Raw genomic sequence first — 144,179 nt, forward strand, 5'->3', positions numbered from 1 at the left:
TGAACTCTTCACCTCCATTAAAAGTAGACTGTTGACTTTCATTCCTACACTGTATATATGTGCATAAAGTGACATAATTGACTGAAGTTCACAAGAGTTTTTTGAAGAACTTCTATTTGGGAGGCCGGAATCTATCCGACCAACTTGCCCATTGTAGGCATGAATTTATGAACTTCAGGTCTACAGTATAGCCAAGGGCTAGTTAGCTTTTCTTTCCCATCTGGAAATACAGTTGGCACAGCCCTGGTCAGAACTAAAACCTTTTGCACAGCCAAGTGCCCCTAATTCCCTATCCCCCATTCCCCATACTTTTTTAGTAAGAAATTATCATATAATGCATAATTAGCACAAAAGACGCTACGTCTATACATAATATCAGATGCAGATGACTCGATTCTTTGAAAGTACTTGATCTGCATCTTGAGATCTTCATAAAGCAAACATATCATCAGTGATTTTACGAACTGGCTCAAGCCTCAGCTGGTCTCCAAAACATATTTGGATAATCATGTTTAAAGTTTTAATGTTTTTCAGACCCTCATAACTTCACGCTTTGAAAGAAACCAGATCAATTATTTATTGCAATTTAAAGCATACATTCTCTTTTTTTATAACACACAGAATTTTGTCCGCAATTCATATTCATTCTCTCAATATTCGAAATGAAGCGCATGTATGCATTTTAGAAGTTGTTAATTTTTCTCCAAAACAGGAAGCCCGGGGGGGGGCACTCAGTATATAATGCATAGTGGGAATGTGCCGCGGAGGAACCCCCATTTTTACACTCAAATTTCAGTTCCAAGGCATAGCATTTTTGTCTTATTGAGAAAAAGAACAAAGAAAGCCGCTCCAAAGCATAGCATTTTCTTCTTATTGAGAAAAAAAGAAGAAATCCGCTCCAAAGCTTCGCATATTTTTCGTTACGCCGTTCTGGCCGTATTGATCTGCTACAATGAGCCGCAGTTTTGGTGAAAAGTGGCCGCAGAGCGCTGTCCGACCATCGCATCTGCGCTAGCGCACCCAGCGCCCGTGCCACCGGGCTATAGCTGCATGCACTCATGCCCGTTCCATAGGGATGAATACGCAATCACACGCAGGCGACCCGTTCCAAGGACCCCCGTTTTCACAAACACTTGTCGTTCTGAAGCCCGTTCCGAGGACCCTCCTTTTTACAATAAGCCCGCTCCAAGGCCCCCGTTTTTTTGTCTCGCCCGCGGCAAATACCCACTACTTTTTTGGTCGAGTGCCCCCCCCCCCCCGGGACAGGGGGTTTGAGCCAGTTTGTAAAATCATGCGGCCATGCACACTGATTTTTAGCAGCACAAGCCACTGTTTGAGCTAGTTCGTAAAATCATTCATGCCACACGCATGATTTTTTAGAGGCACTAAGCACATACGCGCCACATGCGCGCAGCATCTAGGTCCGGTCTTTGACCTGACACGCCATTCCAGAGACTTTATAGTACACAAAGTATGGTTTGAGCCAGTTCCTAAAATCAAAGGAGGGGGTTGAGCCGGTTCGTAAAAAAATTAAATATTCTCTTATTCTTTAAATGATACAAATTTTGATCTAAAATTTGGCAAATCAATAGAGTGAATCACAGGCTTTCAGAAAATGCAAAAAAATAAATTATGAAAATTTGATTGAAAATTACACTGTAGGTTTGAGCCAGTTCGTAAAATCGCTGATGATATCGATGATGTCATAACAACTGGTGTGAAACAGACAAATGGTGAAGATTCTCAATAAACCTTGACCATAAGAACTGACAACGCTCAAGATTAATCACTCCCAATGATTTTGGTATCCTGTCAAAATCATGCTTCATCAATGAAGATACAATACAGGAGAAAACAAATGCTCTTTGTTTTTACAGTGACTTGATATCATACCTGACATCATCTCGTCTATGCTGTGAACTGTCTCACAGTCACAATAAACAATATCCGGTGATTCAATGAACCTGACCCAAAACTCTGATTTGCACTTTGAATATTTTCCAGAAGGATGCAGGATAACGAACCAACCTTTAATTTCTCTGACATATTTCAACAAAATCCTGTGACGACACAAAAAAGTACTATCTTACACACAGGTGTCAAACAACACTAAAAATAGGGGGCAGGGGTGTGAGTGGTCACAAATAAAAAGATCTGAAAAAGCTGAAGTGTTGAAAAAGTCTGAAATAGAAAGAGCTCCCATACATTTTGTACAGAGGAAAGCCCCAAAAAAATCTGAAATCAGCTAAAAATCTGAACTCTCACACCCCTGATGGGGTGAAGGTGATTTACAGTCTGATCGATACCATGGACCAGAGTAGTAGGTCCATGTCAATACCAATAGACAAGTGTGAATGTGTATCTCTTAAAAATGCTTCTGCCAATGTACAGTGTACATGTAGGGCACGACCAAAGGATAGTCGATGAGAAAGTGGTCCCTACCTTCCTTGTCCTTTACTAAATGTCCAAAGGTAGACTACCAATTGTAGAACTACCTAACCATCACAGAGGATAAATTGTGAACACAGCACATTGACTAGAACTGATGGCCAACATGTATAGGGTTCTATCAGACTAAACGGAAAATGAAGACTCCGGTAGTTAACAGGTTAACCTGTGGTTTGTTTCCATGAAGCAATGTCACATCTTCAAAGACAGTTCCCTACAGTTTCATCATGGGCACAGAGCCAGTAATTGGACAATGTCCAAGTGTTTCTCTGTTCGTCCAGAACTCGGTCAAACAGAAATCAAGTCGTCAATTTAACCTAAATTGTAATTTCATTGACTCCTGTTATTCTTGGCCATGTCAAAACTTGTTAGACCATTCTCACTATTAAGATATGAATGTATAATCATTGATGAGAAGAATTTAACAAAGTCCCCAGAACACCAAATAGACAATCCACCCTGGACTAGAGGATACATCCCTGGATAGAATCACACCCCTGGACTGGTAACATGATGGTGTAAAGAGAGGAAGCTGACCCAGTTTAGACCAGCCAGATTTGACAGCTTCTGATGGTGTGATAAAGGTTGGCTCTGTTGGGATACCACCAACCTCGCCTTGCCACCTTTCTTGTCAGTTTTCTACCCCACGAAGGTCAATGCTCCACCCACACAGACATGGTTTCATTCAACAAGTGATCTGCAGCAAATTTATACAGAAGCTACTCAATTTGGAATAGGCCTACATATTGCTGTGTTAGCAAAAAAATAATTGTAAAGTCAATTAGATACTTTGGGATCTGGTATTCAGTGGGTGGAGTTCCATTTCAAACCATCACACAGTTGTTGTACATGTATTAAGTCTTTACCTTCAATCACAGCCCAGGAAAGGGACTTCACATAAACCTGCCATATTGGATTCTATACCAAGTTTCAAGATGGAAAGAGTTGACAATGACTTTAATTCACTATAGATTTTTGTCCTGCTACCCATATTTACTTGGAATATGAGTAGAAGGCAAATCAACTAATGCAAATGGCATTATTGCCCATTGAAGCTTCTGTTGTGTAACCACTTGTTATCCAATCACTTGACTAGAATGACATTTCTATCACCTTGTGTCACTGGAACAACCACTTTAATCGTAAACGGAGACAATGTCAAGGCTGAATCATAGCATACATGTATGCTGACGAGCAAGTTACATTGTAGCAAAGAATCGGCATGCCCAACACAACTGCTTGATGATTCATAATTGATCATCAGACCATAACGTGTGAACTTCCCTACAAATCAACTTTTTATTATTATTCCATTCTTTTCACCTTGAACGAGAGACTGATAGAAACGATGCAGATTGTCCAAATGTGAAAATTAAATAGAGTGGAAACATTTGATTCAGTTCCATTTGATTACAAGTGAAATGCTCATGATCCCTAGATACATTATCAACTACACAATATTAATAAGCATATGATGATCTTGAAATTGAAAACTAAGCATTCTACAAAACATTTCATGTATAATCAAGACTACATCGTTTGGGGTATCAGTCCCATCTGTTGGTATAAACTGTATTCTCTGTTTCATTTCCATCATGGTTTGTACAACTTTTCCCAATTTCCCAGAATGCTTTTTCTTTCTAATACATCTCTCATTGTACTTTGGATTTCTTGCAGAGGTACACAAAGAAATATTCTTTGGTGTATTAAAGAAATATTGTAACTTGAAATCCCTTCAGAATTTCTTGAAGGTGATGCTGAATGATGATGGCTGTATCTTTTCCCATTAACTTTATAAATTATGCAGGACTCATCTAAGACATACAAATCTATATTAGGCAGAATCCAGAAGAATGAGGCAAAATTTAACTCATAGTTGGGTATGAACTTGAAACCTGCTTTCAACCTGACTGCTTCAGTGGTAAAACTAAGACCATGCATGGCATCTACTGAACAAATTCCACAGGAACTCAACCAAGCCACCATGAACTGTGCAAGCGTTGTATACTTGCTACCATGACCGTGAACATGAGATGATGACCTTGGTTTCTGTCCTGCTATTCACCCCTACCATCAACCTACTTTCCAGACTTGGGTCCCATTTCATAAAGACATGATAATAACAAATGCACAATTTCTATGGCAAGTTTACTATCATCCAGTCAAATTGATTCATTTCAGTAGCTTTAAACTGTTATTGCAAATTTGGTATTATAACAAGTTTTATGTAACAAGACCCCTGCTTTGGTTACGATCAACAACAAATTTAGAGTCAGAGCACTGTCACACTGGTAAATTTCTATTCTAATCATTTTGGTTGGGGGAATTCATCTTCAACTTTGACTGAATATAAATTAAATCATAAGGGCGCAATTGCTTTCTTTATCAGGGTATCCAATTACAGGCATGTAAGTGAGGTTTAGCATAAGAGAAACATAAAAACCAAGTGGGGGTAGGGGGTGGGAGGGGGCACCAAAAACAGTAAGTGAAAGAAAGTTGCAGACTATGGTAGATCCCATTGCCAATAACAAAAAGAACAAAATTCTTTCATATTCTAAAAAATGTCAAAGAAAAAGTGTACAAAGAAATAAATTATCTAAATATGAACCACCCTGTTTTCACCCTACTGACACTTCAATAGAATTCCTAAGTATGTGAATATAATCAATTGGAAGATTAGAACAGATGATAAAAGATGAATACATACCTTTATCCTTTGGCACTGAAATAAATTTGTTGATAACAGACTCCTTCTCTATGATATAATCTGATCAAATAAACAGTCAAGGAACAATGACACTGTGATAAATTCATGTAAACATTCTTCAATTACAATAGGAAATAAATAACAATGTAAAGTATGATTTTGTGTCCTATGTTATAAAGTATAAGGAGTACAACATGACATATTCTTGTTGATAATTAATACATGCATTCTACAAACAGGTGTTCAATTGTTTCCTGTTCTTGTTTACAAAAAGAACACATCTCATTGTCTATAACTTTCATTTTCTTTAACTTTGCATTTTACTAGTAGGTATCTTGTAATTATTTTATATCGGAATATTCTCATTCTAATACTCATTCATTCATGGTTTGATTTCATTCATTCACTCACTACCTTTTATACATCCATGCTTTTAATACATGGCTTTTTTCATGAAGGTGGGTGGCCCATTATAAGATCCATCAGTCAATGATAGAACATTGTATACCATTGATTATGCTCTTTAAACACTCAAGGTATACAGAAACCCTTCCTTTTCACTATTTTTTCTTCTCCACTTTTTATAACTTTTCTCTTTTTAAATTCTTTGAAGTCACTTAGCAATCATGAATGAAGTAGCGGAACTAATAGTGCAGAATGCAGACATCATACAACAGGAGTATACTTTATAAGAGATGATCAAGATTTCTTCCCAGACATTTTTCAAAGTAATAATTATCTTATTACTGACCATTTTATAATATTACCCCTGTATCAGACTGGTGATCAGTTATTGGCATGAGGCTAATATGGAGAGTGGTTTGCATTTCTTTGTAATAACAGATCCAATGGATAACCTCTGATCAATGCAGAGTTTGAATCATTATCAAAAACAGAAAACAAATCTCATAGAGTATTTAATGTTAAAGTCCAACAAAACATTAAGTTGACATGAATAAAAAAAAGAGAGAAATGTAACCAGCATTACCATCATAAACCCTCCAAATCAGGTTTAATGTGTCAATCAAGAGTTTTAGTTAATTTTCAACAAAGAGAACATACATTACACATGAGATGTGCAATTGAGTCTGACATCACATGCTGCAATTTCCTTTTTTACTTTTAATATTATATGAAACATCAAACACTTCAATTTTTACAAATTTTGTAGTAAAAAGCTTTGGTTTAATCATTATGATTACTAATAATATTGATTCCACAGGTTCACAGATACAGTAAAACTATTATTTTTTTTAATTAAAAAATTGAAATTTTTTTGAATTTTCATAAAATGAAGTACTTGACAAATAGTGCATCACTTCTTGCATTTGCATACATGTACTACCGGATGTGCATACATCATTAACTGTTTTGTATAATCAAGCAAAACTTGAAAATGTCACAACTTTCCCATTTGACATCAAATGTTGATGTAATTTCCAGTGTTACAATAATTGTTTGATTTTTCTACTTTTCTTCAGATGAGTTTTGATAGGCGGTCTTATTATTTGATCACCTACATGTAACATGTAGCAACCTTACATCTGAAAAGAATCCCCTCCATAAAATCTCCTGCATTTGGTAACTCTCAAATTGGCAACAACTGCATTTTCTCATATCACTGAATTTATCATTTCTTTATGTTTCAAAGTTTAAAAAAATGCCAATTTGCATGGAATGACAGTGATTTTGAGGTTTAATCATTTAAGATTTTAGTGATTTTTTTAAACATAAGAAAAATACTGATGGTCAAAGACTGAACAGAATAATTCTCCTCTTTTCTAAAAAGAAATGGTATGGTTCTTATACTTAAACCTTTTCATTAATTCGTAATTCTGTCTGCCTCACAACCTGGGGTGGTAATAATAATAATAATAATAGACAGTTCTTGTATAGTGCATAACACATTATGAATGGCATTCTGGAACACTGTCAAAACTTTTGTCATAAATTCTGTCATTTCTCTCCGAGATGTGACACCGCTATGATTGTCACAAATCGGTATTCTGAACATTGTCTTTTCCCTGTCATATCTCTCTAAGTTCCCGCCCATCTTTTCGGAAGCAAACCAATCAAAATCATCGTTAGTTCCCAGTGGGAGCCCTTCTAGCCAATAGGAAGGCCCTGTGGCAGGTAGGGCGTATCCCCAATACAGTTGCTGGCATTGCGCAACTACGCGTATATGTATGCGCTTAATTAGAAAGAGAGACATGAGCTGTGAAGGATTTTAGAAGAGAAGTAGAAAAAAGAAGGAAAACAGAGAAAAAGGGAGGAATTAATATGTAGGGCATAACTAATATTAGCATGAAAAAATGATTTTGAAAATTTTCATGGATGATGTGTGAAACTAATACCACAATCTAATCTAAATAATATCATTACATGCTTGACATTCAGTCGGCAGGGTATCGGGATATTTGGTACTAAAAGATATGACAAAATTTATGACTGCTATCACCCTGTCATAACTTTTGTCATATCTTTTGCTTGTATAAAGGCACTTAAAGCCGCATATTTTTGGTGCACGCTAGAGAGAAGAGACAAAATTGATGACAATTTTTTTGTGACAAAAGTTAGGACATCCACCAGAATACCAATTTTGTCATATCTCTGAGAAAAGACAATGTTCAAGCCCATTCAAACCCATGTCAGACCAAAAGAAGATGGTACGCTAATTGGTGTTTAAAGATTTAAGGGGTAGATCAATATCTGTCTGGTGTTCCTAAGTGGCTGCCTGGCCCGTGATTAATTGAGCGAAAATTTAGAAGAATTTCTATTTCTGATTTTTATTACACAAAGAATAAAATATGGATTATTATTATATTATTATCATTAACTAGAGATGCTCGGCGGGTCGCGCGGCCGAGCACATGTATCCCCGAACCCACCGCGTCATCCATCATTGCGATATATAGAGCACACACAGAAATTTGACAAATAAATACAATTATCATAGCGACAATGACCCTGCCCACATTTTGCCTGTGGGTACCAAATTTGATGACAATAATATGACGTAGCAGTGTGACTCTGATAAACCGAAAGTATTGTCCAGTATCACCTGTTGGGGAATACAATTATAGAGTAATCTGGATATATTTTGTAAACCTAATCCTAAGACCCCCACCAAAAATGATAGGCATCTTCGCTTCACCTTCTAATATTGCTTCTGTGTGCCAACTGTTATGACAAACCTGAAAAAAAAGCAGAAGTTACAGGTTTTACCAAATTTTCCACAAAAATATGGTTACCATGGCAACCATGTCTCCACCCACTCCGAAATCATTAGGCGGCTTTGCTTTACCATAATGGACCTTCATGACAAATTTGAAGATAATTGGAGAAGAAATGCAGCCAGTAGAGCACTCACAAGGAAATCTCTGCTATTTCCACAAAAACTTGTGTTACCATGGCAACGATGTCTCCACCCACACCAAAATCAATAGGCGGTTTGCTTAATGGACCTTCATGCCACATTTGAAGATGATCGGAGAAGAAATGCAGCTGGTAGAGCGCTAACAAGGACATCTCTGCTATTTCCAAAAAACTCTTGTTACCATGGCAACGATGTCTCCACCCACACCAACATCAATAGGCAGCTTCGCTATACCATACTTGACCTTCATGCCAAATTTGAAGTTGATCGGAGAAGAAATACAACTTATAGAGAGCTCACAAGGAAATCTCTGCAGCGGCAGCAGCGGACGCGGCGCGACGAGGCCAAATCCATAGTATCCTCCGAACTCTGTTCGAGGGATACAAGGGATACAATTATTGGGTGCAGACTGTTGCTGTTTATGAAACATCACAGGACAGAATACATGTAGTCTGCATTATTTAAGTGCTGCTAAAGACTTGATTTTGCCTTCACTTTCTCTAACGCAGGAGTCCTGCATTGTCCTTTGGCAATATGATGAACATCAAATTTTGCATATCACTTATTGCTGGTGATAATCCAGACTATTTTGAAATTAATGAATTCATTTTTTTATTGCTCTAATATGATCTAGAATATGTGGAGTTGATTCATGAAAGTGGTATAAGGGCTTCAATCAAAACTAAGGTGAGCCAAATGTAATTTTTCTCCAAAAGGGTTAATCCAAGGTAGCAGGTGTTTTTTTTTCATTCACTCAAGGGCAAAGTAAACTGTAAAAAAAAGTTTTTAAAAAATTCCCCAAAAATATTTCTTTGAAAAGGTCATTGACTCAAACACTTCTGACAAGCAACAAATTATGCTGCAGCTCACTGACTCTTTGTGTGCCAACACGTTCATCCTAGTTTCACACTTTCAAACCACATCCAGTTTTTTCTGAGAAGAGCTAAAAAGGTGGGCCAGCCTAATGAAAGGAGAAAATTATTATCCTGGCAAGAAATTTAATATGTGGGAGAAGAAGTTCAATATTTTGTCAATGCAAATAGCATATTTACATGCTTTGATAATGTAATTACTTTCTTTTCTAAATCATTCCTTATTGCGATTTTCCCTTGCTTTTCAATGTGTGAATGGATATTCAACAAGTCGGCCTGCTGCCTATAGATTGTTTGTCAGCAAAAAGTAGTGCAGATTTAAAACTGTTGTGTTGTGTAAGTAAAACTTGATATAAAAATTTGGAAAAAATTATGTTAAATTATGTTACACTTTTATGTTTATATGCACATGATATCTCATGTTCATGACTCATATCAAGACATACAGACATGATTGGTATCTTCTACATTGGGGTATTGAATTGGCTACTCATTACCTATGATCTCAAGCAATCTTGACTTTACCTTGTCTGTATGCCAATCTGCATTACGAAAAACAGTCTTAAAAATCCTAACCACATTGACATGGTGGTTCCTTCTTAAAGACCCTTGTAAAAACATTACAATGAACATGCCTGTTCAGCATTAATTAGACATGTCCGATAAACATTACATTTAAATTACATTTCAAGGAAGCTGCATCTATGCTGTAATTTCCTCAATTAAAAGAATGTGCAACAGAACAAGACAAATTGGATAAACAAAGTACAAACTAATAACAATTATAATTAGATTACAAGCCTTTTAATTTGATGTAATCAATGATTTGGTGGCATTGTGTGTGAACGTTTCGAATGAGTCATATTTGACGTCTGACACCACTTGACCAGTTACTCAGAAATGGTGCGCTAAAAGTTGGCAGGTTTAACCGGAAGTATTGAATTCCCCAATTAGAAGCGGAAAGCCAAGTGGACATCAATCTCTTGTTTGGACAAACATTTATGAACATGGTCAAGTCACAGGAATAAACATCATGTCAATGTCATCTAAAAATAAAACCACTTTTTAAAAACACCTTTATCACAAAAATTAGTGATCAATCATGAATCAAAGTGATTACACATAGCAATTATGTAATCACTATTAAAAGTAAGTCCTATAATCAATTGCTGAAATTTGTGTCCCAGTCCTCATGTGCTTTAAGTGCCCAACATCTTACAAACCATGCTAGAAGTGACTTCTAAACAGAAAAGCAGCATTTCGAGGTTGCAAGGCTTAACTCTGAAGGTATAGTCCGACCTTTTCTCTTATCTGGCCACCCTTTATCCGGATATCTCTATTATCCGGACGTACACTTGCCGAGATTTTTTTTTCTCAATCTAACGTTAGTACGTGGGGAAATGAGATTTCACACTATAATCTAAAATTCCTACACAAACTCACCTTGATTACATATATTTTCCATTATATGACTCCTAGATAGATCCTTGTCATTTGATTGGTTGGTCGATATCGATCATTCAGCCCATTTTACAATGACGTCATCAACCGTGCAATTTTAGATCCATTCATTGTGTAATTTTTGATCCATATGAATTTGTCCATTGCATACGCGCACCGTACAGACACCACTCGTGTTTGCAGCACGCATGTTGTGAACGCGATAATCAACAGACCAAGCTTGCACTGCATAAGCATATTTTGCATTGAAATTCACAAATTTCATATGAAAAAGAATTTATTTTTAGGTGTCATATAAACCAAATAATGAATGTTCTTTTCATTCGTGCAATGGAAACAATACTTGATTCGGTGAAAGATGAAATGAATAATCCATTCAACTTGGCTACGCCTCATTGAATGGATCATTTCATCTTTCACCTGATGAAGTATTCTGTCCATTGCACTCATAAACATTCATTATTTGTATAATATAGTCTACCTACAACCCCATTATTTTTTATGAAAATATCTTACCCAAACCACCAAACGAACTTAGAAAGGATGAATTTTCCAGTAAATCAGGGCACACCGTAACCATTTTATCACGTTCTCTTTTTCTATTTCGGGGAAAAAACATCAACACATGTCTCGCACGCTCAGGCCTCGTCTTGCATTACGGATAGCGCCCTCTATCATGTTTGAGCCTAGTACAGTCAGTATAACAATGGCTGATTTTGCGAAGCTGGGATACTCGCTGCGATGAATCAATTTTTCAAAGTCAGTTTCATTGGGTCATTCTTGTTCTTTCAAGCTATGCTCGATGTATTCCTCAATCATTTCAGCAGGTAAATTATCCAAGAGTTTAGGCAACCGATCAATTTCATTTCCATAAAAAACCGCCTATGATTTGCACTGACAGCAGTGAAATACTGTCTGTGTGCGCACAATACAATAGATTATGTGTAGCTACCGTTGGGTAGGCAGCTGTGTGGGGTCTCCAAGGGGGCCATTTCATAAAGCTGTTCGTTAGTTAAGAGCAACTTTAAGAACGACTAGTGAACCTTTATTACGCGCTATTAAGGAATATACCATTTACTACAAGAAAGGATCACCAGTCGTTCTTAAAGTCGCTCTTAACTTACAAACAGCTTTATGAAACACCCACCAGATCCGGATAAATGCCTTATCCGGATTGGTGCTGGTCCCAACGTGTCCTGATAAGAGAGGTCGGACTGTACTTGTAAATGTACAAGTGCATGTAGCACTATACCTTTAAAAAAAAAAAGTGGACAAGATCCGGACAACCCTATCTTCAATATATCCATAGAGATGCTCCACTTTATGTAGGTACTGGTTGTACTGAAAAAAAATCTCCCTAGCTAGATATTCCCCTTAAAACTTTATAGAACATGCTCTATGGGCTGTTATACATTAAATAAAGCCCTATTAACATTTCCACTTCAGGCATTATTATAAACACAATTTGCAACACATGAGTGCTGAAAAATCTGTCTAGCACATCTTTACCCAAAGACTAATGTTCTGAATTTCATGTTAAAAATTGAGGAAGTAGTTTGAAGCGCAACATTTGCAATGGATCGACCAACTGACTGCCATACAGTACAATCGTAAGCTGATTCATTCAAACTTTGTTTGGCAGTGGTATGATAATATAGTGCTGACACATTATGATTGTACATGTTTACTCCATGTGCTTCCAAAGGACTTGGATATTATTATACCAGCTTTAGCTTGACGAGCATTATTACATAAGGGCATACGCATTTCAAGGAATTCACTCCTACCAGATACCCATTCACCTCACCTGGGTCAAGTGCAGCACCAAGTGAATAAATTTCTTGTTGAACGAAACTATGCCATGGGTAGGATTTGAAACCACGACCCTCTGTTTCAAAGTCCGGAGACTAATCTACTGGGCCACAACGCTCAACAAATACATGTGTACATAAGTGGTCAAAGCTACTTGATCTTCTATCTTTTATGGCTTGGAGTCAGCTAGGTCCATGGAGTCAGGAATCATCTGAGAATAAGATGACTCAGGTTTCCATGGAAAAAACCTTGTTCTCTAATTGATTGGAAGCTACGCTGCCAAGCCATAACCTCGCTATGGGAGATAATGCACAGCGTGAATTCTGTTGATACCAGCAAATTCTTTAGGAGCAAATTAGTGTTTAACAATAGTAGTATCTTTCAAAATTTATGCATTGTTCTATGAAGCATTATGAAACAAGTTTGTATTTTTAGATAACTTGATTTTTAAGGGAAAAATTGTATAAAATATATGTAAACATTGATAAAGTCTGTGTTACATGTACATTAGGATCTAGCAAAAGATCTTTCTTTGTTTAATTTGCCCTTGAACTGCAATGCTACTAAAGCATTCTCAATCAAAGAAAAACTAGAATTCCTCGAAATAAGTTTGCATAATAGCATATTATGCAAACTTATTTGGGGGAATTCTAGTTTAGGTTAGTCAAGCATAAGCTCTCAAACAATCATTTAAAAAAAGAATCAATATATTAAACACACAAGGCAGTACATGTACATGTATAATGTGAGATTATGAAAGTGTAAACTATCCTAACCAGCAAATTCTTTAGGAGCAAATTAGTGTTTAACAATAGTAGTATCTTTCAAAATTTATGCATTGTTCTATGAAGCATTATGAAACAAGTTTGTATTTTTAGATAACTTGATTTTTAAGGGAAAAATTGTATAAAATATATGTAAACATTGATAAAGTCTGTGTTACATGTACATTAGGATCTAGCAAAAGATCTTTCTTTGTTTAATTTGCCCTTGAACTGCAATGCTACTAAAGCATTCTCAATCAAAGAAAAACTAGAATTCCTCGAAATAAGTTTGCATAATAGCATATTATGCAAACTTATTTGGGGGAATTCTAGTTTAGGTTAGTCAAGCATAAGCTCTCAAACAATCATTTAAAAAAAGAATCAATACATGTATATTAAACACACAAGGCAGTACATGTACATGTATAATGTGAGATTATGAAAGTGTAAACTATCCTAAACAATTTATTTGTAAAAATCAATAACGCACAAAATACACATTATGTTTAATGTGAGAGACTGAAGTTAGAAGTGTAAAAAATTAATGTGTGACTTAATAATAAGAGACAACTTAAATTCTGGATATGGTCATTAAGCATGTACATGTAGTGTATAAAAAAAAGATTTTGCAAAATGAAAAATAATTTTTTAAGTGTTTTGTGTAACTCAAAGTGAAAATTAAAACAATCTTAAACTAGAGATACATAGGAGGGTCTCCATCTCACAAGAACATTCCAAGCTTTATTTTCTACCTGAATATTTCAAATTGAAAGTCTGCATATATTATTTTTTTAACTAGCGTAATACTAGTCTTCCCAATAAACTTGGGTCATTAGTGGGAACAGTCAAGTGCCACTTGACACTTCAAGAAAAATAAAGAGTTTTGTTTTATCTTCAGGGGTGCTTCAGATATATCTCTATTATCTTGACATGCTTGCCTACTCAAATTCACATTTGCTCTCCAAAACCTCTTCAGAGAGCCTCACAAACATACTCAAACCATAGGTGTTCAGGATCAGGGAATTCAGATCCCAAGATGGAACAAAGTCCATTCATGAAACAAATATTCAGTGATTTTCACTGACAAAATGTACTTTCAGTTGTCATATTTCCTTGAATATTTCCAACTAACAGTGAAAGTACATTTATAATAAACAATCAAAAAATGACACAAACATGCAATGCAAATATACAGTGTGTCTCAGAAAAACCTAGATTTATCAATGATTCATCATAACTTAATCACAAATACAATAGACAAGTGACCTACCATTGTTAAGCTTAGAATCTCCTCTTTCATCTGAAATTACTTAGATTATTTCTCATTCATGCATGGGTGAGCAAAAACAATTTGAAGAAAGGATACCAAAAACTCATTTGGCGGGGGGGGGGTATCTGAATTTCAAAAAGAAAATCACATGCCTAAAAAGTTCAATATCAGCTCTTTTATTTGATATCACAGAAAATGGTCAAGAAGTAAAAAGTTCTGTTCCCTCGAAACAATGCTTGTATTTCCATAATTTCATTAAATAAACGTGTTTTCACCGGTTTCCCACAGAAGCTATCGCACGGTTAACAAAAGACATAATGCATGGCTGATCGTCAACAAAACGGAGTTCGAGTGAGTTTAAACGCTAGCCTGTAAAACCTCTTCATTTTATTAAATTATTGAAATACAAGCCTTATTTCAAATAACCAGAACTTTCTTATTTCTTGACCCTTTTCTGTAATTGAGGTATCAAATTAAAGAGCAGATATTGAACTTTTTTAAAATGTGGTTTTCTTTTTGAAACCCAGATACAGCCCGCCAAGTGACTTTTTGGTATCCCCTCTTCAAATTTTTTTTGGCTCACTCATGCGTGAATGAGAAATAATCTAAGTAATTTCAGATGAAAGAGGAGATTCTAAGCTTTACAATGATAGGTCATTTGTCTATTGTATTTGATTAAGTTATGATAAATCATCGATAAATCTCGGTTTCGTTTTTTCTGGGACGCACTGTATATTATTATCATCTATATACTGTAGAGAGTGTGTGTGTTAGCGATGCATTAAAAATATGTATTTTGGTTTGCATCAAATGCCTGACAGGACAAAATCTGATGATTATCCCATAGGCTTCTGTACAAAACTTGCTGATCAATATGAGAACGTATTCAACATTCTAGTGCGCATGTGCGAATGCATGAAATATACAATGTGTACAACGATGAATGCGAGGCGATAAGCAGCATAGAGCACAATGATGATAAATGACATTGCAACTCGCATTTCTACAATCAAATTTGATCTTGTGAAGTGAGGCCAGATTAACTTACATAATTATGATGAGTGACATGACTTGCTCAATAAAATTTCTCCCTTTTTTTTGGGGGGGGGGGGTGGATAGGTAATAATAAATATATTGGTGGCTTCATTTCATGGAATGCCAGAAATATTCCACTCAGGGCTAATATGCCACTTGTATGTGATTCCTAGAATATTGGTCCTAACTCTTTAAGTATTTCTAGTAATATTCCATTCTGAGCCATCTACAGTGTAATATAATATAAATATCATAATTATACTGTGAAAGGATTCTTTATGCATATGAAAATAAGAAGAAAAAAAAACAAGTCCATCTTTTGCCCATATTGGGTGAAACATGGGTAATTGTTGCTTCTTTATAGCTGACCCAATTTTTTTTTTTTCAGTCCCAGAATTCCATTAGAAAGTGTCTGAAATGAATGGAAAACTGACCAATTCCTCATTGGAGTGTTTTGGATATATATACAAGAAAAACATTTATTTTTTTCTTGATAATTTACTCATAAAAGAAATGTCATTGAGTTGGGTCAATTCTCATGCAAATATACATTTATACCGAGATCCTAGCATCTTAAAATTGATCAGTAAAAACTGCTAATACATCATGAAACATTTCCCTGGTCCCCAAAGTTCAAATCCCACCATCCCACATTCCAGACTTACACTGTAAATCAATATTATAAACGTAACTCCATATTAGTCATCTTTTGCACCTCAAAGTGGCAACAATCATCTATCTTATATTCTCATCCATTTTCTATTCATTTTAATATTAAAAAAGAACACAATGGATATAACATGACTCATAGTAATCATCTTTTGCACCTCAAAGTGGCAACAATCATCTATTTTATATTCTCATCCATTTTCTATTCATTTTAATATTAAAAAAGAACACTATGGATATATTATGACTCAGAAGTAATGATTAATGCATTAAAATATTGCCGATGTGCATTTTCAACAGTGTTTTGTTATTTGTCATTGTGTTGCCAATTTAGAGAACATAATGACGAGCTCAATCAAAATGACTTTTTAATCAGGAACATTACCCACATACTGGGAATGGTATGAGTTTTCTTACTTACATTTTTCAGTACATTTTTCAGATCATTTTTCTCTTTCTAACAATATTCTTTTCAATAAAAACTGCACAAAGTGTTATTTTCATACAAATTATATCTTGATTCTAATGCTCATTGTAGTGTAACTTTCAATGGGAATTCAATATAGACCCATTTGTATCCAGAGTATTCCCCTTTATTTTCAAAGCAATCAGAAATTATTCATATCATCATATAAGGATAAATCAAGAATCAAACATTGTACATGTATGCAAAATACTGTACATTCATAAAGGATACAAGTTCTTTCATCATCATTTGCATGTTCCAATTTATCTGCCTCTTTTCCAAACAGAACCTGTAACAACAAACAAAAGGGGATTTTCACCTTTGGAATGTAATATATGTATAATTTACATGTATAATTCATGTCCAGGTATCAAATCATAATAAACATTAACTATTCAACAATTTAGGAACTCTATATCTCTGTAATATCTGCAATTAAATATGATATACACTTTCATGATATCTTGACACTTGTACTACATGTACATAAACCCCGGGGGGCCACTTACATTGATGAGTGGATACCATGCGCGACCAAATAAACACGTAAAAAGGATGTCTTTTTCAAGATAGGGCACGTTACGTACGTAACGTAATAAGGATGTCAAAAACACTAAAATAGTGAAAAAAGGGTACCTATTTCGCTAGGAAAGCTACGTGTTTATGGTCAAATTTGCGAGGGTATAAAAAAGACTAAATTATTTTATAAAGGATGTACTTTTTGCCCCAGTCAACACTACGTGTTTAGAGTCCGATTTGCACGAGGTGTGGGAGTTTGGGCCGTACTAAACGCAATAATGTAAGTAAAGGTAGAACCGACATCCGTGACATATAACAATTAAAATATCACTCTATCAGACCTGCCAACCTCTGGGAATGAAAAATTGTATTCTGTGATTAAAAAAAGTGTATTTTTCCCCAAAAAGGTGTATTTCATAATAAAATGTATGGCGCACTCGCTCATCGCGTCGCTCAAGTTACATGCAAGCTAAAATGCGCACTGCTCTTGCAGATGGAAAAAAAAAAACATTTAAAAATGTGTATATCTCGCCCTGGTTTTAATAAAATATTTAAAAAACAAGTTACATGTACCTGAAATTACATTGATCTAATAACCATATTTGTGTAATTTTTATGAAATAGAGACATATAGAGATGATTTTTCTCAATCAATTACGATTTTGTAAAAACAAAATAAAAATAAAAAATAAAATTAAAAAACAAATTTTTTAAAGAAAAAACGTACTGGCATATTTTGGTTGCAAAAACGTACTAAATACGCCCAAAACGTACTGGTTGGCAAGTCTGCTCTATTTGTTTAGGGGTGCAATTCAGGGAATACATTCCAAGGGTATCGTTTTGTTTCCAATACTTGTTAAGGGTAGGGTTTCACACGCCAAAACTTGTTAAGGGGTACATTTTCAGAATACAGAAAATACTTGTTTATAGAGTGCTTTTCGAGACTCTAGTATGGTCGCGCATGGTATCCACTCGTCAATGGAAGTGCCCCCCCCCCCCCCCCCCCCCCCCGGACATAAACCTGCAAGATTAGATAAGCTTTAATAACATTGGAGTGAATGGAGATTTTCTGGGCTCTTTACTGAAAACTACAATGCATAATACATGCATGGATATTTCTGCAATCAAATGCAAGCTTCCAAACCAAATTAAATTTTAAAAAACATCATGTAGATCTTGTTTTATTTAAAAAAAATTGCATTTTCATACAAACTGTATGAAATGACCATTTTGTACAAGAATACCATTATGCAGCCCCACCAGGGACAAAATTGCACAGGGACTTGGGGCGAATTTGCTCAGAAAATGCCCTCAAATCCCTGGAAAAATAAAAATGAGCCCCTAAAATTCCCATATAGTCCAATGTTCATTGTAACATAACGTAGCAAAGTTGAGCTGGTTAACTCAAAAAGTTTGGGTTTCTTTTTCCTGCTCCAACTCACACACAAAAAAAAAAAAACATTAAAGAATGTACTAAAAAGAAAATGGCATCTGGTCCCCCTTTTCATCATCAAAGATTTCCTTTAAACCGATTTAGTCTAGAAAAGAATTAGTATACATGCATCAAATCATCTTTTATAAACCTCCGAGCAGGTACTTTTTGGTCTGCTTTAAGGCACCATTTAAGCCTACATCAAAGTTTCAACTGAAAGGCATACATGTAGTTTTCCTTACCTTCCAGACATTAGACTTGATAAAGAGCAAAATGTTGAGAAGTTTTGTTTCCCTTTTCAATCCCCTTTCTCTGATGAATAGCAGGTCTAGAATTCGAACTCCTACATGTTGGCCCATGTCAGATAGCCTGGAAACAGGAAAATTGAAAGATTGGATCAAGTGAAAGTACAGTGTACACATGCATACTCATATCCATTTGCTTCAAAAAAAGATTTCTGAATATAAAATATTAATAATAATGAGAAAGAATAGTGATGACGCTAATATTGATAATCATGAGGATCATATAATATCAACAATATAAAGTAATAAAGCTGTTATCGTTATGAAAATTCTCTGTCGATATGTTGCTAAAAATATCTTACCGATATCGACAAAAGAACATAATCAATCGCATTTTTTATGCATTATAGCGATGTCACATACTCATGTTGGTCAAAATTTGTATCTGCCACTGTACCAAGAACGCTTTAAAATCCACGTTCATCAGATACGATGATTACATAATCTTTTAACAAACATATTTAGCATAAATACATCCTCACCTTTCACTTTATTAGCATTATTTTAGGTTGGATGAATTTTTATTGATAATTTGGGGGTTTTATGACATCGTTCTGAGCAGTCAACGTCTTTTGCCTATCCGCCATTTTGATATCGTGCTGTACATGTTTGAACGTAGAGGACAGCAACACATGACTGTGTGCTGCCTTCTACGTTAGTTGGTACTTCGCAAAAATCAAACTTTCGCTTGTGATGTTTTCGATTCGACCGTATGGAGTCAAGTGCAGTCAGGATGTTTGGATTGTCATGGTAATAGCGAAGTGGGGATGAGATCGTGTTTTGAAATGCATTCATTGTATACATACACACAGAGATGGTGGCAGATAACTTACTTGCTTTGTAGTTCAGGAACCGATGAAACTCTATTCTGACAGTACTGAACCATTTCAGAGAATAGCAGGGCAAAGGTACTTATGTTCATCTGTGGATTAAAAGAAAAAGTGTTTAAAAAATTACTATGGAACTAAATGCATCACATCATACCTGGGCTTCATGTGGCATTAAAAAATAAAATCTCTAACTGTTTGCTACAAATCCTTTGGGAAATTGATCCTTACTGATTTGCAAAAGGATTTATTGACTTGCACATTATGCCTGTTAAGCTACCTGTCGGAATAAAGTGATAACACTTCAGACAGTACAAATTCGACCTAACTCAGGAATCAGGATCATCATTTACTTCTGGTTTTAAAGTTTTTAAGAACAATAAAAATATTTATGTTAGAAGTACATGTAGATGTAATATACATGCAGTGGTACTGGTGGTAATAAATCATTATAAATATTACCATCATTATTATTGCTTTCATTGTTATTATCACCATGCATCATCTTTATTATCATTATTATGATTATCATTATTATTATCATCATCATCATCTTCATCATTACTAATATGATATAATCATCATTAATTGTTATTATCCTCTGCATTTTGTAATTTACTACAGCCTCTGTAGAAAATCTGAATAGGAATCCTACATCATACTGCAATCACAATTCCATTCCTACACACATATGATATACATTGTAGGCACAATCCCTGGCTCCGTGGAGAGTAAGCCCGGGGGGGGCACTCAAATTATTTTTCGATGTGGGCGTGCCTCACGAAACTCTGAAATGGGGGTCTAAGGAACTGACTAAATAGGTAAAGTACAAGGTCTTGGGAACTAAATATATACTGCGGTGTGTGAAAAAGGGTCTATGGAACGGGATCGCGGCACTGTAGGTAGAGCGCTGTGGATGCGCTCGCCATGCATGGAGCGGCTACTAGTTATATGTAGGGAGTTGCGAAGCCGTACGTGCTTATCTCGCATGCGGTGCATGCTCACGCTTGACAATTTTGGCAGGGCTGGGGAACTGAAATGTCTCGTAACAGGGGTCTTGCGAGCGGGACTGGGCGGCTTCTAAACTGACATTTTGTCATTCCGAGTATCTAGAGAACTGAAAATTAGGTCTGAAAAAGGGGGTCATCAAAGCAGCACATCCCCGTACCACCAATATATGTGAGTGCCCCCCCCCCCCCCCCCCCCGGAGTAAGCAAACGATAATGAATGATTTATACTCTCTAGGAACCTCCTGGCTAATGCAGATTCCCCACAGGCAGGGTGGTTGCAGTAAATAAGTGGTATGTGTCTGGAACTGTGACTGCAGTGTGTTGGATTCCTATCCAATTTTTCTAACTTTGTAATGCTGTAGCCTGTACCACAAAATGCAGAAATTCTAGATCTAACCAAAAACTCTTTGAAGTTTGGGGTTTATATTCACTAATTTCTTCTTTTCCTACAATATTATCACCACATTTTAAAATTGGGGCACAGGAAATACAATTTCTTTGCATGATAATTCAAGTGCATAGCATAGGCCATAGCTTTATGCTTGTAATCAGGTTCCCTTTCGCTTCCGGCAGCAAAATCAGTCAGTGTTTCAAAAACGCCCCGGGCCGGCGTAACCGTAGTGTAAGTTTTGTTTTTAGTTTTGAGTATTTATTGTAATATTTTCCTCTGGGTAATCACTAGTCTAATCAGCTTTAAAATATTAACCATAAATAAGAGCAAGACTATCTGTTCAAATATTCAAATTGTCAAGTTTTTATCCTTTGTTAATAAAGTGCGTAGCTTTATGGTGGTGTGACTTAATTCGCGCGTTACCTAATTTTTCGCAGTCAAATATCTCTTTATCTAATTAATATCTTGAAAAACTGATCACCAACAGAAAAAGCGACCCCAAATTATCCAGTATGATATTTTTCTTGAAGGTAAGGTCTCAATTTGTTAAAATATTGCCAAAACATCAGCAAATTTTGTTACCTTTTGCGTCCACTCCAAAAAAATCTGATCTTCTCAACAACAATCAAGAAATCGCCAGTTTGTAAGCAGAGGTCTCCAAATATGTAAAATGTGATACCAACCGAATTTATGGCATTTTAACCTCCATCTGATATAATTATCTTAGTTACGTTTGTCTGCTTGATTTCTTTTCTAAAGCTTTGCAAAACGATCATGCGCAAATCAATTAAGGTCACATTTTTTTATGACACTTTTTCAGTCGATCGTCATGGAATTTTTAGATCGCGATACGAGCGAAACCCTTTAGTCTAGACCTTATTTATAATTCCGTCAAGCCAATTTTAAGTTTGGGATCTTGTCTTCCGTCTATATGCCATGGTATTTATGATTTTGATTGATTTTTATTAATTTTGTGAGAACTGTGAGAATTTTTGTATTGAAAATCAACTTCATGATAGTTTTTAAAATGTGCGCAAATTATGGTCACCCCAGACCACTCTAAGCACCAAGGCTATTAATTCCTGTGTTAAAAAAGTGAGTGCACGCGAATTAAATGTTGGACTTAAATTACTAGATCTTACCATGGAGCTCCATGACGAAATCTATTCTTAAATTAGACTCTAGATATTACTAAATTGAAAAAAATGTATAAATAGTACTCGCCTGGTCTTTTCTTGGGGTATTGAAGCCTTTTTGTCCAGAACTTGCTCAACTTTTGCGGCAAATTTTGTCGCCATAAGGTTGTGCACATTCTCGTTTAATACTGGTTGTCACGTGACACGGCAATGTCGTTAGGCTGTTTGGCCTGTATTCAAGGCGTTCTATCCGTTATGATTTTATATTGAATGAAGCAAATTCCATCAGGTAAAGGCCCCTATCAAGTCAAAATCGATACAGGGATCGAGAGGGGGGGGGGTGGAGCCAAAAATTTCCCAGTCACATGGTATGAAAATGATATTTTTTATGATTGTCCACGATCATTAGGGCAAACCCGTGTGTGGCAGTACGGTAGCGTGATGAGTAAAAAAAAATAAAATAAAAGAAAGATAGAGGGCCAATGTAGGCATACATGGCGCGTGGGAATAAAGTTGCTTTATATGTTCCAAGCGAGTGAAGCAAGCGAGAAAAAAACTTTTCGTGCAAATCTAAATTTGAGATAGATATCTTAACTTACACTTTTCCTTTTCATTTCATTAATTCCCTTCATTTCTTTTTTATCTTGGTTGTAGAACTTTCGGGGGCCCCTGGGCCTAACCCTTCCATCGTGTACCCCCAGTGCAATATCAGCAGGTGGGTCTCGATAACTCTGGATATTTAGCAATTAGACCTATTTATAGAAAAACATAACGTTAATGTTTTGACCCCTTCCCCCCCCAAAAAAAAAGAAAAACAATTATAAACTAAGTTATATACATCCCCCTTTTCTCATTTCGCTTTTTATTTTTTCTATTCCCTCCTTATTTTTTTTTGGGGGGAGGGACCTTTTCGGGGGGCACCGCCCCTAGCTACGCGCCTACCAGATGAAGAGGCGAGCGAGCAAAACCTTTGTCACTTTTATTACAAATATCAATTTTGCAATAGATTTTGACATAACATTCGGAATTATTCTCGCATGCATTTTTCTTTCCTTTTGCTTTTTATGGCCTTTTATTTCCCTTCCCTTTCTCTTTCTGTCTTTCTTTCTTTCTTTCTTTTCCTTCCTTCATTCCTTTTCTCTTATCCCATTTTTTTTTTGGTGAAATCCACTGGACCGGGGATCAAGGGCCAGCCTGCATGCCCCCGGCGGTTTACGCCTCTGCCGTGGATGTAAGCTATATATACGCATGATCTTAATCTTCATTATGATTCAAACTATATAGAGGCGCATCCAAGATTTTCCAAATTAAGTAGGGGGGGGCGGGGTGAATTTTCTCAAGTAAAATTTGACAACTCCCAAAAAAGGTTCTTACTAAAAAAAAAAAAAAACGGTCATTATATTGTCTCGCGTAAAGTTTGACAAGTTAAAAAAAAATGGTCACTCAAAATGAAAGTCATTTTGTCCGCGTAATATTCGGCAAGCCCCCCCCCCCCCACAAAAATAAAAAAAGGGAAAGTCATTTTGTCCACGTGATATTTGGCAACCCCCCCCCCAAAAAAAAAAAAAAAAAAAAAAAAGGTTTTAACTATAGCAATGATCGAAGGTCATTTTGTCTCGCGTAAAATTTGACAATTTTTTTATAAAGTTGTCACTAAAAAGAAGGTCATTTTTTCCACCATTGATTGTATTTGGCAAGCCCCCAACCCCCACCCCCATAAAAAAGTTTGTCCCTAAAAGTGATTTATAGAAAGTCATATTGTTAATTTGTTCCCAGTAAAATTTTGAATTTGGCAATAAAAAAAAAAGGCCAAAAAGAGAAAAGAATATGAACGAAATATCCCCATTACAAATAATGCTGTACGTGATTCTCATGAGGGGGGGCACATAACTAGTATTAACAACAAATTTAATTCCAAAATGTTTACTATAAATCTCAAAAGGGGGAACGGGCAGAAATGCTCACGTACAGCAAGTGACTCACTCACTTGATAAAGAGTTGCAGCGGCACTCGAAAGCTCGTGAACTTGTAAGCTAGTGAACACTTTTTGCGAGAGTGATCACGAATTTCCTAGAAAGCCAGTGAACACTTTTTGCGAGAGTGATCACGAATTTCCTTGTTGACCATAGTAGATTGCGAGACAAATGAATACCCTCTAGCGATTATAAATTATGAACGTCTGACAAAAAGATAACCAACCGATCACCTGACCGATCAGCTGACCAGTACGCGTATCACTTCGGAGTTGATCCCTCGTCGCAGGTGTGTGGAACGCTCACCGAGAATCAACAAAAAGGGCCTGAAATGTAAGTTTAACAATAATCCATTTTAATTTAAACTATTTTTAGAACTAACTCAATTAAATGCGACCAAATAAAAGTTATATCTTAACACTGCAACTTGTATTAATGCGTACATTTACCAAAGTCTTGGGTTGGAAATCAGAACAGCATTGTCCAACCCATAATTTGGGTAATGTCGCCTATGAGGTCCATACATGTTAATGTTTGGACCTCATTGGTACTAGGGGTGCCCCAGACCCACTCCTAGTACCAATGAGGTCCAAACATTACATGTATGGACCTCATAGGCGACATAAGTGATAAAACCAGTTAGAGTACATTGCCGTTTCTATTTGCACCCAAGGACTTTGGCAAATGTACGCCTTAATACAAATTGGATGGTAAAAATTTTGGTATGAATTAGTTCTTAACATCATAAATAATCTTTTACAATGTTTAAAATTTAATGGATTGAGGTTAAACTTACATTTTCAGTCTTTTTTCTTGAATTCTTGGTGAGCGTTCCAAACGCTGTGAGGACTGATCAACTCCGATGTGATTCACGTACTGGTCAGCTGATCGGTCAGGTGATTGGTTGGTTATCTTTTTGTCAGACGTTCATAATTTATATTACAATATATCACAGAACAAAGAATTGATAAATGTCCATATAGACCCCGAGATAAAATTTATAAACCACTTTAATGAATATAACATCTCTGTTATGCCCCTGCACAGACTCGTCTACATTGATTTCGATATTTAAGCGTCATTATAAAATTATAACAAAATGAACGCCTTGATTAAAGGCCATAACGCCTAGAGACTCGCGAGCGTCATGTGACAACTCGCCCTGGATTTGCATGTACAGGATCCTATGGCGACAACAGCCGCCGCAAGAGTTGGCCAGAAGAGGCGATGAAAACACAAAATTTGGAAAGAAAAGAACCGGTGAGTACCCATTTTACATTATAATTAGTCAATTAGTATATAATTAATAAGTTAGACCTAAATTTAGGCCGTAATTTCTATGAATTGGCTGGAAATTCAAGGCCAAAACGTACCCGTCTGGCGTCGACTTTTCCAACACGCGTTGGAATAGCGGTGTAGCCCCAGAGTGCCTAGCCAGGCGGCTTCTAGAGAGTAAAAATCATTTACTAACGTAAGGTCACTCTCATGAAGCCAGGTCTTCTATCCCATAGACCCACACAATGGAAGCCAAAACCTGAAACTTTCACCCCCGAGATTTCTACTTTCTTTCTAAAAGATCTAGCCCTAAATCATGTACATGGGATAAAACTTCATTTCCGACATTTCTACGCTCTCGTTGTTATTTTTTAACAAGAATTCATCAAAAAAATGAGAGAAATATTGTGTAAAGACGGAAGAGACTCGCCCGATGTTTACGCCGCCATCTTGTTTTCTATTGTTCTTCCCCAACGTTACCCGACGCACGCGTCTGTAACGTTGGCGAAGAACAATAGGAAACAAGATGGCGGCGTAAACATCGGGCGAGTCTCTTCCGTCTTTACACAATATTTCTCTCATTTTTTTGATGAATTCTTGTTAAAAAATAACAACGAGAGCGTAGAAATGTCGGAAATGAAGTTTTATCCCATGTACATGATTTAGAGCTAGATCTTTTAGAAAGAAAGTAGAAATTTCGGGGGCGAAAGTTTCAGGTTTTTTGGTGGTACACGCAAAAGTATATGACGGAAGCCCTGGCTTCATGAGAGTGACCTTACGTTAGTAAATGATTTTTACTCTCTCGAAGCCGCCTGGCTAAGAGTGCCCCAGACCCAGTAGTCCCGCATTCGTATGGTAGGGGGTCCTAAAGCTACGCACCACTCATCGCGCATGCAGTTTTCAATGGCAAATGCGCACTCTGTGTGTGGAACTGTGACTGCAGAGTGACGAACAATTCCTATTCATTTTTTTTCAACAGAATGTCAGAAGCTGCAATAAATCTCTAAATGCAGAGAAAACCAGCAACTGTTTGGAATTTCGGAGTTACATGTATATTCACTTTAATTTCATATATCCTATAATAATGTGAACATATTTTAGATGTTGAGGCACAGGAAATACTATTTTTTTGCATGATAAATCGAATGCGTAGCTTTAGGACCCCTTCTAAGTTCTACATCGGGCGGCGAAATCAAGAGGGGTTCGGAAAACACGGCGGGATTTTCGTATTACGTGAGTTTTGCGTTATTTTCTTCATGGTTAATGATCTTTAGAATATTTGCCACAAATTGGTGAAAGATAATTTGTTCAAATATTGAAATTGGCATCGTTTTTGTCGTTTGAAAACAAAGTGCGTAGCTTTAGGTCCCCCCATCATACACGTTAACAATTAACATGTCCACTCTCTTCCAAAGTCACCATCTACAAACACAAATCCCGGTATATGGGACTGGACATTATTTCAACTTAGCAAAATCAACAACAAATCAACAATAACATGCACCCCAGACAGTTATATTGTAGTTTTGAATAAAATCATAAAATTTTCAACACCTAGAACTAACCTCGCCCTTTCCTTTGCTCAAAGGCCTATCCACTAAGCTGGTTTTCTGCAATTTTCGGTCCGTCATTTTGTGGAACTCTGACTGAGGGTTGACGATACTCAAAACGATACCACCATCAATTGATATCGTGTTATCGTGGGGGCCGGGGTGGAGGACGGGAGGACGGTGTCAAGAAAAAAAAAGAAACGCAGGCCTACTTGTATGAATGAAGTACATTTATTTCCAACGATAAAAGCATCAATACATTTTATGAACTTGAACAAAACAATGGTGGTAGCAACTCAGAAAGCACAGCTTGTGATGAGTGCACCGTGACATACATGTAAACAATAAATACATAGTACATGAAAAAAAAACTTATCTAAACAGAGTACAATACAAAACAAGGGGGGAAATGGGGGGGGGGCAGGGCAACTTTATATAAAATACTAGTATGTCATTTGAAACAGAAAATAAATCGTCAAACCAATCATTTAATATTTAGGCATGTATCTCGATCCAAAATTGAAGTGGGATACTCATATTGAAGAACTGTGTAAGAAAACTAATAAGCTTGTCAAATATTTAGCACGTCTAAGACATTTCGTAACTGAAAGTAATCTGAAATTATTGTATAGTTCAGTTATACTTCCCTTATTTGATTATGCTGATATTGTATACGAGTCCACAAATAAGAAATATACTGAACGTCTTCAAAAAAATCAGAACAGAGCTGGTCGTATCATTTTGAATGTTAAACCGCAAAATCGAATATCAAATAGAGAAATACACCAACGACTCGAATGGAGGTCATTGCAATCACGAAGAAATATCCATGTACATACAATGGTGTTCAAATCATTGAACGGCCTGGCTCCATTATACTTAGCAGATTCATTTAAATATTGTAATTACTCATATAATTTAAGAACCGTAGGTAATGTAATTATGCCCAAACCAAATACAGAAAATTGCCGTAGAATGTTTATATATAGAGAGAGGTTCACGCCTATATAATGACTTACCTTTAGATATGAAATTTATCGAAAACTTAACTACATTTATTACTTCTTTGAGCTCTAAGGTTTCGAAGTACATTGATATCTGAGCAACGCGTTGTTTTGCCGGGAAGGGGGGGGGGTTATTTGCTTGTAGCTTGAAATTGTAACTTTATATTTAGTTTTATGTCTACTGACTAGCTTTCATTACTTTATATTTTGTTTAATGTCGTTCTTTTCTATTGTTAATGATGTTTATAATACAATCTGATCTATTTTATTATGTTCTGGACCCATAGGCAGAACAGAGTGGTAAAAATTACCACTCTGAATGGGCAATCCAGTCATTCATATGTATTCATTTTATTTTGTAATTATATCTGATGTATTTTGTTTGTATTTTGCATGTTTTTTATGAATGGAAAATAAATACAATACAATACAATCCCACAACTAAATCTATAAAGCAAATCACACAATTTAGGGACCAGACGTAAGTTTTTTTCCTGGTTTTTTCTTAAATTTTGTCTTAAAGTTGGTGCATTTCTGATGTCTGTAGGTAAATTGTTCCACTTTTTGGACCTATGAAACGGATATTATGTTGATAAGAACATGTCCTGTGTCTTGGCAAATGAATTAATGAAGAGGAGCGTGTATTGTATTTATATAAATTCTGATTTGTATCAAACAACTGAAAAATTAACAGGCATAAGCCGATTCATACACTGATAAATAAAAATACATTGCTGGTAGGTTGTAATTTCTTCTAAAGTAAGCAGTTTAAACTCAGAGAACTATAATGTGCCCCGGGGGGGGGGGGCCACTTACATTGACGAGTGGATACCATGCGCGATCAAAAAAACACGTAAAAAGGATGTCTTTTTCAAGATAAGGCACGTTACGTACGTAACGTGATAAGGGTGTCAAAAACACAAAAATGTTGAAAAAAAGGTATCTATTTCGCTCGGAAAAATATACGTGTTTAGGGTCAAATATGCGGAGATGATAAAACAAAATCAAAATGTTTTATAAAGGATGTCTTTTTTGCCCCAACACTTATACGTGTTTAGAGTCCGATTTGCGCGAGGTGTAGAAATAATGATGTCTAAAGGTAAAACCGACGACCGACGGACCCGTGACATAACAATAAAATATCGCTGAACTTGTTTAGGGGTTCATTTCAGGGAATACTTGCCAAGAGTACCATTTTGTTTCCAATACTTGTTAAGGGTAGGCCGGGTTTCACACGCCAATACTTGTTAAGGGGTGCATTTTCAGAATATGGAAAATACGTGTTTAGGGTGCTTTTCAAGACCCCGTGGTCGCGCATGGTATCCACTCGTCAATGGAAGTGGCCCCTCCGGGTAATGTGCTAACTTTAGATCTTGGGCTTGCTCCAGCTATGATTCTAACTATTTTATTTCGTTTTGTAACAAGTTTCTTTAGGTTAGACGGAAAAGTGCTTCCCCAAACTAAGTTACAATAAGACAAATGTGGCAATATAAGTGTGGAATACAACATTCGCAATATATAAGCTGGTAAAAAGTAACTTAATCTGGATATAATACCAATATTCTTTGTAGAATTGTAGATCTATAGGCCTATAGGCCTAAATTGTTGAACGATGGGGAAAGGGTGCAAAATGATCCCCGTCATCAACAGCATCCCTTGAAAATATGCATAGCCGTGAACTTCAATGATTAAAAATGAATTTAAAAAAGATATTAAATAAGCAATGGATCAGAGGGAAAGAAAGGATTTTGCCAAACTAATTTACACCTTGTTGGCTCAGATTTTACTTCCCAAATCCAGCTTGATTTAGGTCTGTAGTAATTATAGACCTTAATCAAGATGGGTTTGGGGAAATTTTTAGTACGTGTATAATATGGTATGTATTACAAGTGAGCAGAGCGGGTGAGACATGATATGAACTTTTTTTGCTCGTGGTAGCAAATGTTTATTTACCATCACAATATATCAAGAGTATTTCTAATCTCCATTACAATGACCTGCCGAATAAGTTCCGCTCGCAATAGAGAGTGAAATAGTGGCATCGACAAATCGAATGATTACTTCAGAAAATATAATTTGTCACTCAAATTCATCAAATCGATTTTACAATATCATCTGATCATGTTTTTTTTAATGACCAGTCTTCTTGCTGTCCCAAATGCTGTTGGTTCTCGCTACTAGATTGGCGTATGCTTGATACCATCATGAATATAATTTTTCAAAATTTAATTACAGATGACTTGTCAATTAATTTATTCATCAATATGAATAATGTCGCCATAAAACATGTGCAATCTGCAAATTTCCTAGGGGTTGTTATTGGACAACACTTTGCTTTGTTCTTTTGCAGCTTCCCATTTCATGTTCATTTTTATGCATGTACTGTAAATAGCCTTGTAGAATCTTAGCTTCTTTTTTTATCTTACTTGCATCTTACTATGTATATTTGTTTCTTTTTGTATATTTGTTATTTTTTATATGCTAGATTTATTTTAATAGACTTGAATAAATCAATAAATGAAATGAAATCAAATATGATTTTGAGGGAATTCACAGTGCACCAGATGATAAATTTTAATTCCAACGTTATACTGTATACACTTTTTTATCCTCGACAGTTTATACCACAGTAAACAATAACGAATATTATATAATTGCACATGATCGCCAAAACCTGAGGGGGCTCGAGCAAATTGTGGGCCGGGAGTATTACTTAAGCCCCCTAACCCCCCCCCCCCACTATGTGCCTATGTATGGAATACATAAAATCGTGGAGGTGTGTGATATAATTATGTCGGATCTAGAACAAGCAGTGCACCCAAGGGGTGAATCACCCCCCCCCCCCCCCGCTCTCCGTCATCTTCCCTTTGAATCTGGACAACTCATCTCGTATGAAGTATAGGCCTACCAATCGATGACAAATCTAAAGATTATTCAACAGCGAATTAAATTAATTTCAATTATGTAAATGGTAACAAAACAGTTTGTCTTGATGATTTCATTTAATGTTTGCATACGCCCTTACGGATGGACGAAGCTGAAACCTGTTGAGTGTCCAGCTGGATTCATTGGACGTGCATGATATAAAGCTTCAAATTCTTTTACAATGGCGGGACAGTATTCAAAAGTCATAAAGGACTATAATGTAATTGAAAAACTTAAATAGAATATGTTTGAATTGGGTACTATAGACAGATTGGGAAGTAGCTTGGCAACGATGACGTCATGAATCCCCTTTTACCGAATCATATAAAAGTCGATTATTTCAGAGTGAAAGGGGAACTCGATTTCGAGACAATGTTTTCAAATCTCTGCCTCAGGCAGGGAAGCTCCTAGATAGGCTACAGGATAGAGAGAAGCAGAACTACGTTCAAAGAGAGAAACAAGACAAGACAGGGAGTGGGAGTCAAAGATTGATATAAAGCGTTATTTGCATATTTACTTAAATTTTCATTCTTCACTTTCAAAGAGAATGGCCTCTGATATATCACTGGCCTTGGGCATTACACATCAAAGCATCAGTTCCGAAATAAATCATTAAATGAATCATTTAAGTTAAGTTTGTACTGTGCCTTTATGTGAATAACAAAAGAATGGAACACAAGGGAGAAAAAGAAAACCAATTGTGAATTCAACGACAGCATGGTCAATGAGTTTTTGGCGATGTCGTGATGATGGTTTTGTTTTGCCTTATGAAATACGAAAGTCTGAATATTTTGTCCCTTTTCGTGACCATGGTGACGTAGCATTACATTGATTGTTTCATTTTTTTTTCAAATGAAATGAAACTTACAAATAAGAGCCTTGATAGGTAGGTGCTCTTTATCACAACCTCACCACGATCATATCAAACTTGATATTAATATGTTCATTGTTGACGTCCACTGTGTTTCATCATGGACCTATTGTTTCATTTTAATTCACATGTTTCACATCAGTATTATTATACTCCTCAATCTTATTTTCTATATATATACCACACAATTTTAAGAGGAAATGAATTTGACCATCGAGGGGGAGACATAGTGATTAAGAATTTAAACAATCGAAATATATTTTCACGATTAGATAGCAACCTCCTGTCATCACCTCATGTTCTGTCAAAGAAAGATGCCCCGACTATTTGTTGACCACAGGGGCGGTGCAAACAGGGGATAGACATGATAGAGGAAACTGTTAACCTGCTCCCATGATTTGTCTAGTGAAATAGGGGAAAGGAAGAAAAAGAGGGTATCAATTAGAGCGGTCTGAGTTGTATAATTTTAATCGATTAAAAGATATACATGTATATCGTCTTGCCTCTCCTATCCCCATCATCGCCCCTGGTTGACGCTATCATGTCATATGACGTCATTGGTCAAAGGATTATCATCCAATTGAAATCATTGATCATCATGCAGTGGTAGTAGTTAATCATGGATCAGTCGATAATTATCTATAATGATGATGGTGATGATGGTGGTGTCCTCTTTTTAGGAATCAATCCGAGGTTGTCTGTTCCATTGTAAATTTTCATATAGGGTCAAAAGTATAGACACCCGGATCCGCCATCTGACCATGTACAGTAGAAATAGGATATCCAGACACTGATAAAGACATATTTTCGTTATTGGAAACAAATTTCTTTTGATAATTTATTTCAAGATGCCATACCATCGGATCTGTCTCCTGACAGGTAGAATTGGCATCAATACCGGAAACGCGGTAGGAGAGTAATACACATTCTAGAAACATTATGAGCAATCATGACGAGAGCTTGTTTCAATTATCACCATATTCTAAGGGTTTATCAATCATTTTCCTGCACGTATATATTTCTAATAATCATAGATTTTTTGTATCATATCCAAAAATATGGTGCACGTTGTGTCTGGTTAACTTTTGACAAATCACATACTTCTGTTTACTATTAAGGGGAACAGGATCTTTAATGATAATGCCGACATCAAAAAGATCTTTCTTTCATTGGACCTCTATCCTGGTTGCGATTTTCATCTTTCAGCATTCTTTGAAAAAAAGAGGATGCCAGTCCATTCATTAAAAAATTAAAATCCTGAAAATTAAAATCCTGAAAACTCGGGCAGGGGAATTTCAGGAGAGGTGCCGGGCCGCGCGATCTTTATGGGGCAGGGCGACCAAATGTGACGTCATATTTTTTTTCTCTTATTTTCATTATAGGGATTGCGACCCAAGCCTATTTTTTATATTCCTAATAATGATAGTAATATGCAACATATTTTATACAGTGTCTTATACGATGTTTCTATAAGCGCTACACACCTGGCTTTGGAACGGCTACGGCTTGATTGGGAACTGGTGTATTCAAGACATTTCTTCATGACGAGTACACATTTCCTACATGGATGGAGAGTGTCAAAATGTAGATAAAAAGTGGCAAATATATGTAAATAAACGCCTTGCCAAATGACTCGGGTGCTGAGGTGGAATTTGAACCCCGACATTGTGGTTCAAAGTCGGAAGACCTTCACTGAGCTATAATTGTCCTTATTTCTTCCCTTTCTTCTTCTTGTTCTTTTTTTTCCATTGCTTGATTCACATTATAATCCCTGTGCTGCCATCTTTAATTTAAAGTAATAGAAATGTCTTAGGAAATGATAAATTATACAAATCCCCTTGTTTTTTTAAGCATTTATTTCCTAGTGCGTAAAAAACATAGGCCTATGTACAGAGTGAAACTATTTGCCAAATGACCTAATTTGGGTTGACATAATATGTTGCGTAATGAACATTAGTACATTTCATTGTCACTAAGGGGAAATATATTCGTTTTAAATATATCGTCTTTAATCTCTCTACCTAATGACATGAAACGGATCTGACCAGTGAGCTTCAAACAGACCAAGACTAATTACATAACGTGCATGTTTGCTAATTCGGTATAACTCGTAGCGTAGCAACACTAGAAAAAATGACGGAAATGAATGAAAATTCTGTATCATTATACAGGGAGAGGCGGATAAATGGTTTGATAAAGGGGGAGAGTCAGAAAAGTTCAATTTGTTTTGTTAATCTATTTTTAAGCCCCAGCCCCACAAAAATCTTCTCTTGAATACCTTTTACCATAACCATTTTTAACCTATCATTAATTTCTCTATTTCTTTTTTCTTTAACTCCTCTCATTTACGCTTCCTCTTAATCTTTGCATTCTTTTCATTATCAACATAAAAGACATCCTGTTAGCTTATGTAGAATGATTCATTGAGAACTTGTTTGCATTGATTCCTAGTTTTAAATAATGCAAACTAGACTAATTGAAATGCGTTGTTACGTTTACTTCTGAAACGGTCTATGGCGATGCGGGAGCCAGGAGAGGCGGAAAACGGTGTTGCTGGGTAATTTTTAAAAGGGGCTACAGGCCAGACTATCAAATCCGATGGCACTTGGTGGCAAAGATTGTCAGATATAAAATGAGGACTTCCGACAGCCGATCTTGATTAATTGAGAACAATTATCATCAAAAACATACTTCATGATTAAATTGCGTCATGCAAAGTGTTCATATATTCAAACGGTTTAAAGAGAAGAAGGGTTACTGAAATAAATTGATTTTGTAAAATTGATAACGGCCATAATCTATTAACATCCATGGCCTTTGTCAAACCTTACCAACAAAAAAGATACTGAACTTCTAGTGCTCCCCCCGGAAAGAATAATGCAATGGGGGGGGGGGGCAATAAAACAGGTGTAACAAAATATCCCCCCGCGTTGTGAGGGTTTTGTGATTTTAAGAGGATATTTGCCGAAGTTGGACCCCTTGTGACCCCCTACTTTTCGATCTTTGGAAGGGGGTCCACCGTTCTTGCCACCCCCCCCCCCCCACCCCCTCCAAGCATCACTCAATGGCGCCGATTGCATGAAGCAGAACATTTTGCTTGTATTCGGCCTATTTTGGGGGTAATCGTAAATTGTTCTGCTGGTGACTTTACAACAATTACAGCATGTACGGGGATTAGTCGCAAAGTCCCCGTGTCAAATTCTCTGAATAAAGATCGGCCCATCTTATTGTTCAGGTATCGGCTTTGTTGCCCGCTAATAAGAACCGAAACCATTGCGAGACACAATCTGGCCTTGCAAGACCCTATCAAGATCCTAAATATAAAGCCTGATTTGTGAGAACTCCTTGTTAGGACCACTGATACAGTCATACATGCGAAACCGACTCCTGACCGACAGGAGCTGTAACATTATTACCAATGACATAACACCATTCGGTTAGGAGTCGGTTTTATTGGTGTGACTGTTGCATCAGGACCGACCCTCTCTTGCAGATACCATTGTCTCAGTTTTTGAGGGTGTCCATTTTTGTTACAATGCATTCAACAGGATATTGTCGACTGTCAAGAAGGAGGACCACAAGAGATAGGTGCTTTCACTTTCCCTTCTCCATCTTCTTTACAACCAGTAGGCATACTTTACTTTACGTGTTGGAACTCGACATAAACCGGGATTATAACAGTATATACAGACCTATAATCTGTTTAATACAAATGCTTGGGGAGTTAAATCATTAAAAGACAAATTTTCTTGATAAAAAAAACATATCTTCAACAGTTTAACACCGCACTGAGATTCGATCGGTGGGGGGGGGGGGGTTGGAGTGGACTTAAGGCACCACCAAAAATACATGAATTGGGGGATTAGGTTTGCGCAATGATTAGTATTTTTAATGATATCGATTAAAGAATGGTATATACATGATACTTAGGCGATAATTTGTCTGACTTATAATCTAAATCTTTTTTTTTTTTATATTGTATTCTTTTTAACGTAACTTGAGTTGGCTTCAACATGTCAATGACCGAATCAGACTCCGTAAATTTCCAGTTGATAATATGCCATTTTTGGTTTATCATTGCAATTGAGTTTGTATATTCTACATGTACAGTGTATTGTTCCATCTTGTAAAACGCAAATGCTTTCATGACTGCCGAATAATAAATGAAATGAAATATGAAATGGAATGGAATTGAATGAAATGAAATGGAATTGAATGAAATGAAATGGAATTGAATGAAATGGAATGGAATGACATGAAATTAAATGAAATGGAATGTAATGAAAGGAAATAAAATTAAATGGAACGGAATGACATAAAATGAAATGGAATGAAAGGAAATTAAACTAAATGCAAATGTTTTTATGACTGCCGAATGGAATGAAATGAAATGGAATGGAATGAAAGGAAATTAAATTAAATGCAAATGCTCTATTAACTGCCGAATAATAAATGAAATGAAATATGAAATGGAATTGAATTAAATTAAATGAAATGGAATGGAATTGAATGAAATAAAATGGAATGAAAGGAAATTAAATTAAATGTAATGGAGGAAGTGGAGTGAAATAGAATGAAAAGGAATGAAATATACAGAACGGACTAGAATGAAATGAAATAAATGAAATTAATGAAATGGAATGGAATGGAATGAAAGGAAATTAAATAAATGGATTAAAATTAAATGAAGTGAAATGAAATAAAATAGTCTACTTAGACGCTGATGAGGTCATCTCTTTGTATCCACCTTCAAGCTGACGGACTGTGCATGGCCGTTAAAGGTTTGACCAAAGACATGAAAGACGTAGATCTTTGTAAATTGCTACATCCAACCATAGAGCTATTATGATCCAACTGATGGTCATGGTGGTTTAAACCCTATATTAATCACAAACCAAGACGGAGAGCCACATGTCTATACGAATCACAAGCAGACAAACAAAATGTATACATGAAACGAATACATATCAAACTGATGCATATTGACTCTTCATAAACAGAATTGCCTTATAATAAGGGATGTTTCATTATTGTTTGGACACATTAAAATTGCGACAAATCATTTTAGGAGTCCTAACGTATTCTTTAAGTTTATCTTTTTAGATATGCCCATCACTTTCATTCATGTAATATAATCAAATAGTCTTGTTACCATCTTGTGATGACAAATAATGTTAAGCCTTTAACATTCTTTTTTTTGGTGGGGGGTGGCTACATAATTACGACCAATCATTAATTTTATGTATAGACTTATATTTTGCGCGGTACAATTAACCATTGCTGCATTTACTATCATTTTATTTTGCTATGGTATATATTATGTTCGTCATTCGTCAACTATTTTGTTGATTACGGGGAAGTGAGGGTAAACTGAACTTTAACATGTTCAATGAATTGAAATAAGAATATTTCGAAGATCATCCTTCGGGAAAATGATTTTAGGAAGGAAGTATGATGCATGTTTCATTTGGCACCTTCTTCGTCTTTCATTTTTGTGGTAAGATGGGGGCGGTAAAAATCGCTCCAGTTTTCCGCAATCCTTCAGTGGTTGTCTGCCTGGAGACAGCGGGGCTTCGAGATTAGAGCATCGCCTTTCTTAAATGATATCTAAGACTGACTGATGTATGAATCTTTATCATAAAAATATGGATAACATAACAAATTTTGAGGATGAGGATGATTTTTCTAACTTATTTGAATATAAATATTTTAGGACACCATTGGAAATAAGCCACTCTGCTTTCATGGGTTATTCTGGTATTCTTCCTAATCATGGTATTTTATATCCTGCGATATTCTTGACGAATAAAATCAATCACTTAAAATTTATTCTGAATCGAGGGCTAAAAGTTCAGACACCTTTCCTATAAATACAGGGAATCAGTATAGGACCTACCTGAGGGGGGGGGGGTGACCAGGGGGAGTGCCCCAACCCCAGACAGAATTTTGATGACCTTTGTATTTGTCTGATTTTTTTGCCCCGACTTACATCGTTGTCTAGGTGCGCCACTCGCTATGATAAAGAGAGGGAGAGAGAGAGATTTCAGGATATTGACCAATCCCCTGACCACGCAAACAAATATGTCGTCATGACTAGCGCGATTGTCATCAAACGAGGTAGCTTCGTTGTCGGTTGACCACAATCATCGACATCGGGCGCCTCTGTGATCACCTTGGTCCAATTCCCGCAGCAAACAAGACGGTTTCTGGCACACCACATTAAAGGAAATGGTTTGAATTTAGTATATATCATGTATATAACCTTGTGATTGTAAAGGTGAAACACATTCCATCAGACTATACTTGTCAGATTACCGTGAAATATATATATTTTAATGGTATATTGTGAGACATCAATAATTGACATAATCATGATAATGGTTGGCGTTTTTTAATGAAGGGGGGGGGGGGTAATGGGGTCAGTTTGTAGACCCGTAACCATGCAAAGTTATTGATGTATACAAAGGCGGAGCCAGGATGTTTTTGGGGATGGGGCAAGAAGACCTAAATGTGACGTGCATAATTGTCTAATTAAAGGTGTACTAAAGAGACACATTGACTATGGCCTATCATACATACTCTTCTCCATTCTTTCTTCCCTTTTCTCATACCCCCCCCCCTTGTTCATTGCTAAGAGAGTATGAACGCTTATAAGCGTGAAATAACCAGAGGACCGACGGCTTAATGTCTTCTCCGAGGGACCTGACGATGAGGATAAATGCCTCTTCAAAGAGCACTATAGCACACCAAGTGGGAATCGAACCAGGGCCACCGGAATCCGAAACCCCCTCTATACCGACTGAGCTATCGCGCCTACTCTGAATCTTGTAAAATAATTCAGAACAAACATGACAAAGGGGCTTTGTGGCAAATTGATGATAACATCTTTAAAATGCCCAATTTTTCTCTCTCAAGACTTTTCTTCTAATATCGAGAGTCTACCGACATTTCTATGATTCGAACGTGTCTAATAGGGTGGTAAGATGTGATATGTTATCGTCTACGAGTATTCAATGTTTAGTCTATCATCTTCACGGTTCAAGAAAGTCACATGGTACCGTTACTGATGCCTGTGTGTCTCAGAGATACCCGGCTGTCGAACATTAAATAGAGCGACATGATTAATGATACTGAAAACATTGAAAATCATGCTCCACTGGCCTAGTTACTCTCATCAATTTCATCTCTATCATTTCTGTAATCAGTCTATTGTATTCAGAATCTTATAAGAGGTGGTAAAACCTATTCGAGGCGGTATTATGCGACAGCAAAAAGCAGAAAATTATCTTTTTTAAAATGAAGGAAATAATGGAAATGGAAACCCGAGTTCAGGTAAAATGTGTTAGTCAAATGAACTTTTTAATAAGATAATAGTTAAACTGATGTACAAATGCGAGTCACGACGACGAAGCGAAAGAGTTAAAAATTATCTTTAAACTTTTTTTTGTCTGTTTTTCGCATTTTTCTCCTTTAACACAAAACCATTGTATTACCAAGGCTGGATTCTCATTTTAGAAGAAGACGGAGTTACTCGCAAGCAAAGGAGCAGAATTAAAAAAAAACTCCGATCGCCTTCCATAATAACTGAATAGGACTAAAAATAAAACAATGAAAGACAAAACAAAATTTTACCTTTTATCTATTTATCTTCTTTTTTTTTTGGGGGGGGGGGCGTGGTGGGGTCCAGACAACTAACCCTAGTTCGTACGCTAGTTCCCTTGATGGTTATGATTGAAATAAGTGAGAAACAACCCCTAACATAAAGTGAGAGGTCTTTCATTCCTCCACAACTCGAATACAATCATGACAATGCTTGTCTTCAATCTGCTGAGGAGAAAATAATCTCGGTCTCAATTGGCATGCGCCCTCAGCGGCCAACTCGGTGAAATCTGCAGGATTAGGCACGGTGTTTCCGAAAAATTTTCTCATTCAGCGTGTTGAATCTATCGAGGGAAGGACGTTGGAGAGTCGGTATAGGTGTTCATTTACAGGGAACACAATCACAAGAATAGGTGTATATTTACTCTCAACAGGGTGAGCACACATACACTTAGCTCTTTGAACTAACAGGTGGATTTTGGAAAGCTCAGGACTGTATTACCTTGGTTGAAGTCTAGAATCATTTTTTTTTTACTCTGCTTTGATCTCTCACTTCGTGAACTTGGACTTTGTATTGGTGTTAATTCATTTGCAACACATTAACGGAAATAACCAGACAGAGTAAATATATATTTACGAGGTAAGTGAACGGGTAATTTATCATGAACTAAGTGACTATGAATTGATTTATTCACTGCAATTTAGGTTTTGACTATTTTTGTTTGCTACTAGTAGACTTTTTAATGGGATATTGTAATGAATTGCTTCGTGTGTTTCTCTCATTAAGCATTACGCATATGGTAACAATAATTCATATAATTTGTATTGCCAAAGCCATGATAGTGAAAGCTTGAACTTATGGTAACCTATGGAAGCTGATTTGACTATTAGTATTACTCGATCACTGTACGGTTCATGAGTAACCCTCTCATTAGAAGCAGTAATTGTCTGCAATTATTATTATATTTCTGTTTGTTTAGTGATGAAATAAGAAAGCACTCGACAATGAAATCCATGCATCAAAGTTCGGAATCTACTCGGCCGCTCGTTGCAATACAATAGTCATTCTAGAAGAGATGATATTATTACCATTTCCCCAAAGCGTAAGTTGCCAAGGGCTTTCGAGGTTCATTCTCACCGTAATGACATTTATGGAGTCTGCTTTGTGACCTTTAATCACCATCAATCGTCCACACGAGTGATCAAAGACGTGCGAACTTCTCCCTCAAGCTACCCTGCATGCTTTCTATCCACGAAACTTTTAAAAAGTATATGTTACCGCTAAATACACGCGTATACAAAATTCTAACTCTGATAAAAAAGTAAGCTGATCATAATATTGACGAATTGAACATGTAATAACGATGACGTTTGCTTTTATTGTATATATCGTTCTTTCTCCACTTTCCCACTCTCTGCCCCCCCCCCTTATTATCAAACTCTCACCCATCGTCTTTCTCTGTTTTTTGTGTCCATCTCTTTCATACGGTTTAAGGCTTGGAATCATCTTCCTGTCTTTTTTTGTGTGTACAGATTTAGGAGAGAAGAGCGGATCTGAATTGTTGTTTTACCTCGGACAAGCAAGACAACGAACACAACACAGCCAGATAACTTCATGGTGGAGACTCCTCACATTGAGTTCTTCGAGTATTGAATGTACGCAAGTTCAGCAGCAGTATTGAATCTCTGTATCAACTTTTGCCAAGGTTCGTGTGCCTAGCATTAGTGAGTGTGCCACATCGTTGCTCAAAGCCATCGGGGATAGACCGAACCTGAGCAGACCCAGGATTTAAATGTGGAAATAAGCTCAGCAAGACAAATTACTCAGGCAACATATTGGAAAATCGGAACGCCAAATTTCCTTCACCATTAGCTGAAGGAAGAGGCACACGGGAATAGTGGATCAATGTAAAATTAGGTTGTGTCCTTGGTTTGCGGAACACAGAAGAATCGTATATTTTATAGTGGTGAGAAGTTGCCATCGTGGGTCAATTTGCTGACCGTTCAGTCTTGCTACTAGGCCGGCGAGGACGGAAGATGTTTTGGGAAATATAGCGTAAAGGGGAGAGACAAGTGACCTGACGACCGAGACCTCCAGCTGCCAAGGAGATCCGGGTGAAATCAACATCGAGACTACTTACAACCCGGATAGGGTTAAAGTGAGCTGAATATGTTAAAACCATCCAGCTTTTTCATTCCCATAACAATTTATATGGATTGACTGATTGATTGGATGAATGCACTCCAAATTAAATGTATGGGACGTATGCGTCCCGCCAAAACTTACAGAGTAACTGTACCCTTAAATCTATAACGTCTTTTGCAGTACATTACATTGAAACCTTAACTTCAGAGGGACTCTACCCTTTACATACTGTTCAAACAGGTATATGCCGATGCAACACAACACGTGTATGATTGTATTCTACTGATGATGTACACAGTATAGCCAAAACGCAATGGATATAACGGACTTTGCCTTGATCCTCGGCTGTCTGCTAGGTATACTGACTCAATGTCTGAGTGGACGAATTATCCCACCCCCTCACTATCACGGTAAGAAACTTCAGAGAAAGTTATCATGATTATAATGAGAGTAAATTTTACAACATTGCTGATAAATGTTGTTTTATAGCACAAAGACATTCTAACAGATCTGTGCTAATTTTCGGGAGACATGTAGGTGATTCGAATAAACTGGCATCTGAAAGATTGACCTAGATCGATCCATTCACATACACAACACATATATATGCCTACAGTTGGGAGTTAAGCCTAAATCTCACCTTGGCTAAGACTTATATCGATAATCAATAATGTAGGCCCATTTCTATGTTTCTAATGTGATGACTGATGTCGGTTTAATCGTGAACCTATAGGTCGATGGTTTAATACTGTTGAGGGGAAAGCGAGTTTATGAAGGGAATTGTCTCCATAACAATTCCTTGGTTAATAAGACTTCTCTTTTATGTCACCATGAAATATGATTTTATATATTTAAGCCAGGTGCTTTCTTTGACAGCATTCGCCATGGTTTTTAAGGAAGATCTATTCCTGCAATCAAATCTAGAAATTTGTATACATGAATCACTGATTGCCGATTCATATCGCAGAGGATATCATAGTTATGATAGAAAGTTATATTTTCCATAATTTGTTGAATTTATCTAATGACTTTGTAAGTGGAATTCTATATTTTTCCCCAAAAAAGTTTCAGTTGTACTTTCAAATCGTTCTTTGCAACGATGACTTCTAGATGGCATTAATGGATTCCATCTACAAGAACGTTACCTGGGAACGTTACTATAACACCGTGGGGTAACACCAATACGTCAATTTTACACCAAGTTGTTATCAAACAATATCGAAGAGGTGTAGAATTTGTAATGATAGTGATGTCATGATTCGATGTACTAATTTTACGATCATTCACTGCATCAAAATGAGTTGTAACTTGTAACTTGCGATGTATAGACGAGATTGATGGTCTCAAAGCGACAAAGTGTTGCAATTACAATATTACATATTTGGAACAAAATAATGGAAAATAGTCTGAATATTCGCATGCCCCGTCCGCAACCCCTCGATATATTTCTTCATGATTTACGTTCCGTGATTGCGTCGCGAACTTTGGTAACCATGCCCCCTGCCTGACCCCGTGTAATACTCTACCTCTACAATTTCCAAACACCTTTCCCTTTGTTGATAAAGTGTTTATTTTGGTGTAAAAGATGGTCTGAATATATATACAAGGCGATACACTTCTTTTGTGAACCTGGAGAACTAATTTTAAGTTTTTCATAGTTTTTTCTTTAAAACAATCCCACCTGTTTTATAATAAAGGCCTTTAACTCAAATTCACATAATGAGCACACCTGTATTTTAGGACTGACGCACAATGCTCTTACTAATTTGTCAGTTATATATTCAATTCCATCATCGCAGGATGACGATATATAGATTACGTAACAATTGGACAAACATTTTGTGACGTTCGTATGACAGACAGTATAGCGTCATTTTATTATGGGTTTGGTGAGGTAAACGGATGCCGATATTGAGTTTATAACAATATGGATACGTGCTTTTACCAAAAGGTTCGAAGATATAGCATTAATAGTACACCGTTGAATAACGCAATAAGATAGCTGTAATTATAAACCCGCAAACTGGTATATAGCACAGAATATATACTCCTGATTATCACCGTCTACTGCACTCAACCTTTTCACCTCTCATCGCTATTCATAGTCCGCTCTTTTTACCTTTTCTTCCTTTCTTAGTCATAGGGCATGCACATTATCAATACCCTGCATCTCCCATCTATACTCTAAGGCGTTTATTTCGGTATAAAGGGGAAAAAAGAAGAAGAAACCGATGTAAAGAAATAAACCCGACAAGGGATTGGTGAGAAGGGCGAGGGTGAATGAAGAAACGGTACCTGCCCTTTCTTGTGCTTTGAATTATCCCATCCCTTTCAAACGGCGATCGTAAAACCTGGTAAAACTGAGAGTTCTAAGGTTTTCCCTTTTGTAAATGATGGACGATCGCGGAGAGATGGTGTTTAAGAAAAGGCAGATAAATCGCCCTGTCGCATCTTTATTGGAAAAGTACCGCCAAATGATAGTGCAGAAATTATAGAAAGTTTGGCCAAAGAGACTTTCCCGTTAGACCGTTTCACTGCAAAATTTTCTCCCACACTTGTTGTAACTTGTTTTATGAATTTTATAGATCCATGTAATGACGCCATGCAAATTCTATGCTGATTGTATTGGACTATTTTTGCGACCCCACTAATAACACAAGTGAAAAGTGCAATTAACTTTCTCTATTTTATCGGAATTTCCGCATTGGGGGGGGGGGGGGGAGTGCTGGGCCTGTCATATTCAGGAATTCTTAAAACATATTTTAAATTAATTTTCTAAAAAAAAACAATATGTTAACGATAAGCCCTGAATTCAAGTTGGTTTACATGTAAGCATAAAACATGTATTGGATAGGTTGCTCCTATGTGTCATAACAAAAGTGAGAAAATGATAGAGTAAAAATAGAGACGACGTGTTATTCCCTGATGTTTTTCTCATATTTTTTTTTTTTTAAATGAAAACCAACTTGATGACAGGATGAATGTTCCATTTAATTTTATACTTGACCAATGTCTACCTACCCTTCCAGGGTCCTTCACTCCTACCACCCCCCCCCCCCCCGCCATTCCCCCACCCGCCAGATGACGTCACCACGGTGACCATACCTACATGGAGATATAAACGAATCCCAACAGCCAGGCAGTCATGGGCCTCGTCCATGGGTGCAGTAATATCAAGCAATATTCATGATCCTTGCATTGGCAGCCATGTGAATAATTGATCTTGCACCAAGTTGCTTACCTTTAATATCAGATAATATTCATCGGAGGCCGCTATGAATATCAAAGCGATTTTCTGCCATTGTACTCGGCTCCGTCTCCGTGAAATTTCTCGTCAATAGAAAGCATTGTTGCCACACGTATTGTGAAAAGCCGACCCGGGATTGTTATCCCCCAAACACCTTCCTAGCCGATATCGATACCCAACAAACTCTAACAAATGTCTGGCTCCGACAATGCCCACAAAAATAACCATGGAATAAGGTTACTTGGGTTGTTGAAGAGGACAAGTTACCGCTTCTACACAGAAAAAAAGTTCCCCTTGATTTAAGAGTAATTTAAAGCTTAAATGTGAGTTGTAAAGCTTCGAGTTGTCTTGTCGTCGCCAACTGAGAGGTCGGGATGTTTCCATGGATAAATTGCTTTGCGAACGATGCGGAATTTCGATATTTCATATTGCAATAATCTGTCCTTTTCATAACCTTTTCGGTGTTTTTTGTCTCTTTGTCCTATACAAAATCTGTCACATTAAGCTTTTTAGCCCACAGTTTGTAAAGAAACTATCGATTTTTCATTTTTGCAAGTTGTTGCTAAAATTTTATGGCTTGCAATGACTAATTCCAAAGTAGACATGTCCAAGTCTCGACCTTTGGGAGTTTGTAATACTCAGATTATTATAACGACATCCCCTCATTTGTATAGATTACTTCGTCTATGAATGTAATTATGTCCACTTTTTTGAGGTTATATGGCTTTTAACTATAATGTTATTGAATTCCAAAAAAACAAAACAATGAAGCACGTGTGTAAACAAATCAATGTATCTGAGCATGATTGTAGTGGATAAGTATGTCCCAATAACCCTTATCATCAGCTTAAACATGATTAATTCATGTAAGTGTGAGCAGAGTCCGCCAAATAATATATTTATGTCCATGAGTCTATAGAACTGAGTAGTGTTCATATTTTAACATATTTTCCTCATTTTTGTTTTCCTTTTTTATTATGAAATCGACTACCGATGATGCTATGGATATGGTGATGCCTGACCTTGGATCTACTAAACTGTTGTCGACCCATCGCTGATGTGGTTGTGGAATCCGTTATGTTTCTGGGAATCAATGGATGCTCTCTTCGATTACCTTGATGGGGATGCCAACTCTCGATGATTTCGACGTCGACGTTGGGCTTTGTTATTTTGATGAAATGTTTTCTTGGAATGTTTCATCGGTATATCATTACATGGGATTAACTTGGGATAAACACAGATGAACTTCAAAGACGCGTAGGCGATCACGAAATCATAATCCCAACACTTGTTGATCACAGGGGGGAATTCTTATCTTTCGATGTCATAAACAGCAGGAAAAGGACTCGAAGGCATGCTCCTAGTGAGAACGATGTCGAGCAAGAACACACATCGTCGTCATCGTCGCGCGTGGCCGACGACGACGGTCGACCACACCACTACGTTCCTCACCATGGTCGAATGAACTACAAACTCTCCGCATACGGGAATGAATTTCACTTGAACTTAACGCTGAATCATAGACTCACTTCCAAAGCGTTCGTTGTCGAATATTTGAACTCGACGGGGGTCGAGAGGCGACATCGGAACGTCGACGTGTGTCACTATCATGGCCATATCGTGGGTCATAGGAAATCAAGTGTAGCGATCAGCAATTGCCGTGGATTAGTAAGTATTGACCTATTTCATAAACAGAGGTTTACCATGTTGACGAGATGATGAGAATTTAGGAGAAGATGTTAATAAGATGAGAATCATAAGATGTGTAAAAAAGTTAGTGAGTTGACTTCTACAGGAAAACAATATTAAGAGAGAAAACAAAAGCCTTGAGTATTTATGTATAAGGTGAAGATGAAGAGCATGAGCCAAGATTACATTTTCTCATGGCCGCTCATCATCACCCCCCCACACACACACACACTCATACTTTGGATCTGTGGGAGAATGGAACACATATTATGTCAAAGGGAACGATACCGCTGCCCGATGTATTGATATCTACATTAGATAACCAGCATTTGATTATTTAACGCATTTTATCTAACCTTTCTTCGTGCAAGTTTTCATCTGAACATGACAACCTTTTCAGCAGAAAATGAATTTTTGATAATCATGAAAGGTACGGGTTTGATAGTATACACGGGGAACCGTCTCTGCAGGCTTATAAAGTTTCAAGCCGGTCAGAGACCCCCGGTTGTAAATACGCCCGAATAAACAAAATCCGGTCTTTCTCAAATATGAACAGTCCGATTTTCTGTGTGCCGTGTGTCAACAGGATAAATTCCAACATCAATTGAGACGGACCCCATCATTTACTGCACCTTCATTCCAATCCACCGTTCAAGCAGCAGTCATACCTACTAAACTGACTCCAGACCGATCAAAGCTATAACGATATTTCTAATTGTAAATTGCAAATTTGTCTATTGCCAACACGTCCACTGTTCACATGGTCTTACTTCATTTAGTCTAATGCAATTCCGTCCATCAACATTTCGTCTAATTTGGTCCGATCATCCCTTCGTCTAATCGCCATTTCGTCTATGACCATTTCGTCTCAGACCATTTCGTCTCATTACCAGTTGATCTAATATCCATTACTTTTCATTCATTTTGCACAATTAACACTTAGTCCAATTAGACCAAATGCTATATGCACTAAATAAATGGCTATTGGACCAACATGTTGTTAGACGAAATAGTGAGTAAACGATTGGCAATTAGACCATGTGGATAGTGGACGAACTGATGTTAGACCAAATGATAGTAGACGAGTTTGCAATTGGACGAACTGGCATTAGACGAACTGGAAATAAACCATTTCCAATGGCACACCATCGATCAGTTTGAAATCTCTTTCATTGGTGTGTCTGTCGCTGTAGCGTCAAACACAAGAAGTATTTTCATTTCATTTCCATTCATTCACGTAATAAAGTGCGTTTAAGATAAAACATGAGAAATGAGAATGAAACGAAACGAAGTTGTAAACTCAGCCGTCTTCAGGCTGTAACAAATAATATAATGTTTGACACAATCAAAGCTCAAAGGCTTTACATACCGCAATCAATCTTCGGCTAATAATTCATCTGAGCAACGAATAATAGTGAAACCGTTACTTCTAATTATAGAACCTACATCACTATTCTTCTGAACCCAACGCAAGTTTGCAGTTTAATGCATAACTTTCTGGCATAAGTGGGCCAAAAAAAAAGAACAGAAATAGAAGAAAAAATGTGATTTTGTGAAAAAGGAAATGGTTTGGACTTGGGACTCAAGTTGGGAGCTTTGGTTCCATTCGGACCTTTTGCAAACAGTCTAGAAAGGCTTTTTATGGCAAAGCTCCTTTTCAGGTAGAATTTTAGTTTTGAATGCAATTCTCGACTCCGGAGCCAGGTCTTACCCCCAAAAAGTCCTCACTTTCAAACGGGGTGGGGGGGGGGGGGGCACAGTTGTGTTTTTACGGCATTTTTAGATTACAAATTTTAATTATGCCTCTCAAGGGGGGTATACGAGCCGGATATACCCCCCCCCCCCCGTGGATCCGCCAGTGTTACAAAGAGTTGCGATATATTCCAATCGGATACAATTTGTGATTGGGCTTACTTTGTGTAGTCAATAGATATGATTTGATATCAATTTAAGTTTGATTTGAATCCGTGTCAGACAGGGCTCTGATGACCCAGATGAAATAAGAACTGCTTCCGTGATCAGATTGAACCATGCTACAAATCCAGGTCACAATGAATCAAACTTCAAACGGTTTCGGCAGGTAGAGTGAGGAGGGGCGCTATGCTCACATTCTTACATTAAACCAAATGGCTTCGTAAACATGATTTATTTGCCAAAGACTTGAGCAAATTCAGTTAAATTATATTGTATTGCAGTGAAACTTGGAAAGATTTCAGTGTAATTTCATTTTGCTCACTCTAGCCATCGCTTACCCAATTGCCAGTGCCAGAAAATTATTACTGCAGCATTAATCTTCCAGGGTACGAACGGCTTTAGTTCCTCTCCGAGGAACCTAGCTATTGTGGTAATACCATCATTTAAAAGTTCGTGATTATACCAAGGTACTCTAGTACATCCTGAGCGCCGTAACATAAAGGTTTGCAACCAATCCTTAAATACAAATGACCAACCAACATAACCAAGATCATCGTTGCATGCAAACTTTGTTCAAAACACTGATCAGGACCCAATCAGAGTGGTTCTTTCATAATCACACACCTTAAAGGGAAATGAAACCTTTGGAACAAGTGGGCTTGTGTGGAAACAGAAAAATCAAAGAATAACAAAAAAAGTTTGAGAAAAATCAGACAAATAATGAGAAAGTTACGAGCATTTAAATTTTGCAATCACTAACGCTATGGAAACTCTCCTGTTGGCAATGCGACACAGATGTGTGATGTCACATGTGAACAACTTTTCCTTTGATGGACTATAAAATACCCCCAAAATGTCTCCTTTTGTTCTTTCTTATGATGATACAAACTCTTTATCCATAATATATTCTTTGAAAATCTGCATTACATGCCCTCCTAAAGAAAGAATACATGATCTACTGATAGATGTGATAAAAGAGGCAGTATTACTAAAGTCATGGGAGAGTTGTTCACAAGTGACATCACACATCCTTATCGCATTGCCAATGAGAGGATCTCCATAGCATTAGTGATCTTCAAATGCTCATAACTTTCTCATTATTTATCCGATTTTTCTCAAACCTTTGTTGATCTGTTTCTTTGATTTTTCTGTTTTCACACAAGCTTTCGTGTTCCAAAGGTTTCATTTTCCTAATACGGGACCCTGGATGTGACGTCCGCCTTTCTTTTAAACCCGGATCAAACCATGGTCTTTTGTCTTTTTACAGTTAAAACATTAATTTTGTATTTCCATGGTTATAATATCTTCCATAGAGACATTCAGAGTTCTGATGTGGTCTAAAGTGAATTAAACTTGCGGTTGTTATGCACTTTTTCATGTGTCCAGAAGACTAGAGAAAAGAAAAAAAAAATGAAACGATTACCCAAAAGTCTCTATGCCATGTTTACCATAGTAACCATGGTTACCATGAGAATCGAATTATGATATGCCAAAGAGGACAGTAATAACCATAATTATTGACATTGAATTTCCACTTGGGATTGTAATAAAAGGATCATTTGAAGTTTACGATTTCCTAATGACATTTTCCAGTTGAATGAAAAAAGTATCTGCTGAAGCCTGAACGGGAAATTGAACGAAGCAGAAGGTGGAAAGATTGGCATTATCAAGAATGTTATTAAGGCATAGTTTCTTTCTCTATCAATTTTCATGGAAGGTGTACAGACGGTATTGAACCAGGGCTCACCTCACACTTATTTAAATAAACGTATGTACAAAACGTACAAATTGCCATCTAACTGTGATATCTTACATGGTCAGCACCCCCCCCCTTTCAAAACCGTTCCCGGTTCTTGATTAGAGCTCGTTGGATGTCGAAAACTATTGAGGAATGATCTTATGATCCCCTTTCATTCCTTAAAAAAATGCTAGCAATTACCAATATCATGATTACTAGGATGATTTTATGGCATAATTTAGCTCCAGTGATAATCGCTCCCCATGCCAAAAACATAATTCACATAATTTATGAGCTGATTAATCCCGATCAAAAGTTTGCAGTTCCCACACTTTCCATGTGCAGACAAAAAGTAATCTTCCAAGTATTTAAATATTGGGTCTTCAAGAAAACACAGTGTACGATATGATATTTCTGTCTGGATAATAACATTATTCTAAATAGTGATAATTTTTTTTCATCATCGTCAATTATTTTTATAAAGATATACCGTTCTACCGTCGTAGCGTTTCAAGGAAAGAAGGAAAAATGATTATGAAAATAATTGTGCTTCGCCTTTAGAAATCTCTCTCTCTCTCTCTTTACCTGTGGTTAACTTTTTATTCGTGGGACTGCATTGCCATCACATACCTTTTAAAGGTAGGAAGATGATTGGTTTGAAAGTGATATGCATTCAGGATATCATACGTGAACATTGACAGAAAATAGATTTATTACCAATCTCCCTCGGGATGATTTTTAATTGGCTGCCTGCCGTCACGTGCCTCCAATAATTATCGGACAATTCAATTTCCAGGGGTGGAAATCTAAACTTTACAATTTCCCTTTCACTTCGGGGATCTCTTGATTGCTTATTGCCTGACTCTATAATGAGTGTAATAATTTATGCGACCATTTTTTTATTTCTTCATACCTCCCCCCCCCCCCCCCCCCATTTTCTCCGCATTGCTTGGGGGTGGATGCTTTGGAAATTGGAAAAGGTATAGAAAAATGGATGGTTTGTGTATCGGCGTGAATTTTTAAACCATCTTTTGTATTATATTTATCGTTAATCATGATAGTATCTGCTATCAATATGGGCAATCGCGAATTAATCCATTCCTGTTTGAAGTTTTAACACTTTCATTCATTCCGATTTTTTGTGACTAGTGAATGATCGGCGCACAATTCGCAGGAGATAAATGTTTGTAGACGATGAAGCAAAGATGGTGTCTTTCTTTGAAGTATAAATAATGTTGTTGAAAGCTGATAAAGTTTATCGAACTTGACGTCGAGGATGATTATTTGAAATCCAGACTAAACTAAATTTGGCCAAAATAATCTGTCATTGCGAAGGAATCACTTCACTGCATTTACGTCGAGAATCTTGGGCTGCATGGGCTGAAATTCGAGGCAAGGTTTGTGCCTAATGCTTTGATTATGTGATAAACATCATGACAGACTGGTAACTGAGACAGACACGTGACCCCAACCCATTTGTTGACTACTGTCTAAGATATCATTATCAAGCCGAACTGATTGGACTAAATAAAACATAAAATGACGTAAACAGGAATTAAAATTATATCTTTTTCCGAACCGCGGGTCCCCTGTTTCTGCGAAAGACAACACTATTCCTAGCTGGAGGGTTAGGGAAAGAATTAAGGATGACAGAAAAAGGAACTGATCAAATTATTTTAAAAAATTCAAGCGTTATTATATTCTCATGTAAAAACCCCTTTATTGAGAAAGAATTTTAGTATGTTTCTCAAGGTAGAAGAACGAATTTATTATGTGTTCAGCTAAAATTATAATCAGTTGAAAATATATCAGGTTATCAGGAAGTGCCGCAGAATATTGAGACTGTCGACATTTTAATTTTACTTTTATATTTATTTATGCTATTAATTTCTAGCCTGATTGTTGCAGACAAGTGAATATGAAAATGATGAATATTCTGAATAATGTAATAAGAACATCCGCATTGGCTCCGTAAATCAAGCTCACTCTGCGTCACAGTTAGCAGAAGCTCTTATGATAATATTTCATACATTATGATCCGTAACATTTTTTTAATTGCGATTTCTTAATAATGTGAAAGTAGGCTATCTATTTATGACGATTTATGATGTGTGTATCTGAATAGTAGGAAATACATAAAAGGGGAATTGGATTGTGATTTATAGAAGCAAACTATTATTAGTACCTTTCGTCAGATGATTGGAGTTGGGTTGGAGTTAAACGAGAAAACTTGACAAGAATGTAATATGAAAGCTTTAGGTCATGTTCATGTAGGTAACCTCAGCCGAAGAATGTTGGATAATTTATTATTCAAATGATATGAATAGGAGAAAGGGGGGAATCACCCATTCGTTTTCTTCCATGTTTATAAACAGACCGACCGCTAATCGACAAAACATTTAGATAACTCCGATGAAAAGCTGCACTGCACGCAAACATCATGAACACACAACTCAGACTGAGGTACACAGTACAACTTCACCCATTGGTCGAAAGTTATTCACCATGCCAACAAAGATATCAAAAGCCTTTGCTTATTGGTGCTCGCTGTCTGCTGCGCACGCACCTGTCGCGATATTTGCATTCGTTGAGTTTGGTTAACCTGCGTGCGACGACGAATGGTTCATGGGACTATCTACTTTTGGTGTTCATCTAGTGTCTAATTCAAATATTACAAAATGATAATCAGGTAACTGTGTTTGTAGTATCATGTCAAGATTCTGAATTTAAACATAAGATCTAAAATTGTTTGCTTCTGATAGTGGCGACTGAAACAATTTATAGTTCTGTTTAGTCCCACGAGTTCCATTTTGTGTTGTCTTTCCAATGGGATCGCTGACAATAATCGTATATGGCGTGATCGGAATGGTTTCACCCACTCACACTAGTGCGACGTTAGTATCATAGTAATTAGTATACTAACCTCGCACACAGAACCGCGTTTGGCAGTGGATTTTTAACGCCACTTCTAGCGTCCACAACCCTAACCCAGGGAGCTCCGGCCCGCTGCGCGGGCCGGAGCCCAGGGGCCCGTTTCTCAACACCGTCATAAGTCTAACTTCTTGACTAAATCGGAGATAGTGAGCTACTTGTCCGCTAACCGTTTCACGAAGCCCTCTTTACCAAGATCGGGTACAACAACCTCACTAAATATTTATGACAGCTCCGAACCTGTCATAACTTCTTTCTTAATGACGTAGTGGCATCACGTGGGTAGACTATGACATGCGAAAGTGCCTAGAAATTTTAAAATTATAATCTTACGTAATCAATCATAGAGGTTGAAATTACATCACAAAACAAGTGGGTTAAGGCATTCAATGATAATTGTAATACAAAGAAACTATAAAAACTGTTCGTAAACGCCACAAAACCATTCATTTTGAAATAGTAAAATGATTTAATCGATAAAGATTCTACCACGTCAGGCCATCCATAACTGAACTCATATTTGTTGTTTTCAGACCCCTATTAACAGTTGGATGAATTCTATCTCTAATTTATGCATATAATTTGTCCAATATCGTATCTTTCGGTATCAATGATTAAAAATGTTTCGTTAAACTATATTTTGATAACGTTTGGAATCGTAAAGGCCGTATAATTATCATCATTTTACAAAGAAAACCGTTATGGTTTACTTTCGTAAACTATTAAAATTGGGTATCCCGGGGGGTACCCATCTCAACGTCCACAAGTGATTTTTTAGTCATCTTTATTACCTTTATTACCGGATCTACTGGAAAAATGCAATTACTTATGCAGTCGTGTTTCCAGGTCTATCACTGTTGCTATCTCCATCTAACTATTAAAATAACGTGTGCCTGTGTGCTGTGCCAGAGTTACTATTCCCAAGGGTGAGTATATTGCACTGCAGACCAAAACTTGTCTAACTGTGACTTGAATCTGTTCAACGTTGATGTAGTAACTATCTCTGCCGGCAAGGAGTTCCAGTCATTTACAACTCTGGCACTGAAAGTATTTTTTCTAACATCCAGTCTGCTTCTCTTCACATACAATTTGCATAGATGTCCACGTGTTGTCTGAGTTGATGCAGATGTAAAGAACATCTCCTTGTTCAAATCATCAATGCCATTGATGATCTTGTACGTCTGTATCATATCCCCTCTTCGCATTCTGTACTGAATGGAAGGTAACTTCAAGGAACGAAGCCTTCTACTGTAGTCTTGATCTTTCAATGATGGCACCAACTTGGTCGCACGTCGCTGAACTTTTTCAATGGCTTTAAGGTCACAGACATACCTTGGGTGCCAAATAGCATTTCCATACTCAAGAATAGGTCTCACCAATGCTTTGTACAATTTAACAATGGTATCTTTATCTCTATAAATGAAAGTACGCCTGATCAGAGCAAGTACACGGTTGGCTTTCAGTACGGCACTTGCAACATGGGAGTGGAACTTCAAGTCAGAGTCAATGATAACTCCTAAGTCTCTCTCTTCGCTGACATTTTCAAGCACAGTGTCATCAATCTGGTACTGAAAGTGTACGCTCTGCTTTCCTATGTGTAGAGACTTACACTTAGATGCATTGAAGTTTAGTTGCCATTTCTCTGACCACTCCACCAGCTTATCTAGATCATCCTGAAGTCGGTCACAGTCACTCCTTTGCTTGATTTCACGAAATAGTTTTGTGTCATCTGCATAAATCTTGACAATGCTGTCGACAACTTCAGGCAGGTCATTGATAAAGATCACAAACAAGGTGGGGCCGAGAACACTTCCCTGCGGAATTCCACTTTGGACAGGCAGCCACCGAGAAACTTTTCCATTAAGGGCAACTCTTTGTCTGCGTCTTAAAAGGAAACTATGTAGCCAATTCTTGATACAACCTGTAATACCATATGACTCAAGTTTATTCATGAGCCGCTGGTGAGGCACGGAGTCAAAAGCTTTACTGAAGTCAAGATAGATTGCATCCACATTGTGTCCTTCATCAAGAGTTGACGTCCAGAGCTCCATGACTTCTAACAGCTGTGTGACACATGATCTATTTGGTAGAAATCCATGCTGGGAGTCATGCAGGACATCATTCTCAACAAGGTGCTTAACAACAGCATCTCGTATGATTGATTCCAAAATCTTGCAAATGACTGAAGTTAGACTGATTGGTCTGTAGTTCTCTACAGCACTGCGGCTACCTTTTTTGTGAATGGGTGTTATGTTGGCATCTTTCCATGCCTGTGGGAGGACACCCTCTTTCAGTGACTTCCTGAAGATGAGTGTAAGGGGTACACATAGCGTTTCTGCTGTTTCTCTCAGAACTTTTGGGTGAAACCCATCAGGTCCTGCTGCCTTACAGGTCTTCAGCATTTTGAGTTTGTTCTTTACCATGCTTGGCCTTACTTCTACGTCAGACAACATGAAATGAATTATTCATAATTTAATTTTCTCTGCAATTTAATGCTCCAGTCTTCATGGTCTAAGTATGTATGATGCATAATTCACCTGTGCTATTATTTTGAAAAGATTTATTTCCCAATTCATCATGATATTTGCAATTTTGTCATAATTTTTCTTTTTGAAAATTATGCTATTTTGTGACTAAGGCTACGTCTCGTCTGCTCTTTTTACCGATAGTATCGATATCAAGGTATTCTAGTTAGGAAGCCTTTCGAGAAACAGGTTTAGTAAGATTGGAACTGGTTGGTGGATAAAGATATGACTAACTTGTCCGTGTGTTGAGAAACGGGCCCCAGGGGCTTACCGTGTATTTGACCATTTTCACGGGACTAGCGTGATTTATGGTCTAAATATTTCTCCAAATGAATTGTGAAAACAGAAATTATGCACTTACCACGATTATGTGGATGAAGGTCTAACGAGTGGCAGTTTCCTGACATCGAGGCACAGACAGGAACTTAAAAAAAACGAAAAGTTCTCTCCTACCCCCATCTCGATCGGCCATTTTTGTTATGAATCGTAACAAAATGGCCGATCGAGACTGGGGTAGAAGGAAAGAAGTTCCCTGGGTTACCACAACCCAAGACTTCTATGGCTTGATTTTTCTGTGTGCGGCGGCATGTAATGAACCCTTGTGGGTTTCACCATCAGTTTCCTTGAAAGTCCGGGCCGGGGTTCGAACTTCGTCTTAGATCCCCGGCCACGACACTTATGCCTGCGAGGCTGTGAGCAAGGCTTTGATTAACAGTGTTCTTTTATTCTTCATTCAAATAAATGAAAATGCTGTATCTTGCATTCTTGTAACCCAGGGAGCTCCCTGGGTTAGCATTCTTGGTAACTATGACTGTGTGCACTTGGATTTTTTTTAAATACTGGCTACCATCTTAATCGACAATCATGATGCTATTTGTTTAATTCTGTCGTTTAAAAATTGTGCAGAATGTTTGAGAAAATAGATATTATCTTATTTTGTATTTGATGCAATTATAACTCACAGACTGGACCTCTTGAATGAAAAGTGTGTGTGTGTGTGTGGGGGGGGGGGGGGGGGGCTGACCATGTAAATGGTAATTTTCATATTTTGTACTTGGTTATGGATGAAAATGGGGTTTTGGTTTCTGAAGCCGATTGTGGAACACATTTTAAAAAATGACATAAATTTTCAGTCTTGTGCTTTAAGGGTATTCTACTGTTAATATTATGTTAAGGTGAAAATTGTTGGAACTGCTAGTTGTTAGCAAAAGAGTAATTTTAAAATAATGGGGAGGGAAAAGTGTGACAGACTTAAAATATAAATTCCTTTATAAAATGCTCTGAACACAAATGAGTTGTCAATAAACATTCAGGAGATATCCATATTACCAGGGGAGGCAGTTCAAGCGGTCTCCAGTGATATGAACATACTTTGAATTATTCGTATGTATATGGGTTTCTATTGGCATTTTTATAAATTATGCTTGGTGTCCACCATAACAAATGTTACATGAGTTGGAGAATTAGCTTATTTTCTCCATGCTAAAGCTCAACATCCCCAAGTTTTTAGTTTGTGGTTCCTGCAAGTTAACCATGGCTGTGTTCATTTCTTCACAGATTTCTCCTACCTCTGAAAGTGCACTGAACATTTGCTACACAGTGTCCAAACGTGGACACCAAAATGAAAATGGCTGCCACATTTAAAAAAATCTATTTTTGGATTGATTTTATATATCTATTTTTATAGACCTTTGACTATACATGTAGATTTATGCACATGGGTATTTATTGCAGATTATAAAATCAACAGAAATATGACCCCTGCAAAATGGATGCAGAACATGTGTTATGATGGACACCAAGTACCCAGGATTGATTACATTTAGTAGATTATGAAAGCAATTTCTCATTGTTTATCCATTATTCAAGGAGTTCTTCAAATTGAAGAAGTTTTACTAAGGTATCTCATTTGCTAGTCCATATTCTAGCTGTGCTGTGGAACCTGTTACCAAAAAACAAGGAGGACACCACGAGTAACGCATGTTCCACTTTTGAAAATCAGTAATTTGAAACCTTTAGTTACAATGTATGTGCATTTTTTTGCAATTCCTGCATACTTGACATGGTAGCAACATAATTACAACAATGAGAACAAAATACATATGAAATATATTGATAAGATGCATCACATGTAAACCCTGCTAGAGCATGCCACATTTTGAAGTCCTCAAATTGACGATATTTCCCACAAAAAGCCTTGTGAAATGAAAATGACTTTGTCTTTGGGCCTAATTTTATCTGCATCATGAGATGAGGATCCCTTAAAAAATCAACACATTTGACCTTAAAATATATGAAATATGACATGTTCAAAACTCTGTTGGAAAATCTCTCCAATATTATAAAAATACTCATATACTGGAAAGAAGTGAAGAGGCTAACTATTTTGGGGGAATCAATTCTAGAAGTGACAGGTGGAGCCAGCCATCTAATACCAACCAAAGGGGGTTTTGATGCAGAGACTGAATATATCTTGATAAGTTTACATTCATCATATATTTTTCTTTTGTTTTTCATTTGTAGCATGGATATATCAGATCTCATGATGGAGAGGAGTTTATGTTGGAGCCTGTGGACCATTATAAAAAGTATGTGCGTGAGGGGCATCCCCATGTCATTTACAAGCGTTCATCGCCCCCTCAACAGCAGGAACCAGATGAGGAGAAGGTGGCATGCTCAGTTAAAAGTAAGTCTTATACTAGGACATGCCAAGATCTAGGTTGAACTCTTCTTTTAAAGCTATGGCTTTATGAAGCTTATGGAATTAGGATCTATTTGCTATCAATTACTTTTGTCAGATTGTCCTTATGGATAACAAACTGGTTCAAAAAGAGTTGACCTAGTAAATTGTGGCCTCAATATAAAGATTTTCAAAGAAAACGGTATTGAATAATCAATTATAAAAAAAAAATTGTGATATTTGATAATCATATATGAACTGTTTTGAAATGTGTGTGCCACATACTTAACAAAAACAAACTTTTCCCCCAGCTACAGAAGTCCATGGCCAGCACGCTAGTAATCGCTAGTTACATGCTAATATAAGCCACTGAAACCCTGCTAGTTGGTTGGCTAAGAGCAGAACATTTTCATAGATTTCCATTTTTCAGCATTCGCAAGAATTATTGAGTAGGGCTGCCCCCATGTTACCACAAGCGTAGGCACTTCCTCAAGAAACATCTATGACAAATGTAGTTCTTCATTTCCGTTCCATACTTGATCCGGGTAACTTGGTATGAATCACCATTCCCTTCCCACATGAGGTTTCAATTTTCGTAATAATCAGAACCACGAGATCGAGACACATGGCCAAGGCTCGGAGTATGTTTTAGATATTAAGTCTGCCATGTTTACAGGATATTCAATGTGAACATGTTGTCACGTCAGCAGAACACCCATCCACTATGGACCACTCTGGCTTAGCCTGTGCTGCCCTACGAGACTTTGCGCTGGGATGTTATATTACAGTTGATGATTCAGTGTTGAGGCTATACAGATTAGAAATATTATGTATGAACACTATTCGATTGGGTTGAGTGCAGCTGATATTATACAGTGTTCTCAATATAAAAAAATAGTCCAGGCATTTGGATAAATAGTAGGCTTACACTCAAGAAAAAGTGAAATCTATCTCTTTCATTTCTTCTCCAAATGCTTTGCTAAATACCAAAATAGTAACAACAACAACAAATATGGTCAAAATCGTTTCTGTTTATTAGAGGGCTTGGAATTTAATTCTCAGTGATGATGTGATGGACGTTGTGGACATATGCCTAGTAGGCATTATGGTATATCTTCTTTCGGCGGTTAAGAATTTTTAATAACTTAGGCAAGATGTCATAACAAACTCTTTTTCTGGAACTCTTTTCTGAATCAAACTGAGCTGAAGAGAAATAATGATCCATGAGACAGAATTGAGTCAATTGACTATGGTTGTAAAGGGGGATGTGGAAAAAACTTTCTAAGGGCAAGCAAGGATTTAGTCATTCATGTCTGTTTTTAAACCACTTGAGTCTTCAGCTGAACTTTTGGCCTCCTGGAGGCACCCCCTGCCAGTACAAGTAAGTCAGAGGCAAGAAAGAGAGGCTAGCGCTTCAAGTGCCTTTCACTTTTAATCCTTGGTAAATATGAAGAACGATAATTACACAGCCTGGCTCCATGACTTCTATAGACTCTGGCTGCTGTAAGAAGCAATGAGAGCAACAAGACCTGTCAGTGAAGAGTTCTTCATAGTAGTTATTGAATGTAGTAATCCGGAGGCTTCCTAACATTATTAGAGCTCACCTAAGGCTAGATAAGCCTCTCATCATCTGATTTACTATTCTTTAAATCTCACATTAATTCCACCGCTCCAGTTCTGAAATGATGCTTTATTCAAACTTTTAGTTGCTTGATGTGTCTGAAATACATTGCTTTAAGTCATCTCGTTAATTAGTTGTAATTGTACTGGACTTCTATAAGTTCTATATATCTCTTGAATGGATCCTTTTGCATCCATGGGAAAGGTAAACAAAGTTCTGGGTAATAAACTGGCATTTTACTGGTTAGGCCCTCCCTTCAGAAAAGTTTATGTCTGCTACATGTAAATGTACATAGAGTGAGCTTTGGTGGCTGTGAAGGCCTATACCTACAAATGTAGATCCAAGGTGTACAGGCCTAATGGATGGCAAGGCACACACAGGCCTATGTCATTACCCTTGGTTAAAGGGTCTCTATGGCAAACTCTTTTGTATTCAAAACATCCATCCATGGTGTAGATCATACAACGAAAATGAATCATTTCAAAAATTGTTCTCAAATAACAATGCTATTCTTCTGGTCTTATTATGCGGCATGTAAAATGATTGATTCCTAGTCATCCTATGGGTTCAGATTGTAAGTTTTGTTGTTCACAATCATCGGGCATGAAAATTTCTATTCAGTGTATACTCTCTGTTTTATTGAAGATTGGGTTACATGATATTGTTACCTGAGTTATGATGAAGTCATTATTTGAAGTTATAGAAACCCATGATTTACTGCCAGTGTAAAACTTTGTTGAATATCAATAATAAAAATAGGTCTTGTAGGCTGTATGCCTATCTCCAATTAAGTATTTAGCTTACAAGTACTAGTTGTAGGTCCTTTACTTCACAATTCACAGTGTTTTGTGGTCTCTCCAAAACATGCATTACTTCATTCAACCTTTTTTTTACTGATTTTATAGTCTTTAAAACGATGTAAGAAATGTTTTATCTGTAGATGAATCTTTACTGCTCTTTTCATTGATGTGTTGGTCTAATTTATGCCCTATAGGGCTTCTATATTCAAAAGGCTTGAATCAGTTTATTTTTAATTCAAACTCTGTGTTTCTACCCTGCGTAGAATGAAAGTTTGATAAAAAAAATCATATTGACGTCAACATATTGTCTTGATTATTGTTCAAATTATAAATAGCTGTAAGATCTGCTTCCACATTTCGACAATAGTCTTTTTTTAGGCATTGGTCCAACCTGTCATTTTGATCAAATTTGTAGCATGCATTTTAAGTGCTTCCAGATTTATGATTTCTGGCTGCATATACTAGTGTTATTTCCCCTATTTCTTCCTTCCCTTAATCTTTTTCCTGCCAAAAATCAGTCTCCTCTGCAGAAATATAAATCCTTTTTTGAGAGTCAAGTCATTTGGTCAAATTTTCAGAGATTTCCTGAGCTTTGACAGGAGTAGAGGCCTGTGCCTCCTCAAGCAAAGTTAGAAATAGAGAAATGCACAGAGGGGGGGGGGGGTGAAAGGAGAATAGAACTTAGGAGTGAGAGGGCAGAAGGGGACAAACAGACAGAAATAGGAGGGGTGGGGTTAGATGGAGATTTTGGGTTTAAAAAAGTTGAAAACAAGACAATGTGCTTATTCCAGGAGATATTGTCACCAGTTTGACCAGTTTTGGAGGCCTCCTTATTTGTTTTGCAGAGTACTCTAGTCTCTATGCTTGAAAATTTATTTTTCAAAAGCAATTGCTTCGACTGATATCTTAAACTGACAGGATACTGGATGCAAACATGTGCATTAGTTTGAATTCAGGTGCATGATTTGTTGATTTTCAAGAACATTTGAAAATGGTTTAGAAAGAGGGTGAATGATTAAAAATTTTAATCCTACCTCTTCAATCAAGAATAGATTGAAGAAGAAAAAGTAAGCCCCCAAGGTTATAATTTGTTATTATCAGACAGTGGGAGTTTGTCTGGTAAAGCCATAAATGAAAATCCTTTTTGTAAGTCTGTCAGCAGAAGATTGGGCTGGGGCAGATTGATGGAAGGTCAAAGGTCAAAACCATTATTTATGTATGTTTCTCTTACAGAGAAAAGAATAGGGTCATTGGCAACAAACTTCAATTCAAACTTGTAGTGAAAAAAGAGGTTTGGTTTATTGAGCTCCAATCCAACATTCTTGTCAGCAGAATTGTCTTGTTATTCTTTTTTTTTTAGTTTGATAGATGAGCAGTGAGTAATAATAACATAATATTTCGTCCATGCAATGCATATCAGGAAAATGTAAAGTTAGGAATAAAATATGTGTGGGAGAAGTCGGAGAACATACTCAATTTATTCATCATGGTTGATAACATCTTGGTATAGATTTAGAATAAATGTATCAATATATAACATCCACTTTCTTACAAAAGTATTAAAAATGCTGTCCTGTAGTGAAATTTTGGCCTACACTTGTGCATAAGTTTGTCTTTCACTTGACAGTACTTGAAAAATTGATTAGGTGGTAATAATACTACTGCTGCTACTGCTACTGTACTACTGCTACTGCACTACTACTACTACTACTACGACTACTACTACTATAAAACTTAATTCTATCTAAGTATTTTTACTAGTAGTCTCTCTTTCTTATCTGTATGCAGTCTTACCACATTTCTACCTGTGCATGCCTGAAGGAGAAGTGTGAAATCAAACACCAGAAGAACCCAATTACTGTCCATTCGCTTTGTAGAATATAACACAGATGGGTTGACTTCAGTTTTCCTTTCTTTCAGGGTGTATTGTGATTGTTGTGATGTGTGATCACAGGTTTCATTAAGAGTCCACTTCAAAGCTGGAAAAGTTTGCCTCCATTTCTTTACTTTGCCTTTGTACAGCTTAGAGTGTGGTCAATACTTGTGTTCTGTGAGTGTGAGCTTTACTGGTCTGAAGAGGGGCTCTTCATAAAGCAGTGAATAGCACAGTGAGAAGTAGGTTTAGAAAGGGGTTCAGCACTAAACTAATTCATTTGGATTATCAATGACAACTGATTTTCCCCTTTCGGTTCCGGTGGCTGAATCATATGAAAGCTCAAAAGCCCTATAAAGATTCAAATTACCCAGAACTCTCAGAGGACTTTTGTTGTCAAATCTCAAGGCTAAGCTGAATGAAAACTCTTGAGATTTGCATCTCATATCCCACCCTGTACCAGTGTTATAATCTCGTGAAATCCAATCAAAGGATTTCTTTTTCAAGAAAGTTCTATGTATCTTGGATGATTCCTGATGAAGGAAAAATTTATAGAAGATAAGATTCTTCGTATCTGTCATCACTTAGTAATTAAGAGAGTCTAAACTTATAGGCCTACTTCTGTGTGTGTGTTCAGGGAGGGGGGGGGGGGATGTTTGGAGGTTTCAAGGGCCAGGATAATATTTTTTTTATAAAACTGGTTGTAAGTTATGAGCTTCTGGGTCTGTGTATGATAATTCAATTAACTCTCCTTTAAAATCATGGTTCAAGTCAACTTCCTGTAAGTTCAATCATTATCAATTTTTTACAAATTACAAACTATGCATTTAGATGCAAAATTTCTAATATACAAATTTGGAATCCAACTTGTGCTGATAGGAATCAACTTGATTGAGAATCCAATATAGCATCAAGAACTGGTATTCAAAGGTGTGTATAAATCATGCATAAATTTCAAACAGCGTTTACGAAATGCCAACCTGGTCAGTTACATGTAGTTTGCCATGCTGTTCTTTAATTCTCTTGTTGCTGATATGTTTCTGTTGATCATTATCATCTGTTTTGAAACCAGACCCTTTGCCTGCTGAACCCTGTATTCCTTGTATAAAGCCAACGAGAAATACAGAATTCATTAGTTGACATGTTAACTGATTCCCTATTGAACTTGGTCAGTCCCATACAAAGCCTATGGCAATTACAGAATTTGGTAGTCAAAGAGTTAATAATTCAAATCAAGGCCAAGGGTATGGTTGTCAATGTCACCAGTCAATGCTCCATGCAGGACCCTGTATCATAAAGCTTAGTTATTGATCGTTGGCTGATTTTTACGATTGATCCTGCACAATGATCAATGCAATATGTCATAGAAATCAGCCTTGTGATCAATCGCTACCCCGTATGTTACAGGGGCCCAGGAAGGATACATTACAGACATGAAAGTCATTTCTCACACATCACATTCTTCAACTTCTAGGATCTTGAAGATTACTCTTCAGCACGAACCCTGTATGACCATTGCTTGACGTCAAAGAATAATAATGCCATTGGCACACTGACAATCTATTCACTTTTCAATTTAAATCCTTGTCTGTTCATTCTTTTATTCTTCTCTGTCTGTTGTAAGATGAGATATAGTTTATCTGTCAGTTTCTGAAGCTTTGTGAGATGGGCTCTGTCAGAAGTATTCAGTATAGAGGTGGATGTGCATATTCAGTGTCATAATTGTTTGAAATCTTTTTCTTGGTTTATATTACACTATTAGCTGCCAGTGAAGGCTGTTTCAATTTGATTTTGATTCAATTGAAATAGACAACCAAAAGTGATTATTTATTCAGGTGGATTTATAATTGTACTCATTGGCATAATGGTTTGAAATTCTTGTGTGTGTGTATGTCACACTATCCTTAGCTGCCAGTGAAGATTGTCCATTCTCAAGATCACTAAAATTGATTTTATTTGATTTGAATATAATCAAAGAGGGATTTTGAAAGATGTCTTTTTATCAGCATAAGATTAAAAAAGGGTTCATCTTAGTACAAATATATAGAATTTGCAGAGTAGGCCTAATTCAGCTTTTTTAATTGTTATCTCCAGATAAGTTTGGTAAAGTGGGAAAAATATGAGATGTTGAATATGAGAATTCACTTATTGTTAATTTCAGTTAAATTAAATTTCACAATACATTTGTCGAAAGAAGTGAAAATATGGAAGAAAAAAAAGAGTTGAGCTCAGGCTTAGTTTGTGAACTTGTTTTCACAAGAAGATGTAGGGCTATAGAGATAATCAATTCAAATAAATTCAATAAAGTTTTATGTAATGATAAGTATAGTCAAGCCAATTGCTTTTCCTTATATTCCCTGAAGGTCCCCTCACTGAGAATCACTGAAATTATCCCCCAAAAAATGTAGGATAGTGAAAAAAATCACTTTGTAAGCATCTCTTCTCAAATTCGAAAAGCAGTTAGAAAGAAAACAGATTGATATGTACTTGGAAACTAATTATATGTAGGGCCTACACATGTATGTGGGTGTTCCTTTGCATTTTCTTCTAAGTTGGATGTTTTTGGCATGTGTTGTCTTTCCTTCTTCATTCTGAGGGGTTTTCACTTCTTCAACAATTCTTACGAATCCTGCATCCTACAGTCTACTTATTTTTAAATTGCCTGCAATTCACAAACAGTCACTTAAAATGATGTGGATTAAATGTAACCTTTTCAAATGGTAGGAAATGTTTGCCATACCTAGTTTGTATCAAATATAATGCAATTGTATGATACTTATTTGGGCATATGTTCTCTTTTGCCAACTTTAGGTGTGTTTCTCTATTGGTCACTGTTAAAGAGTGGATTCGTTGAATAATCTACCACTTTTAGAAGTTCAAATGGGAGCATATCATGGATACTTTGAAAGATAGGCATATTCCTTGTATGTATTTTCATCACCATTATTCTAAGTGAAGGAATGATTTATTAAAAATGCAGAAAATGCATTTATTAAAAGTCCTTGTACCATCAACATTGCAAGAGTTAAACAAATTGTTAACCACTTGCCTACAAATGTGAATGATCCCTGTAAACAGTGAATTGGAAATGAGAAAAATTGGATATCAATGCAGAAAATGCATTTATTAAAAGTCCTTGTACCATCAACATTGCAAGAGTTAAACAAATTGTTAACCACTTGCCTACAAATGTGAATGATCCCTGTAATCAGTGAATTGGAAATGAGAGAAATTGGATATCAATGCAGAAAATGCATTTATTAACAGTCCTTGTACCATCAACATTGCAAGAGTTAAACAAATTGTTAACCACTTGCCTACAAATGTGAATGATCCCTGTAAACAGTGAATTGGAAATGAGAAAAATTGGATATCAATGCAGAAAATGCATTTATTAAAAGTCCTTGTACCATCAACATTGCAAGAGTTAAACAAATTGTTAACCACTTGCCTACAAATGTGAATGATCCCTGTAATCAGTGAATTGGAAATGAGAGAAATTGGATATCAATGCAGAAAATGCATTTATTAACAGTCCTTGTACCATCAACATTGCAAGAGTTAAACAAATTGTTAACCACTTGCCTACAAATGTGAATGATCCCTGTAAACAGTGAATGGGAAATGAGAGAAATCTGATATCAATGCAGAAAATGCGTTTATTAAAAGTCCTTGTACCATCAACATCGCAAGAGTTAAAAGAATTGTTAACCACTTGCCTACAAATTTGAATGATCCCTGTAAACAGTGAATGGGAAATGAGAGAAATCGGATATCAATGTGTTAACTCCTATAAACATGTCTTGAAAACATGTATGTCTGCAGCCTTGCCCGTGCCTCGTCAGTGAATCATGGAAAGGGTGCGTCCTGTCCTTATCAAGGTTTCTGTATGTTCCTTGTCATTGCACTTCCATCATACAGAATACCTTGGCCCTCATAACATAAAACATAGTGATTGATCATAAGGCTGATTTTGACAATTCATCATACACAATAATCAATGGAATCAATTGTAGAAATCATTCCCATGATCAATTGCTTAGCTTTTTGTTACTGGGCCCTGATACACGTTGCATGGAATCAAGTACTCTGACCATCCTACAACTACCCTCCATGCATTCAATGGTGTTGATATTGATATACAGGGTTAATGTTCATATTGTTTTCTGTCATCTTTTCATTTTTTCTCACTCTGGGCAGGCATTTGTTGATAATTGCATTTAGTTTAACTCTTTGTTCATGGTTTTGTTTGGTTGAAGTTGACAGCAGCTATACCCACAGTTATCTCTACAGTAATTATGCCTACATATGTAAGCTCAATTGTTTTGTATCATTTATGTTATGGGGCCATGTTCGAATTATGTTTATGCTTGTAGTATACTGGACAATTTCAAAATAGAAATGTTTGTCTATAGATGAAGCAAAATGTGGAACTTTTTGTTTTGTCTATAAATTTAGGTCAAGATGTAACGAGCAATGTCATATGCTGATTCAATGCAAAATAACCAAAGTGAAATATAAGCCAAGAAACTTTTTTTTAAGTTATTGATGTCAAAGTAGAAAATAATGGTATTAATGGAATGAAATGAAATTGGATCATCACAGGTCACAAATCGTTTCCCTTATATTGGAGTATGTCCATGCAGTCTATACTTCACAGACATGTACTTCATGTGCAAGAATGTGATTCACTATACTTTGCCAATGAACTTCAAACAGACATGTGGTCTTACTGTATATCGTTTATACACGTAGCATGCATGTACAGCCATCAACACTGTGTTCTATGGTGTGAGCCAAGTTTAGTTAAGCAGCATCTTGGATTGAGGCTCCGTAAGTACATTACCACATGTGTCTGCAGATTCCAAATCAATGTTTAGCGATCCCTGTGCACTTCACTGTACATATAACACAGGTTTTATGCGGTCTCTATGAGTGTTTTCAGATGAAGGTAATTCAGCACTAATGTACGGAATGGAAATGAGAGTGACCTTTAATATTAGTGTAACAGAAATTAGAGTGACGAACATAATTGGATTGCAATTCAAATGCATTTTTCAAAGGACTCTAAAATGCTAAACCACAAAAACCACACATGGATTCTGTTAGTCTTTCCCTGTGGTGCAAATGGTTTAAGAATGAAATATGCCATTGTACTGTAGAGTCGATCTGAAATTCCCAATGTGAAAGGGTCTATCGTATAGAGTCAGTTTGTTGGAACATTCAGTGAGAGAGCCAGAGAGTGAGCCAACGGAAAGAGACTGACCGGCTCGCAACAGGTGACGATAGTCTCTCACCGATCAGGAGGAAAGTTTTAATCATCGCATTTCACTTTCAAGGATGCCATACGACTGCTTCTGCTCATCTTTGCTCAGTATCTGTCAGTAATACTCAACATGTAGTATCTCTGTGAATATGGAAGGGGCGTATTTCAGGGAACAAATTGCTGGGAATTCATAATACTATTATGGACAGGAAGTACTTTAAAATCTAGACCATCTGTTTGTAGTTTAAAAATTCCATAATTAATTATACACAATTTAAATCAGTATGAACATTCTGAGCATAATGTGAAAAGTGCAGTGTAAGTACTGAATAATTATGATAATGATAATCGGATTCAAAGGCAATAGTCTTTGTTTTTAATGCATCCTTCAAATTTGCCATTGACATTCATTGCAAAATATACCCAAGTATTAAAACTAGAAGGTTTCATAGGTGGAGTTTGTCAATATGCTTGATTTGTCATGATCTTCAATAACAGTCAGAAAAGCAGTTCTACATACAGGTAAACTAATATAAGACTAATTTTAATACAAAATCTCTTGTCAGAGTCTCAAAACATTCATAATTTTACCAAATTTGATTTTATGAACAATCTGTTAATTTCTTTTGTTTTATGCATTGTACTCTTATTTTCTTTTTACTAATATTATATGCATCCATTTTCTCTCATGTATGGAAAAATAATATGAAATAAGAAAACAATGTTAGAAACAATAAGATTATTAACGAGATTATGTAGTTCATTGAAGAGAGAGAGGTGCACAAGAGTGGTTAAACACGCATGGAAAGATTCAAGTAACTTGACATTAGCTCTCTACAAATGACCTATTTATCCTACAGAGAGCTAACATCTGATTCTGATTTTAGAACCATCTGTGATGACATTTCTTGGTGGGCTTACTCTTAGAGGAAATACTGAATCGCTCTTTCCATATCGAAGGGCATCTAACTCTGAAATTCTAAATATTGATGTTGATATCTTCCTATGCAACATAATCGAACAGTCTGTTTTGCATCTGTTTCTGTTTGTAACATGTTATCTGAAAACTGATATATAGAAAGTAGATTTTCATTCTTCCTTTTAAGAAATTAGGTTAATGGAATACAAATATTGTGTTTCTTCATTTTTTCTTCGGCAGCATTGCTCCCAGAATCATTTTCATTTTAGGTTGAGAGTAATATCAAGTGTCATAATGTTTCCATTCCTCAGCAAACATTTCAAAACATTAAATATACTCCTTAAATAGAAGTTATTACTGATATCCCATGCTCTTTAGACCAATATACTTTTTAGTATTTTTGGGAGGGGAAAAGGTTACAGATCCAAGACTAACTGTATCTTCTCAAGTTAGTTACAAAATTGAAATGGCATATTTTCTTAATGTGTTTGAATAAATGTGTACCTATTTTTTTTCTTCTTCATATTGTACATAATGCTTTCTGTGGAAAATGTACTATCCCTGGTCAAACTTGTACACTGCATATTATTTCAAGGGGGGATTCAATAACATATGACAATCTGCATATAGACAAGTTAATGGAATACGCAATGGTACACATGTATACACATATGGTGTAAATTGCACCATTTGTACAGGCCTACTATTGAGATGAGATGTCCCATTTCTTCCTTACTAGTCTCTCCATTGCATTGCAAAGATGGAGGTCCTAAATATTTCCTTATGATGTTAATAATTGGGTAATATTATTCAATTTCATTTTTTATGATTTTTTTAGATGTACTATTTCTTCCTTACTAGTCTCTCCATTGCATTGCAAAGATGGAGGTCCTAAATATCTCTTTATAATGTTAATAGTTGCGTGATGTTATTCATTATTATTTTTTGTGTACATCATTAGTAAATTTTGAATGGAAAGTGAATGAGTTATATTATGCAGATCTTTGGAATTTCTTTATAAGTGCAAAATGCACTTTAGAGGGGCCTACTCTTTGAACATCTCCAACAAGTCCAAAAAGTTAGGGGTTATTCTAGTAGACATGTCTCCTTCCTTTTCTACTGGAGTAGTGGAGAGTTTGACAGTTGTTCGACTTAGGCCTCCTACATAATTATGAAGTCAACGATTGGTCAGAATGGCAGATTGAAGCATTTGTTAGCTTAGGTCATTATCAATCTCTCTGGTGAAAATGGTTAACAATTTTTGTACTGAGTGTTAGCCTAAAAGCGTGATTTGTATTCAGTCATTTGTTTGAAATGTTTTGACTTTTGCACTTCAGGGCCCATGTGGTGGAAAAAATTATTGTACATGTAGGAAATGTCTGGTTTCTATACAGCAACATTCCTACAGTCTTTAAGATATTTGTACCACTTTGATGGCAGTAGGTGGTCATTTGAGGTAAATTAATACGACCTTGCACTTGCAGCCAATAGTTGTTTGAAGGGCTACACAGGTTCTCCTCCTTTACCCTGGTAATTCTTAGAATCCACATGAATTGATCTACTTTCAATGTCAGTATGTATGTCAGTGTGATGCTGTTAAAACTGTTATTCATTCAGGGACCCAGGAGATTTCAGAATGTGGGCCTACATTTTATGGTCTACCAAGCTTTTTGTAATCTTTTGCTTGTCATAGTATTTATTTTGTCTTATTTGTTTTATTGTCATTTTCTGTTACTGTTACTATGTAAAAAAAAAAGGAATGTTTGTGAACTACACCTTGTACAAGGCCTTGTGGATTTATAGGCCCTATAGTTAAGATTCCTATTCCATTTCACTTTAAAATTTTGTTTATTAAATATTAATTATTCATATTTTATATTTATAAATGAAATTAATGCAAATCAATGAAAAAAAATAGTGGGCCTATACTAACTATATAGTCATATATATTACCTTTATGTGTGGAGACAAAACTCTTGTAAGAATAATGAAGAAGAGAGTATGACAATTAACCACTCCTAGCCAGTGTGTGGATACTGTGGTGTAATGAGTTTTGAAATTTTTAAGGTCGCCGAACATGGTGTACATGTATTAAGGGGGCAACATTTTTAAAAGGCTATGAGCGAGAGAAGCGAGGGAGAAAATATTCAAATCTTTATGAAATGAGGACATAATTTTGTGAGTGATTTTGATATGATTTTCAGAAAATGATTTAACAAAATAATACCCTTTTCCTATCCTTCTTTTGTACATGGCACCAAACTTGTATGGGTCTTGGTCCCTCCGTAACCTGCCCGCTACTGGATATGTGGTAATTTAAGCAGGAAACCAAAGAATGTTTCCATTCCTTGGATCAGGCTAAGCCAAAAAATATGACATTGGCATTTACTCACCTGTCTCTTGCTAGAAGGATTGATTTTTTTCTCGTTGTTTTTCATAAACAATTTCTGAGCTTTCGACCTCTCCCCAAATTTGATGCAAGGCTTGCGCCCAAGGCTTTAGATCACCAAGACTTGGTGTTAATGAATGACAGGAAATGTCAGGCTAGCATATCACCAATGTATAGAGAAACAAGAAGATGGGAAGGGTTGTTGCTTGATAAAGATGTCGCTCATCTCTGCCTCTCAAGGTATTAACCATTTTCTCTGTTGACTTTTGTCGGGTTTCTACAAGAAAAGTGCAAGATGACACAGCAGGAAGGCCAAGAAATCATGTTCAGTGATTTTCAAAGAAAAAGTGTAAATTTATGGAGGTTAGTTTTTCCCTTTTTTTAAACAGATTTAAATCATTGCAAGTAGTTTTTTAAATGCCTGTTTCATTTTTAAAACTTTCCTAAACAATTTCAAATCAACTTACTGTTGGTTTTGACCTGGGCTCTATCCCTTTAAAACCCTTTAGGGCAATGGCAAGAAGTAGGAAGGTGAAAATGTTAAATGTAAACTTGGCAGAGAGGGTAGCCATATGATATGTCAAGGTTGATTTGCTGGTTTCATGTTTATCTCATTCTTCTGAATTGGTTTGGCTGCAACCTTAGGCTAGGCCTGAGGATGTCTTGATGTTGAGTGACTGTAAGGTTGTTCTTTCCTTCACTGGTTCTAAAAACATTGGGTGTAGCAAGGTTTAAACAGGGATGATATCCTTACAGACATTATCCTAATTATGAAATTAAGTCAAAACTGATCCTTTCCATGACATACATAAAGAAGAGAGAGGGGCAGCAGGAAAGTGGATGATGCTTGTCAAATAATTTTAAAATTTAATGTGATCATGTGAAGAATAAAGGGGGACGTCATTTGGCGTATATGAGCATCTGACCCCATGGTCATTTGTAACCATTTATGCTACCATTAAGCATTATAATTTTTTATTTAGTTCAGCGCAAAACAATATGAAAGGAATGGAAGTAGAAAATTTGCTTTTTTAGAAAATTATGCATTTTATTCATGATATTGGCTTACCGTACAAGTCAATTTCCGAGATGTTATGATATGTTATACATTTATTGTAATATTGGTATAAGCCCTTGAAAACAAAAGTAAATAATTCAGTATAGAAGCTCCATAGTCTATATCAAATAATAAGTGATTCAAAATGGCCTCTATTAGTGATTCAAAAATATTTTATTCAGTTTAATATTCTTTTGTTAATTTTAACTTATTTCTTACTTAGCTTCCAAATGTGTTCCATTAAGTAGCAATGTGTTTAGCACACATGAATGTGCCATAGCTACATATTTACATTTGAATGTACATTTATGGCTATGGCTTGTAGCGAAATTCATCAAATATTAGCAATTCAGCATGTACATGTTACACAGTAAAGGAGTGTGACTAGATTAGAAACGTAGAGGAAATGGCCTCTCGCTGACTCATCTTGTGAACAATAATGATACCCTAAATTTACCAGGGTAGGGGGTTTCTCTATTTGTGAAGGCTGAGAGTATTGTACATGTGAAGGTCTACACTATACTACTATTTTTATTTATGATTTATGAAATATCCTTCCGAACAAAGGGTAAATTGTAGAGTTTACGTCTTGTAATAATGTATGAAGAAAATTTGCAGAACAAAAGTCAAATATTGTTTAAACTCATTCAACTCATTTAATTCAATGAAAATAATGATATTGATGAATAAAATGAAACCATCCAACAAAATATATAAAATTTCTTAAAAGCTATTTTTATTTGGGGAGAGGGCTCCCCCCAAATCCCTCCCAGTTCTGTTTTCAACATAAATGGTTAGATTAGTAACAAGAACAATCAGCACAGGTTTCATATAATCCGTAGCAGTCTATGGAAGAGCAGATATTTTGTGAATTTACCAAGATGAAATTATATAGGTGTAAATTAAAAAAAAAGTTTCATTTCGACACACAAATTTATTCCATTGTAACAAGTTTTTGTCATGTCTTTCAGCTAATTAGCTATTGATGAATTTGTATGAATTTATGAGACTGAACATTCAAAGAAGTGTCTGAAATAGACTCAAGTTGTTACTCCATTTTAAACATGTTTAATTGACACCGATTCACAGAGGAAAATTGTTAAGATGTTACTCAACTTTATACAACGGATTACAGTTCTTCAGTTGGTTGTTTCAATAAAAATTGTAAATAATGCTTCGAGTGTTACATCATGACTATGAAATGTTAGTAGAGTCTTGCAGGAATACGGGCAAAGTATTCAGAACAAACTGCCAAACCTCTAACAAGCTTGAGTTGGATAGAAGGTCAATTGGAAAAGACATTTTGGGTCAGAGGTCACGGTGTCATCTTGATGCACTTGACACAAGGAGTATATTCCTCCCATACAACCAGCTGTGTGTGATATAGTATTGTAAGTTGGACTAACATGCTCTCACAACAATTTTGATGATTTTGAAAATCTTGGTTTATTTTCTGGATGATATATGCAAGCATCATCTGGAAATGAAAACAATATTATTTAGTATCAGCAGTTTTATTCAGGGATGATAGTTCAGTTTGACATCATACATGTAGGGCACTGCTATTTCATACCAGACACACTATAATGTGACTGTGAGTTAACGCTTTCAACCCAGGTTACATGTACAGTGTACACTCTACTTTGGGAGTAGGTCTATATGGCATTTGCTGTGAGGGTAATACGACAGTAGTAACATAATATGCTTTTCACACTGCATTTCCTTAACCCCATACTATCCTTAACCCCATACTATTTTTTTTCGATTCACACTGTCTTTCTTAACCCCATACTATTTGCTTAGCCGGGGTTAACGCCTTAACCCCGGGCAATCGCACAGCTCATAAATATTGATGATTTTACCATACAGAGCGCGATTAACGTGCAATTTCGACTTCTGTGATTGGCTAATGCTTAGCCCCACTTTTGCTAAGTCCTGTTTCGTTTCACACTGCATCTCTTAGCACCGCCATTGTGGTGCTAGCCCCATAATAAGCCGGCTAACCCTGCTTTTTTGCAGGGCAAGATAGTACCGTACTATTTACAGTGCTAGCCCACTTTGCTAAAACGTAGTGTGAAAACGAAGCGGGCTAAGCTTAATCCCGGGAAATTGGTGGGGCTAAGACCCCCCCTTAGCCCCACCAATTTCCTGGGGTTAAGGGAAAAAAGTGCAGTGTGAAAAGCATATAAGTAGGCTACATGTACCCCCACAAAGGAACTGCCCAGTTATTCATAGGTACATTGTACACATTCTATGCAATTATTCTACATGAATGCATTTGTGTGTCAAATAGACGTTATCAATATTTATTGCATAATGATTATCGTTTATCAATCAATATCTAGAGTATATGAACATGAGAAACGCCCACTTTTATCAAAATCCGTCTGTTGAATGATTGCTTTTTATACTTATCTCTAACTTGTTTTGCATCAGGAAAAGAATGCACGAGTTGTCAATCATGTTGGGATTAGTAAGCTTCATGACCTAGTAAGTATGTGACTTTCATCTTGAAAGAAAGAAAAAACTTGATGTAATTTCCCTGTGTCTGTTGCATATCCGGCACACAGACGCTTTCTTTACATTTTCCTATATGCCATTATTCCCTGTAGCGTTGCGGCTCAAATTTAAAAGCAGAGTGTGATGCTGAATTAACTCTAAAGAAACATTAAAAGGTTTGTTAGCCCAAAATTGACATGTTCCTATGAAGTAATGCAAGAATTGGTTTTTATTAAATGGTTTATCGAGATCTAATATTTAGAACAGAGTTGAGAAGGCATTTCCTGATTCTCTTCAACACCTCCAATATCCCAGCCAGCCATATATTTGGGGAGAACCCTGACATGAGTCAGTGCTACCTCAGCTCCCCCTAGAGGGCCAAGACCATGTCATCACCTCTGCTGTTAGGGGTGCAGACATAGGTTCAAGGGTGTCACAGGGGTCATCCCACTGCTTCCCTCTCCAAGTTGCATTTGCTTTTATTTGGAAATTCTAGTAGCTCTTTTTGGTATTGAGAATCGACTGTTACAGTCACAAAGCATCAGCATGTTAAAAAGCAAATTGAAGTTGTTGCTAAAAAACTAATATGTGTTTAATGTCTCTAGCGAAGAATTTTAGAAAAACATGTTTGAAATGATATATTATTAGCTGACTTTGAGAACAAGTAAAAAAGACTAACTTTTCAATGAGAATGAAGTTGTCAATTTAATTGCTTCCTATTATTTTCTCCAATTTAAAAAAAAAAAAACTTTCTTGTAAGGTTTAGGCCTATGTAAAGAATGCAAATTTAATTCACTGCTTTAACGAGTTGGGTGTATTATTTTGGAAAAACCTGTCTTAAATGATCTACCATTGTGAGCAAGAGAGAAGGACAGAACTTTTTCATTGAGAGTGTAAAAACTTGTTTTATTCAAATTAATTTCAATAACTCTTTATCCTCAAGTTACATATACATCATAATTGAGAAGCCCCTCCCCCCCCCCGAAAAAAAAAAGTTGCTATCATGTCAAAATCTAGCCCCTTCGTATTTTTGTTGTTGTAAGATTTATATGTCTTGTAAATGGATAAAAGGTCTCCATTTGCAAACTCAGTGCTCATGACATCGTAATCCCCCATTTTAAATTCAATGTCAAAAATATTCTTCAATTCAGAGGTCTATGGTGTATGGAGAGCATGATGTTAAGGCTTTGAAATCTTAGACCCGTTCTCATTACACTTTCTAAAACTAGTTTACTTTAAACCGGTTCAGGAAACCAGTTTGAAAGATTGCTTTGCTAGCGTTCCCATTTGATCATCCAAAAGTGGTCTTCAAGTGGTCTCTCAGTGCGGTGGCATGTTTCGCACAAAATTTGAAACCGCAGTGTAGGCATTCTACACACAGTGTGTGGTGTAGCGTGCTCAAAATGTGCGAAGATCGCTTCCCGAAGAATGGTTGTGTCCTCACGCTAAAACCAGTTTAACAAGGCAAAGCGATCTTGAAAACTATGTTGTGAGGTGGTTTTATGAACCGGTTTGGAAGATCACTTCGATGGTTCTCATTACATGTTAAACTAGTTTCCACTAAACTAGTTTTGGAAGGTAGTGAGAACGATGTCATACAGCTGCATCATTACAGCAGATATAATTTGTGAAAACAAAAACCACTTGCATTCACTCTGCTCTACAAGTGAATGTGGTAACTCTCATTAAAGAGCTGAAAGCATTTCTAATTGCTTTCTTTATGTACCAAGACACACTCCTTGGGCTCAACTTCATGATGTAGATCATTGAAAACCATTGTCAGACACGGGTAGAAAGCTTACCATCTGGAATGGAGTTTGTACCCCTCTGCCTTGGAGTTGGTACCCCTAGAGTTGAGTTAGTACCCCTTGAGAGGGATTGTGTCTAGCCTTCTAATGGAATACATCTTTCATCACCTTAATACCACTGTTTCTATTCACTCAGTTTTTTATTTACAGAGACACATGAGGGAAATTACAGGAGGGTTCTCTGTCTTAACAACCACTTTTATATCACAACACAAAAGCAAGAGGATTTTAGCACCCCTCTTACCCAATGAAAACCCACTTTTTGAGTGTATAGTCTTTCTTTGAAGCAATTCTCTGAGTATTTATCCAGGCTACAGACCGCATCATCCATTATGTTTAATGTTTTTATTGCATTTACAGCCCCTGTTTTCACTATTCAATTTAAGTTATTTGGTTGTGAAACAAAGACTCATATTTAGTTTACACAGAATGGTAGGAATTACTGATTGTTGTTTTGTAGTTAGTTTGAAGCTTGCAGAATGATATCTTGTTCAGTTTCACCACTCTTTTTTTTTCAAGATGAATTTCTTTAATGCTGGACATATGTACAATTAACAAAATTAGGGTAATGGACCTGTAAATTAGAAGAACTCTTATTGTATTTTAAAGTGTGTACTATAAAAAGAGTTTATTAAACAGCAGTGTAACTACGCTAGTTTTACTTTTGGAATATTTTACAAACATACTTAACAGGTTATTTATTGCATTATGTAGGCCCTACAACTTAACCTTACACCTTAACCATATATTATTCGGTTTGAATGCCCATATTAGGGAGAGTAGCATTATTGCTCTGTTCTTTATAATCTTTTATGGTTCTTTAAATCTACTGTCAAAATTAACCATGTACTTGCTGTATTTCACCTAGAGAAATTCAGAAACATGATATTAATTGGGGTAATGGAGATATAGACATTCTTAATCTTCATGTAGACAATTAGGGGGACTTGATTATGTAATCACATTCTAATAAAGTTAATGCTTTTATCTGAACTAAATCAGCATGACCTCTTGCAAGGTCCTAGTAGTATAGTGGAAGGCAAGAAGGGTACAAGCCTGTGATATCAGTTAGTAATCAATGTTTACTAGTGTCCTTTTGGTTCCCAGCAAGTGATGAGAATTGGGGGAAACATTTAATGCTTGAGAGCTGTGGTACACTGCAATATCAGCATCAACCAATTAAAACAGCCATAAAACACCATGCAGTAATGATGAAAGATTTATGTGGAATTTGAGGGTGTAAATAAACTTTCATGGTGTATCATCCTATGATATCTGATTTATCTAATCAGAAATTAAATATCTTTAGTCTTTTACACTTTCCTGCCCTCACTGATAATTCAATTCCATTTTACATGTTTTAGATTTTGAAGAAAGTGAGTTCACACTACTGTACATGACGATTAGTTCACATCTTACAGAGATTGATTGGTGGGGATTTTTTTACCTGATTGCTAAGAAAGCATGAATGCTTGTAAGCAAGCAACCAGATGTATTCACAATTGACACACTTTGCATTCATGCTAGTGTCATTGTCAAAAGGAGTTTATTTATAATTGAATAATTGCTATTTTACATGAAGGGTAGGATATCTTTTGTGTTGTCTTCCTTTTTGCCATGTCAATATATTTTCAGAGCCTCAAAGATTTTATAATAAGAATTGCACCTCTTTGATCCAAATTTTTCTTTTTTCCTACAAATAAGAGACTAAGGCTTGTATTCTGACCCAGGTTAAACAAAGTTTTTACTTTTTGGCTTCCCATAATTTAAGGACAGATTTAAAACATGATCGACTCTGGGTTCAACCAGGGATTTGTATAGTGCCTGGTTAAACTGGGCTTCAGCAGAAGGGCCTAAGAGTGCAGGTCAATGAACAAGAATCTATGAATCGTAATTTCACAAATTTATAACATTGTAGGAATATTCCACAGAAAGTTGAAGATCACTTTGAGAAAAAGAGAATTTCAAGCCCGGGGCATGCACTGGAAGGGTATAGAATATGTCTTACCCAAAGTTTTCTTTCAAAACAAATTTACATTTCTGCTATTCAAGAAAAATGTGAATGCTGTATTCAGTTACAAATTGTGGTATTCAGAAATCATGTGACAAGTTGCTCTATTCGTGTGTGAATATCACTTGTATTTTGAAACAAAATCTATTTCCACCCTGAGGATGTCTGGAGCTGGTTTTGTTGTTCTTGAAAATCTTTAAAATGATGCTCCGACCTACTTTTCATGCATCTTTCAACACTTTACTACACATATACTACGATATCTCCCCTTGAATGTTTGGCAATTTGCATTGTCAAGATATGAATTGGTATAACCAGGTACATCTTTGTATTGTGTGAACTTACTAATTTGTATGCTTGTCTCTTTCCTTATGTGATCATTCAGGTTTACATAAAGTAATTCAAATTTTTAATTTGTGTTTATTATGATGCTAGTCTATATCTTCATTCTTATCTCTTTATATTCTTCCATTCGCCTTAGGAAATTAGCTCTTAAAAATTACAACTATTACATTGTTTTTGATATTGTAGTCACTTTACAGATTTCTTCTTAATCCCACTTTTTACTTTGATTAAACATTGTTATACCTTTCACTAAAACTTTCAAAGGTTAGTGATATCAAATGTATTTTGGAATTGCTGAATGGGCAATGTACAGTTTTCATACAAGATGGTTTAAGATATGGATGGTGACTGCTAGCAATAAATTAAGTTATGGAAGTTCCCCCGTGCTTCATCACAGATGTTGGGAACATTCCAAACTGGAATCAGATGAAATGGATATAAAATATCCATTAGCCATGGACCAAAACATGTCAAATTATTTACTTTGACTTTTCAAGCTAGTCTTTTTGAGAGATTTGTGTGATTCTTTTTGTTTATTCATCAATCTGTATGTAAATTGAATATGATTTATAGGGAATGTTTGAAGTACTGCTGTCATTGTAATGCCCAAGTGAACTATAGGCCTGTAATCTTGCTGATATTCAATTTTATGGTGAGAAAACCATTGCCTGCATTGCCATGTAAAACAAAATTTTTATGACTTTCCTTTTTTGCTGGACGATTGGGATGCCTTTCCAGAAAATAAGTTTTAAGTTTCCCAAGTTCTGTATGGTACCTTATAGATGTATCACAAAATAGGGACAGATTGTCATTTGATCTGATCACTGATATTTTCTTGTATTTTTAGTTTAGGAGAAAAAAATATTCAACTCACTAAGCCCCATTTTGTTGTTCCCACTAGGGCCTATTTTGCTGTACATAAGGGCATAATATTATTTTTGGCCTATCCTGCAAAGTTCTAATAAGATCTCAATTTTTTTTAAATTAGTTGCATGTGATGAAAAATGTGCTATTCATAAAATTTGTTTTGCATGAAAATGACTGAATTTTTACACCTTCCATTTCCTGAGAGTTCATATTGTTCTCATTTTAAACATGGATGTGTAACACTTCTCTGGTTTCATGTAGTTTAGTTAGGGTCACATAATGAAATAAAGAGTCTGGTTGAAGCTCTTTGAGCAAATGCAGCATTTTTTTTTTATTGAAAAAGATGAATTATTAAAAATCATGTGCTGAGAGATAAAGTTCCAATGTGAGACAGAATTCGGGAAAGTTGGAAAACTTACTCCCTTCGCAGGCCCTTTCTCTGGCGATTGGTCCTATTTTAGAGGTTTCACCATTTGGTGACCCTGACTGTTAGACTGTGATCCTATATTGGGTTTCCCCCTCACTTCCACTGAATACCCACAAGAATGGAGAGTTATAGGGGCAGGTGAGGAGGTGGGGGGGGGGGGAGCATTGTAAGGGGTACTAGAGGCAGAAAGCTAAGGGGATAAGAGGTTGAGTGAAGGAATGAGAGTGGGGGTGGGAAAGAACGGGAGGGACAAATAATGAGAAAACAAAAAAAGGGATAAGGATGGAGAGGGCCCGATAAAAAGAAAGAGGGAGGGGTAGAAATGGGGAGGGGGATTTTAACTCCTGAACCCTCATTTGTGAATTGTCAATGTGATGGCTGCTATAAAGGACATTTTCTTCATTTGTTTCAAGTGATAAAATATATGAATTCCATGGACTGATGACCTTATAGAATATACATTAAGGATTTCATTTGCCTTTCATTATTTTTTATGGGATAGCCCCCCCCCCCCTTCAGCCTGATTTGATGTATCTTGCACTAATAGTACTCACCTTTTTTCTGAATCATGTTCATAAATATAAATCCAAGGGAAGATTGGAGAGTGGTATGTTTTTTAACCGGGACCCAGTAACTAAGTCAAAGTGAATCACTGTGAATCAGAGTTAATCATCAGATAATGACAATTCGGGGTTGCCGCTCCATTATATGGAGCAATGCATGTGGAGAGTACCTGGACATGGCTTGCATTCATATGGATTGAATTTCACATATCACATTGATATGTCAGGTTTAGTATGTTCACTCAATACTAAGAGGCTGTTCTCACTACGTTCCTAAAACTAATTTACTGGGAACCGGTTCAGAAAGCCAGTTTGGAAGATCGCTTTGCTAGCGTTCTCACTTGATCACACGAAAGTGGTTTTCAAAATCACTTCACGTAAAGCGCTCTTGTTGCTATGGAAATGCTCTCAGTGGGGTGACACGTTTCGCGCGAAATTCGAAACCGCAGCATAGGCATTCTACACCTGTCGTGTGGAGTAGCGCGCTCAAAATGTGCGAAGATCGCTTCCCGAAGAACGGTTGTGTCCTCACTTACGCTAAAACCAGTTTAACGAGGCAAAGCGATCTTAAAAACTACATCGCGAGGTGGTTTTCCAAACTGGTTTGGAAGATCGCTTCCAAGACCGCTTTGACCGTTCTCACTACGCGTTTAACTTGTTTCCACTAAACTAGTTTCCAGTAAACTAGTTTTAGGAACGTAGTGAGAACAGCCTCTATGTAAGCCTATGAAGATGAAGAAATATTAAAAGCCAGTCTTTACTATTGGTAAATTCCCCTATGCATCTATCACTATTCCAATTGATTATCATAAAACAGTTGTGATGTGGGGATACATGTAGGTGAAAGAAAGGATTATTCATTGGACTGTGCAATGATGAATCATAAGTATTGCTATGTCAGGCATGCTGAAATTATGCAAGGCACACTTCAGATATCCCCTCACTTGTTCCAAGCATATAAAACAATACTGAATCATAAAACATCATCATGAAAATAAAAATATATCAATGATAAACACAATTCCTTAGAATTTTCTGCGAGTGATCTTGATTGATAATTTGCAAATGGGTGGCTGCTCAAATCTGCTGACTAGTTAGATGTGAATTAATCCTGCTAACTTGTCAGATGTGAATTAAACATGCTAACTAGTCAGATGTGAATAAAATCAGATTACCAGTCAAATGTGAATTAAATTTACTTACTAGTCATATGTGAATTGACCCTGTTGACTAGTTGGATGTGAAGTAAACCTACTTAATAGTCAGATGTGAATTAAATCTGCCAACTCGTCAGATGTGAATGAAACCAGCTAACCAGTTTGATGTGAATAAAACCTCACTATTTAGATGTGAATTAAACAGGCTCATTGGTCAGAAGTGAATCTAACCTGATATCAGGTCAAGATGTGAACGGACCCTGCTAACTATATATGAAAGAAACCTGGTAGTCGGATGTGAATTCAATCTGCCAACGAGTTAGATATGAATGGATCCAGTTAGTATTCAGATGTGATTTGACCCTAAGATATACCTGGGAGCTAATGCATGCAAGGCAAAGAAAGCCAGATTACATTTCAAAAGCTGATCCATTGGTTTTACTCTTTCCAGATGTGAATCAGGTTGGTGTTCTATAGTGTTTCAAAGTAGTCATTTCACCAATGTGTAACGTATCACTCTAAAGTAGGCCTATATGCTTCTACCATGAGCAAGAGGCTTAGGAGTTAATTAATTCAAACAACAACATACAGTCCCTTATAAATAATGATCGGAGGGATTCAAGATGACGTTCCATCGTCAAAAACTTTAAAAATTTCAGAGGTAGGCCCTTCTTTTTATGTGAAGATGAATATATATATATTTTTTTAATGCAGGGAGTTTATTCCATTTGAGTTACAGTGGGCATGATTGGTCAAGGGGTCTGTTGATTGGATCAGTCTGTGGACATTCTTCATTTGTTGAATGATTTACTTGGGATATTTCAGAGGGATATTATTAATTTATTTTGTTTAAGGAAACAATTAGCCTTTCCACAGCAAGAACTTCATAATTCATGAATTTCATTTCTCAAATATTTTTGAAATCCAGCGGAAAGACTATTGCTTAAAAATGCAAGGAAATTTTCAAGTTACAATGAGTCAATAAGACTCCTGATTGTTCCACGTGACTTCAGTTTACTTGCGGACAATTTTATTTTTCAAATGCTGAATGAATATTGGACTCTAGATCTTTACCATTTATTGAAGTATATCGTCTGTATTCCAATAAGAAATGTCAGTACTGAGATATTCATCAGTTGATGCTGGTGCACTTTCCAGACTTCTTGAATATGTTTGAGAATGTATGTAGGAATTATTCCTTGAATTTTGTAGTTTTGTTTGTTAGGTTTTTCTGGTTTGAATTAACTTTCAAGGAAATGGAAATTCCATTGTGTCAGTGACTGGTGGTTGGAGAGATGTCAAGATTTTGTCCAAAAGTGTTTACTTCTTTTTTGCTTGTATTATTTGTTTATCATTCGCTATTTCCTTTATCCTGAAATCACACTGCTCATATCTTGGCAATGGATTCTATTAAAATTCCAGTGGTTCTCCCCAAAATCTGCCATAAATCAGTTGAAATTGTTCAAAGGAGCCCTTCACACCTACAACCCAGTCAAGGATGATTGTCCCTCTTGCATTGCAGGAGATGGAGTGAGTGTGGTGAATGCTTTCCAAGAAAAGAAGAAATTAAAAGTATAATCGTGAGATCAATATATTGTCAGGCCCTTGGGCTGTCAAGTTTACCAATTTGTAAACCAATCTTTCATCTGGAAAACCGTTCATCACTCTCTGGTGGTAAGATGCAATCACTCCTGCTGGATTCCTCAACAAAATTTAACAGGTTACTGGGTGAAAACAGAACACTCATATGTTTGGCTTGGAATTAGAAAAAAAGCTATATCTCGTTGTAATGTGCAGCATTGAATTAATTTCATCTTAAATAAGATGGGTTACAACTTAATAGACCCAACACTCTCTCCACTTGTCCTGCAATATAATGATAATGATAATAAACTTAATTTTTCTTACTTCAGTTAAGGACATCTTGAGAACTGGCGTGTCTCTGGAATTATTTATTTTTGGTTTATGCATCAATCATGTCAGTTGTATCATTTAAGGGTAGAATTACAGAACATAACGAAAGCACTTTTACAGTTTAATGTTTACCATTGAGAACAGTACAACATCTATAGGATGATGAAGTTTAATCAACATCCCAGGAGAATAGGGTTGGCTGAATGTCACAGGGTTGGAAAGTCAAGTGTATTTCTAGCTATTGCTATCAGATTTTATCATTGGTGTAAAGTTTCGAGATTTTTTGGAGGAGGGAGGGAAGTGAGACAAGACAAGAGTGGAGAACTGGAGAGGGGGAGAGTATGAGCATGGAGCTATTACAGCTCCATGGTATGAGAGAGGGGGAATGAGAGAAATAAAGAATGGAAGAAGGGGGACAGACGGACAGACAAAGTATAAGAAGTTTTTAAGAATGTCAATAGTCCATGTACCAGTGACATAGGGTTAAGCCTAAATACGCAAAAATAAGTTTTTGAACGATTATGAACGATGGAAGAAGTGCAAGGTATATCTGGAGTTGAAAGGATTTCAGAAAAGTTCAGCACTTGCCCCTGCTGCAGTCTTTCTTAGATATGCCTTATTCGTAGAAAGCAGAAAGAAAGAAAGAACTGTGTGTGATATGCTCAAGTGGGCGGCACCTGAATTCACGCTGAAAGCCCAAATCCATTCCTTCCAGCTATTTTAATGTGAATGATCTATCCATGTGCCTTTTGGATACACATGGATTTACCTTTAGGGATGAAGAAAAGACATGCATGATCAATCAGCACTTATTGTGGTTTCAGAGTTTTCTCAGAACCAGTTAGTACCACTGGCAGATGGTAAATGGAATCATCTAGGTTATCTTTAGGAAGTTTAGATAACCAGACAATCTTACATTTCACTAAGTACATGTAGCTCTGTTCACTTAGTATTTCATGGCAAACTCGGTCAGTTATAACAAAGCACTTGATTACAAGGACCAGAAAGCCCTAATTGTCCATTGTAATTTGATGAAGATTTTTCAATACAGTATGTTTTGTTTAGCCTATATGATGCAGTAACAAACATTGCATGATTTCATGACATCACTTCTACCATATACAGTATGTTGATGTTTGATGAAATATTTCTTATAATTTCTATTTAACCATAAAACAGGGCCCCCACGATGCCCCCTTCCAACCTCCCAAAGTAATTAGCAGTTGAGTCATAAATTCCAATTATCATTTATGATACTAGTATGCACTCAGTTCATTTATTGCAGTAAAGTGTATTAGTAATCCGACTTGTATCTGTTTGTTTCATTTTCATTTTTCACATCTAGGCACATTCCCTTGGCCAAAATACTGTTATGTTATTAGACACAAGACAGTAGACATGATAATGATATTTATTTTAGTCCTTTATGCATGGCATACCAATGAAAAAAGGTAGATTACACTTATATTCCAGACCTTTCTTCATATTCTTGGAACAGATAGCCCAATGCATTTCTATCTGCCTATGTGTATGTTTCATAGCCTTTTCATTTCTAGTCTATTTCAGAGAAAGGGTAGAAATATAAACCATGATACAGTTAAAAAATGACCATGAATGTACAGATGCAACTGCAAATGAATCCTATTGAAATATAAAAGTATGGATTTAAGATTACTGATGATGCAATAGTAAAGTCAAGAAATATGTATTGGCTAAAAAACAACATAGCAGGCAGACCAGAAAACAATTTTTTTTTGTAGAATGCATTTGGTTTAACAGATTCTTACCAACTAGCTCCTGTAGACCTGTACTTTTATCGTCGGTTTTGTTCTATTTGTTGTTTGATAACATATTTCAGATTGTGGTACCTCAAACTATTTTCAAACATTTCTAAACAAAAAGAAATGCGAAAGCTTGCCAATCAGCATTACACAGTCCTGATGAGCAATGCGAAAATTGTTATCAGGAAAGTCATGAATTGTTATGTTATACATGTACAATAGTTTGTGGTTATATGAGTGCACAGTTTATTTACAAGTTATTGTTCATAGGAGCAATGTAGTTTCCTCTTTTGAATACCGGAATCTTGTAAGATCCATGTTAAAGGACTACATGTATAATGAATGTTCTTTTTACCCTCAGTAGACAAGTTATTGTGTGCTATAATACTTTCAGCTTGACAAATATTGATATAGTTTCCATTTTTTGTGAGGTTGATAAAAAATGTATCTTTGTTGATAGTCATTTTGAGGATTCTGCTTGAGGAAGGTAAAGAGAATCATATTTTCTCTAAGCTGTAAGAAAGAACATTTCAGGTCTGCTGATAGTGGTTACAAGGTTATTATTATAGGCATATCACTTGTTTTTTCGCATTTCCTAGACTTGTTTTTTGAAAAGGGAAAGAAACTACAATTGTAATGAAAATAGCAGTGTAAATAATGTTGAGCAAAAATATACCTCTTTTTTTTTCTTTTGGAATATCCAATCAGAACATATTAATTGTATTGTTTGTGTAAAGGGTATTTATTCATGCGATTAATGACAAAAACTTGATAGATCTCAAACATGTGCAGTAGTACTTCAAAAACAACGGGAGCAAGAAATAGAACATGAATATTTGTTCTTTGGAAATTGAATTCCGCAGGTGTTCATGCTAAGCCTTGGATAACAGGATCATGACCTTTGACACGCAGGTCACTCATGCTGGATTTCAAGACCAAGTTCTTGGGCTTTACTCACCGAGTAATATTATCCAAGGATTCAACCTTGATGTTTAGTTGCTTTGTAAACTCAGTGCTGTTCAGTTCTGTAATGTATACCCCTTTCATGTAAAGTTTCTGTATTAAAATGGGAGTTTATGACAGGTGTCAAGATAGAGCAAAGTGAAATGTGTGATGTGTTCCCCTACACTATTACATTTGTTAAAGGACAAGTCCACCCCTACAAAAAGTTGATGTGAAGAAAAAGAGATAAAACCAACAAGCATAACACTGAAAATTTCATCAAAATCAGATATAAAATGAGAAAGTTATGACATTTCAAAGTTTCGCTTAATTTCACAAAACAGTTATATGCACATCCTGGTCAGTATGCAAATGAGGAGACTGATGGCATCATCCACTCACTATTTTTTGGTATTTTATTATGTGAATAATGAAATATTCTAATTTTCTCCTCATTGTCAAGTGAAACAACAATTTATTCCTCCCTGAACATGTTGAATTAGCATTGTGTAATACTATATGGTTCAGTCAAGTTGGTCCTTATTGTCAAATCTGTGAAAAATGAGATATTGTATAATCCAAACCAAAAAACAATAGAAATAGTGAGTGAGGGACATCATTGACTGTCTCATTTACATGTTTATTCACATCCAATTTTGATGAAATTTTCAGCATTATGCTAGTTTGATTTTCTTTATTTATTGATATCAACTTTTCTGGGGTGGACTTGACCTTAAAGTAGGGAAAACCATAGGAATGTCTACACAGGTGTCAAATTGTTTTTTTTTATAAAATCAGCAGGGGGAAATGAGAGAAACATAAATGACAGTTTTGAGAAAAATCATTAAAAATAATGACAAGACTTATGAAATGAAAAAAAAAATTTAATGCTAGCTGCTCGTCTGAGTACTGCATATTTATAGAATCATCACTATAATTGTGGATTATGATTAGTCACTCGTACTTTTTCATGAAATTGTGCAAGAATAATTTGAAAAAAAAATATTTGGAGCACATTGCACATGTAAAATTCTTATAAAGTAAAATCTATCAGCTTTTATGTTCATATAGGTCTGCATTTATGAGGAAATAACCCTTGGATGAAAAGTAATAATATTGGGTATGATATATTGAAGAATAAACATATGATGGTATGCAATTCTTCCAAGGCCAAACCATGGGAAATCCTTCATTCATTTGAGTATGTATAGCATGTTGATCTTGGGAAGATGTTGATGTATCCAAATGAAATATTTATTATTTAGACAGATGAATGAAAATATTCTCAGCTCTCCCACAGATATTAAGTGTGATACATTCAGTTGGAGATCAAATTACTCTGGCTGAAAATTTTGTGACAAAACAAGAGCAAAATGTTTCCTATACTTCCTGATAGCACAGACCAATAGAGTAGGCCCTAGATGAAAAAAAAAAGAAAATATGCCATAAGTTTATGAAATTCTGGTCTTACCAAAATTGTGAAATATATGGAGTAGCATATACATTGAGTGATGATTAAATCATGTTCATTTTTCACTCAAATTAAGTGTGATAATTTTGAATTTTCATTTGAACATTTCAAACTTGCACACAGACACATATAAAACATATTCATTTAGAATGTATTATTTTCTTCTTCAATTGTGTGTTATGGTAAATACTCACTCAATGTGACAATATTTCACAATTTCAGTTTTCTCAACTCCTTCCATCGTGCTTTTTAAATTTACTGGGATTTTTTTTCTTTTTACCATGAACACCCATGAACAGCATTTAATACCAAAAAAATCATTCATGAGCATTTCAAAATGCTCATTTTGCTTCCCAAAATTAAGTAGGATCTACATGTACCTCAAGAGTCAAGACACTTATTTTCTGGTACGTTGCGCCCCTATTAGACGGAAGCTTAAATCAATGGTTCAAATTAGTCGGGTTGACCGGTGGGAATGGGAATGGCTCCATGCACCTGTTGCAAGCACAAGTTTAAGTGATATTAATTGATTGGTAAGTTGATGTTGATTGCTGTGGGTCAATCTTGTGGTCATCAGAAGGGAACAGCCCCACTCACACCAATAAGAGTGACTTATATTAGTTGTAACCCTACTGATGGTATTGTTATTGAAAATAATGTTTTGTAGTGAGTCCAGCATCAGGTTTTTTTTTCGTTTTAAGACTGACACTGTGACATTAATGAGAAAAAGAAATTGTTTCTTATCATTTTTAAATTTAATTCTAATTTATATCAAATCTCTTTAAAAGCGCAGTACAATTGTGAATATGATCAAAATAACAAAAGTAATGACATTCATGAAACTTAATCAGACCAAAGAATGATATAAAAAAATTGTTGTTGGTATTAGCACTGACCTAATGATGTAATAATAATAATAACGGTATATTTACCCAGGGTAGCCACTTCAGTTCTGAAAACTGTTCTCCCAGTGGGCCCTGCTTTTATTATCCCGGCTAAGCTAGGCTACCTATTCAGGTACACACAGCTTTTTGAGGAATTACTTCATGCTGGTACCCATTTACCTCACGTGGGTCGTGTGCAGCACACTGTGGATGAATTCCTTGCTGAAGGAAACTATGCCATGGCAGGGATTTGAACTCACGACCCTCTGTTTCAAAGTCCGGTGAGGGAGTAACAAAGGTTCATGTTTTGTGGTGACAGGATACTTTACACATGAAGATCTAAAACATGAATTAAACCTTTAATAATTAGAGGGAGCTTATAGTTTTACAATAAAATTATGATTGATAAGAAAACCTTATTTATATCTTTCAAGTCCTAAAACAAAGAAATGTTTTCACACTATACATTATAAGCATTTGTCTAAAAAGATTTGATATCCCAGTATTGATGATAAGCTTGAGCCTAAATTTGGAATTGAGCCGTCCTTATCTTCACCCCTCCCACACACTCGAACCACCCACCACTCTTTGAAAGATAGCAATATGAACTTGAAATGGTTTTTATCTAGAATAACAGGAGCAGTTGTTAAAAATGTGGAAAACCAATGATGAAGTAGTGTTCTCTTCTCTTTTATAAATGTAAGACAATTTTTAGTACTACAACTTTTCTAACATGTGATATTCTTTGCTGCTGAATAGGCAGATTGTGTATGGCTTTGCCAAATATTTTTACAAGCTGAAAAGGGGACTAACTCCGGAATGTTTAGAGACTTGAGGGGGAGGGGGTCAGGTTTATTTTTTCTCCTGCCAGGCAAAGAACTTTCAATATCGTGAAGAGCAACCTTACATTTTGGCGTACATAAGAGATATGAGTTGAACTTCACCTATTAAGAAGCAGAACTGCTGTTCATGTTGAATTAATGCTATGTGTTGACTTGGGGGACTTTTAGATTAATAGGGCAGAAATTTGCTCACCCAGATCTCTGTCAAAGAAGCTGTGAGAACCTTTTCAAGATTATACTGGAATTTCTTATGACATATTGACCTGTGCCAACTACAACTTTCTGTTTATTTACTCCTAGTCTAGACTAGGCTCTCATAAAATGAAAATCAAGAGGCAAAATGCTAGTTCTATATGATAGGCCTACACACAGATGAGATAAACTGTAGGTCTAATGAATCTATTTTAATCAAGAGGTTGTTATGTGGGATTGGTTCTCGAAAGAACTTATGATTTTCACTGATAAATTATTAAACTCTGAATCAGTTTTGTTTAAAATATTTGAAACCCTACTAATGCATTGAAAGTAGGCCTTTGTCTTAGAAATGAAAACAAAGTGGTAAAACTCCAAAATAATATTTTGTCTAACTTATAAACCTGCACATTTTTCTCTTAGCACTAAAAAAGCAAGTAGCATATTGAAATGGTATTTGTAATACTTTTATTTCATGATTTATTTGAGGATTGATCTTTATGATCAGATCACAAAAGCACTAAAATTGATTTGACCATGGATGACAAAAGGAGACTCCTATCCCAATTATTCCCTCAAGGAAGAATAGAAAATCTAAGAGGATACACTTGTGAGTAGTTGGGGAATCATCTTTAATACATCATTTCCACCTCTGTTTCAGCTTCCCCTTCCCTGCATGACCTCGGCTTTGACGTTCACCTGACATCATTGTCGGCGACCAAACAACAATCTTTGATATTTCTCTTGTTTCTTCTGCTGATGAAGTCTTGACAGCGATAGCCCATGGGGAAGTGATCTTTCTTGAATGCTTGAGTTTTCCCCAGTGGCTTGTCACATACTTTCCATGTTTTTGTAATGTCTGGGCAATTTGGTTTGAAGTGTCTGTGCCATTCAGGTGTGACAAACCCAGAAAGTAATCATTGATATCTGACAGTCGTATTCAATTAATCAATCTGAATTGAAAGGTGGAAATATTTTATTGCTTTCTATTCATTGCAAGATGAAATGGGTCATTCTGATTTAGCAATTTTGCTTGATGGTGTTATACCAAGATGAAATTCCAATTGATGAGGATTAAACATTTCAAATAGATGGATTCCTCGTAGTTAATATTATCTAGTTCATCATGATCATCAATAGGCCTACCCTGTCAATCAGTAAAGTCCAATAAGAGAGCATTAATAAGACAGAAATCCAATTTTGAAAATGATTAAGAACATTAAGGATGCTGTTGCAAATACCACTTTTAGAATTAGATTTATGATAATTTATATATTGCTTGGATATATCTGTGATTGTCATCAGATATAGGATGGTATGTACCTGAATGATGTTACCAGGCAGCCTAGGCCTGTAAGATAAAGCTTAGCGATTGATTATGGGACTGATTGCATTGGTTAATGTGAATAATCAATCATTGAAAATCAGCAAAAAGATCAGTTGCTAAGCTGTGTGGTTCTGGGGCTATGGTAGGATATATGGGTTAGGAAGCATTGACATTGGATAGTTATTGCAGCTGTTAAACTGATATGTAGATATGAAAACATTCCGCTCATTCATAACCCGCCTTGCCTGAATGGAATTTATGCCTTGTGAGTATGGAGAACTTTGCTACCACTTTACACTTTACACTTTACTTTGGAGCATACTACTATGTAAACCCTTTGTATATACATATACTTTTGTGAATGTAAATCCCCCCTTTCATGGTCTTAACCTGTTGACGACTGAAAACGGATTGCCTCTATACAAAGCCTATGGAAATGACAAATTCTGTATTCAATAGGTTAGAAAGATGAGAAAGACTATTTCACAACATGGGTGACCAATTTGATATAAGCACTATCTTGAGTAACCTGCCTTATGAAACTAGACCTTGTAGTGGGTAGATAGATAAGACTGAGAAACCTTGATACTGCAGACAACATAATATGATGAATGAAAGATATGAAATATTTTGAAAGAGAAGGGAGAGAGAAAGAAAAAAAGATTATTATGCATAAGAAATACTGGCTATATAGGGAAGAGATGGGTGGAATGACATGTATAGAGTGAGAATAGAAGACAGTAAAGAGTTTTTACTTTGGTTAAGTGAAACAAAGCACAAATTAATTTCTTCTCATCTTCAGTAGATTAATATATAGTGAGGTGGGACAGTTAAAAAATAGATTTGAAAGGGAAGAGAAGAGAGGAAACAAATCAAAATATGGAAGGATAATGTTGGAAGAGGTAAATTCTCAAGTTTGATGTAGAGTCTGATGCCCTCTATTCCTCCATGCTAGTTCCTCCATGCGGGTTCCTCCATGCGGGTTCCTCCATGCATGCTATCATGGATTAGGTTCCTGCATAGGTCCATGGTTCCTGTAAGTCGTTTCCGGGGATGTAGATTCCACTTCACCTGTTGCTCTATCTCATTAAGGGAGTGATGTGAAGATGTGTGTCTGTAAATTGCAAAGTAGCCAACTTAATTGATAGGAAATAGCCGGTTCTATACACTAGGAACCTATTAACATGGTACGATTTCTCTCCAGTTGTGTGCGAGTCTTCATTCATTCTTACAGGGAAGTCTTCAGATTGCGCCTTTTTCCTTCAATATGAAGTGACGGGGAAAATATGGGATTGACATTTTGTATGAACTCTCAAGCATTTAGGCTACATGTATATACAAAGCTAAAATAAAATTGACCATGGAGTCTAAATTTATGTGTGTGGATTTATTAAATTATGTTTCTTTTAGCGTCGAATGTTTTCAAAATTGGTCAAGACTTAACAAAAATTTTGGTTAAGAACTTCAGCTGCTTTTATTTATGTAAGCATTAATTGTTTCAAACATTCCTAACTTGCCCAATTAATCTGGTGGAATGCATGATGAATTAGTTTATGAATTGATATGAATAATAAAGAGTTTAGCTATTATTGGAGCTTATCTTACAGTAATTCGCCATAATTATACTCTTTATCAAATATTGCATTACATGCAGTGGAGGAGCAGATCCAATTATTCAATATTGTAAGCACTTGGAGAGCATATTTACTCTTTCTCGTTTTCCATCGTTTAGTGCTTTAGGCCTAGTTACGGTGGAAAGGCACTATATTATTTAAATTGCAAAATATATGTACATGTTTGATTGTAGGTTAACTTGCAGGAGTGGACCTTCCATAAGTCAAGTATTCAAAGTCGAAGCAATCTTTTAAGACCAGATAATGCAAAACGTGTTAGTACTTTGTCAAAGTTTAATTTCTCTTAAGTCTAAGTTACCCGTAGTTTATCTTTTACCCTTTATGTCATTGACTCTTATGCACTCAAGTATTTGTATTTGGAAAAAAAAATTATCTTCCAGAACGTGAGGAGAAGCAGGAGTGGTGGCAATCAGTCAGTGATTTCTCTCTAGCGAAAGATGTTGAGAAGAAGCTTCAGGATCCTGAATATCTGGCCCACTACCGGAGGAAACGGGTGAGCAGTCTGAGCACCGAAAGGAACGTTGAAACCCTGGTGGTCGCTGACAAGATGATGATGGGTTACCATGGGGAGACCAGCATCGAATCCTACCTCCTCACTCTCATGAACATTGTAAGTCACCACGTCGGCTATGTCACAAAGGTTTGCAATGAATTGCTAATTGGCAGGCCAATCCAAATCAGACATTGGTGCATATGCATTTATTTTGAATACCGGCAAGGAACCAATCAAAGTTGTTCTTTCATATTTGCACTCCATTGCTAACCTTTATGTTACATGGCCGTGGTTTTGAATAAGTTTCCCAACTTTTATGACACAATAATTTATGTAATCGGGAGGGGTACCAAATCCTATTTTCTCATTCATAGACTTCAATGCTTCTGCCAACTGCCTATTTGGGTGATACAGGACTGTGGTATTTCTTTCTCTCTCACTCGCTCTGCTATCTTTGTTTTTAAAGTCACTTATGAATAGTCAAATTTGGCTTAATTAACCCCACGATTGCCGAAAGACAGTAATTATGATGACCCCCAAGCTGAAATGAGGATGAAATGTAAAAGACATCAGGGATCTTGTAACATAAAGCTTAGCATTTGATTATGCAGGTGATCTTTATGATTGATCATACGCAATAATCAGTGCAATCAGTCGTAGCAATCAGCTCTACAATTAACTTCTGAGCTTTATGTAATGAGGACCCAGATAGACAAATAAGAGATTAAGACTTATCAGGAGTGTGAAATCATGCCCCTTCCCTCCTGTTTGTGGCAGTGATTGCCGACTTTGAGATGCTGCTGAAATGAGAGGAAGACATAACTGCCATGTTGAGTTGGGGATTCGGGCTTGAGTAGGATAGGGTGTATGACATGTGATAGAGTGGAGGTCATACTATAGTCCCACTTATTCATTTTGACACCTAGATCTATGGAAGGTGTTGATGGGTTCTGGATTGATAAGGATGGATGGATCTTATTAAGTTTGATTTGCAAGGTCTTTTTAATTAACATGGAAGACACTATCAAACAGATATACTGAACCTGGGTACTATTTGGAGCCCTTTTTTCTACAAAAAAATTACAACCCCATTAAAATAATAATAAATTCTTTGATTGTGGGCATCAACTGAAAGACCAATGACTAACTTGTGAATATATGACATCTGAAAAGCTGTTTTGAATAAACTTGTTTTTTCACATTTGTTACACTGATATTTGGATTTTCTGGCATTTCAAACAAATAATTATTTCATATTGTTAGTAGAAATATATGGGGTCTACAATATCAAGATCACCAACAAATATTTGTAAGTCCATCAATGACTTTGCTACAGCCATTTCATTTTTAAAATGGAATGGCTGTAGCAAAGTCATTTTGCTGCTAGAATAAGCAAAGTCAAGTATGATCAGTAAAAAGGAAACTTAGAAGAAATAGAGAGACAATATATGATGAAACATGTAAATTGAGGAATATGGGCTGTTAATAATCATATGTTGTCATGTTATCAAACTGTATCCTTTTATTTATTTATTTCATTTCATTTGTTTTTTTGGGGAGTTACAATCATGAGTTATTCCTATTTGGTACATTCATGTCTAATTTTAGTTAAGCACTCCCATTACAGCTGCTTAAGCGTGTAATACTATGCAGTAAGTTAGTATGCAGCAAGTTGCTATTTTTCTTAGGTTATTTTTTTAGCAAAGGAAGGAGCGAGAGGAAGGGGAGTGGGTGGGGAAATCTGAGGGACAAACCAGGGCAGAGAAAGTTTACCTGCTTCAACAGTCGGCAGTATCTCTGTGGATATGAAATGCATGAAAGAGAGGTTTAGTTTTAGTTTTGCTTATGGGTGGGACTGGGGCAATTAACTATGATACCGTACACATGAAGGTCCACAAAAATTCTAAATTACCCCCAATAATGTTACTGATTGGTGAAATTCTTACCCTAATGTATTTCCATATGTTTCTTTTTCAGTTTTGCCCCCTAAACTAGTTGCAAGATGCGCCTAATAAAGGCATACAATGTGGAACTAAAGTTTATACCAATTAAACAAAAATACCCTTATTTCAGATTAATACTTGTTTTGCTTTGGTTTTAGTCTGGTTTTCTCAAACTTATCATTTGAAAATAATTTCAATTATTTTTTTACTCCTTAAATGCACCGTAGGTATATAATTTGTCACTTTAACATGATTCCCATTTTATATTTCATATTGGTTGTTATTTTTGTTCTGCCCTTGAAATTGCTCAGAACTTGTACCGCATGGTGCAGTTTACAATCAGACTATTGCATGTATACTACATAAGAAATCTGGTCTAAGTTTGGAAGGGGTTTTGATAGTGTAAGTGAACCTGTCACATCATACCTCATGCCTACTTCAATTATCCTAGATATATGTCAGTGTCATCACTTCATTTCATCTGCGTTACAATTTAACTTCTAGTGGGTCAATCACAGGCCTCTGCTCTGGCCGATGTGTACTCCAATATGAGAAGTAGATGAGCGAGATGCGACAGCAAGGGGGTAGAAAGGGAGGAGGTGCACAAAGGATGGAGAATGTGTGAGAGGGGCAAGATGGGAACATAGGGACTAGGGCGATGGAGAAGAGTGTGAAAAGATGTAAGGGGTGGGGGAAGAGCCAAGGAGATGGTAGATCAGAGGGAATTGATGGTGGGCAGGAAAAAAAAGGGGGTAGGAATGAGCAAGAGGGAGGGGGCCAAGAGAGGGAAGCAAGATAGAGAGAGAGGGAGAGAGATAGGAAGAAAGGTAGGAGGAGGATGGGAGTAAAGAAGGACAGGACTCAGGAGAAAGAGGAATACACGAGGAGGGATTCAAGATTTCAATGAAACAGAAGAATGGCTATGATATGTAGAAAAAACAACATTAAATTGCTTCGGCCTAGATGATTTGTTTGCAACATTCAAAACATTGAAACACTTGAAATGTATAATGAGAGGCCAGAAAGGTAACATGAATATTAAGATGTCTATTCCCTCTTCAACATACGGTACCAACCGACCATGCTGGAGTAATGTATCCCATTATTGTGGATAGGTTTTCGGGGCGGCTTGAAAACCTTTGAAGCGGAGAGAGTGTGTGACATCTGGATGGAGTCCAGGATAAACTTTGTGGAGATTAAGGAGTCTGTCTGGAGATCTTCTATCAACCAGTGATCATTAACATGTCTGCTTGGCAAGCTGTCATAAATCTAGGTTGACTTTTCACAGATGAAATAATGTTTTAGCATTCCTCCACACAATGTTGGGAGGAAGATCATTTTGGATCTTCCTAGATCTGTACCTTATTCCTTCAAATATTGTTTGTGTGATGTTGATGGATAGGAAATGCAATTGTGCTTTCAAGATGAAAGAAATGAATATTCCGAGAAAGTGCAAGTTAAGTATTGATTATGCTTTAGAATCTATATTTAGGATAACTGGATAAGAACTTCAAGTATTGCATGATTGAAATAATGATCTAGCAATATATAATTATACACATCATCGAGGGCATTAGTGAGAATTATACACATCTGTTTGGAACTGTTCTAAAATGCACTAGACATAGCCAAGGGCAAAGGTAATGAATATGTTACAAGTGTATTCTAATGCCCGAGCAATGCTTTATATGTTTAAAAAGATGATAATGTTGATTATTTTCTCTGATAAACCAGTCACTAGCAGATATTCGTGTTAGCTTAAATAAATGACTGATCATGTGATACATTTCAGCCAATCATTGGACTAGGATCATAATTTTATAATTGTATTATTGTATGATTTTGTTGAGGTCAGGTGGCGAATCTCTACCATGATGGGAGCATAGAGAATGCTATCAATGTTGTCGTCACCAGGATGCTACTCCTTACACAAGATCAGGTAAGGTGGTTGCCAATTTGAGGAACTATGTAGCTAGCAAAGATCAAGTTTGTAATATTGCCAAATGCCAATTATGATGAATTTATACCCAATGCCCAGTGAAGGTGAATGCTCTTATCTACAGTTCATTGTGGTATACAGTTGCAGGGACTCAGTTTTAAGGAGAGTGAGAGTGATCACTCGCTACCGCTCTCCTTAATCCATTTTTGGTAGAGCGATTTATCACTCGCCTCAGCAATTGCTTAACAAGAGTGTCAGTCAATTATCAAACTGTTAAGAGTCAACCTTGAAAAACTAATTCTCTGTCAAGGTTTTGTAAATAACACACGATTATATTGTAAGCCATAAAGACACTTGGAAGAATCTATATCTGATTGTTTGTCTCCTTTGGTTGTGGGTTGTAACTTAGTGTACGTTCCTCCATCCATTCTGAAATCGGATAAGAGAGCTCCCCTTGTATGTCAAAGAAGAACTTTTTGTAGTGCTCCGGACTGCTCCCCTAATGCTCCCCTTAAACATTTTAGGAGAGCTTTTTATTGCTCCCCTCATAATTATAAAACTGAGTCCCTGCAGTTGGTTTTCTGTCTTACCTGTTTAATGTTGTTAAAGTCTTGCATCATTGTATATTTGTACTGTTGTATCACTTTTAATTGATTTTACATACAACAGCAAACTAATTCTGCCCTGGGACTGATATTTCTTTCTTTTTTAAAAAACATTCAATACAATCTATCTTTAAAATAATGTCCAAATTGCAATATTTAGATCAATAATGGATGAAATCCCTTGACAAATGTTCAAAATAAACATGAACAAATATACTTTGCAATTATGAGTTTGTGGTCTTAGTTGGATCAAGTGTGTTTATCATATGATATATATTCTGTTATGATTTGATACTTTGCGCTATTGCCCATCACAATGATGATGACAAGGACATCAAAATTTTGTTTACAGTGATGTTTCCTTTCCACGTTTCATTACAGAGAAACCTTAGCTTGAGTCATCTTGCTGGTAAATCGTTACAAAGCTTCTGCGAGTGGCAGCATGCCATGAATCCAACACCTAATCACAACATGAACATCTCCAACGACATGCTGGTGTTTCCTAACCATGATAATGCTGTGCTTATAACAAGGTATGTGCCTTTTCATTGATTTGCTTTACTTCGCCTGTGCCAAGAATATCCATTTGCTCTCTTACAGATTATATAGAGCCTATTTCGTTTTAAATTAAGCAATCATATACACTTCAGACCTGAAACAAAAGTCTTATAATTAGAGACATGCCAATACTTACGCCTTGGGCATGAGAGTCCTGCTTTTCTGGACTCCTCTTCCCCAGTCTCTTTCTCACACCTGTATCTCAGCCTATCATACATAGTATACACAATGTCTGTTCATCTCACACTGAGTGACAGTTCATTGCCTAAAATCTCAAGCCTCACTTGTCTTAGAACTTGGAATCTCTGTATCTAACCTTACAATTAAGTTTAACTGTTTATGTTCCCATTCACTATTTGTTAATATTTCATTTCTCCCCAAGAGTGGCAGCTTTTTCTTTTACAGATTACATACATAATTGAGTATCAATGAGCATAAATTTAGATCGGAAAGAAGTCTTGGAGCATAAGTTAACCCATAAAATTAGCACTGATTGTTCGGTGCTTGCTGATTTGCATTTGGTGATTTTGATCCAAATTCCATTTTTTTCCTTCTAATTCTTGTGTTATTATCTGAAGTCAGGTTTAACTTAGACCAGCACGGTCTAACTCTGTGCTAAAATTATGGGGAGCCAAAAGTTCAAAAATTCTGTTTATATTGTATATTTCTTATGTTTTATATTTTGTTTCCTTTTGCTTTCATAATGAAGAAAAATTTATCATTCCCAGACAATTTTGAACAATTTGGGTGTCATATGAGTTAATATATTAAATGTGTACTGTTAGGGATTTGTGCTCCAATTGGCTCTCCATAGTTAAACCACAACTTTAAACCAGGGTTTAATATACACTCGAGTTCAGAATATGGACCTTTGTCTAAATAATTCACTTTCCATGTGACTCTCTTGGATGAAATGCTTGACAAATTACAGTTTTGTTAGTTTTAACCATTTTCTGCAGTGCAAACTTTCAACTTTAGGATGTTCAATACAACTTCTGTCATGTGACTGTAGGGCTTGCCAGACTTTATCGTAAAGCAGTTTGTGTACTGAAGATACTACCAGTGGTATATAAAGCAATGAATGATTGAAGGGAAAAAATTAGTTTCAGATTATTTTTTCTTTGAATATGTATTGTTCGGAATGACTTGTTGCCAAGTCAAATATCATGAACCTATCAATTTGCTTAACACATTGGAGAATGAGCCGGCATGATGGGACTCCTATGTCAAAGCATAATCAAACAGTCTCTAGTGGGTTAAACCCAATACCCATGCCAGAATGGGTAAGGGCATTCTTTTCCTCAGTAGGGCCGTCTGCACCATCCCGAAGTTTCAAATTAGCGCGCTATTTCTGATCCGGCAAACTAACCCGATCTGAAAAATCTCGAGATAGTTGGCGGTGCAGACGCTATTATCGCGCTAGTTCGTAGGATTAATCTCGAGATTGCAATCCCAAGTCAACTCGGGTTTATTTGCAAAATAGCGCGCTATTTTGCGAATTATCCCGCTAATTCGTCGGTGCAGACACACTCGAGATTGGACTCGGGGTAATTTATTCATGACGTCAGTCCATAATGCAATTCGCGTTCCACTTCCGCCTTGGTCAAAACAAACACGTGCGTAAGTCAACTTTATACATGCGAATAGCGTTCATAAGCAACGATGGTGTCCCCACCAGTGAATGGATTTTGGGAGAGACCCCGGGAGAGACCAGACCGAAGGGGGAGCTGGAGGCGCTCATCGCATCGACGATGGTCATATTCAATAACAACACTGACAGCAGTGTTGTCTTATTCCTTCGCAAAATGTGAGCAAATAGCATTTCTTTCCTCCTTCTCCCTCTCTCTCTCTCTCTCTGTCGTTGCCTCCTACTCCGCCATCATATTTCACGAAGAATACAACACTTCTTCACTCGCTGAGCTGAAAGGATTGTTGCATAACACCGGTTGAATTCGGCGAAAGTACTAGTGAAAGGAGTTCATCGCTTGCATATCGCGGGAAGTTATTCAAAAGCGCGGGACGTTGAAACTCGAAGATCCGATAGTGCGCATGCCCGGAAATAGCGGGTTTGTTGCCGGAATCGCTCTCGTTGGATGGTGCAGACGGGGTTTCGCCAATCTCGAGATTAATCGCGAAGAGGGCTGATCGGGCTAAAATCTCGAGATTGAGCAAACTCGGGATGGTGCAGCACCGCCTTTTGATATCACATGGATATGCAGTTTTTATTGACCTATCCTATGGGGATCCTCTGGAAGGGGTTCTTTGCTTTGCTAAAGCCCATTCGTTCTTTCAGAGCTAAAAGGATGCTAGCCATGTGTGGTAGGATAGAACTAGCGGCCTTTTGCCTATCAGCATATGATAAGGTTAGGAATGGAAATATCCACCTGTTTCATGGTGAAAGAGGCTGTCTGTTCCCAATTAAAACCCTGGCTGACTGACAGCATGTTGTATACATTCCTGGCCAAAAATTGTAAATATATACATACAAGTACATGTATGCAATTGGTACAACATGCTTTATATTGAATGGGAGTACAACATAATGAAATAAGAAATATCTCGATAGGGTTCATCATTTTAGAGGGAACTACTTGCCTACGTTTTTAATTCATAGATGATTATAGATGATTTCTAGATTACTTCTTTGATGACAAAATAAACAACAATAGGTTATCTTTGAGGATGGAACGGAAAGGCAGTTTATATTCAGGCCTTTCAAGGGTAAAGTATGTGACATGTTAAGGCATGATAGAGAGCAGAAGATGGAGACCGACGACGATAGAAAGTTTTCAAGAAGGAGGCGTGTAGGGGGCCCTGCCTGCTAGAGCCCGAGGGGTAGTTATAAGATTGATATTGAATATGACAGGAATGACAGAAAGAGGAGTAAGATTATTAAGTAGACGCTTCCTGTTTGCAAGGCTTGACGGACCTTACATGAATACACAGGCTTTAAAGGTATTGTCTCGGTTGGGGTACAAACAGCAAGCCGCCGGGAATAAATCATTATTTGATTTGATCCGAGGCCATTCATAAAGGGATTTATACTACTAGATTAGTGGACACTGAGGGCATGAATGGATGTAGAAGTATATATCAGAAGTACCTCTAAATATACAGGAAAACCCAACAGACTAGACTGACTAACCGTCTATGAATGATGAAAAATAAAATGAATTTATGAGTCAGCTTCCTCAGATGAGCTTTTTTGCCATGAAAAATATAAACAACATATGTTCTTTATATTTCCTATTAGGAGGACCTGTTTGTGTTTATTCTGTTGATTGAGGGCTACCATGGCCAATGAAACTGATAAAGTAAACAAATTTTGAAACTGATGCATGATTAAAACTTATAAATCAATGTAACTTCTGGGTGGTGTTTGGTGAAGACTTAAGTACCACTTAAAGTCATGCTTAGGTGCCAATGTAATAATGTGTAATATCCTTGATACGGCAGCATGCATCCCATCTGGATGATCTGAACAATACATTGATGTGTCACATACTACTGAGTTACATACTACATGTGCATGTACATGCAATTGGGAGTTAAAAAGTATGACTTTTTGTCACACTTAAATCTTTATGAAATACCCCCTGAGCTTGTATTAAAGTTATTATTATGGTAATTTTGTCTTTCAGTTGTAACTTTCAAGAAATCCTTGTTTTTCATTGGCTGCTGGGCATTGTTTAGTTACCATAAAAGTAACTTCTGTGCAACAGGCCTTGGATTAGATCTACTTTAGATGTAGATATGTTGGAACGATCTCTGAATCTATTTACTATGATAAATAAATACTTGTATTCTTTAATTAGCAATGTGCAAGGAAGGTTATCAACAAAATGGGGCAAAGACAGATAGAACACAGATTGAGGGAAAAGGAAAATGAAGTAGGAAAAAGAAAGTGTGCAAGGTCGAATTTAGATTTGGAAAATGTGTTGACCTACACAAAAAGGGAGGGATGTTTAGTTGAGGTGTTGGCAGTGATAGTGCAGGGGGAGTGGAGAGGGGATAAAGTTCACTAATAGAATGCCATTCACCTTTAAACTCCACAGTACATCCAGCATTAAGAGACAGGAATGGGTACACAAATCATATACACTATCTTCATTCTACAACATAATTTCCAAGCATTCGGTAGTTTACCTTTGCATGACCTGTTGGGAATGTGTAAGGCAATCTGTTTTGAGAATGTAGAGGGAGTACTGTTGTGTGAGTGGAAGAAGGTGATTGAATGATAGGGGCGCTAATGTGAACCCCTAAACCCGACTGGGATCCACATTAGCATTCCGGTCCATCTTCCTCGTCAGACTGTCGCTATGTGAGATGATACGCTTGCTGAGATGGGAATGATGCGTTCCACCAGCAATGCAGTCACCCATCACCGAATGGGCCTAGTTAAAGATCTAAAGTTATTCAGTAACTTTCTCTAAAATATGAACTTCATATTCATAACCCAACATGCTTTAGCTGCATTGTCTATACAAAGAGTCAACTGAAACCTTCCTGACACAAGAGTCACAATAACATAACTCATACATGTAGAGTGACATATCAAGAAGAAATCAAATTTCACTTGTTTGCTTTATCTTTTGATTGATTTAGTGGGGGCAATGTGGTCTTGTGGTTATGACTCTTGTTTTTCAATCTGAGGGACTTGGGTTCAATTCCAAACCATGGTGTGTTTTCCTTCAGCAAGAGAATTACCCACATTGTGCTGCACTCAACCCAGGTGAGGTGAATGCAACTGTAGGTACCCGTAAGGAAGAAGCTCCTCGAATGCTTGAGTGCCTATATGGCTGCTCGGCTACAGCCGGGGTTATAATGACACCAAATCTTAAGTGCAGTAGAGCTGCGCTATATAAATGGTCCATATTATCATTCATAAGTGAGACAGCATATTTTCTTGTTTCATAAAACAATAGTTCAATCTTGACAATTGATTGGTCGAGAGTGAAGTTGTCATGGAATGACTATGAATTAAAAGTATATATCATGGTACAGGGTCATCTTTCAACTTGAGATGGAAAATTGCCATTAACCGATCACATGTCCAAATTTTGATATCTTTTAAACAAAATGATTTCATAATAGGTTTGTGCAACATGCCCTGAGTATTCTCTGCAAGAAGTAAGAGATAATTTGTTTTATGTCGTAGTAAAAAAAAATCATGTCTCATCCAATTAAAACAGGTGTGAAACCAGTGTCTTGGTCTCCTTCCAGGAGACTGAAATATTTTTCAAATGGAAGGGATCATGTCTTCAAAAGTAATTTATTTCTGCATGGGCAGTGATGCAGAGCTTGCACAGGATGTTACAAACACCTTGTGAAAGTGTCCCCCTCTCTTTCCAAACAAAGAAGATTTGAAGGCAATGCTTTTATTGCCTCTTTTAGACCGTAAAAAGTAATTTTACGTCTTCTGCCTCTTGGAGTAAAATAAGGTTGTTGCTTTCTAAGAACTGTTTTTCAACTTAAAATAGATTTTGTATACTTCTTGGACAGGGTAGACAATACTAGCACGTAATGCATGAATTAGTTTTATGATGGTATTTTTGACAATTACAAGAAGTGGTTACGTATACTTTTACCCATAGGTAAATGTCTAGCTGGCCTAGGATATATTGCCTTATTACAGTCTGGTAGGTGTGTTTTAACCCTTTAGCACCTACAGATTTCTATGCGTAATGGCAATTTACTCACTGGAGGAAACAATAAAACTGGTAATAAGTAGGCATTGTTCCAAACAAATTGAAATAGTTTTTTATAAATTTGCTTTTGTTCATTACAAGTTATATTTATTTTGTAGCATAGGACCTGTTGAATAGAATGGTACATGGCAAAGTTCAATCAGATGTATGAATATTGACCTTTGACAATCGTTTGCAGAGCGAGAAGAAAAAAAAACAAAAGTTCGGGTTTCAGCCGCCCCAGTCCCACGCCTTCAAAAAAATGTAAAGTATCACTGACACAATACTAAAGTTTTCGCCAAATCTTGGATCAAATATGTCAAAAATTAATTCGAACTCACATCTAGATGTCACTCTGTGTGATATCCAACGTTTTGATGAACATATAGCAACGCCCGAGTTTCTTCGGCGAAGTAAGTGGTTTTCCGAGACATGGACGCAGCCATCTTTGCTGAGATCGACTGCGCAACAGTCTGGAACTTGCTACACACCGATGCATGTCAATCGGTTTTTCTCTATTATACTCAATAGGAGCATACACTTTTCTATGCAGATCTATATAGCAGCCAACCTATACGGTGTGCACACGCAATATTACCACGGTAAATCATAGACAAGAGATACTATAGCGCAAAGAAAACGTACGGGCGGTTAAGGGCGGTTCAGTGTGTAATAGGAAGGGCGGTCTCGGGCGGTTCAGGTGCTAAAGGGTTAATAGGTACATTAAGTTACGACCATGCAAACAACACCAACATAAAACGATTTAGTAACAGCATGAAGCTGCCAGCACATTTTCAACCCACACCACATTACGAACATTTTGCTCAAAATTTAAGGATTTATAAATTACTTTCTGAACTTATTTTGCTCTTCAAGCAATCAATGTGATTTTTTGTAAAATGTATCCTGCACAATATATCTTTCATAGATTATCCAGAATGCTTGATTTTTCGTTAGGGGCATTGTTTTGTTAACCAGATTATTTTGTTGCAAAATATCTGTTTCACATTCAATATCTTCATTTGGGGGATGTGCTATTTGTATCTCAAGATTAGTTCAGTTGTTAAAGGTAAATTCCAGTTCTGGTAACGATCTCAAAATTACTTTTTACAGAATCTAATATAATGACCACCCAAGTGTCTGTTTGTATGAATAAAAAATATGTGTCAAAGGATTCTGGAAGAAATTGTGTAATTGCTGAGAAATAAGCAAAATAAGCGCGGATTCGGTCACTTCCGTCAGGTCTTTATTCCAGCAATAATAATACACTGTCCCACGTGTGCCTATCTGTGTTGGCGATCTTCAGTGTGATCGTATTTCAGCTTAGATTTTATGATTTCACAAAGTTCAGTTTATGTAACTGTACCAGATCTAGATCCACGATGATATAGTCATACTTTACCTTGGTTTTACAGACTTTCTCACGAAATTAGTGTTTTACTGCAACTACTGTAATTTAGCTTTAACCTTACAGTGGTTACTCTTGCTTGCCCAGGGCAGCGATTTCAATGTTATCACTTCCAGTGATCCCTCGACAACATACACAATTGTTACCCTTCTTGCCAAGCAAGAAGGCTAAGGAGTTTGAATTTTAGACCATAGTTGGGTATTTCGTAAAGCTGTTTGTAAGTTACGACTGGTGATCCTTTCTTCAAAACTATATCAATACCAGTGAAAGCCTGGTATGTTTCATTTATCAAAAGAAAGCATCACCAGTCGTTTGCAACGTCACTTTTAACGTACAAACATCTTTACGAAACACCCATCTGGAATGATGGCTGAGAGGTTGGATGCTTCCATTATGAAGGAAAGGTAACATTGTTAATTCCTATAGGTATGACTCGACCAGGATTCAAACCCATGTCTTTCCGTCTATAATGGGAGCCCCCTACCACTGAACCACCCTTCTCTATCATGCTAAGTAAGGAGACAGAAGGTCACATTTGAAGTCTTGGGTATGACTCGATGAAGATTCAATCCATGAACTAATTTTCTTTGTAATGGGAGCACTCTAAATCCAAGCCACCATACCATAGCACCATAGCCTCCTTAGCACACTGCAAAACAAACCCAGAATCCAATCATGACACAAGCCCCTCACCTCTTTCTACAATAGATAACAAAATTCTGGGTGTACTATAATGTAATTGGGTATTATGTGTGATCACTATCTCATAATTGGCAGTGCATCTTTAAAGCGGCTTTGCATTATTGCGACTCGGTCGGCTTCATTCCACGGAATCATTAGACTCGCAAGTCAAACATGATTGCATGCCATTCGTTTGTACTTCGTCTGTGGGAAAACAAATACTGCCCCCACAGGCTGGCATTCTGTGCATAATTGGTGTCATGTCTCGTCAGGGTGAGTCAGAACGAGAGGAAAGATGCTGGCTGGGGAGGAATCAAGGTTTATATGTCACCGATCCCATTCATAAATGTTTACCACGTTACACATATGTTGAGTGGGATGTATCCCATATTCCTATATCCCATGCCAACCCTTGCCACCAGTGTTGTCAAATGTAACTTTGTGGAAAATTGTCAGACATGAATTCCAGATACTCTGACGGGAAACTTCACAAAACCTTACAATTATTTTTTAAGTTTTTTATCTTTTTCAAATATTTTTTCTCCAAATTTGCTGAAAAGGATATTTCTTAACATTTTGGAATGCTTAAAGTTGTATTATTATGAGGCTACAGTCACTCCAACAAAACGGACCGACCAATTGGAAATAATATGATAGCTTTGGCAGGTCTGGAGAACTTGGTTTCATTGGTGGGACCTTCTTGTATTGTGACGTAACCAGAAAGTATGTCATGTGGTATCGAGTCACATTTGAACGTCTTGTGCATCCATCATTGGTGGCTATGTTTAGGAAGAAACAACATTGCGTGCAAGACCAGCCACGAATGGGCTCCTTGTTCATCATCGAATGACATGGCATGGTAGAACATGTATGTGAAGTCCAATCTGAATATTTGTCATGTTTGTCAGTACTTATAAGGTTTATGTGCTTAACAAGGTGTTGATTTCCCACTGAGAATGTCAATTCACTCATTCATTCTATTTAAAAAACTAAAGAATATCTCATATTCATCAGTCTTTAGACAAAGCCAAATGCAGTTTTTTTTAATGACAGAGATGCCATTCTCTATGCTTTTGTCTGATATCAGACCCTCGACAACCTCCTATTTCAGGCTTAATATTATACAGTATATAAAGGAATTTCACGTGTTCTGGCTTCCTTTCAGGCCCAGTGAGAAAGTTTGACATGAAACCCTGATATAATCAGAAATAAAGATAGAAAACAAAGTTTAAGAGATTGGTAAAGGGAAATATGTTTTCATGATTATCACCAGAGCATAGAAGTAGGTGGGACCCCATCAATAACCAATCATTGAAATCGTTAAGCAAAGTCCAGTCTTGGTCACCGGGCAGACTTTAAAATCATTATTGAAGGTTTCCTCCATACTCCTTGTACTTTTCTGGAGAGGACCCATGCTGAAACGATAAGGAGCGTAAGCGCCGGGGCTGAATGTCAGTGACTCTTTGACGTCAAAGCTCACTTGGAAAGTTCAGGGTTGAGACCCTTAGACACATCACAGTGTTGTCTTAGCCCATCTCTTAAATCTTGAATGTCAATTACTAAGGGCATCATAGCACCAACCAAGCTCCCTCTAAACATCGCCAAACAGCCGGGGAGGACGGTAGAGTAAGGGTGCAAAGAAGCGCAAGACGATGATGATGTTTTTATCAGGGTGCCAACCCAAACACACCGGCACCAGTTCACCTTCCTCTAAAAGTTCACTCCTTGCTTCCATGACCCACTTTCCTCTTTGTTTTCAAAACACAAAACAAATTTTCTCAGGTCTATAGGGTCGAGCTATTTTCTGTGTTCCAGACACACGATTTGAAGGCTGATTGTAGAATGTGCGTCTCTTAAGGCGGTTCTTACGTCATGTATCCCACCGTTTTCTGAGAAATCATGTCAATTGCTAGTAGTACAGTGTCCTGTCGTACTTCCAAAATGGAATGTGATTCGCGGATACTTGTGTTCATTTACCTTTCATTTATTTGGAAAGAGCAAGAAGGTATTAATTATCTTGAAGTTCATTTTGTTAGTACCCTTTTGGCTCTCAGCAAATGATGTTGGGTTAGATTATTTATGTTTGGAAATAATTTGATGTATGAAGTACTTGAACAGTTTGTATTGGCAGGTAGCCATGTCTAGCTAATTCCACTGAAAGGCCATCTCTTTAACCGTGGACTTACAAAGTGTAGGTAAATATTCAAATGTGGCATTGTCTTCAAGAATTAAATCATTTCTATACTTTGATGTGGTGTACAAGTTTATTAGTACTCTAAATATTAATTTTCACCTTTTCTCTTCACAACACTATCCAACTCCCTTACTCACAAAGGAAGGAAGACTATAGTATTCTCCATTTTCTCTATAGTATTTCTCCATTTTGGTCATTCAGTGGTTCTGATTTCCTATTTGCTTTGATGAAGGATTAGAAAAGCACTTTATCAGTGAATCTGCAGATTTTTGATGAATTTACAGAATCAAATTTCTCTAATAATTCATAACAGGGGTAAATGGCATATTTGGAATGGTCATGAGACCTGGGCGATACCATAATGACCTGCTAAGCGTGACCAACGGAGCTATATGTAAGAAAGGCTACTGCGTACACACCTGCATGAAAGTGCATTCAATGTTTGGCCGGATTTATGAATGATTCAAGCCCCATGGAGAGATCCAGATGCACCAGGGACTGAACTTGTGCACCCATCCTTAATCTCCCCTTGTCTTTTATGTATTCAACTTGTCAGAAGCAATAATCTCGCCTCCAAAGAGGATAAATGGCCAATTACATTCCACAGTCACCGGAACTCAGCGGGCAACCCATTGGTAGTACTCCCATACGTTAACGTCACTCAGTGGGACCACTGACTTGGTGGAACTCTTGAGCTCGCAGTGGGGCATCTGGTTTTCATGGTGCGGTTGATGGCAAAACAAGCCCATGCAGCTACTGGCCTTGCCAGGTTTTCTCATATTTATAAGGGTTTGAGCTTCCTTGTTTATCAAACATTATGTTAACATATTATTGTCAGCAAGAGGAAGTTTTTCATCTGGACGGAGGCATCTGCACTTTCTTGGTGTGTCGTGAATGCCTGGAGGGAACCACAGGCAATACTTAAAAGCATTTTCCTAATGACCCTTAGAGTCCTTTAATTTGTCCACCCTTTTCTTTTTGGGTTTCATTTATTTGTAGATATCATGAATTTCATTGGGCATTTGCTAAAGAAATGTATCTGAAGAGCAGAATGCAAAAGATCTCCTTTTGATTTGGTCTTTTTTATCCATTGTCCAAGAAACAATCTGTAAAGAGATTAAGATATACCTGTTAAAATCTGTAAATTAAGCTTGAACCTATTCTCAATAATTGAATAACATTGAGTTATCGAGCTACTTCAGTTATGTTTAGGAACAGCAGGGGGGATAATGCGATGTGAGGCTTGCAGCCTAAGATATGAACTTACTGGAATGGGACCCCTTTCAATCTTGTTGTCATATGTGATACAGATTTTTAGTAGATACCTCTTCTAAGTCCACATTCTCTGAAGTCAAACAGATTTCTATGTTTCTATTCAAGAGTTACTAGTGATTGAATGTCACCTTTGGTTGAACCAGCCACCAAAGGTGATTGGAAGGTGAATGAGCTTCTTGTCCCCACCCACCCTTCAGATTCATCTTGGGAGGGATTCAAATTGATCAATTGCTTCAAGTCTTCCCTCTTATCGGATCACTCTTCCCGGCCAGTAGGCCATAACATACCACTCTAGCATTCTTCTATGATAAAAGCCCCTCTTTGCAGCTATGTAAGTGCTCAATTATTCTGAATTCAGAGAAATAAGTCCATCTGCAATTTTAGGACCTAGAGCTTGAAACGGGCAAAAGATCTGAGGAAATGGAATAGCAGGTGACATTTGTTAATCGTTTCAATAGTTATTTGGACTATTCTGAAATTAAATTACTGGAAATGTACATTTGCAGCCGCAAAGGTTTCTGGCTTTATGCATCCTGTGCAAAGGAAATTTTTGTTACCTGGGAGTTTGCAAAATACCAGGGTATCAAAAGAGGTACCTTGGGATATGCACAATACAAGGGTATCAAAAAAGGTACCTTAAAATATGCAAAAATGCACAATACCAGGGTATCAAAAGAGGTACCTGGGAATATGCACAAAATTAGGGTATCAATAGAGGTACCTAGGAATTCCCACAATTACATGGTATCAAAACAGGTACCTGGGAATTTGCACAAATCCAGGGTATCAAAACAGGTACCTGGAAATTTGCTAAATTCCAGGTTATCTAAAGAGGTACCTCAGAATTTCCACAAACCAGGGTATCAAAAGAAGTACCTTTCAATTCGCACATTACCAGACCAGTTGGGGTACCTTGAAATGTGCACATTCCATAACATTTTTAGATGACTGGATTAAGAAAAAAATGGTTTTCGAGATGCCTTGGAAAAAAATACATCAAATTTCCTTGACCGGTGAATTTACACATAGATATATCGGTTGAAATACATGTATCTCCGTGTTTCACAAGAGTGCTTTCGCACATTATGTATGCCGTGGGTGTTCTTACTTGAAATGTCGACAGGGGAATAGCTGGTTTATGATATGTTCAATTTGATTCATCATGGGTCTTTCTCTCTGCGGAGCAGTACCAGGCGTCTGGTACGGGATTGAGTTGTGATTAACTGATCACCCGTAACATACCTTGTCCACTTCAATTTATTCCCCATCTTCTGACAAGAGTTTTTTATTACATAGGTGTGGTGGATAAGTCTTGCACTTGCTAGCACCCAGTAAATGTGCCACTGTTCAAATCTCCATGGAAGCAAAGACGATCGTGGGAGTGTTTCATCAAAACTGTTGTCGGTGATTTCACTGACTAGTTTGATCTGAGCCAATCAGATGCAAGAATTTCAGTAGCTTGTATCAATAGTGAAAAGTCACCTGACAGTTTGCTCCCAGTTGTCTTCATTTAAATCATGTTGAAATATTGCCTCATATGATTTCATCCAATTCATGAAGGAAGTACACTCCAGAACGAGAATAATGCTCACAATATGGATACTATCATTTTTTGATAGACTATTAAAGCACTTTTTTTTTTGGATAATCGGGAGCATTTCATAAAACAGGTAGTCAGTGATTTTCATTGCTCTGCAAATTACTGACTTCTTGTTTCATGAAATGCTCCCCCGATAGTGAAAGAGGGAATTAGACAATACCCTATGCTCTGACTCACAAAAAAATGAAAGATTAGTCAACGAGAGTGATTGCCCCTTTCACCTTTTATTGCTAGATTTTTAGCCAAAATCTTATCACCGGGGATAGGGGTGGTTATAGTGGAAATGCAACACGGGGACATATACTTTCCGTATCTTGTGTCATTCTAAGTAAACAGTTAAACCAGGCTTCTTCTTTCATAGAAGAAAGGATACTGTCGTAGAGATTCTAGTCTGTCTGTCTTGCTTCTTGGCCAAGTTTTGTTGGATACTGTCAGGTTTGCTTCATGAGCTGGAGTGCATTAGTTGGCAGTGATGGGTTGTCATTGCCTTTAGGGGACTATTGGTGCCACAATAACTACCATCCAATGATACAATATTTATACAATTCTTTCTTGAAAGTTAAGTAGTTATACTCGCACTCTAAGCTATCAAAGGGTTGGACTCCAAAAGTTTTATTGCCTTACAAATTGTCCATAATTAAGCCCAATTCCAACTAGGCATAAAGCAATGGGATAATGGTTCTATAGGATACCCAAATTGTGTGTTCCCAAGAAGTTATTGCACGATTCCTTTGAATAAAACCCTGGACAAGGTTATTTGATTTATGCCATGCATGTGCATAGTATCGCAGGTAGTATTGAATCCAGGTATGATGTAAGGCCTTTACCTCTTTGTATTATCACAAATGCTCGTGAGTATTTCAACAAATAGTTTAACAAATTGCACTTAGGAATATGACCCAAGTGTGCATAGTCATACACACATTTTCAGGTTTGCATATGGTTATGATTGTATATCCACTTAGCTGGATAGTGTCAATCAAACCTATTACACTTGTTGATATCATTTTTGATCAAAGCATGGATGTTGAAGGCAAGTGTAGTGAAAGCCACTGAGCATACGCCAGTAGATCGGTGCAAACCAATCACTTTGTGGCTTCCCCCTTCTAGAAACTTTTCACCCCCATCACTGTGGTTTTTACCCCCTTCCTGTTTCCCTGCCCACATGGAGGCTATTTTAGAACCCCGCCCCTTTCATGTGCATCCCATTTGGGGAAAGGATAAATGAATGTACATGTTACTGGACTTGTAGAATGATTAGCTTTATTTGAATTCTGCTCAGGAGTTATTCAGTAATTATAATTGATCCAGTTAATGTCATCTTAGATCAGGTCTTCAAACTCACAAACATTTTTTTATCTTCTCTTTCAGTAAGAATTATCTTCTCATTATGAATTAAGAAATTCTTGTCATCACCTTATCCTTGTTATCCTGTGTAAGTCCCTCCCCCCACCATATTTTATGTTTCCCTTACACCTATTCATGTCTTATTTGATATGTTGATTCAATGTACAATTATGATAATAAATGTGGCACAGAGTTTTCAAGTGAAATCTTGTGAATCATGCAAATTTTGAAGAAAATATATTAAAATTTTACTTTTAAAAAAAAAATAATGTTTTAACTTTTTGATTGGCATCTTGATTGAGGTTGGTTAACTATTGAAGTTGATGGGGGACACAGGAGACACAGAGGCCCCCCCCCAAAAAAAAAAAGCAATAGGTTTGCTGTGATGAAACTGGCGACAAGTTTCTTTAAAAAAAAACCCACACATTTAGCTTCTTTTTTTTTTCAGTAGGAGTAGTTTATTATTGCATATATCTTTAAGTTCAAAAAGTTCAAAATGTAACTGAACTCTGTCTCTACCAAGTACTGACTTGTTTTGCCACAGGCAAAATACTTTTTATCCATACCCATGTACCTGATAAGAAATTGTTTCAAGTTACTCAACTAAAATGAAGGGGAAATAGAATTTCTTATTCTAAAGCCTTGCACATATACATTTGTTACCCATCTCGTAAACCTACTATGACATGTTGCCTAGACTCAGCGATGTTACTACCCCCTCTTGCCCCCTTATTCCTAAATTATTCCCTCTGTTCACCTGTTATTTCTAATAAAAGACCATTGCTTTGACATCTAAGTACTTTTCAAATCCAGTTTAGGGTAGTGTTTTGCATTTCCTGTTTACAAGGAAAGGTATCACTTTGTATTTATTGTGCAGCTAAAAGTTTCAGCAGGGGTTATCCAAAGAAGAAATCTTGTTCTTTATTTTCAATTTGAAATTCATCCAATATTATCCCTAAAATATGTTGGTATTTTAATTTTTTGTTCACATTTACCTGCAATTACCCCCATTCTTGTTTGTAGAAAATGCATTTACTGGCTCTGAACACATCTCTGGATATTCTAACAGCTTTTCAGGTATATAATAGTTCTTTCAAGATCAAGAATTGTGGTCCTGGTTTTCGTCCTGCTCTTGTAAACTTGTATATCACAGTTTGCACATACATATTTATTACAGGGTATGGCAAAAGTAGGTCTATGCTTGTGTTCGTCATGGAATGTATTTTTTTTTTAAATCTAATATAATAGTGTCTGTCAGATGTGAATTTCTACTGGTCTTGGTTTAGAAATGTCCTATATTCACCAGTTTATTCTACCTTTGAATTTTTTTAAAGGAGACAAATCATCAATCCTAGGGTCACCCTGCACATTTTACTTATATTTTTAAGAAAGGTTCTGGGGGGTGAATTTCAATAAAAAAAAAGGAAAGTGGGCTTGTTTTACAACGTTCATTAACAGAAATTCCCTTTTTTGCCTATTCTATGGGTTACAGGTGTAGGATCACTCTCTCTCTCTCTCTCTCGAGTTCAAGTGTGAACATACCATGACTAATCTCTAGGATACAGGTGTATACCCCATTCAGGATCAGAGTGAAACCACTTGTCAACCTGACATCCAGGCTCCTTAAGCCAAGCTGTTTGTTCAGACTTTACCAACCCCTCTATCCCCTGTCATGCCAGCTTTATGAAGGCTTCTGTAGGAGTTTACAGAAACTGATACGAAGCAGAAATCTGTTTTTCAGACGACGGGATATTCGGAGGATATCCCTGACAAAGTGTCTAGATTTAGAGTTGTGATTGATACCAAATATACATGCTTGTTGTTTATAGGCAAGAGAAATTTGATGATTGTGTTTACACAACAGGAAAACACATCTTTGAATAGTAGATGCAAACGTATTTGATTTTTGTGAGGTGCCAACAAAGTACAACCCCTGATGGGTTTCTCTTACCTGTGCAAAAACAGTAGAAGAATGAATGATTTAGCAAGGATCATCTCTGTAAATCCAAGGGGTTTGGCACCTCAAAACTTTTTGTGAGAAAATGGGATACCTATTAACATTAAGAGGAATCTAGCAAGCACTTTTTGAGTTTGATGAGGATGGATATACATAGGCGCATCGTGGTCTAGTGGTTCTGACTCTCGCCTTTCAAACAGAGGGTTTAGGGTTCGAATCCTAGCCGTGGCATGTTTTCCTTTAGCAAGAAATTTATCCACACTGTGCTACACTCAACCTCGGTGAGGTAAATGGGTACCGGCAGGAAATAATTCCTCAAAAAATCTGTGTGCACCTGAATCGGTAGCCTAGCTTAGCTGGGTAATAATAGGAGGGCCCGCTGGGAGAACAGTTTTCGAAACTGAAGTGTCTACCCTGGGTAAATATGCCGTTATTATTATTATTATCAGTATTTTTGACTTGTGTTGGGAGGGGTGTGGTAGGGATACCATGTAGCCCTTGATCAGGAAGGATGGGGGCATCATCGATTGTAAATATAGGACAAGTTCAATCAGTTGACAGCCCAAACTCTCTACCTCGTTGTTATTGCTCCATCACGCATCTCTACAAGTAAGGAGGGCACTCTCCATGCTTCATTACCATGGAAACCAGAAGCAAATGGGCCGAAGGACATGTGCAAGTCATCATGGGATAGTAGGACTCCGACATAGAAATTGAAACAATGGTATGAATCTATCGCATTTATAGCAAAGAGGGCAAGCTCTCATATCATCTCTCCCAAGCGTCCATCTCCATGATGATCGTCTAGAAAGCTGTTGATTCTGTTGTTGTTTTATTACTAAATCATTTTTTTTAATCACAGAATGATCAACCTTTGTGATATTGCCTAGACTGGACTAGTCAATTGTAATATTGTCCTTCTCTGGTGACTACATTGTATGGTTTCATGTGTGTGGGGTCTTGTAAACAATATTTCCTCAGTGTAGCATTGAATTAGAGCATAGACAGTGAAAAGTGTGCCACAGCTGGTGTCTGGCTATGTTCTCTCCATGATTCTTAATATTGGTTTGGTTCTTCTTCTTTTTTTTTAAGAAAATGCCTATGATACACGTACTCACAGCTCGACCCACATGAATGTTCAAAATATGTTTGATAGCTGGAGAGAGAGGGGGGAAGGGGTTGGGGGAGAAAGAAAAGACATACAGAGAAATAGAAAGGAAAGAAAGAGAGATCAAGAGAGGGAGAAGAAAGTAGGGGTAACCTCGTATACTGCCTGGAGACAGATAAAAGTTAAAGACTGTTTCATTTCATTAAGCGAATTATTGCAAATATGCATTGTAACAGATGATCTTCTAAAGATGATACGCGCATTTTAGATATGACACAATCTTTATTAACTTGAGGTACATGTGCGTATGCAAATAACTCATTCAGAAGCAAATTTGTAATAGTGCTTACTTTGTAGAAGCAATTAAATAGAGGGATGAATGACTTATCACATTAATAAAAACCCAAGTAAACATTGAAATTAGATTAGTGTCTGGCAGCACTAGAAATTAAACTTAAGTGAGTGAATGTACATGGTGATTACAGAGTCAGCTATAAACTGCACATCTTATGTAATGAAAGAACTATAATTAAATAGTTCATGACTTAAAGGCTTTAGTACAGGATTTGAATCATACTGTTCTATTCTCTTTCACCACAGCTTATTAAGCATGAATTCCTCTTCTTATCAAGTTTCTTCTATCCTTGGTGATTTAAATAACCTGTGTCTTCTCTTTCTTTTATTCCCCAGATACGATCTTTGCATGAGATACAACCAACCTTGCGGCACAATCGGTGAGCAACTTCCCTTCAATTTAGCAACATTCCTTTAATACATCACTCCTAATTTATTACTCTAGGAACATACCTCGTAAATTTTTTATGATTTGTCATGACAAATGGGACAAATGGTCCCTTTTGCTTCCAACAAGTTACTGCCATGACTTGAAGACTTTTCATCTTTCTTCAAAGAATAGAGCTAAAAAAAATGAAGTATCCTTTGAATAGTAAAAAACAGAAGTATTTTCAAGCAGTATGCCAACATTTGGAGATATTCAAGGCATGGCTGAAATGATTTAATACCAAAACAGATGGTTAACCTGTTAGTAGTTGTAAACAAGTGAATTTTTGATAATTAATGGAAACAGGTATCCACTGTGGTATCAGTTTGGGCAAAAACAAGATGCCTCTTTTTGTCTACTCCATCTTCATGCCAAGTTTATCAGATTGCAGAAAATTGAAGATTAATTAGGTAAAACTTGCTCTATTTAAAGGTCTCTAACTTTGCTATAGTTTCGTCTTCAAAATATGTATGCAGGATGTAGGGAGTGGGTTTTGATGCGTGTTTTTTTTTCTCTCAGATCCTCTGCTTAGCTTCATTTTCTGTTCAAAATGTAGATTTTTTTTTGTAGGATGTTGTAATTACATTTGGGTTTGATTAAAACCAGGAGAACCTGCATATATGTCCAAAATTCTGAAAACTGTAAATGAAAAACTTCAAAAAACTTTTTAAAAGTTTATGTTTCTTCAAGTAAAGTAATGTGGATATTATTGCCTTGTCACACAGTATAATTTGATAAATATGCATTTTTTGTTGGGTTTATCTCAATTATTAACTGAAATAGGCATACCAAGTCTGTAATCCTTCAAATTATGTTGTTATGTAGATAGTCTATGGGCCTACACCTCTTTTACTCTGTTAGCGTCTATTACACAATAACCCTTTTTATAAGTTATGTAAAGTCCTCTCTTATATGGGCACTGTAACCCAAAGGTTGGTGATCGATCACATGTTTGATTTTTACAATTGATTGCAAATGATGATCAATGCAATTAATCACTAAAATTCAGTCCTAGGATCGATCACTAAGTCTTGTGTACTGTGCCCAGAGTAGGCTATTATGATATGTGTTCCATCATCACACATTTATTGTGACCTCTCCACCTAATTGATGTAATAGACCTGTAATGAGAAATTACCTCACTGGGAATTATAGAGGAAACTCAAATTACATTTATTCCTGATTGTTGTTAGGCTCCTCTTACACAGGGTCCCTATTAAATTACACACCCATGCTCACCAATAATTCCCATTTCAGAGTTTTATGGGATCAATTGGGAACCTTTCCCTCTATTGAGTTTAGTAAGGGTATTATTTGGTGTGCCAAGTCAATGCCTTCTTGCTCCTCATAAAACATAATGTGTGATAATAATGTTGCAAGCAGATGAAGAAAATGTTAGTCATACCAGTATAATAATAATTTTAGCTGCAATCCAAATTTTAAAAAGTGATATTATCTACATATTTTGCATGCAGTTCTTACGAGATAATATTTGATACATGTACGCTTCCTCTTCCATGGAATTATTTCAACATCAAAAGCAGAGCACCATTTCTTGAAGCTTGTGAGCACTGACTAGTTGTCATTTTCAGGCAGTTACCATGGTAACAGTTTGAGATGAGTGCGTCATAGTCAATCATAACCAAGGTTTTCTTTTAAATTATCAGATCTGACAATTAAGTCAGTGTTAATGACTTGTCACACCCCCCTCCCTTCAGGCCTTCCAAGGGTGCCAAATTGTAAATATTCATTAATCATGGATTTAAAAAAAAAATGAAGATATTGGTAACGTTTCTTATTCTCAATACTTCCAAGGCCTTTTTTTAAAGCATCTGAGTATGAATTAACCTGTAAATCTATAATCAATTGAATAGATATTTCATATACTCTTTGTCTACTCTAGGTCTTGCTCCTGTTGGCGTCATGTGTAGACCAGATCAGAGCTGTAATATAAATGAAGATACAGGATTAGCGACAGCATTTACTATAGCACACGAGATAGGTCACAAGTAAGTTATAAGAATATTAATACGTAATAGCAATTAGAATGATAATGATAGATAGAAGGAATGAATCTTAGATTAGACAAAGTTAAAGAAAGATGAGGAAGAGCCAGAGAAGGAGTACAAGGGGGAGGAGAAGGAGGAGGAGGGGGATGAGGAGGGGTAGTTGGAGAAGGAGGAGGATGAAAAGGAAAAAAAACAGAGGGAGAGAATACATCATTACTTTTTTATGTGCTGCTGAAGATTATTGGTATTATATCCCAACCTTGTCAGCTGTACAGACCTAATTCTTGTTTCTAAAGTATATTAACCTGTCAGATTAAAAAAAAAACTGCCTAATAGTTTCTTTTACAAGTATATATATATTTCATGATTTACTGGATTAGAAAAATGTGTGAAGCATGTACATTTTTAAAAGTCATATTTTTGTATATTTCTTTCACCAATATTTATTGCTTGGAAATTTTTAATGATTTCAAGCAGACAAGTAACAGTCATTTTGTATCACTTTTTTAATAGTTTTGGTATGAAGCATGATGGCGATGGTAATGCCTGTGGATCACGAGGGGGCATCATGGCGGATCAGATTACTGAAAACAGTGACCCATACTCATGGTCTGAATGCAGTGCTCACTACATCACATCATACATAGAGTAAGTCAATATTTACATCATGAAAGTGATTATGATGATCATTTCTGAGTTATGTATGGTAACCACTTCAGCTTTATAACTTGGGGGCTGTTGGAGAAAGAGTTACCGTCAGAACCAACTCCAAAATTAAATTTATACTTTATTTTCATCCATTTAAAAGCACATTTTTACAGGCCTTTAAATGCCTTTGAGGTATGTATGTTTTCTGAAGGAAGGCATACAAAATACAACGTAATTTAGTTGTTATCGTGGAGAGGTAGAAACTGAATGGTGCTATAATGAGCCTGTGAAAGTTGATTCAGCAGCAATTGACCCATGTCTCACGGAGGTCAGAGGTCATTTTTGGTGAGAGATCAGGTGGTCAAGTGACCCATATCCGTGCCCTCTCTCTCCTCTCTCTGCTTCCCTGCTGGTCACACCATGCGTCTCACTGTATGCATTTACCTGTGTCACATTGACCCAGAAGTTTTTAGGATAGAACGTACAGGAAAAGGTGATGACAAGATCTGCCCAGAAAGCATTTCATGAAGTCATTTCTTTCAAAGCATATCTTATCAGCTTGTCATTATTTTTTCACTCAAAATTAGCTCTCTTAGCCAATGAGAAGCAAGGATTTCAGTAGTTTGTAACAGTTTTCATGAAAAATCATGAATAAATCTGCTTTCAAAGAATCCACACTTGCAATAATTGAGATGGGGGAAGTGTTTTCCCATGTTATGCCCCCCTCCCTTTCAACAGTTGAATGCTGTCTGTGAATGGCATATCAAACTTTTTGCATTTGAATGTTATAACAGATTAGTGGCACTGTAGACCTACAAAGTTTAATAGGTTTTTACTGTCATCATCACAAAGTCGAGGAAAGATATAGGGTATGCATTCAACTTTCGTAGAAGTCATATAATCTAGAGCAGTGCTGAAAATTTTGAAACACAAACAATGACACCCTCATCTCTCACCCCTTAACTATGCCTTTGAGAGCATTTTGTTCTAGACTTGTGAACAAATATTTTCATCTCTGCTTACATTGTTTTCTTTATTTTTTTATCTCACTTTATCTATCTTTGTCTCTCGTTCTTTCTGTCCATTATATTAACTTTCTATCATGCCATTGAGAGCAGCTTTCATGAGACTCTTTAAAAATGGGGTGCCGCGTGGGTTGAGAAAACAGCTGTCGAGCTACTGGGATAAATTCATCATTAGGTGTCTTTAGACTGACTCAAAGTTTGAAAATACAAGGTATTCTCTGTATGGGAAATTTACCCTGATCTACCCCAATCACAAACTAAGAGGTATATTTAGCAGTGTAAATGCAAATTTCTTGTTATATTCCCGAAAGAAAATACCCGATAAGTAGTACGTACTTGTCAAAATTGTGAGAACTTTCATAGAGATTTTTCAATGTCAAAGGTATTCTTGCAGTGTGGAAGCAAATTATGAACACTTTCTCAACCCAGCGATTTTTATTTCTATGTAATGACTTGTAGCTAAAAGAAGCTGTGATAGTATCTTACTCAATCACAATTTTTATCATTCACTGAAGATTTTTAGCATAATGTTACTCCCCTAATTCATGATCTTACACTATTCACTATCTTACATCATTTACTGGAGATCATCATCCAATTTCTTTTGAGATATTGTACAAATTGTTGATGTAATCTATCATCAGTGACACCTTTTATAACAGAATATTTGGCCTTTTGATTTTGAGTCAGTACAAGTTTGAAATATTATGGAATTACAAGAACATACAACAGAAGGACATACTAGAATATGAAGCCTTGCAAGGATAAATGGCATGAGGCAATGAAAATTGGATGAAAAGATGTCAAAATATCAACAAGGCTTGTATGACAGAAGAGAGGAGGTCAGATGTTACAAGATAGATGAGGTCAAACTGACCGCTCGCCTGTAAATAAGTATCCTCTCTGGTCACTTTTTATTGGTCAAGTGTGTATTGCTTGTCATTTTGTGATGTTGAACTTGATAATATGACCCCAATAAGACACACAAAAATAAAAATGATGAACAGTTAAAAGATTTTTTATTGTAGAGTTAAGAAATTCAGTCATGCTTTTATGGGAAGGGAGTCCAAAAAAAGTAATACTTCACAAAAATTCTAGTCTTTTTTTTTGCTTGTTTATTTCGGTACCTACTTGTGTAAAATTCCATTTGTAACCTTGTAGTTTGTTGTACATATCCTTGTAATTTTTGCCTAAGGGGGCATTTAACAAAGTTTTGCTGTTGTTTGACAGTTTGAGTAAAGTGCAGCCAGCAGCCTACATTACTTGTAAATCACGTTCTCTCCTTGAAAATTATTGTTCGAATTTAATTCCTTTATTCAACAAACGATCTAATCATCCTATAAAATTGATCAGTGTAAAATGGTTTTTTATTATCACAATAGAAGTTTTATTTAATGGCCAATTCTGGAGAAGGCAAAATACATTTTGGAGGATATCCAATTATTAGAATTGTTTACAAATTTTTCCTGAATCCTTAAGAATATTCAATAAGAATTAAAAACTCTGACAGGTAATCCTATGATTGTCTTGAAATTTTGATCACTGATAAAATATCGTAATTGAAACTAATGTTTTATCTTGCAATTGATAGTTATGAAATTCACAACGATAGTTGCTCCTTGTGGGACTGACATCAAACTTCTATTAAATCATTGAAAGTTCTATTTTTACTTGTTGAGGGAATAGGCATACACTTGGGAGTCTTGGAAATATAGATTTTCAGAAATCGATACTCATACTTTGTTGTGGCCTGCGGCATTCCATCTAAGATATTGTGCTAAAAGTGATTGTGTGATGCTATTTTGAGTAGCGAGTTTTGGGTCAAGAAGTTACAAAAACTACCTATTGGTAAACCACAAATATACTCTGGGCACATGCATGATGCTAAAAAAAGTGAGCATTGTTGGTGTTTATATCTAAAAATATACTTATTTCCAAATTTAGGTTGCGCCTGATCAGGTCTTGATGTTAACAGGGCATGTAAAGCTACACTAGAAATAGGGATAATGAACAGCTAGATTTGTACATTGATTTCCCATAATTGCCCCCAAAAAGGAACATTTTTTTCAACCTAGTCCAATTTTGCAAAGTACAACGGGGGGGGGGGGGTAGTTATGGAAGGTTCCATTTTTTTTATCATTCCTTTAACTATAATTTCTTTTTAAACAGTTAAACTTAGTAATTGTTCCCTTCTTTTTCTTGTTTTTCCCCCCAATGTTGTTTCTGACCTTTTTTTATCTTGGCTATTTTGTGCTTTCATCTTATTCTTTCCAAATCACTATTTCCTTTAAAATTTCCAGTTATCATTCATCTTATATTTCAAAGAAAATAAATTTGTCCCATGGGTTGAAAAGTCAAGAGCCAATACTAGTGTATGAATTACTGTCCATTTCAAAAGACTTACTACTCTTCAATCTGTCCATGATACAATCCATTTAGTTTTATGACGTTTTGAAGCTTTCAAAAAGGGCAAGCTTTGATTCATTTTATCATACAGGAACCAGATCCTTGAAAGGGGTCTTGTAGGGTCAATTTTGTGATTTATTAGTTTCCTAAGTACAAGGATGAACGATAATTGAAAGACTTGTCCATTCACTAACCAATCTATCATGGCTCTATTTGTTGACTCGGTGTGCATATATCAAGGTTGTATTTGAAATCCTGTTTAAAGTATGGTACAAAATATGACCATGTTTAAGCTTTTGAAATCAGGGGGGTGTGTCATGGAACATGTTGTCGGTGAATTTCGCTGACTAATTTGCTCTGAGCCAATCAAATGCCAGGATTTCAGTAGCTTATATTGAATCGTGGGTGACAATCACTGGCTATTTGTTCTGTGAAATGCTCCCCTGTACTGGTTAGTGTGAAGGAGGTGATATTGTGAAGATCTTTGTAAAAGAATAGACCACCCACCAGAAAAAAAAGGCTAATCACTGCCAACAAGTGAAGATGAACAAGATGTTTGCCTATCGTTCAGTATGAAAGATTGTGAATTCTCTTGAAATATTTAAGACCTGTGCATCTAATCCTTTTGCCAAATAGGTTTTTTGCTACCATAAAGAAACTAAATAGACCTACACGTGTATGATTTTGTTGTTGTTGTTTACATGTTGCCAATTCAGATTGAGTAATGATTTCTTACGCAATCTCCTAAAGGAGGCCCTTTGCCTCTCTGGGATAAGAGACACACTTCTGATAATTCTCTCGTATTACTAATCCTTTTTAGATTTAGAAGCCGTCACTCAATATGTTAGTGTGAGGAAGTTTTCTTGATTGGGCCTTAAGTGTTAGGAAATGTTCTTGATGAGACATTAATTTGAGGAAATGTTCCTGATCGCACACTCACAAGCACAGGGTAGCAAAATGCATTCCTACACTAACAATAACCAACATCTGCAGACTTTGATATGATCAAACTCTAAATATGACACAAATTTAGATTTTGATTATCCTCTTCAACCTTACTTTTACTCGAAAGTATCTTCTTTTTCTCTTTTATTGTGTCACATTGAAATAGTTTCCCTTTAGATTAGCAACATGAAGATTAAAATGTATGGCTCTAATTACTATCAGTTACAGTGGTTCCATGACATTTGCTCTGGCGACAATTGCTCCGATGGAAAATCTGCACGTTGAGCCGAACATAAAACCTAACCTCCAAAACTAAATATACCCTAACTCTGCCCTCTGAGATATTAAGACCAGAGCAAATATCGCAGAAGCAAATGTTGTGTCACCAATATAAGAGAATATTTACTCTGATGTATGAGTTTTTAACATCCGACTGAAGATACCTGTTCAGTTTGGAATGACCATCTTGCAAGTTATGATCAACCCTTTCTGTCTGTTTCCATCCACTCCTCTTCGTACAGGTCAGGTAAAGCGATATGCCTTGACGATGTTCCGCAGCTAGCAGACTATTGGTTACCTACCGCCATGCCAGGTGAACTAGTAGATGGGAACCAACAGTGTCAGCTACAGTACGGCCAGGGTGCCAAGGCTTGTAATACCAATGTGAGTATCCATAGCCAGGAGATGAATGCTGCATGTGGGCTCAAACTCAAGGACTTTGGCACTTTTACAAAATCAGATATGATGTTTTTCCCCTGTAGGAATCCTGGAAGTGTCTTTTCATTACCATCCTTCACATTTCATCATAGATTTTTAAAAAGCAATGGGGAAAAAGGGAAAGCCGCTTTGAAAAGACACACAGCACCTTTATAGCAGGGTTCCTGCATCAAGACATGGCACCGACTTTGGACAAGTCGCCTCTGTTCTGAATTCTCAGTCTTTCCCCTTTCACACTGCATAAAATAACTGCTATGACTTCAAGATAAATACAGGCAAGGATTGCTGTTACTATTGTGAAAAGGGATCTAGGGTGGTTTGAAGGAAAATCAATTATTTTTATTGCCCCCCCCCCCCTCACCCATGGATGTCTATTGTAGGTCAGGTTGGTTTTATTACCAATTTTATTTATATATCAGATTTTAAGACAGTCTGTCTAGAAGCAACATTTTGGGCAGTCTCAGGTGGCTGAGAGTGACTGAAGAGGGGTTTTGCTCTAGTGTGACTCTGGGATGACATCTGTAGTTGGATAATATCCAATACCTATTGTGACATCCTCCAAACACAGCAAAATTGTCAACAATAATTTAGCATAAACAGAAAAAAAATGAGAAATTTCCCCCATGGAACAAAGTATGATTGGGGGGGGGGGGAGATGTCAACAAACTTTCAAACAGATATGAAAGTCTGGAGAAATTGCCCCTGGTTTCCCTATCCCATCTAGGGAAATGTTTTATTAAACTAGTCATCAGTAACAACTGTCATAAGCCTATAGCTGCCTATCGCCAAAAAGTAAAGTAAGGCTGTCAGTACAATGTAAACCTTGCTGAATCTTGAATCATGGCCCAGCATTTCTGCCTGCATGATAGGTATATAAATTTCACAAATAGGGAACAACATTACCACAAAAGTTTATGCCATGAGGTATAAATGCAGCTGAGTAATAATGATGTAAAAGTGATTATTATGGATGTTTCATACCCTAAAATTTGTTACTTTTTCACTAGCTCTTTGTAGACTTGCAACATCACTACACATTGTTGGTTCGTCATACAAAATAAAAATGATATTTGTGGCTTTTCTTTTTTCATTTACATTAAATATCTGACATTAAGTTAAAGAGTTGTAAATGACCCAATAGTGATTTGCTGTTCGTGTAGTTAGTGAAATCTTGGCACATTTTGGTTGTTTATTTCCATAACATTTTGTTTCTAAAGTGTGATGTTTCAAAATTAAGTTGGTTTCTGATTTTATGCATATATGTTTGTGTTGCATGTATACTCTAATTGGGCTAGTTTGGGAGACATTTATACATGTATATGAATTGCAATGGTTTATTTTGGGTGTTACATCCAAACATGTGTAATACTTGTCATCAATTTATATTGAGTCATACTAAACAGTTTTGAATTCCACCAATAAATGTTAATTCCACTAGTTGGCAAGCTGATACTCTCCAAGTCAGTGCAAATTGGGATTTTGGTTATTTTTAACATCCTACAGATAATGTGCAAATTGAAAAGGATTTGTAAATTACTTTGTTTTGAAATGTAATATTGGCATGATCATGATACATGCTATGGGTAGAGTTACAGCTGCCATAAATCATGTTAATGTATATATTTTTTTTAATCTGTGGATTGCACTAAATGACAGTAGCATACAAACCACTCTCTAATTACATACTTCCTGGGTTTTTTATTACATAAATTACTCACAGCCATTCAGATATTTGATTATGTATTGATCATTTTAATGATAAAGTTCCATATAAGGTGAAAGAATAATACTATTTGTGTATTATTTGCCTGGTTTCATATTTTAGCTAGATTATAATCTTTGTTGATTTGTGCAGTTTGGGTCAAATGGATGAATTGAGAAAGGTGACAAATCCTAACTGGAATTATAAGAACACTTAAATTGGACAAGTAAATTCTTTTCGAGCTTGTTATGTATTAATGTTTTAAAGAAAATCATCAATCACCCAAACTAAATGCAATAGTGTATTTCTTCATATTCCCTCTCTCGTAGAATATTATGTCAATGCATTGAAATATATCCATTATGTATTTCTTTTTACTTCCCTTTCTTATAGAATATATTTCAACACATTCAAATTAATACAATTATATATTCCTTTATCCCTCTTTATCATGTCAACACATTGTAATAATTTGAATTATATATTTCTTTATATGTCCCCCACATGTAAAATATATGTCAGTGCATTGAAATAAAATGAAGTATATATTTTTTTATATTTCCCTCTCATGTAGAATATATGTCGGGAGCTAGCTTGTCAGAAGCCAAACACAAGAGCATGTTGGAGAACAGGAACACCGGCTGCGGAAGGAACGCGATGCCAAACATCTCTTATATCAGAAGGAGTAAGTAGGAATAATAATACCCCCTGTTTTACCCAGGGTAGCCGCTTCAGGTACAGATGATTTTCCAGCTGTTCCTGCATTCTTGGTCACTCATTATTACTATAATAATAACTACTAACTATCCTTGAACAGCCGTCATGAAATCATGCCCTCTGCCCCCATAACACAAATTATAACAATTAATTCTTTGACTGATTTCTTTGATGCTTTGTACAGATAATTGTGTGCAATTAGCAATACAACCAATGGTTGAATCATTGTATGATCAGTAGATCAATAACTGAGCATTACAGAACATTGGTCTTCATTGACCAGTCTTTCAAAACTACCCCTTTTTTTAAATCAGTGTTTTTGATACCCTTAACGAGTGCACGCGCGGCCCGCGTCCAAAACTGAAAAAACACCCCTTCTAACCATTTTTTGGGTCACGCGTGTGTACAGCAATATATTTGACTGGCCCACCCCCAGCCCCCCCCCCCCCCGGGACTAGTCTAAACTTTGTTTTGTTTACTTGTAACACAGTGGTGCTATCTAGGAGACTGTGTAGAGTATGGGACCAGACCTCAAGCTGTGGATGGTTCCTGGGGGACCTGGTCCTCATGGTCAGACTGTTCCAGGACTTGTGGTGGGGGTGTCTCAAACTCAGAGAGACAGTGCAATAATCCAGAGTAAGTTGGACTTTCATTCTCATTCCTTTGCTCTAAGTCTTTCAGGCATTGCAAGAAACTAATCATTAATTGCAAATTGGGGGTCCCCATATTAATTTCAATTAATTGTCAATTTACAATTGATTGCTGGATCTGTTTTTTGTAACAAGGTGTATGAACTGATTTTCTACGGCTTAAATTGATCTATGAATTGTAAAATTGTAAGAGCAATGTGCGACAGACTAAATATTTTCTTTCAACACACTGTGACTGCTAAATTCTACATTTAATACTTTTTTCAGCTGATACCTCTCGAATAGGCACTGTTGAAGAATAATATTGACACAAGTTGATCTCTTGGCCAGATTGAGTCAAATAGGGGCAGATGATGCTAAACTTGTGCCTAATTCATATTTTAGAATTCCATTCAGAAGTGCTTGAAATTCATGAAAAGCTCACCCAAATTCTTATTAGATAAACAAAAATTCTTGTGGGTTTTTTTTTCAAGTGTTTTTTTACAGCTAGATGAAGGTAGGAGCACATTATGCTTATCTTTAAGTTTGTGAAATAATGAAATTAATATGTTTTCGTTCTTTTTTCTTAATTTACCAGGCCAAGAAATCGAGGCCAGTACTGCACAGGAGAGAGAAGTAGATATAGATCATGTAATACCAATGTAAGTACCTTTGTATGATCCAATCATAGGCCCGTTTTCTGAACTCGGGTTTAAATTAAACCGTGGTTTAGAGTTGTGGCTTAAGTATGGAGGGCCGATTAGAGCACAAATCCCTAACAGTACACATTCAATTTGTTAACTCATATGACATCCAAATTGTTCATAATTGTCTGGGAATGATAACTGAAGTATTTTTCTTCATTATGAAAGCAAAAGGAAACAAAATAGTAAACATAAAAAATATACAACGCAAACAGAATTTTTGAACTTTTAGCTCCCCATAATTTTAGCACAGGGTTAGACCGTGGTCTAAGTTAAACCTGACTTCAGAATACGGGCCATAGTGTATAATTTATTTCTGGATCTGGATGTTGTAGAATGTAGTAGTTATAGGGGTGGTTGTGATACATGTTCCTCTTGAATTCTAATTTATTTTGCCTTCATTATGCTTTTCATTCTATTCCAGGATTGTCCAGAAAACTCGCGAGACTTTCTCTCCGTCCAATGTTCAGCCTTGAACAACGAGGTCTACCATGGTCAGTTCTATACGTGGGAGCCGTACGTGAGTCCAAACCCTGAACCTTGCCAGCTATCGTGCGTTTCCTCCGGGGGAAATCATCTTCGGAGGATACCAAAGGTGGTTGATGGAACGAGATGCTACTCCAAGAGACACAAACCGGATTCTCTAGATATATGCATCAACGGGAAGTGCCATGTAAGTTGGAATCAAACTTTGTGCCTAAGTTGGCAGGCCTTTTAAATTTGTATAGGGCAAGACCAGTTTTTACACGGGGCTCATTTCTATATTACAGCACAAGTGGAAGATATGAAAAATGGCACGACAAATCTCCGTAGCCAATGAGATGTGCATCAAGACCAGTAAAGAGGCTTCCAATGCCATGGCCTTGGTTTGTGGTTTAATGTACCTGAGTGCTTTTAAACATGAGATCAATGAGTGGAGGGACCTGAGGGTTGTTTCACAAAGATTTAAGTATGACTTAGAGTCACACTTAAATACCGAGTTGCGTATGGTATGAAAGGCTTGACCGCATTGGTCAGATCGTGTCATGAGGACGCGCACTAACTGCGTATCTATCAATACGATCGCGCGTTGCATATCATGTACGCGTCGGCATTTAAGTGCAACTTAAATCTTTGGGGTGTTTTACAAAGATTTACAAAATCACACACTCAAGGCTTTGCCGAATTAGCATGTATCTATTAAAGATATTAGAAAAGTTATTCACAGAGAAGTTTTAAAATCTGAATACATTGTTAAGCACTGGATATACATGTTGAGCTATACTTTTTGTCATTGTCTTGTTGTGTAATTACAAGATATCATTTTTTTATCATGCAGTACTTATGAAAAATTTAAAGTATAGATGCAAATTGTTGCTATATGTTTTGTTTCTGCTACATTTATTAAACAGGCTGTAGGATGTGATAAGATATTAGGCTCTGAAGCCAGGGAAGACAAGTGTCGTGTGTGCGGAGGAGATGGGAATTCATGTGAGACTGTTGTAGGTACATACAATGGGGAGCTGGTTGCAGGAGACTACCAAGAAATCCTTACCATACCTAGAGGCTCCGTTCACATCAGTCTGCAGGAGATGGCCATTTCTAGAAACTATTTAGGTAAGTAACAGCCAGTCTTGGAGAGTACTTCATCAACATTTGGTGTCCGACAAGTTTTCAGATTTGAGTGGATGAGAAGCACTGATGAGTTGATCTTTGCATGCAAGATTCCAAATTATGTTATAAGTCAGAACGATTTTGATTTACCTTACACTTAATTTCACTTTTCATTTCAATTTACTTTATTTCCAACAATATACACCTCAAATAAATAAAGTGAAATGGATCAACTCAATTTTATAAACAGCATTGAGTCATTGTTACAATTGACAAAAAAACATACTAGCACATGATTTTATGTGAATATATAATCAATTACATTAATGAAGAAGAAAAGTGACATTTGTGAAAAGAACCTTGTTATTTACATTTTGTGAAAATGGAGACTTCATCAACGTTCATTTACACAACGCTGATCATTTATTCTCTTTATTCCTTCTAGCGCTGAAATCGGTGAATAATGATTACTACATCAATGCTGAGTGGATGATAGATTGGCCTAAGTCTTATGATGTGGCAGGGTCTACGTTTGTCTATGAGAGACCTGACGATGCACCAGAGATGCTCAGGGCACTGGGACCAACTAATCAAGAACTTGTTGTCATGGTAACTACCTCTTTAAGTTTCAGAGAAATATTTTCAGATATAAGTAGTTGACAAATGTAGCTGTTTATTGATTTTACACACATTATGGTTTAGTATAGAAACAATGAACATGGTTACCAATTACATAACTTTTTGTAATAAATCAAATACTTGAAATGATTGTTCTTAGGAATATGAATAATGATCTGCTCAAAGGTTTTGTTTTATTATGAATGAACCTATTGTTAATTTCTTTTTATCTGCTTAATAAAAATGATATAGATTGGTTATGAGTTGAGCGGAAGATAATATAAATGAAAATGGTGCATATATTCTTGGAAGGTGAGCCCCTAAAATAAAAAACAAGAACATCAACAACAATGAAAAGAGTTTGAGATTAGAGTTGATTTTTGTTTCTGTTTCTTTTCTAGTTACTGGTTCAGGAAGAAAATCAGGGAATCAGATATTCTTTCAATCGTCCGGTAACGAGAACAAACCAAGGTGATAGACAGATGGCGTTTACTTGGGAGAGACGAGAATGGTCACAGTGCTCTGTTACATGCGCAGGAGGTAAGAATGACTTGACTTGATTTATTCACCTTCTGCATCTACAAAGACATAATAACAGTAATTTATAAGTATGTACAAACACTGCGAGACAGAAAATAAAAGAAGAATTGATAGAAATGTGACAGAAAATAGCGGAAGGATGAAAAAGAAAAAGAAAATGAATGAGTGAAATTTGACAAAGAAAATGCCAGAAAGGCAATGTGTGGTAAAGGTTACATGTTGAATAATGAGTAAATGGATCGATTGATGGATGGACGGACGGATGGATGGATGAATGGATGGATGGATGGACGGACGGATGGATGAGCAGGTGGATGGATGGATGGATTGATGGATTGGTGGATGGGTTAATAAATAGATGGATAGTGAATTCAGTGATTTTTAGAATCATAGATAAGTGCTTAATTGAGGAGATAGATTAGATTAGATGAGATAGATAGATAGATAGATAGATTGATAGATTTTTGATATGTTTATCAATAAACATTGTTGTGTTTTTACAGGTGTATCAGTATCTGAGATGCAGTGTGTAAGAGTAGATGATGAGACTGTTGTCAGTGATACATTCTGTGATCATCCTAAACCTGAGAGGAGAACCGTATCATGCAATACACAGGCTTGCCCACCTGAGTGAGTATTATATTCTAGCTTACTCTCTCTCTCTTTCTCTCTTGTGCCTGTCTGTTCACACACTCCCTTGCTTTATCTTTCAGTCTCTCCTTTTCTTGTTCTTCTTCGCTCTGTTTCTTTGGTTTTTCTCTTCACATTTATTTTTTGCCCCCTCTCTCCCTTTACTCTCGTCCCCTCATCATTCTATTTCTCTTCCTCTTTATCATTTTGTTGCCCTCCCATGCATCCATTCCATGAATTTAGTTCCTGGTAAGAATAACATAAATAGCAAAATAAATAAGAAGAATATAAATTCCAACAGTTTCCAGATAAGAGTAACTAATCAGGATTTTAAAAATCATAGATCACATTTTGTATATCTGAGCTAGAATTTCTGCTAGCAAAGGATATGATGGTAAATGCATTGATGATCTGTTTATATGACTTGTAGATGGCAGATATCTGCATGGTCTGAGTGTACGAGGACGTGTGGTAATGGTGAGAAGACCAGGACTGTTCTATGTACCACCAAGGTGACCCAACACGAGGATGAGGTGGTGGATGAGGCGTTATGTGAGGAACATAAACCAGCGGAGATCATGACGTGTGGTCATAGGGAATGTCCACCTGTATGGATCACTGGACCTTGGGCACAGGTGAGTGCAACTCTTGCTAGGAAGCTCCTATTCATGGTGATAGTGGTGATATGCCTAATATGATGAACATGAAGCTAACAAAAAAAAACACTCTTAGGAAGTTTTAGGAATTAATAAGTGTAATGATTAGGAGAAGAAGCAGACAGAAAGGAGATGATGAAAAAGTAGGAGCTGGAGAAGACTAGACGAGGTGGGATCGAAAGAAGGATGAGGTGGAGGAGAAGAAGAAAGAGTGGAAAGGAGAAAAAGGGAGTAGGAGGAGGAGGAAGAGTGGAAAAGGTGGAAAGGGAAAAAACAAAGTACGAAGAAAAGCTTCAGACATTAGTGAGCTAATATATGATTTCATGTATACAGATATTGCTTTCTTAGACTCTCGAGAAGCAGTAAGCCTATTGTTCTGGAGGTGTGATGTGTTGGGTCATCCCTAATCTTGATAGCATTGCATCATGTATTCATGATTGTTTTATATAATCTTATCAAATTAATACTCCTTATATGATTAAATAATTTGATGGAACAAGGATAGCATGATTAATATGAAATATAGGTAATCAATATTCACTCTGATTGTTTGTTTTTTTGCAGTGTTATCCATCGTGTGGACCGGGTCACAAACAGCGTCATGTCCAGTGCATGAGCAGTGACCGGAGGCAGACCTATTCACATATCATGTGTAACAAAGCAGACATGCCGGTCTACAGAATGCCATGCAACCTAGGGGATTGCCCTCCACCTAGGTGGATCGCTGGTGATTGGAGTGAGGTAAGGGAATCGCTTGGATGATGGTATTGATGATGGTGATTGTGGTAGAAATTATATGGATGATTTTTATGGTAATGATGGTTGAGTGATGACAATGGTGGTTATTGGGATGGTGATGGTGGTGGTAATGATGATGATGATGATGATGATGATGATGGAAGTTGGTAGTGATGATGATGGTGATGATAATTATGATGATAGTGATGATGATGATGATGATTATGATGATTATGATGATGATCATGTTGATGATGATGGTGATCATCATCATCATCATGATTATGATGATGATGGTGATCATAATGTTTTATAGATGATCCTTATAATTTTTTTGAATCATGATGTTAGTGATGAGGATGATTGTCAATACTATAATAATCAAAGACATGATCATGATCATAAAGTTTATTTCTTATTTAGATGGTCACATTACAGTTTATATTTGTTGATATTGTAATGAGCATCAAACAGATCTTCTAAAGTGACTTTCTTGTGCCACATGATATTTTTTCATTTGCATCATAATAACTAATGCATTTTTCCCCATCCCTTCTCCAGTGCAATACTCGGTGTGGTATGGGTCAGCAGAACCGGCCAGTCAGCTGTATGGCTCAGAACGGTCTTATACTCCGAGATCAGAACTGCCATGCTTCAGAGAGACCAAGTAGACAAAGACAGTGTGAGAGTCCTTGTGGTACAATACCTGCACCACCAGAGAGTAAGTACTTGATAGATCTGGAGGGGTACAAGAGGGGGGCTAGATTGGGTAACAGGTGGATTGCAAGGGTCTTTAGGTTTATTTTCAAGCCAAGAGACTAGTTGTACATATAAGATTCAAATGCCATTCATCAGAGAGACCAAGTAGACAAAGACAGTGTGAGATGCAATGCAATGGTCCTTGCAGCCCCAAAGACTCATGAATAAGGCAAATTTCCACATGTCCTACTCTTTCTGTTTCATGTTGCTTCAGGAAGCTGAATGTTATTCTCGTCCCTGTTGGGTTTTTTTCATAAGTGGAAAATCACAAGCTTTCTTATAATGAGTTTTTTAAATGGTGCCTTCATATTTACTAAGAATAAATTTCTGATAGAATTCTAGCATTTATTTTTAATACAAAGTTTATTGAAACAGGGTGTCATACAACTTACCTGTCACATACATGTAGATTCACTTCATTCCTCAGAATAATACTATCAATTTCTTTCATTCCTTGCCCAGGTTGTCAAGATGCCAGCTCTGTCACATACTGCCCTCTTGTCAAGAAATTCAGATTTTGCAACAACGAATACTTCCGCAAAATGTGCTGCAGAACCTGCTCTAGCTGATAGGGTGTCCTGTTAGGTGGTTAGGTCATGTGACTGATCATGTGATAGGATGCAGCAAGAACTGCCATGAATTATATGCAACTGTCTTCCATCCAGCACTATGCAGCATTCTTGTTTATTTTTATTGTCAGATGTGTTTTGTATGAGGGGAGGTATGTAACCAACTAGGCTTTCATTTTGTTTTTTATATGTAATGATATATCATGGTCACCTGATACTTTTTTGTCATGTGATCAAGTGTCACATGATTAGTGTGCCACAGATTGTTTCAATGTGATTTTAACTATACAGTGTTATATGCTATATGTTTCTTTGCGTTGAGAAAATACCAACTTGTCTTACAGATACCAACCTCACCTCTGTTATATATATATTTTTTAATATTTTGTCATTTTGTAAACAATGCAAATGAAGGGAATTATCCTCAATATAATATTACAATAATATAAACTTGTTTGTAATTTAATTGAAGTTTAATATATTTATGGGCAATTACCAGCTATATGGATTGATGGTGCCTTTAAGAATTACCCCACCTTTGCCAAAAGAGAGTCAGCCTTAAAAAAGATTATTCTTGATTTTGATATTAATCAGTGCATATCTATTTCTCCTTTTTCAACATGGTGCTTATTTTTACCAATTGTTTGCTGCGCACTAGAGAAGATGTTAAGAATATTTTACATATATATTTTTTTGAAAATATTTCTCTTACTGTGCAGATAGCATCAAATGAATTTCATGTGTACAGCATCTAATTTGTTTTAAATGTTATTTTAATTGTAACAAAGAACATTTTTGTTTGTAAAATGGATTACTTTTACTTCTTTGTTTGTATATTGAATTTAAGAAGATTAAACTATTTAAAAGTACTTAATGTGAAAGTTTGTGCTGTGTGTGATCTAGATTAGAGAAACAGTTTTGTTAGAAATTTAAGTCACTCATATCAACTCTACTAGAGCAGAATGGATTTGGTTTGCAGAAGAATAAGCATTTGTGTATTATTTCAATTTACAATGTAATAGTTACTCCTTTGTAAATTTATTATTTGTTGAATCTGTTATGAGTAATGAAAACCCTTTCAAATTAAGATTAAAATGTTTTATAGCCGGTATATTACTTGGATTTGAGATCATCACATCTTCAGTAATGGAGATAATGATATGGGAGTACCACAGTGCACTGCTTTAGGTCCATTAATGTTTATGTTAACTTACATGTCAGGGGAGTGTTTCATGACACATTTTGTCAGTGATTTTCACTGAAGAATATGCTTTTAGCCAATGAAATGCAAGAATTTGGGTAGCTTATCACAGATGTACTCCCCTGGCCCTGAGAGGACATAGGTGATTACTCTAGGGATAGTGATTTCATTTTATATTTACTTGTTCAAATACCGAAAGGTGTGTGTGAGGGCTTGAGGAAATTCTTTATTCAGTATTGTATTAAATTTGGTGCTCAAAAATCATTCTTTTAGAGCACTGCATTATAATGTTTTAGATTACTGTTATAGTTATGTTTGGCAGTGAATTGAAGAGGATACATGAAAATAATGCTTTCTAGTTTCAAATTTAAGTAAGAAAAGGACATCTCGCCAAAATCTTTGCTACTAGCATCTTAAGAACTAGATATTGCTTTGAATTTTAGTGACAACGTCACACCATATTGAATGTATAAATTACATGAAAACATACATATATGTTGAATTTGAGTACTACTTGGTATTTTTAATTGTATTCTACTACCACCATTATACTTTATATAAAGATTTCATTTTATGTATTTGAATTGTTTTTCTTGTTTTAAAATAAGGGAGTACAATCCCAAAGAATTATTTGTTCAAATGTTGTCTTTGAAATTATCATTCTTCAGTATTCTTAAGCTATGCTAAAACTAAGGAAGCAACCAGCCGATATTGTGAGAAGTTACTTGCTGAAAAATAAACATTTTAGATTTTGCTTTGATGATTTATTTCATAGAAGTTACTTTCTAATATCAATTTATTAGCCATTTATTGGAAGTGAGAATATGTGGTGAGCAGACAACTATCAACCTAAGCTGTACATATAATTTGTATATAATATTTGTATAAAACAGCATATTTCATCAATCTGTACACACATCCAAATAAACAAAAAATATATGAATATATAAATATATAACAACAAATTATCTATATATAATATGTGATATAGCTATTGGTAATGTGGATGGAGGCGGCCCTCCATTCAACGCAGATTAATGCTTGGGGAAAAAGAAGTAACTGTTTTTTATATGTTATTTATTGATAATATGCAAAACATGAGAACGAATTTGCTTTTCATGATGATGATGATGATGATAATATTTTGTGCTATAATGGCTGCTGAGTGGTAAAGCTAAAATATTTTCAACTGTTGTATATCTTGTTTAATTTCTACCAGGTATGTCATTTGTTTTCATCATGTTTATAAGTTTTTATCCCTTGTTCAGCAAAATAGAGGAGTTTAATTTGTATCGCTTTCAACACCTCATCTTTTACCTTTATTTATTCTTCTATCTCAACTCATTTATCAAAATCTTGATGCCAAACCATTATTTTTTCTTTAAAAGGAATTCTGTAGTTACCTATTCATTATACTAGCTTTTGGCTTTGATTTTATGGCTTATTTTCTCCCAATCTTTTTTTTTCTTTCCTTTTTTTTTCTAATGGTCTCTTTTTGGAAAGTTTAAACCCGATTCTAAACAAGAATGAAAACAAATTGTTCTTTTATCCAAATACTCTCTCATTACAATACTTGTTGTGGATAATACAATTTTATTTCAGCATTTTATTAAGAAACTATATCGAGACCCAGCTCGGGCATTAGGAGCCAATTCATTCACTGTATCAGTAGTAAAAGAATTCTTAAATGATAAGATGTCCAAGCCAGTCATGTATTTTGCTCTGAATCTTCAATCTTGTACTGCTTAATGCCAAGCATATTTTTTGTTCTTTGGTCTTTTTTTTGCATCGTACAGTTCACATTGTGGAATATCACAAATCAGTGGGCTGTACTCTGAACTCAGGTTTGATTCAAATTTTGGTCTGAAAGCTGTGGTATAACTACGGATAGCCAATTGGGACGCAAATATCAAACAGTAGAAATTCAAATCATCAGCTCACTTGGCACTCAAAGTGTTAATGACTGCCTGGGGATACAATGGTTTTCTTTATCAAAGTAGTACAAGGAATACTCAACAGACATAAGATATGTACAATTTAAACACAGTTTTAACATTTTTGGCTTCCCATAATTTTAGCACAAAGTTTATAGACCATGGCTCAAGTTAAAAGCAGACTTCAGAATATGGACCAGTATGTTTCTCCATATTTAAGATATCGTTGCGTAATATAAAGGGAGTTTGGGGAATTTGAAAATTCTGAAGTACTTATACACACCCTCACGCAGGGTCATAATTTGTGTAACCTTCCTAAAATGGTTTGTTTATTTTTTCTATTTCATATAAGAAGTTGTAATGCCATCAAATTATCGCTACAACAGTTTACGAAGTGAAGTAAAAATAGAGAAAATGGGGGGACATAGGAAAGTGTTGATTATTTTATGGAATTTCCCACAGAGATAGGTAGAAATAACCAAAAAAAAATCATATGTCTTATTTGACAAATTAGGAAAACCAGTGCCCGGGCCCCGTTGCAGACAGAGACTGTTCAATGAAACTTGAACACTAAAGGGCAAGTCTCAAAATTGCACATGTGATTGGTTCAAAATCAAGTTGCAATTGATTGTTCAGGTTGCATTAGATTGCAACTAGTTTGTTTTTTGGTTGCTATGGTGCACACGTCCACAACATCATTTCAAAATATTGGTATTGAAATACCCATGGAATGTATTCACTTCTGTAGGGCTATTTCAAAATTTGGAAATTTTTCTTAGAGTTGAGAACGTTGTATAAGTTTTTTTAATATCTTTTTTATTCATCAAAACGGCCTTCTTTTTTAAAATGCTGCAGAGAATTTTATATTCTATTTGTTTTCTGTTACAATTCTGAACAGTATTCTTGTCATGTCTCAACATGATTATTTTTTAAATCTGGCCTTGTATTCTTCAATCATGCTATATATTCATGTTTAGGGTCTTCAGTGTATTGTTTGATCAGCAGTGTAGTCAATTGGTTGAATTCTCATCAGTTTTGTGGCTGAATGATCTTACTTGTATTCTAAAAAAAAAGTTTCACTTCACTTTATGTGGTCAAGTAAGTTTTTCAATATGTTGTAGGTGACGTAACCTGCATTTTGTAGATGCTTTATATTATGGAAGGTATGTAGGTTCACTAAGTCAATGATGATACTGTTTTTGTATACATCGTCTTTTCATTTTGTATGTCTCATGCTGCGTTATGTTTCTCTTATTGTGGCCTTATTGGGGTGAGAGGATCTACTAATGATGTGTTCTATCGCATTATGTATTTTCTATGCAAACTTTTCACCCAGCAATGTTTTGTGAAATTTCTCTTTGTTCTCTTCATGTCAATTTTTTCTACTATTTTGTTTTGCATAAAAAATAAATGTCACTCACATAGTATGTACAACCATCAATACATTATTAAGTGAATTCTTTATTGGAAGTTAAGTAATAGTTAGATGGAGGATAAGATGATGAGGATGGTGGAGATGATGCCTGTAATGAAGATGATTGTGATCATGATGGTGGATACAGTGTTCATGATATGAGCATGGAGCTATAACGATATGAGGGATGAAATTGATGATGAAGATTGGTGATGGTAGTTGTGATGATGATGATGACGATGGTGTTGGTGATGATGATGGTGATAATAATGTGGATGGTAGCGATGGTGATTAAGATGATGATGATGATGATGGTGATAATAATGTGGATGGTAGCGATGGTGATTAAGATGATGATGGTGATGATGATGATGGTGATAATAATGTGGATGGTAGCGATGGTGATTAAGATGATGATGATGATGATGGTGATAATAATGTGGATGGTAGCGATGGTGATTAAGATGATGATGGTGATGATGATGGTGATAATAATGTGGATGGTAGCGATGGTGATTAAGATGATGATGATGATGATTGTAATATTGATGATGATGAGAATCTGTTAAACCGTAGCTGTAAACACAACCTAATGTAGCATTGATGGTGATGCCAACTACGGTGTTGACTATAATGATGATAGTGATGGTGACATTCTGAACCAGTTGTGAACACAGAACTCCGAATGAAAAAGATGAATGTCGCCCTCTCAAGTCTAATTCTATTAAGTTCTTTTTTAATAAGTGGAGAAGAGAATGGAAAATAGTAAGAGCGGGAGAGCGAGAAACACAGACAGATAGACGAAGATAGCGAGGGAGAGAGAAAGAGGGGGGGGGGGGGAGATACAAGAAGACAAAGGGACAAAGAGACAAAAATGAATAAGCAAACTAAAAACTGTTTTAAAGAGAAGAAAACGCTATCACCGTGTGTCACCAAATAATATGGGGTAAAAGATCATGTTTGTTCTACTCCTTGCGTCGCTATCTCAGAAAGAGGAAAGAAGTTCGGGTGTTTAAATATTTACAGTTAAACACTCCAATCTTTGGTCAACCATTGGCATCGTCAGTGGTCGGTAAATAGTGATAGGTTTTGTAATCACAATCTGAGGAATACATCATGAAGATATCTTTATTTATTATGACTAACATATTGTACCCATTTCCATGTTATATACTTATTCTGAAAAAAAACTATATTAACAATATTACATAGGCCCTATAGTCCTAGATTCCAGTCTCCATAATATACATAAACCTTCATGACTCGTATTATGAAATCAGGTTTAATAATAAACTTTGGTGGCTTTACTATACGGATAGCCACTGTGACACTAATCTCTAACACTAACAGTGCAGTGTTAATTCATCAGAGAAGAAGAAGAAGAAGAAGAAAGAAAAAAAAAAGGAAAGATTTGTAGAAATAAATGAATACACCTCCCTGGATCATCATCCTCTGGAATGTCAAGATCGTGATGGTACCAATGTTTGCTTTAGTAGGTCCATACATGAACCTTGTCGGTTCAAAGTGCTCTAATCACATGTTTTGTTTTATGAATGGACACAGCCCCCTTTGTTTAAATGTTGATTTCCCAGGTATATCTCTATCTGTTCTATTTACTGCTGACGATCAAACATTTTTTAATTTTCGCCTTGAATCTTGTCTCGGTCTTGGAAGTTCTCCATTCGAGTTTGGCGTTTGGCCGGACTCTTTATTTAGTTATCTAGCGCCAGCTTACGACAGGATTTCTCCATGCATTGACGTCAGCAGTGTTAAGTCATTCATATTACAAATGCAAACACTTGATTCTTGTACACAGACAGCCAGGTAGATGTAGTATTAAAAGTACCTAAATATAGATTGGTTTGTAATCATCCGATGACTCGCATTTTCCCATGCAGGTAGGCCTTTGTCAGTTGTTAGTTAATAAGACACTTCCTCCAAATTTTTAAAATATATTTCAAGCAAGTAATGGCTTCAATGCGCTGAATTTAATCTAACATGGCTTAATTACCCCAATGACATTAACATTGTAAAAAAAAATTATGTTTTCCCAATGTTTTTCTCCCGGTTTTTCTATAATATCAAGAAATTACTAAATAATCATAAATATTTCTTGGGACATGATCATGCATAATTATAGTGCAATATGTCAAGTTTAGTTTCATTTTTATTGTTGATAATGGTTTTGTCAGCTATCTCGCCGTGTGGTCTTCAGCCACCGATCAGACGGGGAAGCATATTCGGTTCGGGAAAAAACCACAAAAATTTTGGCGGGAGTTCTTTGTGCGCAATTCCGATGGCATCGTGCCAGACGACGCTCTTGTAGTCGATAGCACTAAATATCGATCGAAACGAAACTCGGAAGTTCTCTCCAATCGTAAGAGGTAACTTGCATTCCAAGGCGAGATGGAGGAACAAAAGACGCTTGACCGTTATATTCATGAGATTTAAAGAAAGGGGGGTTCTTTTGTTCTGATCGTATGGACAATGGACAGGGAAAATTCCAGGCTTTGACGATGCGATGAAGGCCTGCCCCGGTTCTTTTATTTTCTTGTGAAATAACAGTGACCAAAATGATCATTCGATCAGTAATAATAATAATAAATTGGTACTTATGGCGAATAATCAATTAAATTGCTCTATGCGCTTTATACAAATTGCTCTTCAATATTACAATTACACTACAACAAAAATAAGTAGGCCTATCTGTAATTAATACTAAAAGGCGGTGAGGATTCCCGTTCCCTGAATCTCGTACACAATAATAATGGAGTGTTATGAATTTCATGCTTTGAAATTACGACCTGGATTACAATATGGTGTATGCCTGGATGGAAAGAAGTAACCAAACGTGTTTTAGTAATGAATAATAGTAACAACAATAGCAACATACTCAAGGGAAATACTAGTGATCATGATATAAAGGGAATCAATAGGCCTAAATACTGAACTGTTATAAGAATAAAAACAATTGCAATAATACTAATTATCACAACAAAATAAAACGATTCGTAGCGCGTACATCAAGTTTTGCATTATGTCAAAAGTACTTTATTGTAATTGAAATCTATCCAATCAGACCTCCACTAATTAACGATGTTACTTGCTAATTATTTGACAATATCCCAACAACTATCTTTGTTTTGTAAACAATTATACTTATACAAAACGGTTACTCCTTCGATCGATATATCGTGTCACTGACCTAGAGTAAAACATCTAAACGATATCGACAAAAGCAAAACAAAGAAAAGGGGAATTAAAAGAAAGGTTTCTTATGTAACCTCCAATTGCAATGACTTAATTGGATCTTTGCTGCTAGAGAATATCTAATTTCTTTATTCGGTAATCATGGTTCTGTGCTTATTCATAAAAATATGAAGAGTATTATGTATGCAGGGAATGTGATAGGCCTTTGAGATAACGTTTTTTTATTCAAGTAGATTTTAAGGAACTTGTAATTTGCGTTATAGAAGTGGATACAAAATACATACGTGATATTTTACTGTACAAATCTATAATTTAGATCCGTGAAATCGCTACATATTACATTTACCCCCTCCCCAACTCCCCATTTCTCTTCCCCTCTCTGCCCTCCCACTCCCCCCCCCCCCCTCTCTCTCTCTCTCTCTCTCTGGCCCCCTCTCCTTCCTCCTCTCCTCATTTTTTTCCATCAACTTAATATCTCGCATGTTTTCACCTACAGTAAAAAGAAAAAAAGGACAAGTAATTTTTCGTTCATATTTCCTTGAAAACTAGTGGTCAGTCTCTTTGCTCTCTCGCACATAATGGCACTGAAATATAAAATAGTTCTCGTCGGCGCCTAATCTTTCCTCCCTCTGCTGCATGGGGGAGGAGACCTGTTTTATGTTACTTCCGACACATCACTGAGGTGACTGGGAATAAGATGATACGATGCGGGGTGAACTTTGGCACACTAATTAAAGCATCAGGCTATTTACTGATGACTAATGGCCTTGAATACTAATATGGAATTCTCTATGAAATGACTATACCCCTACAGTCATTTTACCGTGTACACACAATATCAGCCGGAGGCTTTTTATAGATGCACATTATAAATTTTAATTTTCGTGGAATCCGTCTATAATTATAAATTAACATATTTAGGATTACTCGTATTAACCTTGATAAGAACGATTGTAACATTTATTCTTTTCAAAGCTGCCACATATGCAGTGGTAGTTGGAGACTAGTGGTGGTAGTAGTAGTAGTAGTAGTAGTAGTAGTAGTAGTAGTAGTAGAAGTAGAAGTAGTAGTGGTAGCAGTAGTAGTAGTAGTAGTAGTAGTAGTAGTAGTAGTAGTAGTAGTAGTAGTAGTAGTAGTAGTATAGTAGTAGTAGTAGTAATAGTAGTAATAGTAGTAGTAGTAGTAGTTGAAGTAGTTGGAGTATAAGTATTTTATAATTTAAGTAATTACTGAACGAAGGGCCGGAATTATTGGGCCGAAGTGTATATTTCTCCTGATTTAAAAGGCACCAAAATAACAATTTATTTAGTTTTACATCAATTGTGAACCCTAAAAAAAAAAACCTTTCCGATTCCAGACGTCTGGAATTATTTGTTTACATATGCACTCATGGAAAACGTTTAAAATAATCGTACTCTAATAATTCAAATGACTATTTTAATTGATCACAATAGCTTAAAATATGATTAATAGATATGGAATGTCTGGCTTGCAATTTCTTGCTATCCAAGCATACAGCTGATGTACACGGAGATGTTTTCTGTCAAATGGAATACAAGATGCAGTAACAAACTTTCGATGTAATAATCGTGTGATCCCACTTGTAATTATATTCTTTTGCACGTGTCAATGGGGCGTGACAATTCAACCACATTACACCCCCCACACACACACCCAATTCAACCCCACACGCGTACACACATTTGAATTTAAATCGATTGGTGCAAATGTTTTCGCGTCTATGGGCCGTTGTACTTATTGATTTTATTTGCATTTCATCCAACCCTGTGTAGGTAGTATGGAAATCAAATCGATACGGATTATTTGTTTATGACAATGTTCACAAAAAGGGACAGATGTCCAAAAGTCAGGGATTTTTACAAGTAATGGGACGAGGTCAAAGGTCAATTATACTACCAACATGCGAGCAGAGCATAACGGTTGATGACGGTTTCATTCGTAATTTATTGGGGTTAATCGATATAGCAAAACGCCGTCTGCAGAACGGCAAAGCGATCGAGCGGAAAAAAGAGAAGGTCTACCCATGATACCACTTTATTTATTCATTCATTATTCATCCATT

At 36.4% G+C, this 144,179-nt stretch overlaps 3 protein-coding genes across 4 annotated transcripts; 2 read left to right on the top strand and 1 right to left on the bottom strand.

Moving 5' to 3' along the window:
• Positions 1–16,130: 16,130 nt before the first annotated feature.
• On the bottom strand, positions 16,131–27,446 carry LOC129272140 (trafficking protein particle complex subunit 5-like). Its single transcript, XM_064106755.1, has 4 exons — positions 27,314–27,446; positions 19,970–20,058; positions 19,074–19,200; positions 16,131–17,169 (listed from the first exon to the last, which is right to left on the bottom strand). Exons 1-4 carry the CDS (start codon positions 27,377–27,379, stop codon positions 17,023–17,025), a joined length of 429 nt encoding a protein of 142 aa, XP_063962825.1. The 5' UTR covers positions 27,380–27,446; the 3' UTR covers positions 16,131–17,022.
• Positions 27,447–40,007: 12,561 nt separating this feature from the next.
• Positions 40,008–98,703, top strand: LOC129272142 (A disintegrin and metalloproteinase with thrombospondin motifs 6-like). 2 transcript variants are annotated; one of them, XM_064106365.1, is made up of 7 exons: positions 40,008–40,337; positions 41,231–42,253; positions 46,331–46,758; positions 58,411–58,573; positions 93,537–93,766; positions 97,448–97,531; positions 98,518–98,703. In XM_064106365.1, exons 2-7 carry the CDS (start codon positions 42,157–42,159, stop codon positions 98,686–98,688), a joined length of 1,173 nt encoding a protein of 390 aa, XP_063962435.1. In that variant the 5' UTR covers positions 40,008–40,337; positions 41,231–42,156; the 3' UTR covers positions 98,689–98,703. The 2 variants fall into 2 exon arrangements, with proteins under 2 accessions (XP_063962435.1, XP_063962436.1); XM_064106366.1 differs by having other exon boundaries at positions 40,041–40,337; positions 41,193–42,253.
• Positions 98,704–116,642: 17,939 nt separating this feature from the next.
• On the top strand, positions 116,643–136,459 carry LOC129271192 (A disintegrin and metalloproteinase with thrombospondin motifs 6-like). Its single transcript, XM_054908566.2, has 16 exons — positions 116,643–116,685; positions 118,636–118,741; positions 119,255–119,389; positions 124,287–124,428; positions 126,759–126,869; positions 127,392–127,537; positions 128,129–128,192; positions 128,659–128,907; positions 129,626–129,830; positions 130,273–130,436; positions 130,847–130,985; positions 131,489–131,615; positions 132,046–132,250; positions 132,836–133,012; positions 133,571–133,730; positions 134,231–136,459. The coding sequence occupies exons 1-16, from the start codon at positions 116,655–116,657 to the stop codon at positions 134,335–134,337; spliced, it is 2,268 nt and encodes a 755-aa protein (XP_054764541.2). The 5' UTR covers positions 116,643–116,654; the 3' UTR covers positions 134,338–136,459.
• The last annotated feature ends 7,720 nt before the right edge of the window (positions 136,460–144,179 follow it).

Source organism: Lytechinus pictus, chromosome 11 (assembly GCF_037042905.1).
Source record: "Lytechinus pictus isolate F3 Inbred chromosome 11, Lp3.0, whole genome shotgun sequence".
Classification (NCBI taxonomy): Eukaryota; Metazoa; Echinodermata; class Echinoidea; order Temnopleuroida; family Toxopneustidae; genus Lytechinus; species Lytechinus pictus.

Coding starts and splice junctions, on each gene's coding strand:
- LOC129272140 (XM_064106755.1), bottom strand. CDS start 27,379: ATGACGGACCGAAAATTGCAGAAAACCAGCTTAGTGGATAGGCCTTTG. Junction 20,059..27,313: donor TGAGCAAAGGAAAGGGCGAG/GTTAGTTCTAGG, acceptor TTTAATCCACAG/ATGAACATAAGTACCTTTGC. Junction 17,170..19,073: donor TCAAGTCTAATGTCTGGAAG/GTAAGGAAAACT, acceptor TTGTTGTTACAG/GTTCTGTTTGGAAAAGAGGC.
- LOC129271192 (XM_054908566.2), top strand. CDS start 116,655: ATGAGATACAACCAACCTTGCGGCACAATCG. Junction 128,193..128,658: donor ATAGATCATGTAATACCAAT/GTAAGTACCTTT, acceptor ATTCTATTCCAG/GATTGTCCAGAAAACTCGCG. Junction 130,986..131,488: donor CTCTGTTACATGCGCAGGAG/GTAAGAATGACT, acceptor GTGTTTTTACAG/GTGTATCAGTATCTGAGATG.
- LOC129272142 (XM_064106365.1), top strand. CDS start 42,157: ATGGATATAACGGACTTTGCCTTGATCCTCGGCTGTCTGCTAGGTATA. Junction 42,254..46,330: donor CCCACCCCCTCACTATCACG/GTAAGAAACTTC, acceptor GGATAAACACAG/ATGAACTTCAAAGACGCGTA. Junction 46,759..58,410: donor TCAGCAATTGCCGTGGATTA/GTAAGTATTGAC, acceptor TTTCATTTGTAG/CATGGATATATCAGATCTCA.